General features: G+C 43.6%; 4 protein-coding genes across 17 annotated transcripts; all 4 read left to right on the top strand.

Moving 5' to 3' along the window:
* The first annotated feature begins 24800 nt into the window (after positions 1-24800).
* Positions 24801-26703, top strand: HILPDA (hypoxia inducible lipid droplet associated). Its single transcript, XM_032869816.1, is given in 3 exon segments — positions 24801-24909; positions 25791-26005; positions 26008-26703. Coding segments are annotated over 2 exon segments (189 nt in total). The 5' UTR covers positions 24801-24909; positions 25791-25854; the 3' UTR covers positions 26046-26703.
* Positions 26704-39115: 12412 nt separating this feature from the next.
* Positions 39116-48993, top strand: FAM71F2 (family with sequence similarity 71 member F2). The gene is made up of 5 exons (XM_032865367.1): positions 39116-39419; positions 42692-42876; positions 43054-43303; positions 45712-45830; positions 48631-48993. The coding sequence occupies exons 1-5, from the start codon at positions 39267-39269 to the stop codon at positions 48824-48826; spliced, it is 903 nt and encodes a 300-aa protein (XP_032721258.1). The 5' UTR covers positions 39116-39266; the 3' UTR covers positions 48827-48993.
* Positions 48994-58869: 9876 nt separating this feature from the next.
* Positions 58870-76036, top strand: FAM71F1 (family with sequence similarity 71 member F1). Of its 13 annotated transcripts, none has more exons than XM_032869735.1 (8): positions 58870-59009; positions 63381-63470; positions 63997-64389; positions 65987-66171; positions 67285-67537; positions 69010-69131; positions 71590-71645; positions 72623-72816. In XM_032869735.1, the coding sequence occupies exons 3-8, from the start codon at positions 64141-64143 to the stop codon at positions 72799-72801; spliced, it is 1044 nt and encodes a 347-aa protein (XP_032725626.1). In that variant the 5' UTR covers positions 58870-59009; positions 63381-63470; positions 63997-64140; the 3' UTR covers positions 72802-72816. The 13 variants fall into 13 exon arrangements, with proteins under 13 accessions (XP_032725626.1, XP_032725617.1, XP_032725677.1 ...); XM_032869786.1 differs by lacking the exons at positions 58870-59009; positions 72623-72816 and adding exons at positions 74378-74547; positions 75378-76036 and having other exon boundaries at positions 63294-63470; positions 71608-71645; XM_032869779.1 differs by lacking the exons at positions 58870-59009; positions 72623-72816 and adding exons at positions 74378-74547; positions 75378-76036 and having other exon boundaries at positions 63294-63470; positions 71602-71645.
* A 6560-nt stretch (positions 76037-82596) lies between these two features.
* On the top strand, positions 82597-110757 carry CALU (calumenin). 2 transcript variants are annotated; one of them, XM_032869716.1, is made up of 7 exons: positions 82597-82704; positions 92739-92970; positions 98156-98349; positions 102123-102289; positions 103354-103414; positions 108951-109150; positions 110390-110757. In XM_032869716.1, the coding sequence occupies exons 2-7, from the start codon at positions 92750-92752 to the stop codon at positions 110492-110494; spliced, it is 948 nt and encodes a 315-aa protein (XP_032725607.1). In that variant the 5' UTR covers positions 82597-82704; positions 92739-92749; the 3' UTR covers positions 110495-110757. The 2 variants fall into 2 exon arrangements, with proteins under 2 accessions (XP_032725607.1, XP_032725597.1); XM_032869706.1 differs by lacking the exon at positions 98156-98349 and adding an exon at positions 97889-98082 and having other exon boundaries at positions 82598-82704.
* Positions 110758-111075: the final 318 nt, after the last annotated feature.

The raw sequence follows: 111075 nt of genomic DNA, 5'->3' as shown, positions 1-111075 counted from the left end.
TTGTTGCTTATTTAGAAGGTGTAGGATAACACTAAGTGAAAGGAGTTCTTATAAAACATAGCATTATTCTAAAGAGTAGTCCCTTCCAGGATTTTCCACACCCTCTTCACGGTTGCCACAGAAAGCCTTGGCTGGGGGCAGGGCCCCCAGGACTACAGAGATGGGCCCCCTAGCTGCCCTTCTTTCCGGATTCAGTCGTTTCCATTAAGGTCCAACAATGGACTGAAAATTCAACCCTTCTGCCCCTTACTTCATTCTTCAGATTCATATTGTTCTGCTAGCCATGTCCTAATTTCCTTTGATTCGTGACTGTGGGCAAGGCCCTTTCTCCTGGGGTGGGGTGTGTGTGTGTGTGTGTGTGTGTGTGTGTGTGTTGGTGGGGGGTGCCAGGCCCCATCTGAGCCTCAGGGTCCTAAAGCTACAGGGCGGCACATACTGGATAGACCAGGAAGATGTAGGGAAAGACACTTCCTTTACACAGTCCTGCCAGAGACCTTGGACTCGATGTAGGAGAGTCTTCAAGCCAAAGCCACGTGGACTAGAACAGCTGGGTAGTGTAGTGAATTGCCATGAGCTTGGCTGACAGAAGGCCTCCCCCTATTTCCCCCATATCAGCTGTGGGACTGTGGGCAGAAACTCTCTGAGTTGTTTCTTCATCTGGAAAATGAGGGTGATCATAACTTCTGTTCTGCTATGAGGAGTAGCGGTTTGCAAAGGAAGCACCTGGCACATAGTAGTTGCTCAATAGATAGTAGCTATTATTATGACACTTGGAGCTAAATGAAAGTCCTGTGCATTTTCATACAAATCTGCAGAGAGTGAGTTCTGGGGTTTGATTTTCCCTTGACCTTCGGCTTCGGAATGAAAGGATGAAGGTATTATTATTCATTGGTTAAAACTAGTCCTTTGTCTTTTATAGAAATAATTCTTTTATTGTTATCGTTTTCATCATATGGGAACACCTCTTCTGCATAGCTGAAATATAAGCCTAGTTCCAAAAGGATGTAATTATCAAAAGTCCAAATGGTGATTGAAAACAAATCTACAGAAACCTTTTGTTAAGATCTACTGCCAAAAAGCCTTAAGCAAGATTCATTTCTTTTAGTTTTTACATTTTGTTCTTGTTTTAATTCTTGAGTTTGTAATTACTTGATGTGTTATTGTACTATGGACAATACAAATAAATAACATCTAGAAGTTTAAACTTTTATTCACTTAAACTTTTTCAAAACAAATTGGTTTGAATGGTTAGGCTCAAACCTGTGTCTGGGGTTGGGACAAGGGTGCCCCCTTCTGGTAATTTCCAGTACTGCAGTGCCTCTAAAAACAGGTTAGGCTGTTGGCTTTCCGTAGCTGAGAAGGGGGCCCTGGTGGACTCCACCATCTATTTGCATCTTCTTAGCTGTGGGTCTGTGGGTCCACACATTGGCAGAGGGCAGTGGCCCTCAAGTGTTCTGGGGTTTTGTTACTCTTTGGGATCTCATTTTCTAGTGCCCAGCAGTGCCTTCCTTCTGCAGAGTGCCACATAGTTTAAGTAACAGTTTCACACACATGTTACCTTGCAATAACCCTGTAATTTAAGACTGAACACACTTATTATCCTCCATTTTACATGGAATAATAGAGGTCAAGAGACCGCAAGTGATTGGCCCAAGACCACACAGCCCCTAAACGGAAAAAAAGTTCTAGAACCCAGGCCTTCAAACATCTAGGGTTTGTGTTCTCTCTGCCTGACCATAATAACAATATTACTTTTATTTTTTAAATAGCCTATTCACTATGTGTTAGGTCAGTGAATCTCAGTTCAGGCCACACATTAAAATTTCATGGGTTACTTTAAAAAAGTCACTCTTATGCCTGTGCTCCCCCATCCCCACTCAGTTACATTGGAATCTGTGGGTAAGGCTCCAGGCATCCCTAATTTTTATTAACTTGCCCATGTGATTCAAATGTAGAGCGTAAGGACTTTACACACACCTCATGCAAACCTCATCACAAACCCATCAGCTAGGTGTTATTCCCCAGGTTGCAGGTGAAGAAAACAAGGCACAGAAAAGTAAGTTGCCCAGTTGATCCCGGATACTGTCTAATACCACCATTCACAGACTGTGTGCCAATGTTCTCCAAATTGCCACAGGGAGGTTCTGCAGAATATCTGAAAATTTTCAGGAACGGGGAGAGGGAAGCACCTGGATGGCTCAGTGGGTTGGGTGACTGCCTTTGGCTCAGGTTGTGATCCCTGCTCAGCAAGGCTCCCTGCTCAGAGAGATGTCTGCTTCTCCAACTCCCTCTGCCCCTCCCACCCCCTCGTGCTCTCTCTCTCTCTCAAAAAAAAAAAAATAAAGGAAAGGAAAAAAAAAAAATTCAGGACCAGTTAATCCTTGACATCTGGCAACATTCATGTGAGCTACTAGGTCAAGGCAGTTCACTCTTTCTACAGTAGGTGGCACTACATTCCTTTCAGTGACTTATTTTGGCAAAGTCAAACATTTCTACCTGAAGACCGTGTGAAACATAAATTGAATGTAGTCGTGTTCAATCTGATTCCAAAGTTAGAGAAGCAAAGCAACACCCAAAAGTCACAGTTTCCATTAGTAATTGTGGCAATCTAAGAATTAATTAAAATATTTTTTTCTTGGGGGACGCCTAGGTGGCTGGGTTAGGTAAGTGTCTGCCTTCAGCTGAGGTCATGATCTCAGGGTCCTGTGATCGAGTCCTGCATCTGGTTTCTTGCTCAGCGGCAAGCCTGCTTCTCCCTCTGCCTACCACTTCCCCTGCTTGTGCTCTCTCTTTCTCTGACAAATAAATAAATAAAATCTTTAAAAAGGAAATATTTTTCTTTTAATTTATGTTATTATTTTTTCAAATGTCTGTATTGTTAGGATATAAATATTTACAAGTTGTTTGGACCTGACTACTTAATAAAGGGAAATTTCTGGCATTTTAAAAAAGGCACCGATACACTGAGGTCTCCACGCAAATGCCAAGGTCATACAGTAGATGTGCAGAGGTAGGATTTGAATTTAGTCAGTCTGACCCCAGAGTCTTAAAGGTTTAACCTTTCTTCTTAACTGGGCTCCATCAGGGCTTTACTTCTGTGTCCTGTCCTAGAGGCCAAACATTGACTTAGGAGTCAACCTGGAAATGATAGAGCAGACCTAAACTAAACATTACTATCAAGACCACAAATTGTTTCTGTGCTCTTTGGCACAACACAAAATGTCCATGAGCCTCAGTTTCCTCATCTGCAAAAATGGGGAGAACAAACTCAGGTGCACCTCAATATTGTGCAGAGGGTTGGGACATGGTTATGACCACTTTGGAGTCTTTTTGAGTCTAAAACTTGCCCCAAATTTTTCATTTAACAACTATTTACTGAGCTCCTGCCATGTGGAAGGATTCTTTGCTGATGTGGGGTCTGTGTGGCTGAGGGGACCCTCACTACACTACAGTGTGAGCGCCACATTCTTCTTTACTCTCTTGCCACATCCAGACACTCACTCCTTAAGAGTCTTGTGATCCCAGGCTAGTGTCCTACCGAGATGGCAGTCCTGACTGGAGGTTTGGTTCTCCTGTGTCTTAGCTATGGTCATGCCCTGGATCCTAGCAGCCCTAATGAGAAAGTTCCAGAGTTAAGCAGGGCTAATGTTAACCCTTCAGCCTCCAGAGGCCATGCGACAGAAGTGAGGTGACACAGCAAGGTGGTACTGCACCCATCCTGAGTCTGAGGGGCCTGGAGATATCTTATTGCTCCATCAGAAACGTCAGCATTGGGCATGGTGGAAAAGATAATATTTACTTTTTAGCTGAGGACTGAACACCAGGACTTTGACCAGAGCTGAGAAGATGATTTCACTTATTCTATTTAAACCATTGGGGCTTCCAGGTTGGGCAAGACAGGAGGTTGGGCTGGGTGGTGCTAGGTCAGCCAGTCTCAACATATTTGCTATCTGATGTCCACAGAGTGCCTTTTGGGCATGACATCCCGGGCCAGTCCTGATGCCCACCCCACCCTCACCCTGGGACTCTGAGTTACCTCATACCTAAAACGCCAACCTCACCATATTTAAAAAAAAAATTAATAGAAGCAAAAGCAGTCAGGATAGAAATTGCCCCTGAGGAAACACTGCTGCTCAGAAGGCACTGGCTTCCTGCTGAAGGCTCAGCCCTTGACCTGCTTGTGACTAGGGCAAGACCTATGCCCTTCCCAGCTTTTGGGAAAGACTCATTCACTCTGACCCTCCCTGCCTAACCCAGGTTTGCTGACCTCATGGGTTCAGGTGGAGGCTTAGCTGAACAGGGACCTTTCACCTCCTTCCTGCCCACTCACTTCCCTGTCGAGGCTAGGTCCCCACAAAGTGCCAGCGGACACCTGTCACACAGACACTGACTCCTCTGGTTGGAGGAGGGGGCTAGACCCTGACACCCTGCGGGGCATTGGGGAAGGGGAGGTACAATTGTGGCCCAGGTCCTAAGGGCTCGCTAGGGCTTCTCCTCAGGTTGCTGTGCGACTATGCTCAGGGAGGTGGAGCAGCCGCCTCACTGAGTTCTGGAACCATCTAGGACAATCTAGGACAAGCGCTGGCGGACCCCCCCCCACCCCCCTACCCCCGCTAAGAAGCAGTGGCATCCGTGGTGAATGGGAGTCCTTGGTACCCCGAAGCACCTCCAAATCCGCCTGCCGGCCTCGCTGGAGGGGAGCAGAGGCTCTGGGCCCTGGGGTCCACCGCCTCTCCCTGCCACGTCTGTGCGTCTGTCTGTTCCAGGGGAAAGGCGAGCACAAGCGCCTTCCGGCTGAGTCAGCCTCTCGGGGGAGCCCCGCTTGGGGTCAGCTCGGGGCTGGGAGCCGCCCGCAGGGACTTGCCCGCTCCTCCGCGCTGGGCACTCCCCTCGGCGGTGCTGTGGGGGCAGACCGACCGAAGGACAGATGGGCGGGGAGAGCGAGTTCCAGCTTGGAGGGGAGCTGGGCTGCGGGCGGTGGGGAGGGGGCAGTGGTCCTGGGCCCCTCGGGTCATCGCCCCCCCACCCTGCGGTCCAGCCAGAGAAGGCACTCCTTGACTGCAGCAAGTCGGAGTGCCTCGCTGAGATTTCCCTTCCCTCCTGGGACAAATTTAGTATCATCCAGGCCCTTGCATCAAAAAGAGTGGCACGTTCCCCATTCAGCACTTCCCCAGTAAAGGAACCCCGCATCCAGGAGGAAAGAATTGATTCCCCGTGGCCTCTTCCACTCAGGAAACCCGGGGAAGTGGTATATACACAGGAGGCATCAATGAGAGGCCATGCGAAGGAGAGTTAACGTGGATTCCTAACTTGGGTTTGAGTCCCCATCTGGCGATCTGGGTTACCCTAGGTGAGGGTTGTTTCTCAGAAGCCAGCTTCCTCATACGTAAGATGTATAATAATTATTATTGTACCTGTTTCTTAGGATTGCTGTGAAGATTGCTTAGTTCCCTGCTGGCTCATAGTCCCAACTCAATAGCTGGTTGTAAAATGTGCCTTTCAGGGCACAATACTATACCCCAAAGGGTAGGGATTTCATCCAAAAAGGAAAATACATTTGGGCAGAGGGGTTTGGTATCACCACCCAAATCATATAGAACAGAGGACAGGAAGCTTCCTACCAACAATTTCAGTTTCCTTTCTGGATAAAGCAGCCCTAATGAAAGGCAAGCTGGATACAAAGAGCGTCTCCTAAAACTCTTAAAACATGACCTAACAGGGGATGTCTGGGTGGCTCAGTTGGTTAAGACACTGCCTTTGGCTCAGGTCATGATCCTGGAATCCTGGGATGGAGTTTCATATCTGGCTTCCCCTGCTTTGTGGGGAGCCTGCTTCTCCCTCTCCCTCTGCCTCTCCCCCTGCTTGTGCTCTCTGTGTCAAATAAATAAATAAAATCTTAAAAAAAGAAAAATGACTTAATGGCTTCTCCCATCTTTATCTGCCCCCACCCACACACACACAAGGTTTCAGCCCAGCCCCCCAGAGCCACAGGCCAGGAGGCAACATGGACTTCTCCCTCTTGGCTTCATATAATTGAAATCTATTGGTTTTTGTTTTCTCAGTCATGGAATATAGATCCCTCCCTTTCCCTTTGTCCTTGTTGCCCTTGTTCAAAGTAGAGTCAATTCCTAGAGGCACCAAAAATCTCAGCTGAGTCTGAAAAGATGAATAAAGATTCCCCAGATAAAGAAAGAATAGGTTATTTCTTTCTTTTTTATTTTCCTTTTATTTTTTCAATTTAAATTCAATTAATTAACATACAGTGTATTATTCGTTTCAGAGGTAGAGTTCAGTGATTCATCAGTCTTTCATAACACCCAGGGCTGATTACATCATGTGCCTTCCTTAATGTCCATCACCCCGTCACCCCTCTCCCCTGCAGCAACCCTCAGTTTGTTTCCTATGATTAAGAGTCTGTTATGGTGTGTCTCCCTCTCTGATTTTGTCTTGTTTTATTTTTCCTTCCCTTCCCCTATGCTCCCCTGTTTTGTTTCTTAAATTCCACATGTGAGTGAAATCATATAATGGTCTTTCTCTGATTGACTTATTTCCCTTAGCATAATACCCTCTAGTTTTACCCACGTTGTTGCAAATGGCAAGATTTCTCCTTTTTGCTAGCTGAGTAATATTCCATGGCATATATCCATATCTTCTTTATCCATTCATCTGTCAATGAACATCTGGGCTCTTTCCATAGTTTGGCTATTGTGGACATTGCTGCTATAAACATTGGGGAGCACGTGCCCCTTCAGATCATTACATTTGTATCTTTGGGGTAAATAAGAACATGTCATCTCAAGCATTGAGAAGAGTACAGGCAAGGCCCAGAGGCTTCACAGGACGTGCTCTATGGAGTAGTATATACAGCTCTGTCTAAAGCAACTCCCAGCTGAGGCACTAAAGTAGTATACACAGCTCTGTCTTAAGCAACTCCCAGCTGAGGCACTATGGCCTTATGGGTTAGCACATGAACTGCCTGGGTTGCAATTCCAGCTCCATCTTTCACTAGCAAGTTACTTAATTTCTCTGTGCCTCAGCTCCTCACCTATAAAATAGGATTGTATCAACACTCAGCACCCGAGGTGGTTAGAAGGATTAAACAAATTGATACATGGGGAGAACTCTGAATAATAATGGTATATAACGGGTGTTTCATATATATTCAGTAATACTTCACAATTCATACGCCCATCTTTTTTTTTTTTTCCGGTCATTCAACCCAAAGGACAGTCTGTATTTTGATTAATCAGAAATGGCTATCTCTTATAAACCACCCCAATGTGCTTTATTTCTCTGTGTAAGTGTTTTAATAAACTCATTCTCCAACACTGGCCTGGAACTGGTCCAATTAATAGAGAAATTTACTGCAGAAAATCAAGGAGTTGTCTTGTGATCCAATGACTCAGTTATACATTCAACATTAGCCAGCAAGTATTTATTAGGCACTTACTGTATGTCGGGTACTATGCTTCCCATGCCTTCCTCCAGAGCTCCACATAGGAGAGTGAGGTGGAAGGGAATTGATTTCAAGGTCTCAGAAAGACCAGCCTTTGTCTCTAACGGCACCCCTCCTGACTACTCAAAAGATTTAGCACTGATTTTCACTTAAAAAAAAAAAATTATTTATTTGACAGAGAGCGCAAGCAGAGGGAGTGGCAGAAGGAGAGGGAGAAGCAGGCTCCCTGCTGAGCAGGGAGCCCGATGTGAGTGAGGTTCAATGTGGGGCTGGATCTCAGGGCCCCGAGATCTTGACCTGAGCTGAAGGCAGACACTTAACTGACAGAGCCACTCTGACTTCACTTTTTCAAAACCCTCTTAAGGGTGCTGCTTTCTGGTTGGGTGAATATTCTACATTAGATGGTGAAGTCATACATCTAACATCTACCAGCAATAGGAATTCCATTGTCTGATTAACTCATCTTTTGGAGCGCATGAATAAAGTCTTCTGTGGGGCTGCAAACACTAGAAATCGTGTGTTTATTTGTGCATTTTTACCTCCCTGGGAGTTCTAATTCAGGCAATATAAGAACCAGGTAATAGGACAATCTTCCAAATACAAAACACCGAAAATATAAACATTCTTTTAAATGCATAGCAGAGCTTGAAGAAAAAAAGAAAAGGAAATCTAAAGAGGCAGAAGACAAATATACAAAAAAAAGAACAGAGAAATCTGAAAACTAAAAAGATTCTAAGTGACCTTGAAGCCGGGCTGTCCTGTGGGTGTTGGCTAATCTCAAAAACCAAACCTGGCAAAGAGTTGGGGCCCTCAGGGCTGTGCTCTCAAGAAAGATGGGCCAGGAGAAATCAGGCCATTACAAAGGGAGGTATCAGAGATATGTATCTAACTCTGTGTACGTTCCAGACTTGAAAAAAAGTTTTCCCGTGGGAATTTGGATCACATGCTTCAGATGAATATAAGAATAAAATGTATACTATGTCTGGTCTGGGAAAACACAAAAGGAAACATTAACAAAAATTTGGAAAGATTGGGGCACCTGGGTGGCTCAGTGGGTTAAAGCCTCTGCCTTTGGCTCAGGTCATGATCTCAGGGTCCTGGGATTGAGCCCCACATTGGGCTCTCTGCTCAGCAGGGAGCCTGCTTCCCTCCCCTCTCTCTGCCTGCCTCTCTGCCTACTTGTGATCTCTGTCTGTCAAATAAATAAATAAAATATTTTTTAAAAATTTGGAAAGATTGGTGGTTCTTTTTTTTTTCAAAGCTTTTAGTTGTTTTGTTGAGAGAGAGCACATGCTTGAGCGTGCCCTAGTCGGGGGAGGGGCAAAGGGAGAGAATCTTTAAGCAGACTCCCAAATAGGTGAGGGGCCCTTTATGGGGCTCGATCCCATGACTCATGAGGTCATGACCTGAGCTGAAACCAAAAGTTGCACACTTAACTGATTGAGCCACTTGGGTGCCCCATGATTGGTGGTTTGGTTTGTTGTTGTTGTTTTTTAAGATTTTATTTATTTATTTGTCAGAGAGAGAGAAAACAAGCAGAGGGAGAGGCAGGCAGAGAGAGAGAGGCGCCCTACTGAGCAAGGAGCTGGATGATGCCGGACTTGATCCCAGGACCCTGGAATCATAATCTAAGATGAAGGCAGATGCTTACCTGACCCAGTCACCCATGCATCCCCATGATTGGTGTTTCTTTAAAGAAGCTTTGCACAAAGTTTCTCTCCAGGAGCTGCCCCTTCTCCCAGGTTCCACAGGATTCCCTCAAAGAAGTTTGGGCAAATAAAGCTCAAATACAAAACAAAGCAAAACAGAGAAAAAGGCCTCTGTGAGCAAATATCAGCATACCCAATGAACAGCTATGTAAGACCTTTTCCATCCTCTGATAATGGAATTATTAGGTATAATGTAAAAAAAAAAAAAAGAATGTTTTAAATGTCTGGAGGAAAACAAGAAGAAACTGAAAACCTGAAAAAAGAACCGTAAGCTATCAAAAAAGATAAAGGAGGTTTGAAAAACAAGTAAAATTGAGGGGTGTCAAGAGATGAAAGCCTTAATAATTAACATTCAAAACTACAAGCAAGTTAAACTGCAGATTACACAGAATGGAAGACAAAATAACTGAAAAAAAATCTAAAAAATTACACAGAAGGCAGCTTTTTGTCCAGGGATGGACAAAGAGATGGAAAGCATGATGGAAAAGTTAAGAGAGATGGTGACCAGAACAACTAATGCTAGGAATAACTGGTGTTCTGAAAGGAGACAATAGAATAAAGAGAGGAAATGCTCTTAGAGATAGTGGCTGAAAATTGTCCAGAATCAGAGAATGACAGGAGTCCTCTGTCATTAATGTAAACTGGATGACAAAGGAATAGTACTTTAAATGTCTAAGAACAAATAACCAGCAAACTAAAATTTATGCTTTGCCAGACTAGCATTTAAAAGTCAGACATCCCCCCCAAATAAATTTTTAAAAATAAAAATAAAAGTGAGAGTTACCCATGGAATGAGAGAAAATATTTACAAACCATGTATCTGATAAGGAACTTGTACCTTAAATATGTAAGAATTCTTACAACTTAATGACAAAAAGACAACTCAATTTATTTTTTTTTAAAGATTTTATTTATTTATTTGACAGACAGAGATCACAAGTAGAGAGGCAGGCAGAGAGAGAGAGGAAGGGAGGCAGGTTCCCTGCGGAGCAGAGAGCCCGATGCAGGGCTCGATCGCAGGACCCTGAGACCATGACCTGAGCCAAAGGCAGAGGCTTAACCCACTGAGCCACCCAGGCACCCCAAGACAACCCAATTTAAAGATGATTAAAGGAGCGGAAAGACGTTTCTCTGAAGAAAATGTACAAATAGTTTATATACATATGAAAAGACGTTTGACATCATTTGTCATTAGCGCTTGAGACTTTTATTTTATTGTGGAAGTACAATTTGCACATAGTAAAATTTACCCATTTAGAGTGTACAGTTGCTAGGTTATATAGTCACTCCATACACAACTTCTTGAGGAACCAGCATACTTTTTTCCAAGACAGCAACATCATTGACATCCCCAGGCTCAGTTTCTGAGGATTCCAATTTCTCCACATCCTTGTCAACACTTGTATCCCTCTGGGGTTTTTCTGTTTGCTCTATTTTGTTATTGCCTCTGTGTCTGAAGGTCTATGGGGAGTGGCATTAAATCTTGCTTTTATGTTATTTGTATTGTAGGGTCTGTGATCTCTCTGTGGGGTTTACAGAGTTGGAAAACAAAAGACTGCTTTCTGTTCACCCTTCAGAATTAGGAAATCAGCCTATGGACACTAAAAAGCTCCCAGGACTATTTTCGATATTGAAAAAATTCTGATATAACCCATACCCTCCCTCTCTTTAGGGTTCCTAGGTGAACTAAAATGTCAAGTGACTTAATTTTGACTAAAATTATTTGAGCTCCTGAAGCATAGAGAACGCACACCCTTCAGGTTCTCTCGCCACCTTAGAGCACAAACCTGGCATACAGTAAATGTTGAAGTGAGCAAATACATTATTATTAGTTCTCACTTGTTAATCAGCACCTCTAATGGACAAATTGTTGGGAGATCAACAAAATTGAAACATGGATTTATGGATGAGGCTAGTTAAAGAGTCCTCAGTGTCAGAAGAGTGGGAACACCTGCCTTTGGGAACCCACCTATATGCCCTGTCCCCAGAGTTACTCCTTGGGTAAGACTGATGGGAAAACCCCTCTTCTGAGGAGTTTTGCCTTCCCCTGGACCTCTGCTCTCAGTGTGCCCCTGATCTGGCCCCAGATATGCTCAACTCCTAGACGCCTAGTGTTCCATAACACTATCCATCTCCCCACACCATCCCCCACACCGCCACCACAACTTAATTCCCCTCTCCTCCCCATGATCTAACATAGCTTCCTGGTGTCCTAAAATGAGTTAATTTGACATTCCTGCAAATGTGTAAATGATGTCCATTGTGTCAGAATCCTTTTCATCCCCTATCTACTCCCCATTCCACCCCATCTGTGTAATTTTCCTAGGGCCAGCGTAACAAAGTACCATTAAAAAAACAGAGATTTATTCTCTCACAGTTCTGGAGGCCAGAAATCCAAAGGTGGCAGCAGGGCCATGCTCTCTCTGAAAGCTCCAGGGTAGAATCCTTCCTTGCCTCTTCTGGCTTCTGGTAACCCAAGCACTCCTGTGATTCATGGCAGTTCCAATTCCAGTCTCTCCCTGTCTTTGTATGGCCATCTTCCCTCTGTCCGTTCATGTCCAGATTTTCTGCTTCACAGAAGGACACCAGTCATTTTCCAAACATGTACTGTGCTCTTCAGTGGAACAAGAAATAAGTGAATTGCTCGCCATCAAGGAACTTATAGTCTGAGATTTCCTTGATTTAATGTGACTTTCTCAACAAGGCAGTGCAAGAAGGGATAGGAGGCCGTATCTATGACTTTGTGAGTTTGATGCTGCAAAACTCAGCCTTGTTTGATCGAGTACAGGAGTGAGGCGCTGAATCAGGGTATCAGATCCTCGGACGCAGAATGAGGCGAGGACCTTGTCTGTCTTGTTCATTGTTACATCCACAGCACCCGATACAACCAGCCTCTGGCATATAACATAAGGAGAATCATAATAGTGGTGATAATAAGAATAAAATCTGATCAACGTCATTGAGCGTTTCAATGCCAAACACTGCCCAAAATGTTGCCTACGTAATTTCATTTACTCTTCCAGAACAGTCTTCGGGGGTGGGGGAAGGGGCATCATCACACTCACTGAGAGACAACTAATGAGAAAATTGGACCCCAGGGAGTTTAAGTAGCTTATCCAGGGTCACCCTGTCTATAAGTAGTGGAGTTGAGCTTCAACTCCGGTTCCATTTGACCTGGAAGCTGATGCTCTTAACCCGGAAATACCCAACACAAGAAATGCAGTCCCTATTTCCTCCTGTAGGGACAGTGAGAACAGTGAGCCTGTGGACTTGGTGATGCTTGCCTTTGAGATCCTCCAGCCAGCTCTGCTTCTACTGCCCCAAGCTACTTTCCGCTGTGTTTTGGGCCCCCAAGTGGACATTTATGCAGAAGAAAGAAAGTACTCATTGACCATTTAGCACAAGACCTGGGGGTTTATTTCTCATTGTGATCTAATAAATGGAAGTTTGGTGGGTTGTTTTTTTTTTTTTAGATTTTATTTATTTGTCAGAGAGAGAGAGTGTGTGAGTGAGTGAGAGAGAGCACAAACAGGGGGACCTGCAGAGGCAGAGTGAGAAGCAGGCTTCCCACTGAGCAAGGAGCCCAATGTGGGACTCGATCCTAGGACCCTGGGGTCACAGCCTAAGCCGAAGGCAGACATTTAGCCGACTGAGACACCCAGGCGTTCCTAATAAATGGAAGTTATTTAATAAGTTGTCTATAGGTCAATTTCACGTGAGTTTTATTCACAGTGAGTTATTATATTAACCATATATTATACATTTTAAATTAATTTTTACCTTTGTATTACTTATGTGAATTTACGGAAAGTATGACTATACTATCAAGCTTCTAGACCTGTAAGTTGAATAATTGGAGGATAGGTGGGAGGAAGGGCCCCAAAGGTGAGTAGTTCAGGCTCCAAGATGCCTTGCCCGTTGCTTATTCTTGGTGATGTTTAAAAAGAATTCTTGAATAAATGAGTGTAAAAGAGGAAAATAGTCATCAACAAAATTAAAAGCAAATAGATTGGGAAACATTTCTCTACACAAAATATAATAGGAAAGGACTCAACCTCTTAATATAGCAATAACTTGGAAAATTGATAAGAAAAACAAGGTATCTTTTTTTTAAAGTTTTATTTATTTAAGTAATCCCTACACCCAACATGGGGCGTAAACTCACAACCTGGAAATCAAGAGTTGCATGCTCTTCCAACTGAGCCAGCCAGGCACCCCAACAAGAAATCTTTAATAGAAAAATGATGATGCCAAATCCATGTCACTTCTGGAACTTAGCATATGAATTTTGTAAGAGAGCCTGGGGGCGCATGAGGATAAGTGGACCGCAGGTGTGTGAGAAACGAGGCTTAATCAGAAAATGCAATGAGCCTAGCAGCAGAGCTGGGTTTGACCTTTTTCAGACAAGCAAGAAGGCAGGATAGGGATTGCTGTATGTTCTGACAGGATAGTCAGATATCCCAGGTTGGGAAAAGCAGCCAGAAGAATCCAAGGTATATATTTGATGAGCTTCCTGCTTTGGGAGCAGGAATATGACTTTCCTGAGAAGGGGTTAGAAGGTGAGCCCACCTTTTGGGGAGGAAATTCAGCTCCAGCAGTGGACAGCAGCCTTGGGGAAGAAGACAGTATCCCCTGCCAGAGCTAGGACCAGCTCTGTCTTGCCCTGACAGGTCAGGGAGCCCAGCCTCCGGAGTAGGTTTTGTTGAAATCTGGGCTCTAATGAGAGCAGCAACTTCTCATTCTTGTGTGGCACAAGAAAATGTCCTTTCCTTGGTCAATCAGGCAATGCAACTTGGGAGCTTAGCAATGCAAGTTTGGTTATTGAGCTTGGTTCCAGGCCATTGTCTTGACTCCAGATTTTGGAATGATTTCAACTTTGTGCCCTTCCCACAGGGGCCTCATAAATGATGTCTGCAGTGATGTCTCCTCCTCAGGGGATGATTTCACAATGCATTCTCTCTGAAGGGGATGTTCAGGCATGCTGGCCTCTGGGAGCATGGGGGTGAGGGGAGGGGCTTCCCTCCTTTCTTGGCTTGGAAAAAGTAAGGGAACTGCGGGCAACCCATGTCCACTAGGTACTGGGTGATTCACTCTTCCAACCAAAGAACTTGAACTTCCTGTAGTGACGAGCCCTGCACATAGTTTCAGATACACAAAACAATAGTCACATGCCTCCTGACTAAGTGACCTGTACCAGGAGGCCTTGAAAGCCACACACCCAGGCATTCTAGAACCACGAGAGTCCCATCGACAATGAGAACATCAGCAGGCTGAGAGCCACTGACAATACAGTTTCCCAAGTGTGCACACACTTGTCCTAATGTACACACTCAGAGCCCAGGGGTTCTGCATGTCCCATTACACACCAGGCTCAATCTTCTGGGTGCCCCCCATCTTTCGTGAGTCCCTAAGCTGACATTATCTTTTCTGTGAAAAGAGATTCTCCACATCCCTTTCTTTTTCATTTTTCTTGACTTCTCCCTGTTTGGAGGACAGAAGAGGCAGGAGACAACTATGAATTTACTCCAGAAGTCAGAGGACAAGAGGCTGCTGGGACACCATAAGAGGACTGAGTTATAGAACCTAATCTGCCAAAAGGAAATTTCGAGCATTATGGAGCTCTGCCTGCCTGTTTTAATGGAGAGAACCCTGAGGCTGGAGAGAGGAAGAAATTTGCCCATTGCTCTGGGCTGGGCAGTGGCCAACGCCTGAGTTTGATGATGTGGGTGGGACAGGCAGAGAGGGTAAGAGTTTAGTATCCCTAAAGTATTTAGTGAGCTCAGGAGGCTCACTGATCTTTATTGCCTGTGTGTGATAAGAGGCTGATTGATCAACAGATAACCACTGAGCATCTGGTTTGTACAAGGCATAGGTTAAAAAGATAATATATTTTTGGGGGGTATTTGGGTGGCTCAGTTGATTAAGTGTCTAACTCTTAATACTGGCTCAGGTCTTGATCTCAGGATCATGAGTTCAAGCCCCACATTGGACTCCACTCTGAGCATAAAGATTACTTAAAAAAAAAAAAAAAAAAAGAGGGGCGCCTGGGTGGCTCAGTCAGTTAATTGTCTGCCTTCAGCTCAGGTCATGATCTCAGGGTCCTGGGATCGAGCCCTGCATTGGGCTCCCTGCTCAGCGGGCAGCCTGCTTCTCCCTCTCCCTCTGTGAACTCTCTCGTTCTCTCAAAAAAAGAAATAAAAATCTTTAAAAAAAGATAATATATTTTTAAATCTTAAAAGAACCCTTCCTCTCAAAGTGATTACAATGTAACAGTGGAAATCAATGAATAAGTAAAATGTTTGTAATACATTTTTCATTTGTAATAACTTTTAAGAACAGTACAGGAGGTTCTCTAGACAGAACATGCTTATTAGCTGAGAGGCAAAACATTGAATGCTATGACATCAGGAAGGGATACTTCAATATACAAAAGAACCAAAGTTGGGGGGCTGGGGAGGTTTCCAGGGCCAAGTGAAAGAGCTGGGAACCTGACAGACTGAGTGGATTTAGCTGCCTTTCAGGACCCATCAGGCTTGCGGGGAGGCTTGGGAGGTTGGAGTTGGATGGGGGGAAGGTCTCAGGACAGCCTGGGCCACCACTGTTGAGGGGAAGGGAGAGGAGAATTCTGACCAGACTGTCTTTCCTAGCAGCAGGTTCTGCCCTTCTTGGCTGGAATAAGAGGCTGCAGGGCAGTCCCCTTGCCCTCCACTAGCCGACGCAGAAGAGAGCCATGCAGTTAGACAGCTGGCGGCAGAAATGTCTGGGCATCTGTGTCTGGGGGAAAGGTGCCAGCTTGACAGAAGAGAGAGAATGTGTCCATAGGTACACATATATGTAAACATAGAGCATATGTGTGTGTAGCCACACATGGAAGGGGGGAAAGTAGGTGTTGCAATTATGAATGAAAATAGCACAGAAATCAGGAGAACCCCATTGCCTTCCAAGCCCTCCACCTCAACCTCCATCTCCCTGATGTGACAGCAAGATAACTCTCAGAGCTCCTGTAGCCACTTGCTAAGCAGCAGGAAGCTCGCTCCGCTCTGTGTCCGACCGGGTCACAGCTGACCTGGGCTCCCCATTCTCCGTCTACTGCGATCGCCAAGACGACAGGACAGGAAGATGAAAGACTTCCTCCAGGTCTTAATAGTTAATACTTTTATGATTCCATGAAGGAAAGAGGGATCACAATGTCCACACACAGTTTTATTCTCATTGTTGGATGGACATGACTTAATGGACAGCATCAAAAGAGAAAACTTTTTGAAATCTGTGTTTTGAATTAGTTTCCCTTTTGGTTATTTTTACCTACAGAAATCGGAGGACTAGGTAGTCCACAGCCTTTGTTAAAATGAGGAAACAGGATCTCTTCACCCTGAATTTTCCTGGCTTTTAAAAAAAAATGGTTTTATTTATTTATTTGTTAGAGAGAGATGGAAAGTACACAAGCAGGGGGAGGGGTAGAGGGAGAAGCAGACTGCCACTAAGCAAGGAGCCTCACTTGGGACTCATCCAAGCAGCCTGGGATCATGACCTGAGCCTAAGGCAGACACTTGCTTGACTGACTGAGCCACCCAGGTGTCCCTCCTCAGCTTTTCCATTCACATGCTTTTTCAAAATTCATTGAATTTTTCTTCTTCTTACCATATATGCTTATAGGAGGAGATTGCAAACTATAGGAAACTATAAACTAATTCATAATCTACCATTCACCCACTTTAAGAACTTCCATAGGCCCTAGACATTCCTTACATGTGCTGGAGGCAAAAACACTCCCATGACCCCCATTTAAAGTTATCGAGTTGAGTTGAAATTGTCTAGTTGACATAATGTCATATTTCGGGGACCTTCGATTAAGTGCTTATTCATTTTAATTTTTTGCCTTTAAAAAAATCTTAAAGCCACCTGGGTGGCTCAGTGAGTTAACCCTCTGCCTTCGGCTCAGGTCATGATCCCAGGGTCCTGGGATCCAGCCCTGCATTGGACTCTCTGCTCAGCGGGGAGTCTGCTCCCCTCTCTCTCTCTGCCTGCCTCTCTGCCTACTTGTGATCTCTGTCTGTCAATTAAACAAATAAAATCTTTAAAAAAAAATCTTGAAGCAATGTGTTTTCTTTTCTGTATCTCACACATTTTTGAGAGTCCATAAAAGTCTATAGGGCACTGGCACTGAGCCTTTTGTGACTAATGAATGTCACTAATGAATTAGTGAAAACTAACGTCAGTGTTAATATTTCAGAATCTATCCTGTCAGTCTCTCTATCTGTATTTATCATGGTTAGTGTATATGGGCCATACAGTTTTGAATACTATGTTTTCTAACTGCATTGTTCATCCAGGATTTCCCAAATGGGGCTTGGGGACAGAGGTCCATTGTGCCTTTGGGACTCACTCCCACCCATGCTTCAGCTTCTTAGTAAAGGTTCTGGAACCACACACCTCTGAGGTAGAAACACTTAGAGACAGCTCGTTTCCCTCAGCCCTGTATTTTACAGAAAGAAAACTGAGGCCTGGGAAAGCAACTTGTCCCAAGTCAGCAGGTAGTTAGCACCAGAATCACACTCAGCATTGAGGCTCCTGGCCCAGGTAGGGGATAAAGAAGACTCTGATTGCTTCGGGTGCCCTTTGCCCATCTTTTGGAACTGGTTCTACCTTCCATGGGCACCTTCCTCTGGTGCTCTGCACTGCCTTAGCCTTCCCACTCACCCCCACCCCCACAACTGCCACTGCTCTTGACCCAATTTCCCCATCCCAACTCTGTTGGCTGTCTTTCCCTCGTTGCATGTCTGCTGTTGTCACAATGTTGCACAAGCAATTAATTTTCAAAATGTTAGTTTACATTTTTAAAGTTTTTTTTTTCTCTAATTATAGAAGTAACACATGCACCTTGCAAGAAAATTTGGGGGAAGAAAATCTCAACCATATCAGGGAAAAATAATCATTGTTCAGATGTTGCGCAACAATTACAGGTAAATAAAACCAATCATGGAGGAGCTGGTTTTTTTTTTTCTAAAAAAATTATTTATTCATTCGATAAGTATTTACTGTACACCAATACTACATGCCAGGCAGTGCTCTGGGTTTAGGTACGTAGTAATTGGCAAAATAGTCCAAATTCTTGTCCTCAAGGAGCTACCATCTAGTGAGGGAAGACGGATGATTAACAAATAAATATAAAAGAGGTTTGGTGGTATTGAGTACTATGAAGAAAAAAACGAAGCAGAGTAAAGGAGATGGACAGGATGGGGGTCTGTTTTATATAGGATGATTAGGAAGGTCTCCCTGAGAAATGACGTTTGATCAGAGTCCGGAAGGAAGTGAGAGAGTGAGCCATTCATTCATCCATCCATTTATTCCACGAATATTTACTGAACACATTTCAGACACTGAGGATACAGTAGAGAATAAGAGAGATTTCCACTCTGGGCCACTGGTCCTCTCCATCACTGTGGCATACCTGCTCTGTTCCACCCAATGGCCTGAAGACCGAATTGTTCAAAAGGGAACAGGAAGTGCTGCCCCGAACTTTTTTAATAAAGATTTAAAATGTCTAAAACTAATCAATATCTCCCTTCCTCCCCCAATAAGACTTGTTCAATTTTCTCTGATCACTGTTTCCAACTTAAGATCTTGGATCTTTACATTGTGATGCTCAAGCCGGGACGTTTGCACTGATATAGCTCTCTTCACGAACCCACCACCATCTCCTCCTTCAGATGCCATCCGTGCTTCTGGTGCCATCTCCTCCCGCAGAGGACCCCTCCGATCACCCACGCTGCCCTCTGTTGAAGCGCGTCCTACTCTCCTCCAGCTTGGAAACATAGTTTTGTTTTGTTTTGTTTTGTTTTTTGTTTTGTTTTTGTTTTTTATTTATTTGTCAGAGAGAGAGAGAGAGCGTGAGAGAGCACAGGCAGAGTGACAGGCAGAGGGAGAAGCAGGCTCCCTGGCAAGCAAGGAGCGTGATGCGGGACTTGACCCCAGGACGCTGGGATCATGACCTGAGCTGAAGGCAGCTGCTTAACCAACTGAGCCACCCAGGTGTCCCTGGAAACATAGTTTTCAGGACTCATACTTTTTCTCAATGTTTTCTCACCATTTCTTCTTGAATCTCACTATTTGCTTCTGGGTTCAGGTTTCTTTTTACGTGCTTGAAAAGTTTCCTTAGGAAGGGTCTATAGAGGTTAACTCTGTTTTTGTTTGTCAGCTAAAGATGTCTTTAATATGCCTTCGTTTTTAAAGAATAACAGCTTCATTAAGATCTCGTTCATATGTTTTTTTAAATGTACAGTTCTTGGGATGCCTGGGTGGCTCAGTTGGTTGAGTGTCTGCCTTCTGCTCAGGTCATGATCCCAGGGTTCTGGGTTCAAGTCCCCCATCAGGCTCCTTGCTCAGTGGGGAGCCTTCTTCTCCCTCTGCCTGCCGCTCCCCCTTGGGTGCTTGCTCTCTCTCTCTCTGACAGATAAATAAATAAAAATCTTTTTAAAATTTTTAAAAATAAAGCGTACAGTTCAGTGGTGTAGAGTATATTTACAGAGTTGTGCAACCAGTACCATTGTCTAATTTTAGAACATTTTCATCATCCCAGGAAGAAACTCTGTACCCATTTGGTGTCACCCCTCATTCCCCCCTCCCTCCAGCCCCTGGCAACCAATAACAGACTTTCTGTCTCTATAGACTCGCCTATTCTGAACAATCTCATATAAATGGAATCATACAATATGCGTCTTTTTGTGTCTGACTTTTTTCGCTTAACATAATCTGTTCAAGGTTCACCCAGGTTAGAGCATGTATTAGTACTCAAATTTTATGCTTGAATAATATTCCATTGTACCACATTTTGTTTACCTATTCATTAGTAATGCACATTTGGGCCATTTGGGGGCCTTTTTTGGGCCATTATATACAGTGCTGCCATGAATATTTGTATATAAGTTTTTGTGTGAACGTAGGTCTTCAGTTCTCTTGGGTATACACTTCAGAGTGAAATTATCGGATAATATGACAACTCTATGTTTAACTTTTTGAGGAACTGTCCAACTGTTTTCCCCAACAGGTGACCATTTTACATTCCCAACACCTCCCAACAGGAGGTGCATAGGAGGTGGTATCTCATTTTTTAAAAGATTTTATTTATTTATTTGAGAGAGAGAGAGGGAAGGAGAGGGAGAATCTCAAGCAGACCTCCTGCTGAATGTGGAGCCCGATACGGGGCTCAGTCTCAAGACCTTGAGATCATGACCTGAGCCAATCAAGAAAAGGACACTTAACTAACAGAGTCCCCCAGGAGCCCCATTTGTATCTCATTTCCCACATCCTATCTTGGGAGTCAATTTTAACAGAAACTGTAGCATGTAATACACACACTATACACTCGGCTTTCCCACTTAATATATTATGGAGATCATGTCAGTATGTACAAAACTGCTTATTCTTTAGGCTGGCTTTATGGTAACCCACTGTATGAATGTGAAATCCTGGTACTGGTCGGTCATTTACTTCACCACTTCCTGCTGCTAAGCGGCTCTGTTTCTTCCTGGTCTTTTGTATTTCATCAGTGCTGTAGCAACCGCCTCGGATAATCCATTCTCCACGTGCAGTAATTCTTCTGTAATGATCATTTCTTGAAGTGATATTCTAGGTTAAAGGGCATATATGTTCTTTTGTTTTTGTTTAAATATTTTATTTATTTATTTGATAGAGAAAGAGAGAGGGAGGGAGAGCACAGAGGGAGAGTGAGAAGAAGTGGACTCCCCACTAAGCAGGGAGCCCAAAGAAGCTCCTGGATCCCAGGACTCTGGGATTATGACCTGAGCCAAAAGCAGATGCTTAATGACTGAGCCACCCAGGCATCCCAGGACATGTCCTTTAAATGGGCCCAGGATCTTAAGATCAAATTCGTGAGGCTATTGTCTTCTTAGTATGGTACTCCTGTGTGGGCTGACTATGGAAACAATTTTTTGAGGGGCTTGGGCTAAGGATATGGTTCATAAGGAGCCTTCCTTGATTAGCAGTTCCCAAAGAGGAGGTAGACCCTGAAGAGGGTTTGTCTTGAGGTCCTATCTTCCCTCCTTTGGTGGAACAATGGGGACTCAATGAAGATGCTGAGTAAAATATTCATTTGTTCATGTATTTCTCCAGTCAACAAATATTTATTGAAAGCCTACTTGACCCTGACATGTGGTGCTAAGTGCTAGGATGAAATGAAGACAATATCAGACTAGACTCTCTTTTCACTGATGTTTTCAGGCTTTTGAGGGGGAGGCAGACATTAATATAATCCAGGGTAAAGTAACATAGTGAGAGAAACGTGTGTCATGTATATCATGCCGCTATAGCCTGTAGCAAGGGTCTGAGGGTCAGCAAAGAGTTCCCAGAGGAAACATGTTTTTGTTTTGTATTGTATTGTTATTGTTGTTTTTTAATATTCTGTTTATTTCAGAGAGAGAGAGAGAGAGTATGTAAGTGAGAGAGAGAGAGAGAGAGAACACACCTGAGCCACCCAGGCCGCCCGAAGAAACATGTTTGAATTGAGATATGAAAAATTAAGATAAAATAAATAAGGGGCGCCTGGGTGGCTCAGTGGGTTAAAGCTTCTGCTTTCGGCTCAGGTCATGATCCCAGGGTCCTGGGATCAAGCCCCACATCGGGTTCTCTGCTCAGTGGGGAGCCTGCTTCCTCCTCTCTCTCTCTCTGCCTGCCTCTCTGACTACTTGTGATCTCTGTCTGTCAAATAAATACATTTTAAAAAATCTTTAAAAATAAATAAAAAATGAATTGAGATATGAAAGATGAGTAAAAGACTAGCTGAAGGGAAAAATCACAGTTAACAAAGTAGGGAGGCACTAATTCCTGCTACACAGGGTTGCTAAGGGAATTCGGTTAAACAATATTATGAAACGTATCTAGCAAAATGCTTGGTGCATGTCAGTTATCTGGTGAATGTTTACTTTGCCCCCAGTCTTCCCTTCACTCACAGTGAATGCTAAAATCCCAGATCCCCATGCGGACCATTGCCACTCTAGCTATGCTCGTCCTTCGTATTTCTCTCCCAACCACTTCTCTCTCTTCCTCTACTTCCGCCCCCGAAGCCCTGGAGTCCATGCAGAGAGGTCTACCTTAGGAGCTAATTAGATTTAGTAACCATCATTTATTCTGCCCTTAGTCTATGCTAAGCACTTTGCATCCATTATTTAATCTTCATGACAGTCTTAGTAGGTTAGACTATTATTACTCCCATCTTATAAAGGAAGAACTGAGGAAAGCAGAACCCAAGGACAATAGCAAGCAAATCACAGAGCAGGACTTCAAATCTAATTTCTAACCACTAACCCTTAGGTGCCTTGGGTTGGTAGCTGTCTTTTGTAGGTCTTACTTATCCAACTAGATGACAACCTGATTTAGGATAAGGACTTGTGGAGGGGAGTGGTGGCGGGGAGAGGGGGGCTGGCCAGTTCAGTCGGCAGAGCATGTGAATCTTTCCAGTCCCACACTGGGCAGGGATTACTTTAAAAAAAAAAAAAAATCTGCCTCTAAGGGGTTTAGTAAGACAATAGCCACGCCTTACCGAGCAGCTCCTATTTATTTACTTGTATTCACTTGTATATTACTTTCCCCACTTTACAGATTAGGAAACTAAGGTTCAAATAGATTAAGTAATTTGGCCAAGGTGGTGGAGATGGGACACGACTCTTGATTTAGATATGCCCATTACCTACCCAAAGATGACAGCCAATAATCTTTGTACTTAATAGACGGGAAGCACAGGACTATATTCACCCAGACCCTGGTTAACTTCAGCTGGCATGACACTTAGGCAATGACAGTGACTATGGGAGAGAGGGAATTGTTGGAGAGCCCATCTCTTCCTTCCAGCTGTGTGAATATAATTTAGAGCTCACACTAAGCAGAGCCCAAAGGGTTGTTGTGGAATTCCTGGGTTCACACGCCAATCATAGGCTACTATGAACGAAGCCCCTTTTTGGGAGTTTTGTAGTTAATGATAAAGATAATGTTAGCACTTATGGAATGTTTTCTATGTGCCAGGCTCCATTCTTTGTGCTTTACAAGGATGAATTCATTTAATTTCCTGTTAAGGACTCTTACTATTCCATATAACATCTAAGGAATCCGAGGTACAGGAAGGCTAAAGGATCTGCCCAAAGCCCCCAACTAGCAAGTAGTGGTCCTTGGGACATCTGTCAGTGTGACTTCAGAGCCCTAGTGTCTCCTGACAACAGTGCAAGCGTCACTGAGTCCAGCACAAAAACAGACAAAACTTTAATGTAAGGAAAGACCAAAAATTCCTGCGGGCTAAGTAGAAAAGTTAGTTTTTAAGTGCCTGCCTGCCTGCCCGCACGTCTCCATCCCCAATTTCTCCTTTCCTCACCCACTCCTCCTGGAAAAACAAGACCTCAAGCCGAGAAAGTAGGGGAAAGGTCGCGGTTGTGATTTGGCTCCTCCCACCCTGCTTCTTCCGTCCTTTTTTTTTTTTGTTCAAAATCCCGGAGCCCTTGCAAGCTCCCGGGTTCTTGCCTATCTAGACCCGGCACTTGACCCTGACATATAAAACCGCCGCGGACCTGCCCAGAGTCACCTGCCCTAGCGCTTTGGTCTAGTGCCCTCCTCCTCCCCAGGAGGAAAACTATGAAACCGCTGACAGCCTTAGAGGTTCCTTCCCAGAGTCTCCCAAGGACTCAATTTCCTGAGATCCGGCATTGGGTGCTCTCACAGCAGAACCTCTACATTTCTCTAGATTCGCGGGGGGTAGGTGGAGGGCCGTGGAGAGCTGCTAAGTCTTCCCAGCCCCCAGGTCAAGGTATGAAGCTCGATCGTCACGTCCTAGCTCTTTGGTTCTGCCTGAAATTAACTCTTAAAAACTACATCTAGTGGCCACGTTTTGGGTGAGAAAACAGGCCCAGTGAGTACAAAGTGACTTGCCTCGTGCAGTCAGGCACAGACGCCAGTGCCCGCTGAGTAGTTCACCTTATACAGGACAAACTTTCGTAGAAAGCAGAACATAATAGGATGTGAAACGGCCTCGCCCTTCCAGTGATATCAATGGCAAATTAAACTTCATTGGGAATGGGAGGGCGGGGTGCGTGCTCGGAATCTTGGTACTTCCAGAAAGAGAAAGCTCTACAGTCGCGGGAATTTAAATACTGCGGGTGGGGGAATGGGTGGGGATCTGATGCCTTCTGGCAATCTGTGCTTTGTTGGACCGTCTGGTGAGGGAGCCCTTCTCTGCGTTCCCGCCTTCTTCCCACCGGAGAACCTCTGGATTTGGACACTTCAGATGTGTCTCCAACCCACTTGGAATGGGAGTATACGTGCTGATTCCCTCCCGTTTCCTGCGGCACAGCGGTCTGCGTTAACACACACGCTAGTCCTATTGCACACAGCAGTGACTCAGAGATCCAAAGCGGCTATTCTCCGAAACTGGTCATACTGGCATTGGTGCACTAGGGTCCAGACGTCGGACCGCCCCCGCGTGGGGGCGGGGCCGCGGACGTGCGTCAGGCGGAGCGTGCGGCCCGAGTGCGCGTGCGCGGCTCCGGGACGGGGCGGGGTCGGGGATATAAGAGGGCAGCGTGGGCCGCGTAATTCTGTCCCTCTTTGCCTCCGGCTGCGGCTTTACGTTCGGAGAATCGTTTGGGCTGTGATTTAGCGCTCCTCGGGAGCTGCCTTTTCTCCGGTCTTCTGCACGACGCGCTGTTACAGCGAGCGGGCCGCTGCTGGCCATTCCTCCTGGAGGTGAGCGGCCGTGTGGGCTTCCCCGGCTTTCCGCCCCCTTTCCCCAGGCTGCGTTGCCCCGCGGGCCGCCTGGGGGTTCCCGGGCTGGGGCCGCGTCTCCTGGGCTCCTGCCCTTACGCTCGGTCTCCGTCTGGGTCCGGAGTCAGCCTCTCCTGCCCTGTTTCCAGGGATGGCCCTATGTTTCCTGTGGCTCTCCCCATGCTCTCTAGTGCGGGGTTAGGCGTCCCAGTCCTGCCATCCCAAAGCACCCTTTGTATCACAGCACTTGGCGTGCTGTGTGTCTGACTGCCTAATTTCTTGCCCAGATTGTAAGCCCCGTGAGGGCAAGGTTGATGTCTACGGGACCCCGGCCCTCGTACCTTCCTGGGTGCCTTAACACGTTGTAGGTATCCAGGGTGTGTTTGTTAAATAAGTGAACTTGATAGATTTTAATGTCTTAGAATTATTTTGGCTTTATCAAAAAGTTGATGATGGACTGGAACCTGACTGAGATGTGAGGAGAAGCCCTAAGCAGGTTGTTTTCTCAGGGGCGTGTCCTTACCTCCCCCCTCAAAAAGACTCCGTTCAGGAAGGTTTTTGGTCCCTGGACTGTGGCATGGGGATTGTGCGATGCACCTGGCAAAAGTAAAAGGTTTTATTTTAGAAGAGGTCAAAATTTTACAGAGTGCCCTTGGATTAGTCCAAGAAGCAAGACTAGCTCTGCAGCCATGGAGTTTACAGTGTAAATATGCTTGGAGGTTCTGTTGCAGAAGAACATCTACTGGTCCCTGTCTCCCTGACTGGCTGAGCCTCACCCTTAGTTCCATGGGAAGATAGAAGTCAGGACTAGGAGCATGCATATCCCAAAAGGCTGTAGATTAATCTCACCTCTTTTTCCTCAGTATCCAGAGACCTTCGAGAAGTGAAGACTCCACTGCTCTACAGAGGAGAGGGGTCCTGTCAGCCATGAAGCCTGTGCTGAACCTCTATCTCTTAGGTGTGGTGCTGACCCTGCTCTCCATCTTCGTTAGACTGATGGAGTCCCTGGGGGGCTTACTGCAGAGCCCATTGCCTGGGAGCTCCTGGGCCACCAGAGGTCAACCAGCCAGCACAGAGCCCCCGAGGGTGTTCCAGACCATCCATCCAGAGGGGTGTGATAAGCCCTCTCTCCACCAGCTGTAACCTTGGAACACTGGCGTAAACACATCCAGGCAGGTGTCCAGTTCCTGGGCAGGAAAGCTCAGAACCTCAGTGTTACCAGAACTGTTACCAGGCCCATGAAGGGCCTCCACCTGGATGCTTCTTGCCCTGGAAGAAGAGCCTGTCTAATATACAGGTGTTAGTGGGTTGCCTGTGACTGCGATGGAACGCTTTCACTGTCCTCCCCAGGGTCTGCTGTACGCGCTGGTGTCCTTGGCAGCATGGCTCTGATGCCTCTTAGGGACTTGTGCTTCATATTCAGCTGTTGGGAGATGGTGTTGTCCTCATCTCTGCTTCATCAACATCGGACAAGAGTTCCTTCGGGCTTGGGTGTCTTATGGTCAGTTTATGTGGTAGTCAGCTTCTCTTCATGAGAGCTTGTCTGTGTCTGGACGACAGTTGAAGTGGTATATGGGTTGGCTGTAGGGAGGGGGATGATGAAACAGTCAGTGTCCACCTCTCATTGTTTCACATGGTAGAGTCCTTTCTCCAGCAGAGCATGTGTGCGTGCATATTGGTCTGAAGGGGGCAGTGGGATGACAAAGCCTGCGTTATGGCCACCATGTGGCTTAAATGAATTTTTCTAATGAAATAAAAATTGAATATATACTTCTAGTATGTGTCATTGGCCTCTGCCCTTGAAATTAGTGGTAGGGAAGGATCTTAGTTCCTAGATTTGGGGTTTGACATCTTAAAAACTCAGGAGCAGAAAAGTACTTAAAAACATTTTGTTTAAAACATAATGTACGGGCACCAGGGTGGCTCAGTTGTTTAAGCATCTGAATCTTTTTTTTTTTTTTTTAGATTTTATTTATTTATTTGAGAGAGAGAGGTCACAAGTAGGTAGAGAGGCAGGCAGAGAGAAAGGGGGAAGCAGGCTCCCCACTGAGCAGAGAACCCAATGCGGGCCTTGATCCCAGGACCCTGAGATCATGACGTGAGCCGAAGGCAGAGGCTTAACCCACTGAGCCACCTGGGCGCCACCCTAAGCATCTGAATCTTGATCTCAAGGTCGTGAGTTCAAGGCTCTGATTGGGCTCCACACCATAGAATTTACTTAAAAAAAAGAATATAATATAAGTAAACCTGAATTTGGAGGCAAGGGCAGTTGGGTCTGCCCTGAATCCATCAGTTTAATGAGCCTGGGCCAAAAATATCCTAGTCTTCTCTTGACTCTCCATTTCTAAAGAAAAAAAAAAAAAGATTTTCTTCTACTATCGCCCCGCCACCTCAGTCTCTGGGGGAAAGAGGACTATCAGCCCAGTATGCTTTTTTTCTTCTATCCTATTAGCCACCAGAATGAGTGCTCAATTTTGATTGTTCTCCAGGTAGGCCGGTAAAATGTCCACACTTCACAGACGGTTATTTCTGCTCACTCCCAGAACTTCACAGCTTGGCTTTTACACAGAAATGGAGGGTTTGGGGTTTTTTGTTTTTTCCCTTGTCTGTATCCACTCTTCTCCATGCCCTACTCCATGTTAAGTGCATTCACTCCTCTGACCATGGTAATACATCCATTCACACTCTCTTGATGTGTGTCATTTTACGTATGGTGAATTTGATTTACCTCAAAAGGTAGAAATGGAGTATGGCGCCTCTACTAAGCCACTTTTGCTTCCTGAGTTGTTCTTGAGCCTAAGTGCCATTACTTTAGAAGCTGCTGGTTTGGGTAGCTCTTCTATTTATTGCACTATGGTGGTCACTAGTGCTGTTCAGCAAGTGTTTCCAGCTTCCCACTTTCTGGGCACATGGTGCGATCTGGCCCCCGATCCTCTGGATGTCTGGGGTTCTGTGGCTCATCTCAGTAGCATAGTACAGTAAAAGATTAGGTTGGCTTTTCATCTCTGATTTCAGGCACTTTAACGTGCCAGTAGCTATCCTAGAACATACTACTTAAATTTGATACATTTTTCTCATTCTCACACCTCCAACTCCTTCAGGGTGTCTAAGTGGGAGAGCTGCACCTTAAGGCTCTTTCCCAAGCAGCTTAATTGAAATGATTCACAGAGTGCCAGAACTTTTGTGAAATCTTCGCTGTAAGATAGTTGAACCTACTTGGAGATTTTAACAGACGTGATGGCCATACCATTGTTCTCATCTTTCCTATGAAAAGGGTGACCTGCTGTCCCCATTTGCCTGGCAAAGGGATTTTCTGGGATGCAGTATTTTCAGGTCTGGGTTACCCCAAGACAGTCTGTCAGTCATCCTACCTACAAAGCTGAATTCAAAATGGCATTTGTCCTTGTAAACATTTCTCAGCTTTATCTGTTAACCAGTTAGGGATGTGAAGCAGTAGCTTCTGTGAGCCCTGCAAGCCCACTGATTTTTCTTTGCAGCTCTTGTGCCTGCTTGCAAGCTGGCCATTTCAGTTCTTACCTGAGCTAATCCTGTGCTTTGTCACTAGTGACCAACAGTATCCAATTCAGGCTGCTAAAATTCCGTTCTCTGACTTTTCTTCTTAGATAGATTAGATCAAGTATGTCTTCTAAGTTACTGCAGGCGACAGCTTTACCAAATACTTTGCTGCTGTATAACATGAGTTGCCCTCTTCTTATCTTTAAAAAGATCATCGCTTTGCTGCTTGCCCTCCAAGTAAGTTAATGTCGGGCATTGTAAAGTTTTTTGTTTTTTTAAATTATGCAACATCCACCTCTATAGTCCTCTCTCCTTATCAGTCAAGGACACATTAGGTTAGGTTATGCTGCAGCAGCAACAATTCTGAATTCTCAGTAGCTTAAAAGCAGAAGAGTTGCCTAAGACTGTGCTCCCAGGAAGCAAAATTAGGGTCTAATCAAGGAATATTCCCTTCCGCCAGGGTAAGGGACCTTCACATCTGCTCTGTGGCTTATCATGATTACTAGGTTGCTGTGTTTCCTGTTCCTCCCCTTCTCCCTTAGTGCATTCATCTTGTCCCTATTCTACCAATATTTATTAGATGTGTGGGGCTTGTCTTTTGAGTGTGTAGTTCTCCATCTGAAGCTACCTCGGAAAGTGATGTAGAGACTATAGTGCATCATTCAGAGATTCTTGAATTTGAACTTGATGTAGCTGGGAATTTTACTGGGTTGTCTTCTTTGGGGAGGTATGGTGAAAGCAGAAGGGACAGTGAGCTGCAGGAGGGATAGTGAGCTAAATGGTTATTGACTAGAAGGGTCATTAATGGTCTCCAAATATTTCTGCCCTTGTCTTTCAAGCACATGATAGAAGTGTACTTCCTGACACCTTTGTGGTTGGACAAGGCCATGAATTAGTTCTGACCAAAGAGTTGTGAGTGAAAGTAACTTGTGTCAATTCTAGATTGGAACACCTGAGTGTTATGCCCCAATAATTGATCCATGATTAAAGGAGTGAGACTGATACAAAGCAAAGGTCAAGCAAAGCTTTATTTCGTGCCAAGCATCAAGAATCTAACCGAACATTCGGGGACGCACCTCTTACAAGAGAGGGGGACCCTTCTCTGTTTCACAGTCTAGCTTTTAAGGGCAAAGGCCATGCGGTCGGGCCTGGCCACGCACAGGTGACCAATGAGATTGTAACACACACAGGAAACGCCACAGAGATGCTAGGTGACCAATTGAGTTACAATTTACCCTAGTAGACATTTGACCCAGCCTATCATCTTGGTTGGGATTGGCGCACAAAAGGCTCCCAAAAGGCGGGGCCCATACTCCTTGTAACCAGGGAGACAATATGCATCTCCCCACTGATCGGATGTCTCCACCTGGCCTGACCCACCCTTGTATCTGGGCTTTGTTACCTGGAGCTGGTTTCCAGGACTTGTTTTTAAGTGAATCCCCTGGGGGAAGAGGAGCAGGGACAGTTTAACTTTAATGAAAGCCTCTTGCTAAGTAGGTCTTTACACTGAGTACTGGTTCAAAAACCTCCAAAACCTTTAACCTTTTTCCATCCACTATACTGACTAGCAGTGCTCCCAATGTAGGTCCATTAATGTAGGTCCTAGGGTGAGGATGCCACGGAGGGGAGCCCTTGACTGATCCCTGATGCACATGGAGGGTAAATAGAAAGAAACCGCTGTTGTGTTAAGCACCTGCAACATAAGTTGGCTTATCCTGACGGATACATTTGCCTTTAGCATCTACCAGCTACTGCACATTTCTTTACTCCCTCCCTGAGATAACATATTTAAGACAGTGGTGGTGGTGGTGGGGCAGACATGTAAACAAACCAATAACGTTCCATGGTTCCATGATAGAAATATGTATAGGATGTGGGTACATAAAGTTATCTGCTGACTGGAGGCACACGTTAAACGGAAAGCTTCTTAGAGGATCTGAATTTTCAGAAATGAACAGGTAGCCACGTCCGGAAAGGGTTTACCTGCTAGAGGGAATTGTGAGCCAGGATGGTGAAAGGAGCCTAAGTATTGCATTTTTAGAAAGCCGGAAGTACAAACCTTAAATTCTTATTAGCTGGAGGCCTTTGCTCTAGTGCCATCTAGTGGATTATTAAGGAAGAAGGAGACACTACACGCTGTGTAATGCTTTACAGATTTGAAGGCTCTGCCTCTAAAGCTTATGATAGATATCACAATATTAAGGGTCGGAAGATATGATCTAGTCTAATACTATCCAATAAAACTATAATGCAAGCCATATGTGTTATTTAAATTTTTTCTAGTGGTCACATTAAAAAGAAATAGCAAAATATTTTAAACACCTTTAACCCAATATACTAAAAATATTATTTCTACATGTAATCAACCTAAGAAGTTATTTATGAGATAGATACCTTACATTTTTTGGTACTAAGTATGTATTTGTATTGGCATTTTACACTTAGAACATACTTCATTTGGATTAGCCACATTTCAGGTGCTCAGTAGTCCACATGTAGCTAGTGGCTACTGTATTGGACAGCATAGATCTTTTCATTTTACTACAGAGGAAACAGAAGGAAGCTAAGTAACTTAGACAATATCATTGAATTAATGAGTTCTTCGTTGCTGGTTTGCAGCTCTTTCTACAATGTGATTTTTCTTTTTTTGAGGAACTCTTCAAAATACAGGATAGTAAAATATATTCAATAATGTGCTTTTTCACCCCTACATAATTCTTGTATGGACACATGTGAGTTGTTTTTTTTTTTTCCTGAGAAAACCTATTGTAGCAAATCAAAATTGTGAAATGACTGTAACTTAAACAATGTTTACATACTGGATTGCCCCTAGACCATCAATAGTGCCTCAGATTGAATTTGCTTTATGTGGCAAATACATATATTTAACTCATAATTCATCACTTGAACACTAACTTTATTTTAAAAAGAGCTAATATCATATGAAAGCTCTTTATTTTTTTTAAAGATTTTATTTATTTATTTGACAGATCACAAATAGACAGAGGCAGGTAGAAGGGTGGGGGGGTGCAGGTCCCCTGCTGAGTAGAGAGCCTGATGTGGGGCTCGATTCCAGGACCCTGAGATCATGACCTGAGCCAAAGGCAGAGGCTTAACCCACAGAGCCACCCAGGTGCCCCAAACATTAACTTTTTCTTATGTCTCCTTCTAGACTTTGTTTATACACATTGGGCATTTCTATATTGTAATAGTATGAGTGTAATTTGGACCCTTTTTTCCCTATTGCTTAACATTATGAAATGGAGAATTAACTAATTGATAAAAGCAGGTAGTTTTATGTAATCTGAGGAAATCTGAATTGAAGAATATTTTATTCATAAGACTTATTAGAATAGTGTACTAATACTTATGTAAGAAGAGACAGGAAAAGTTAAATGGTAAATGCTGGTATAAGTATGCTTAAACATTCTCTAAAAGGATAGAAAGAAATAACAATAGTGGCTTCATTTGGAGGGAAGTGTGGTGGGAACTGAGCCAATGATGGGGATGGGAAGGAGCTCTTCACTGTCCCTTTTGAAACTTTATATTGTTTGTACCTTGTGAATGTGTTACTTGTTTGAAATTTTATTTTTTAAATGCCTATAATCTTTTTCAGTTCTATTTATAATATCCTTCTGAAATTTTAATTGGGATTTTATTGAGCCTACAGATCAATTTGTGGTGGAACTGACATCTTAATATTGAATCTTCCAGTCCATGAACATAGTATATCTTTCCTTTTGTTATTGTTGATTAAGAATTCTTTTTTTAAGATTTTATTTGTCGGGGAGGGAGGGGAAAAAAAGATTTTATTTGTCAGAGAGAGCACAAGCAGGGGGAGCGGCAGGTAGAGGGAGAAGCAGGCTTCACACTGAGCAAGGAGCCAGACATGGGACTCCATTCCAGGACCCTGGGATCATGGCCTGAGCCAAAAACAGATGCTTAACTGACTGAGCCACCCAGGTGTCCCAATTAAGAATTTTTTATCTATGTTCATGTGTAATGCTGGTCTGTGGTCTGTTGCTTTCTTTACTTGTATTGTCTTTATCTGATTTGGTAATGCTGGATTCATAAAATGAGTTGGGAAATTGGGAACTGTTTCCTATTTATTTCCTGAGTTTATATAAGATTATTCCTTAAAAGTTTGATAAACTCCTCTAGTGAAGCCATATGAGCTTAGAGTTTTATTTGTGGCAAGATAGTTACAAATTCAGTTTCTTCTATGAATATATATTTGATTTTTCCTAAATCAGTTTTTGTCACTTTTTTCTAAATCAGTTTCAGTAATATCTATGTGGTGACATTTATATAGAACACCTAAGTTGCCAAATTCATTGACATTGAGTTAAAACTATTTCCTTATTATACTTAAAAAAAAAAAGATTTTATTTATTTATTTGACAGACAGCACAAGTAGGCAGAGTGGCAGCAGAGGGAGAGGGAGAAGCAGGATCCTCACTGAGCAGGGAGCCTGATGCGGGACTTGATCCTGGGACCAGGGATCATGACCTGAGCTGAAGGCAGACACTTAACCGACTGAGCTACCCAGGTGCCCCTCCTTTTTTAAAAAAAATATTTTTTTATTTTATTATTTATTTGACACAGAGAGAGATCACAAGTAGGCAGAGAGGAAGGGGAGGGGGAGGCATACTCCCCCAACTAAGCAGGGAGCCTGATGCGGGACTCAATCCCAGGACCCTGAGATCATGACCTGAGCTGAAGGCAGAGGCTTAAACCACTGAGCCACCCAGGTGCCCCCCAGGTGCCCTTCCTTATTATACTTTTAAAATCCACAAGATCCATAGTGATGGTTCCTCTTTTTTTTTTCTTGGCAATTTGTGTATTTTCTCCTTTTTTCTAGATCTCACTAACTATACGTTTCTCAATTTCTATAAATTTAACTGCTCTTTTATTAACTTTGAAGTAGGTTGTTTAATTTCCAAATTCCTGAACATTTTCCAAACATTTTTCTTTCATTGATTTCATTGTTTCTAATTTCATTGATTATGGTCAGGGAACATACCCTTTATTATTTTAACTAGTGGAAATTTATTGAGACGTTTTATAGCTCAGCACATTGATATATCTTAATGAATGTTCAGTGTGCACTTGAAGAGAATGTGGATTCTTTGGGTTCTGAGTGTTCTGTTTTATAGAAAAGTGTACAGAATATTTTTTATAGAAAGTATACAAAATACAAAAATTTTTTTTACAAAAATTACATAAAGTGGGGCACATGGGTGGCTCAGTTGCTTGAGTATCTGTTCTTGATTTTGGTTCAGGTCATGATCTCAGGATTGTGAGATTATGCCCTGCATTGGGCTCTGTGCTGAGCAAGGAGCCTGCTTAAGTTTCTCTCCCTCTGCTTCTCTCACCCCAGCTCATATGCATGCTCTCTCTCTTTCTTAAAAAACAAAAAAACATAAACATAAACTTAGTTGATAGTTATTCAAGTCTTCTGTATCCTTATTGATTACCTGTTTACTTGTTCTGTGAATTTCTGAGAAAGGATGTGATATCCAACTCTAATTATCTGTTTGTTTATTTTTCCTTTTCATTGCATCAGTTTTTGTTTTATGTTTTTTGAAACTCTGTTATTGGATACATATACAATTAGGATTGTTATGTCTTCTTAAATTGACCTCCTTTTCTTTTAAAAATGCTCCTCTTTGGGGGAGACAAACCATAAGAGATTGTTGATCATAGGAAACAAACTGAGGGTTACTGGAGGGGATGAGGGTGGCACAATGGAGTAACTGGGTGATGGGCATTAAAGAGGGCATGTGATGTAATGAGCACTGGTGTTATATATAGCTAATGAATCACTGAACTCTACCTCTGAATAATACACTATATGTTAATTAATTGAATTTAAATTAAAAAGTGTCCCTCTTTGGGGTGTTCGGGTGGCTCAGTTAAGTGTCTGACTCTTGATTTCAGTTCTCGTTGTGATTTCAGGTCTTGGGATTGGGCCCCACATAGGTTCCTGAGCTCAGTATGGAGTCTGCTTGAGATTCTGTCTCTCCCTCTCCCCCTCCCCCAGCTTGCAGGCATGCTGTCTCTTTCTTTCTCAAAATAAATAGCCTTTAGAAAAAATTGTACTTCTTCATTACTTGTATTATTCCTTGTCATGAAGTCTTCCTTGTATGGTATTAATATAGCCACTCTAACTGACTTATGATTAGTGGCTGCAAAGTTTATCTTACTCTGTCTCTTTAACTTATGTGTCTTTATATATTGTGGATTTCTTGTAGACAGCACACAGTTGTGCCTTGCTTTTTATACAGACCAGTGGTATCTCATTTTTTAATTGGAATGTTTAGGCCATTTATATTTAGTGTAACTATCAGTAAGATTAGGTTTAAATCTTCTATCTTGTTATTTTCTGTTTCCCATCTGTTCTTTGTTCCATTCTCCCTTTTTTCTTTCCTTCTTTTGGGTTAATTATCAATTTTTTAGTGTTCCATTTTATCCTCCCTATTGATTTATTAGCTATATGTCTCTAATTTTTTAATGGTTCCTGTATTCAAGGATTTACAATAGACATCTTTTTTTTTTTTTAAGATTTATTTATTTATTTATTTGACAGAGAGAGAGAGAGAACAAGTAGGCAGAGAGGCAGGCAGAGAGAGAGGATGATGCAGGCTCCCCACTGAGCAGAGAGCCCGATGCGGGCCTCGATCCCAGGACCCTGGGATCATGACCTGAGCCGAAGGCAGAGGCTTTAACCCACTGAGCCACCCAGGCGCCCCTACAATAGACATCTTTTAACTTATTACAGTGTAACTTCAAATAGTATTTTACTACCTCGTGTATAATGTCAGAGCTATGCAATACTACACCTTTATCTTCTGCTCTCATCCTCTGTGCCATTCTTGTCATATATTTTACTTACATATATGTTCTAAACCTGATGTTAAATATTACATTGTTACAATTTTTAAATAGTCAATTGTTAGTTAAAGAACCTTAAAAATTATATGTAAAAAAAAATTATATGTATACATATTTAACATTACTACACGTGGGGAATCCCTCGGTGGCTCGGATGGTCGGGCATCTGCCTTCGTCTGCCTTCCAGGGTCCTGGGATCGAGCCCCACATCAGGCTCCCTGCTCAGTGCAGAGCCTGCTTCTCCCTCTCCCTCTGCCATTCCCTCTGCTTGTGCTCTATGGTTCTGTCTCTCTCTCTCTGTCAAATAAATAAATAAAATAAAATAAAGAATGTTTAACATTTTTTAAAGGTTTTATTTATTTATTTGACAGAGAGAGATCACAAGTAGGCAGAGAGGCAGGCAGAGAGAGAGAGGGAAGCAGGCTCCCCGCTGAGCAGAGAGCCCGATGCAGGACTCGATCCCAGGACCCTGAGATCATGACCCGAGCTGAAGGCAGAGGCTTAACCCACTGAGCCACCCAGGCGCCCAAGAATGTTTAACATTTTTTACTCATGTAGTCATATATTTACAATTTCTAGTAATTACTTACTGTTTGTATAGCAGTAGGTTTATAGTTTTTACTATATTTAGAAATCTTCCAGCCCTTATTTCTTCAAATATATGTCTTTAACTCAGGAGGTAAACAGTATGTCCAATACAGCCCCGACCACATATCCACAACTCTGGGCAGACCACTTTTAGAGCTAATAATGATTCTTCCAATATGTAGTATACCTTGTATATAGTTATTTTTCAGCAAATATTTGTAGAGTCATATGTAGGAAATTTCTTTTAGCACTTTTTATTTTGAAATTTATTTAAAAGAAAAACATGTTCATGGTACAAACAGTACAAAAGGTATTTTGTGAAAAAGAAGTCTTTTTTTCCACCACCATTACCAATGCCCTACCCCTTCTAAGGCAGTCAACATTTTTTTTCCTCCCAGAAATTTTCTGGGCATGTTCAACCATATATAAGTATATATTCTTTTTTTTTTAATACCTCTTACCCAAGTGATAGCATTTTATATATACTGTTCTTCATCTTTTTCTGGCTTTATAGGTCTCAGTAATCATTCCTTATCAGTATATATAAAGTTGCCTTATTCCTTTAATGGCTGCAAAACATTACATCATATAGAAGTTTCATAGTTTAACTGGTGCCCTATTGATGGACATTAACCTTTTACAAGGTAAGGAAAAGGATATCAAGAACAGAGTACTGGGACACCTGCGTGGCTTGGTCGATTAAGCATCTGCCTTTGGCTCAGGTCATGATCCTGGGGTACTAGAATAGAGTCCCACATCGGGCCTCTTTCATGGTAGAGAGCTTGCCTCTCCCTCTGCTTGCCCCGCCCACCCCACTTATGTGCTCACTGTCTCTCTGACAAACAACTAAAATCTTAAAAAAAAAAAAAAAAAGAGCACTGTGATAAAGGAAAAATAATGACCTTGAAGATTGTTTGAATATATGAATTTCCAGTATTATAGACTTTGCATCAATAAAAAAATAAATGTTTTTTCTTCCAATGAGCAAGTCTTAAGAAGAAATAAGCCACTAAGATGTAAACTTCTGCCTCTGATGTAGGCATCAGCTTTGGAAAAACACCAGTAAGAAGCAGACCTCCCACCTAATCTTAAGAGAATCACCAGGAAATTTAACCCCAAGCATGGGAGGATTGCGCCAGTGTGTGTCTTGGGAGTTGAAAAGACACACGGGAGAACTGACTTACCTCCTTGGCTTGCTCCTTGTATAAACACCAAAGTGAAAAAGCCTGGTAACTGTCCAGTCATAGTCAGAGAGATAACTATTTTCTGCCCCCTCCTCAACTTCATGCAACCTGAAGAAATCTTTGAGTGAATTTTTCTTGTCCTGGTGCCAAAAATAGATTGCGAGGGGAGGAGAGGAGTTGGTGCCACTACAATGCTATACTAGTAAATGTTTGACACCAGCTCTCCGAGGGGGAATATATATAATATATAATACAATAGTCATATATAATACACATGCTATATATCATCATTACCTATATAGCATAATATAGCATATAATATAAACTATGTAGTATATATCCTATAATTCAATATTATGTACTATAAGTAGTAATTATATTAATTATATATTATAACAAGTATGTATAATATATATGCATGTATATATACCTATATGTACAAATATGTATTACATATAATTATACATGTTTTCTCTAAAATTTTACCGACATTGAGGCCCCTGAGTGGCTCAGTCGGTTGGGCATCTGAGTCTTGATTTTGGCTCAGGTTGTGATCTCAGGACTGTGGGATCGAGCCCCACATCAGGCTCTGAGCTCAGCACAGAGTCTGCTTGTCCCTCTCCCTCTGCTCCTCACCCCACTTGCTCACTTTATCTCTGAAATAAACAAAATCTTTAAAAAACAATGTACTGACATAAAGTATGTATAGCACACAATTTATAACTGACAATAAAACATATGGTACTCTTGTACATTTCATGTAGGCAATTGATTCGCACAGAAATACTTCACTGCTTTTTGTCAAACTCTTGCATTCCGAGCCAGCCTATGCAATTGACAAACAAGTGTTGTTTTGACATGAGTGTTGGCTGACTTCTCCACTTACATCAATGACTAAGATGAAAGAGAACTAAGCAAGTCATATGTTGGAACTTCACGTGTTCATCTGTTGACTTAAGCAACTTCTTTGCTAAATCAAGACAGTAGCTTTCAATATCCTGGGAAACTCCTCAGATCTGTTTGTGTCTACAGACAAATCTGTAACAGCTACAGACACTTTTAAGTTTACTGCTTCATTAGCATTTCTCTATAACTTCAGACAGCCAACAAAACAATACATCAAGGTGTAATTTATAACATTTACTGGTTCCCTGGTGTGAATAAGTCCCAGCACAGCTGGTTTAAAGGAAGTGACCGACAGGAAGTTCCGGAACACACACGGAGAAGAGATGGGCAGTCGTAGTGCACCATTATATAGTATTTCTACCTTGAAGGTACAAGAGATGTAAAGAACCTCTAGAGAGTAGTAAAATAATTCAGAAGATGAGTGTGGGCCATGACCTTTGCTTTTGTGTAATTTATTTAAGTGCAAGTTTATATAATTTAATTTTTAATAATGGCTGTGTTTAACAACAGTCTGCAAAGTTCCTGAAAATTTAACAGTTTTCACGATCTCTTTTGCTCTAGCTCTGGCAGACCACTAGGCATCACTTCCTCATTTGCCCGCTGTTTCCAAAAATAAATAAGCCTCTTTGCTTTGTTAACAGCCTGGTTAAAAAAAAAAAAAATTCTCATTTTATCCCATGAAATGGGGTAGGAAAGATTGGGATGAATTGCTTGCCTCCGTCCTGAGCTCCTCTGGCCAGGTGAGGGCCTAACTTCAGGAAATCAATTTGCTCAGAGAAAGTTTTTGTGAGGGGCTTCCCCATGGTGGGAGGGGATTGAAGGCCGTGGGTTCCCTGAGAGCCTGCCTTGCTGTTCTGGTCAGCTCACTGCCCTCTTGGCAAAAGCATGGGGCAGTCCTTTTCCTCATGGATACAGAGAGATTGAAAAAGGGACTGAGACTACATTACTGATAGTGTGTAGTGTGTAGGAAAGGGGAGGGAAAAAAACCCGCTCCCCCCCACCCCCCCCACCCAGTTCTTCCTTGCCTCTTCTATTTTTGCTTTCCTGTTGTTACCCATCACATTCCTTGATGTCATGCCTGCCATTGTGAGCCGACAGGCCCTTCCTGGCCTGGTGGACAGCCTGTAAGTCAGGAGGGGAGGTGGAGCTGTGGAGGTTGGGGGGAGTAGTGGTCACACCAACATCTCGGAATTGGGCTGGGTCTGCGTGGAGCCCCAGAGATGGTCCCCAGCTCATTCTTCCCAAGAACCAATGAGTAAAATTAGGGGCCTTCCACCTGAGGTCAGGGAACCAGGCCCTGGAGTGGAACTTGGGGTGGAAGATGGCCTTCTTTGTCAACTGATTCATTCTCCAGAATTCAACTTGTTCTCCGACTCGGTGGTGTTTGAAAGCAACTTTATCCAGGTACCCGTGTGCAGCTCAGAGCCCGCTCCCTTTCCCTTTTCAAAACCTCCTCCCAAGGGTTGATCCAAAATTGCCATAGCCTCTGAAAGCCCTGGGGAGGAGAAGGAAGCCGCTATGTCTGGAGACAACCAGAGGGTCTGGATCCCAAGTTCAGCCCAGTTTGTGTCTATGACATCATAGGGCTCCCCACAGGTCCTGCGCTTCCAGGAAACAGAATTATATGCTGCAAAAGGGCACATCAGAGCCCACTCTCCAAAGGGGGTCCATAGGAACCCTCCCAGGCCACTAGGGAGGGGATGGTTGGTTAGAGGGAATGAAGGTTGCTATCAGAATCCCTGCCCTGAAATCCAACCTCTTCTCTCTGGGATGGTTTAGAAGTAGCTTTGTTTGAGAACCAGGCCCCTAGAATCCACCTTGCCCAGATTCCATATTCCCTAAAGGGTGGTGATATGGCCAATGGAAGTGAGCATTTTTGGACTGGGAAGCATGGGGCCATTGAGAGTATGGGGTGGTCATTTTGGGTTTTTTCATTTTTAATTTTTTAAGATTTTATTTATTTATCTATTTGTCACAGAGAGAGAGCAAGAGAGCACAAGCAGGGGAAGCAGTGGGCAAAGGGAGAAGCACGCTCCTGCTGAGCAGGGTGCCCAATGTGGGACTCAATCCCAGTACCCTGGGATCATGACCTGAATTGAAGGCAGCCATGCAACCAACTGAGCCTCCCAGACGTGCCTGGGGCAGTCATTTTAATATAGCTTGGGGTGTGTGGCTGGCTCAGTCAGTGGAACAAGCTACTCTTGGTCTTAGGGTGGTGAGTTCAAGTCCCACACTGGGGCAGATTTTACCTAAAAAAAAAAAAGTATGACATCTCATTGAGGGGCTGACCGACTCCCTCTAGAGGTCTAGTGGGGACCTGAGGGGTCTCTGCAGGTATGCCACGACCAGCTCCTCTGTCGACAAGCTACGAGCTGCATGCGGGGCAAGAGACACAAAGAGAGATCAGATAGTTAGTGTCCCTGGCCAAGGAACTTAAGAATTTGTCAATTTAAGGGGCATGTTATAAAATGGTCTGCTACGAAAGCTCTTGTCAGGTGGTTTGGACCAGCTGATCCCTAAGGCATGAGCAGGGAGAGGGGGCGCCAGTGTCTAGAGAGTTCAGAACACTCTTGGGACTTTGGCAGTTGAAGAAGGCTCCCCAGAAGAGGTGGGTTAAGCCATTCTTCGAGGTATCACTGAGACTTTGGTAAGTGGAAGGGCAGGCGGAGGACATTCCAGGCCAAGGGATTTCAAGTCCCAGGACGAAGGCAGGAGGTTGAAATGCACAGGAGGGTCTGAAGCCAGGAATCCGTGTGACTCCGTCACAAAGCAGCGAGGACTTACAGGAGAGAGTAGAGACGATCTGAGCTTAATTTGAAGACACTTTAACGCAACAGTGAGCTACTCCCTGACGGGTTCCCTCAGATTTCAGACAACCATTCAGGGCTCTGGGTGCTCCCCGATTCCTGTGCTGCTCTAGAGGCCACCAGCCGGCTGCCTGGGGGGCGTGCTCCTTCCTCACGCAGTTTCGGTGGAGAAGGAATGGTGACATGGGAGATCCAGTCTCGGGATACCAAATTCCAGTCATTTCTATTGGGGTGTGATGTTTTGGCAGAGACTTATTCTCTTAACATGTTCTCTTTGACCTGATATTAAAACTGTTTAGATTCTCTGGGTAGATACATAGTGACTCAGGCAGCAGGAAACTCAAGACTGTACCAGTGAGGGGGAAAGCCTGCCTGCCGAAGCTGCCCCATGGGGGGGGGGCTAAACGTTTACTTGAGGGGCGCCTGGGTGGCACAGTTGGTTGAGTCCCACTCTTAGTTTTTGCTCTGGTGGTAGTCTCGGGGTCGTGGGATCGAGCCCAGCATGGGGCTCCACGCTCAGCACAGTCTGCTTGAGATTCTCTCCCCCGCTTGCTCTGCCCTTCCCACTCATGCTCACTCTCTGTCAAATAGATAAATCTTTAAAAAAAAAAAAAAAGTTGGGGCATCTGGGTGGCTCAGTCGGTTAAGCATCTGCCTTTGGCTCAGGTCATGATCACAGGGTCCTGGGATGGAGTCCCACATCAGGCTCCTTGCTCAGTGGGGAGCCTGCTTCTCCCTCTCTGCCTGCCACTTGCTCCCCCTGCTTGTGCTTGCTCTCTCTCTGATGAATAAATGAAATCTTAAAAAAAATAAAATAAAATTCTTCCTTCAAAATAAAAGTTCACTTTTCTTGGAGCACCTTCTAGTCAGGTTTGTGGGAACTTAAATTTCAGTCCTTCCTGGGGCTTTCCTCTGGTCCCCAGTTCCACCATGGCTGTGAAATGGTTCTGATGGTCCTACAAAGTCTATAACATTGGGGGAAGGCCCTCTGGTCTTGGGAACATAGGGGTCCCCCCTCAATTGTTCCTTACCCTGGTCCCTGCAGTTCCTCGGAGGCTTCTCTGCCTGCCCTGGACAGTGAGGTGGGGGTGTCTTAGCTGAGACACTGGGCCCAGTGTCAAGCATCCAGGCTCCTGTCCTGTCCCAGCCTCAGATGCTACAAGAGAACAGGTTCTTATTTCACTCAAGATCCAGCAACAAGCTAGGCCCCCCTCACCTTGCAGAAAGCTCCCCAAACCTCCCTCATGTTGGGCCGCTTGGGTCTTCCCCATTCAACAGCTCTTTCCTCACTCTCCTCCCCTTCTGGAACTCTCTTTACACACTCTCCCTTCCAGATCATTAGAAGCCTTGTTGGTTTCTTCTATCCAAGGATGGAGGAATAAAATTTCAAAGCCTCTCAGCTTTTTCTTACTAACACTCCTTTAAAAGTTACGTAATGCAAAGGCCCTGGGGTTGACTCAGTGGGTTAAGCATCCGACTCTTGATTTTGGCTCAAGTCATGATCTCAGGGTCATGAGATGGAGCCCCACATTGGGCTCCCCGCCCATCGCAGGAGTCTACTTGTCCCTCTCCCTCCCCCTCTGCCCCCGCCACCATCTCTAAATAAATAAATAAAATATTAAAACTAGATCATGCAGAGGATACAAAGAGGAGCAACCCAATTTCCTGTTACCAGTGAGCTGGTCTCTTTGGGGAGACCCCCAAATAAGATGGAAGCTAGTCATGGCCCAGGACAGTGTGCCACACACCGGCAAGCAGCACAGAAGCTCCCAGCATGTCATCAAGCCGACATGCTGCTTTCTAGCACTCCTTTCTTCCACCCTTGTCTTCTGCTTCTCTCTAACCCATGTACCTGGGGCTGATTTCTAGGTCACTAAGCCTGGCAGCTGGATGGATGTATATGAAGGGTCTACCACTGTGATCCTTGGGGTGACCTCCTCGGTGCCCTCCTTGCCACTCCCCAACGTCCTCCTGATGGCCAATGTCACCTGGCCCCAGGGTCAGTTTTCCTCCTGGAGCACTCCTGACTGTGCTCCCGTGGTCACCCTCAGCAGGTAAAGAAAGGCTGGAGGGAGAGGCCGGAAAGGGTGGGAAAGCTGGAGGGTCCTCCCTGGGGCGGCCCCCAGGCAGAGGAGGGAGCCTAGTGAGGTTGGGCCAAGTGCTAGGTAGGCACAGCATGCTTGACTGAATGGGTGAGCTCCTCACTATGGGAACTTCCTGATCATGTCTAGGATTCTCCCCCTGAAGTTCGTGGAGCTACAAATCTGTGACCGGCTCCAACGCATCCTGCGGGTTAGGACAGTGACTGAAAAGATCTACTACCTGAGGCTCCACGAAAAACACCCAGAGGCTGTGTTTCAATTCTGGATCCGCTTGGTGAAAATTTTGCAGAAAGGTCTGTCCATCACCACCAAAGACCCAAGAATCCAGTTCACTCACTGCCTGGTGCCCAAAATGTCCAGCAGCTCCACTAGAATAACAGTAAGTGGGACCTCCTGTCAAGACCTGCGGTGTGTGGGGGAGGGAGATGGGGAGCACAGCGCCTCTGAGGTCTGGTGGGTATTAAAGCCTACCCTTGTGGAGGCAGACTTCATTTTCAAGGGTCAATGACAGCACACACCAAACTCAGGTCTACAGACATAAAGAGCCAATTCATTTACTTTTCCTAAAAAAGAGCTATAAAGTACTTCATTCACTTAAAAAATTTTTTTAAAAGAGTTTATTTATTTATTTGACAGAGAGAGAGACACATAGCAAGAGAGGGAGCACAAGCAGGGGGACTGGGAGAGGGAGAAGCAGGCTTCCCACTGATCAGGGCCTGAGTCAAAGGCAGACATTTAATGAGTGAGCCACTCAGGCACCCCTACTCACTTAAAAATTTTGTTTTGTTTTGTTTTTTTTATCTCCAGTATTAAAATAGAAAAAAGCTCACTAAAGAAAATTAGAAAATCACAGAAAAACTGCTCCCACTCCTCTCTAACCCCAAGCAATCACTTGGAACATTCTGGCATATTTCCTTCCAGTCTTCCATTTTATTTATTATTTTTCTTTTTTTATTTGATCTTTATTAGGTTTTGGCATTAAGTTATGCTGCCTTCTTCATATCAACTGAAGAATTATGCATGTGCTTTCATGTTGTTGAGTATTTGAAAACTTTGAAAACATTTATTCTTTAAAGGTTAGAGGCTAAAATGAATTTGCTAGGACTCCATTTAATCAAGGTTTTTAAAATTTATTTATTCATTTATTTTTCTTTCTCTAAGTTTCTATTTAAATTCCAGTTAGCAAACAGTGTAATATTAGTTTCAGGTGTAGAATTTAGTGATTCATCACTTACAACACCCAGTGCTCATCACAAGTGTTCTCCTTCATCCCCATCATCTTTTTTTTTTTTTTGTCCCCATCATCTTTTAACCCATCCCTCCCTCCCACCTCACCTCCAGCAACCCTCTGTTTGTTCTCTATAGTTAAGAGTCCGTTTCCTGGTTTACCTTTCTTTCTCCCACCCCTATGTTCATTCATTTTCTTAACAGTCTTCCATTTAAAAATTGATTTTTAATTTATATATTTGAGGATATTAAATATATAATGTGCTTCTGAATGTTGCTTTTTTTTCCAAATTAGATTATATCAGAAGCATTTTCCCATTTCTTTTTAAAGTTCTTTATGCACATCGTTTTGATAATTTCATGCTGTTCAGTCGTTGTTTGAATGCATTAAAACTCACTTTCCTAGGGGCGCCTGTGTGGCTGAGTGGGTCAAAGCCTCTGCCTGTGGTTCAGGTCAGGTCCAGCATGGGGCTCTCGGCTCAGCAGGAAGCCTGCTTCCCTTCCTGCCTCTCTGCCTACTTGTGATCTTTGTCATCTCTGTTAAATAAATAAATAAAATCTTAAAAAAAAAAAACCAACCCTCATTTTCCCATTCTCCTGTTACCAGCCATTTAGAGTTGATTCTAACTTTTTATTATTGTAAGTGATACTAAAACAAGCATATGTGTATGGTCCACATTTCTGATTGTTTTCTCACGATAGTTTATTAGAATTCAAAGGGTAGGAACATTTTTAAGGCTCTTGATATATTTGGCCACATTATTTCCAGGAAGCTCATGTCAAAGTATAGTCTCTGCAATGAGTGTCTGTGTCTGTGTCCTTATCACAATTGAGAAGTATACATTTTAATAAATTTTCTAACACAGTAGTTAAAAAAAAGTAGCAGCTCTTTGATTTTCAGTGAGTTTGAACATTGTTTTATATATGTATTTATATATATATTTCTTTTTGCATTGTCTATTGTGTTCTTTGGCTATTTTTCTATTGGCAGCTTTGTGTTTTTCTAAACTGATTTGTAAAATAAAGCTTTTTACACATCAAGAATTTTAAACCTTTAATCACAAGTTTCTGCAAATCTTTCCCCCCAAGGGTTTGCTTTTCCCTTTCAGTTTGAGGTTCCCCCCACCATACCCCCACACCTTTCGACACACGGAAGACTTTTCCTGGACCTGCTTAGGGTAGAGGCACAGAAGGAAAGAGTTTGATAGGCTGGATTGCCTAATACCTTCAGGTTTCAGAATCTAGACACTTTCCTCCTCTTGTTTTAGTTGAAAGCTTTAGGTAGGCTATTCCTGATTTTCAAAGTCAGCTGCCCTGGTTTCTTAATGTCCTGGAGCAGTAGCCATGGCAGCTCATCAGAGAGAGGAGGAGGTGATCCTGCCAGGGGCGGGTGCAGGGGGCAATTGTGGTCTGATGATCCTGGAGCTTCATGTTTAAGGAACAGGTGTCCAGGTGGAGGCTGGAAGATTCCTGTGAGTTCCTTCCAGATTCTGGCCCGAGGCGGCCACGGCTCTCAGAGTACAGACCCGGTCCTCTTGACTTGTCAATTTCTCCACCCAGCCTGAAAGCAGCCTCCCATCATCCACTCAGCCCAGCGAAAACTTCAGGCTGTTGGCGGCCGAGCAGACCAGTGACAGTTTCTCGAATATCTCAGGAAAACCCCAGCTCACAGCAGACTGGTGGGTACCCTCCACATAGGCAGCTCCAACATCCCTTCCCGTGGCACTGAGCTGTGGGTGGGGTCGGGGACACCCTCCACCAAATTAGCCCAGTTCCTTCTTTTATTCTAGACAGTTATGTGTCCGACTTCTCCCCTCAGTTTTATGATAAGCCCGTCCTTGCAAACAGGGTCTATGGCTGACGGGTCTGAATATTTCCTAGGCAGACTGCAGGGCTTTCATAGGCAGCGCTCGATAAAAGGAATGAGGGATGAGTAAATTAATTTAAAGAAGGGTAAGCTAATAAAGCAGACGTAGGGAGTTAGATATTGACGGTCTCCAGACCCAGTTCATGAGGGTTCCCTGGGTGAGACAATTCTGAATTCTCTTTGCCTCACTTATCTGTTCTGTAAAATTGACAGAATAGACAATAACCCGAAGCAGAGATGGCTCCAACACCATTTGTTAAGCCACTGTATGGTACTCTGTGCAATAAGTGATGGAAAACAAAAGCAGGATCATGCAACCAATATGCTGAACAAGTATAACTTGATGGGTATCATCAAAATGTTAATTTATTTTTGTCTTCCCTTTATAATTTTTTCAGTGGGAGAAGCTTTCTTCTTGCCCCAAGATAAAAGCTGGTTCTCTGACAGCCTCCATAAGCATATGGGCTCCCCCTCAGAATATAAAAGGCCATTTGGTCCCTCTAAATTGCAAAAGCAGTGTCAATTCTGAAATTAAAATGTCTGGTGCCTGATAATTATCAAAACTCTGAACTGTTCACAGCCTCCCTCAGCCTGGCCTCATGTTCAGAGAGTCCTCCGTTGTGGGGACTGGGTTGTCACTCTTGTTCTGTTTCCTAATTTTAAAGCTCTCTTTTTCTCTTACGAGCTTTCTTGGGTTCTTTAGAGGCCTGTACCTGATGCCCCCCTCACCCCCCACTGCAACTCTGGTGATGCTCTGACGGCTTCCTTTCATCTGGCCACCGCCTCCCTCAGGCCCTGTCTCTGCGGGCATCCATGCCATCCAGGCACTAGCTGTCACAGCCCCCTTGCCCTTTAAGGGAGTCCTCTTGGGCAGGGCTTATTTTAAAGCTAAAGACAGGAGAGAAGAACGCAGCCCCCCCCCCCGCCCCCCCCCCTCCCCGCCTAGGAGTAATAGAAAATGTAAGGCCATAAACACTTCACAAAAGCGACACAAGAGGGAGCTCTGGAGCCCGAACCAGAAAGCTACCTTGACCAACCCTCAATCCGAAACTTGAGGAAAACCATTTCAGGTTAAAAATAACCGTCACGGATTGAATGGAGCACTGGGTGTGGTCCAAAAACAATGAATACTGTTACGCTGAAAAGAAATAAAAAGTTAAAAAATAAAAATAAAAATAAATTACAAAAAAAAACCCGTCAGAAAAGGATAGTAATCAAACCCCACGCACAATTATATAAGTAAAAAAGGAGTATATGAAGCATAATAAATGCTTACAGACAACGCAAGCACACGAAAAAGACGTGCCTGTTAAACAAATGAAAACTACAACCCAGCATGTCAAAATGAGATGAAAGAAATTAAGAAAGTGATAGAATATATGAAAAAGCAACACAACCTAGAATTTAAAAGACATAAATGTGGTGATGAAACTGAGGAAAGAATCAGACTTTTTTTTTTAAAGATTTTATTTATTTTTATGATAGAGAGATAGACACAGCACAGCGAGAGAAGGAACACAAGCAGGGTGAGTAGGAGAGGGAGAGCCTGATGCAGGGCTAGATCCCAGGACCCTGGGATCATGACCTGAGCCAAAGGCAGACACCTAATGACTGAGCCACCCAGGTGCCCCAGAATCATACACTTTTAAAGAAACAATTATTTCCAAAACGAAGCCTAATACACCAGAGAGAATAACAAAGCAGATCATGCCTTAAGAGAAATGAAAGTATGAAAGGAGAGCTTACAAAATTTTTAAAAATTAAGCTACACTCTGTTTTTCTAGACACAGTAAGTGGCTGTGACTTTTTGTTATTACTGTTCTGCAGAGCTTTTATTTTTCTTTTTAAGATTTTATTTATGGGGCACCTGGGTGGCTCAGTGGGTTAAAGCCTCTGTCTTCAGCTCAGGTCACGATCCCAACGTCCTGGGATTGAGCCCCGCATCGGGCTCTCTGCTCAGAAGGGAACCCTGCTTCCCCCTCTCTCTCTGCTGCCTTTCTGCCTACTTGTGATCTCTGTTTGTCAAATAAATAAATAAAACATTTTTTTTAAAGATTTTATTTATTTATTTAAGAGAGAGAGAGAGAGAGAGAGAAGGAGAGGGGAGGGGTTAGAGGGAGAAGCAGACTCTGTGCTGAGCAGGGAACCCAGTGCAGGACTCAATCCTGGAACTCCAGGATCATGACCTGAGCAGAAGGCAGTTGCTTAACCAACTGAGCCACCCAGGTGCCCCTTGGAGAACTGTCTTAAGGTTTTCTTCAGCTTTATCCTGCTGCCTGGAAGTTAGAATGGGCCTCAGGTAGATCCCAGTGGGCTCAGATCTTGCCTTCGAGTTTTACCTAACGCATGAGGTTCTCAACGCATAAAAGTGACACTTAAGGTTTGGAGGGGTGTCTGTTCCAGTCCAGCAGAGCAGGCCTGAGCTGGAGCCTCCCTCCTGCTCGGCTTTCTCTGCTCAAGTCACTCTTGACGCATCGCACCACATATACATGCTGTCGCTATGCTCAAGGCACTTGTCCTGTAAAAGACAGCGTTTAAAAATGGTTCTTAAATTCTTAACAATGCTTTTTTTTATTGCTTTCAATGACCCCCCAATTCCTGGGCTCCAACAGTAACACCAACGTTGCCATCAAAATAGACAATCTGGACAGCTATAAGATACCCTCCCGAGTGGCATCTCCGGTCAACTTGAATATACCCATGAGAGCTGCCTTGAGCCACAGTCTCTGGGAACAAGAAAATCCAGATGAGCACTTCCTGCAAGCTCCTGTTGCCAGTTCCCTAGGAGAGAACCTTCTGGGACCCTGACACCAAGCCAAAACAGGGTGATCTTCCCTAACTTCATTCAGTGAACTTGATACAACTTCCTGTAATGCTGTTTTCCCACTGTGGGCCCAAGACTGTGGGAGAGATATGATGGTGTTTATAGCAAAGTGCTTCTGTTCTTCCACCAATAAACCTCCAAGTGAATTCCTCATTGTTATAGATTGTGCTCTGTGGGTCTTGGGCTAGGGATGGACTAATTAGGAGCAGGTGCTCACTCCTTAGGGAAGTAAGTGGGAAAAAATGTTCTGTCTGCTCCATTGAAACCCCAAAGCAGCTAAGCCAAGCCAAGAAATCCAGTCCAGAGGAAATAGCTGGTAGTGACACAAGAAAGCCATTAAGGTTGACACACTGTTTGAACCACAGGTCTGCAAATCAGGGCTGGAGGACTTTCTCTCCTAGAGTTCACACTGTAGGAATTAGAGCGATGGAGAGAGAAAGCACATGGCCATCCCCTCCTTGTGTGCGCTCGGGTGGACTAAGTACTAAATCCTGACCAGACCCGGTCAGAAAAGACAGGAGCTGAGAGGATGCCCAATGTTTGTGGGTTTCTTCTTGTCTTCAGTAAGTTAAAACAAAACACATTTCTTTGCAGCCTGTTACAGTCCAGCTGAACATTGCTGGTGCTAATGAGGGAACATCTAGCAGCAGAACTTAGAGGCTGATGTGAAGGGTGACCTCACTTCCCAATTTATGCCTGTGGTCCTCGTACCATTATCAATACGTACCCACGGCACTCTCATGTCCCTACATGAATGGCCAACCACTCGACTGCTACGGGGTGTTTACAAACATTTAAGGGCTCTCCACCCTCACTTCCATTGCCTCGGTTTATGACTCCATCTGCTCTCACCTAGATTACTGTAATAACCCCAGCTGGCCTCCCAAGCTCTCATCATTATAACAATAACAGCGGACTTCATTAGCAACTTACCATGTGCCAAATCCTATGCTAAGACTTTACAAAGATTACTTAATCCTTACAATTCATTGGGAGGAGAGCCTCTTGCTAGCATTTATGTGAACATGAGCCACAGAGAGGTTCAAGAACTTGCTCAAGGTCACATAGGGAGCAAGTCCGATGACTCTGATTTCTTCCAATTTGTTTCCCTTCTGCACTGCTAAAGAGCAATCTTCCTGAAACATAAATCTGACCACAGCTTCACTCTTGATTAAAAACCAAGCTCTTTGATAGGAAATGACCAGGCCTATCCCTCCAGCCTCTCCACTCCCCAGAGGCTGCTTGCCTTGCACCTCGTGCTCCCACCACATGAAACTTATTCTGTTTCCTAAACGCACCATGAGCTTCCCTTCTGCAAGGATGTGGCACGTGCTTCGCCCGGCGCCAGACACGCGTCACTTCCCTTGCGTGTCTATCTGTCGCTCTCGCGATACTTGCCCTTCCTGCGGGATCTCCATGCTATGTCCCTGCGTGTGCCTGTTCATGACCTTTCTCACACCCTTACAGTTGTTTATGGGTCTGTTTCCTTGGTGGGACGAGGAACTCTTTAAGAACGGATACCACTTCCTATTAGAGTCCTTTGCCCCAGAGCAGGAGCCGACTCTCATTAAAAAAAAAACGGGAATTTATTGGAAGGATAGGAGTTAGCTCACAGAAGAGCCAGAGCCAGAGCTGAATGCTCCGACATCAGAAGAGCTCAGCGGATTCAGGTAAGGGTGGATAATCGAACATCTCACCCATGCTGCAGCAGGCTGGGGAGTTTCTCAGGGGAAATGGAGGGGTGCCACAAAAGAACAGCTGGGAGAACAGATGTCCGGTGGCTGATAATAACAAATGTCCACCTCAGTGTGACTCTTCGCTCTCGGTTCAGAGAGGCGCTCTGCCGTGGGCCTCCAGTGTCTCCACACATCCTTGCTAAGTAAGCCAGATTTCAAGGCCCAAGTGGGTTGTTCTGCTCCCTTGCATGTTTCAGGAGAGGGAAGACGAGTTTAGACAGATGGTGTTACACTTTGTGTGTTCCTTTTGAAACAGTTTTTCAAAGGATCCCATTCTGACGGGCTGACGACACAGTAGCATTTGGGGTACCCCGTTGGTGTTAACTCAGAGTCAGCAGCCTGTGGTCCCTGAAAGTTTCTGAGTTTCCCTTTTATGAGGGCACAGTGTCACTGTAAATGGTGTAAGGTCTCTTCAGGGACGTCTAGGAGGAACACTCATAGGAGGTGGTTTATGGTGCTTGTAATAGGGTCCCTGGTTAGGGATCCCAGCCTTCCCTTCATTCAGGGAGCTGGGGTGTGAGCACCGGCTGGGGACCGAGGAGTGTGAGCAGCCCGGCTCTTCTAACTGTATCCACTAGAGACAGCTTTCCGTTGATGATACAAATGACCTGAGTCATCGTCTTTCCATTTTATTACTAGGGACCCTAACTCAGGCCTGATCTTCTAGCTGTCAACAGCCAACTCTCACTACTAATTCAAGCATAAAAGGAACAGCTCAAAGGATATCCAGTAGCTGACAGACTCTCTGGAAAGGCAAGAGAGAAATGGCTTGAAGGCTTATCAGCCCGTTACAGAGCAACCGTCCAGCGAAGCTGCAGGACCTCTCCAACAAACACCCCGGACCGCACCTTGCACACACACTTCAGCTTCAACCAGTGGCCCTGGCCTGGAGTCTGCCGTCCCTGCCTTCCAAAATCAGATGCTTCTACTGCCACTTGTCCTCCTCCCTCCCCCACCACCCCGGGAGGAAATGTCTCTACGTAGTGCTAGCTCACTTCCTTATGCTGCTTACACCCAAGTCAAGGTCTCAGCTTACAGGATACTCCTTAGCTGAAAGGGAGGCTGAGAACATGAGCTCTGGCTTCCCCTTGAGGAGGCGAAACTCACGATGTATCAATGCCCAAAAAGAAGTACAGGCAGCCTGAAGGCACGAACAATGTCCCCAGACACCCTGGATTAATTAACCACAGGCACAGAATCTCAAAAAGTCAACCCATCCTCAGCTCTGATGACCATGCATAACTATGCTTCTGGCCCTTGAGTGCCTCCAGATTTCTCCTTTTACCACTGAGATTACACAGCCCATTCACTAGCTTAAAAAGAGGCTCTTAAACATTCTAGTGCTTTCTTGAAACCTTGGAGAGCCCTGCAAGTACTCAGGACCTTCTAAAGGGACTGTGTCAGGCAAGGGCAACAGGAGGTACATGACAGATCCAAGTCAAAGTCAACTTTCTTGTCTCCCGAAGGCTTTGAATTCCTTTTTCTACATCGCTTCAAGGAATTCCTGGTGGCTCATTGTTCTCTAATGTGAACCAGGCTGAATTCAGCTTTGCTTTGGCCAACACAGCAAACTGTAAGAAATACACAGTGCTGTGAGACATAGCACAGTTATGATGTCATCTCTGGTAAGAACATCCACATCAGTAAAATCAGCCCTCTCTAAAATTATGCTCTCCCTCCTCGGTGGAGCGCCTTCAAAGTTATTGTCATCAGTATTTGCCGACTGTACAGACAGAAATTACCCAGTTCCTTCAATACATTCTCCTGGGTGAATACTTTCCCTTCCCTGTGCTGACTCCCATACTTATCTACCCACACCCACTGGGGCACCATGGCGATGAATTCTGGTTACCAGTCCAGTAATGTGGAGGGGAGGGTTCAGTGCCCTCCTGCAAGGAGGAAAAGTCTTCCTCTCCCTTGGGATGGGTAGTAGGGGGGTGCTCAGAAGGACCCGAGGGTTTGGGTCTTTTGCGTCTTCTCTGCTATCCCTGTGGCAGTTGATGGAGTCTTGCTTGCTGTCACCTTGTGCCTCTCTTATACAAGTGACTGGATGGAAGCTGGGACCTGACAGCCTTCGAAATTCAATAACTGAGAGACCCAAATCTCAGTGTTTTAACTTTTGTTCTTTTTAAGTTATTCAGTGTCATCGGAGGCACCCATTGTTTGTTTTTTTAGGATTTATTTATTTTTGAGAGAGAGAGAGCCTGAGGGGTGGCGGGGGCGGGCAGAGGGAGAAGCAGACTCCTTGCTGAGCAGGGAGCCCAACATGGGGGCTTGATCCCAGGATCCCGGGATCATGACCTGAGCCGAAGGCAGATGCTCAACTGACTGAGCCCCCCCCCCCCCCGGCACCCTGAAGCCCCATTGAATTCCAGTGTCCTGGAATCCATTCCCTTTATATTGTCCTAAGGCAGCAGGTACCTACCTGCAGCAGACACACTCTGTCATCAAATGGTCCTAGTTACCCTCAACCAGTCACTTAATGAGCTGTGGACCATTGACAGTCAAGTTCTCACTCCAGAATATGACGGAATCTTGACACATTCTACACCATCTGTTTGGGTTAATAAGCTCCCTGGGGTTCTGTAACCTGCAGCCCCCTCTCTGGTACCAAACTGTACGTCAGAGTTCTTCACATGTAAACGACAGGGATGACTCTGAGGCAGCAAGAGCTTGGGTTGTATGTACTTCTGTCCACGTGAGAATGGCTGGCAGAATCAGAGAGACCATTGAAGAAACTGGGAAGACCAGAAGGGGCAGACCCAGGGCGGCGCCCAGGACTTGGATTTAATCTACACTCTGTTTGGGACACTTGTTGGCATGAATAACTCCCCACCAAGTTCTCCATCCTTGTGTTTTCCATTTAGCATTCAATGTCCCGAGAATCCTAGCTTGGGCCTTGTACCTCCGTGTGCCAGTTATCTTCCTTTCTCCCTCGAAATCTAGTCCTCCTTTCTCCCCGTTCTCTGTGCCCCAGAATTCCTCTGGTTTCTGCCCGTTCTCCAAGCTGATCTGTCTAGGCTACATCAAAGGGCCCATTGCCTCTGGAGTCCAGGTGGATTTGGCCAGTGGAAGTCCAGGTAGGAGATCAGAGGGAGAGAGGAGAATGGGGTGAAAACAATGACTCCCTCCCTTGTAGGCACGGAAGGAGTGATGTAGGAAAGATGTTAGGGGTCAGAGCTGACAGCCAAGAAAGAATTCTTGACATGTGTTTGGTGCAGAAAGGTGGTTTTATGAAAGCATGGGGACAGGACTGGTGGACAGAAAGAACTGCACTGGGGTCCGGTGGAGTAATCCATTATATACTTTCAGGTTGGGAGGGGGTTGGGGATAGCATAAGTCTCTAAGGAATTTGGGAAGCAAGGTTTCCAGGATCTTGAGGGGGATAGAGATTATTAGGAAAAAGTCACTTATTACTGTCTAGTAAAAACTCAGTCATGAGGGATGCCTGGGTGGCTCAGTTGGTTGGACGACTGCTTTCAGCTCAGGTCATGATCCCGGACTCCCGGAATCGAGTCCCGCATCGGGCTCCCAGCTCCACGGGGAGTCTGCTTCTCCCTCTGACCTTCTCCTCGCTCATGCTCTCTCCCACTGCCTCTCTTTCAAATAAATAAATAAAATCTTTAAAAAAAAAAAAAACTCAGTCATGAGAGCCTTCAGATGTGTATGGGTGGGCCATATGCTTGGGGGATGATTGAGAACATGTATCTTGGGGGGTAGAGATACAGGAAGTTTCCAAAGGAATTTTTATATGTTAAAATAGACTCAGGATCCTGGTGGTGGGGCTAAGACTGACTTTTGCCCTGAGCAAAGTAGTAACATCGAGGAAGCTAAGTCCCTAGAGAAATGTCACTCTGCCTGTTTCAAGGGCTTGTCAGTGGGCTGTAGGTAGTAAGGAAATTTAATTTTTCTTTTGCCTTTGTTTCCCACATCAAGGTGGGCCGTGTCCCTAACAGAAAGAGATCGCTCATTTCATGGTGGCATCTTCTACTCTACACTCTCCTAGTTCCAGAACCACTCCCTCTGCTAACTCTTCAGGTCGGTTGTAAGGACTTAGCTGAATTTTATATCTTGAGCAGGAATATCATCTCCCTTACTCCTGAAGTTTCCTCTCGGTAAGTTTCCATCCATAGGCCCTCAGCCTGTGCCAGAGCCATGACCAGGCTGGCCTGGCTGCGTGACCCTTGCTGGGCTTCCATCCAGTCTATTGCTTCTCTTTTGGCTCCTGCCTGTCCCCCAAGCCCGGTTCCCTTCACTTCCATCTGTGGTAAAGACGTGCCAGTAGTTTTCCGATGAATTCCCTTTGGCTTAGGTTGACCTGTCAGTTTCTGTGCTTACAGCCATGAAGTCTAACTATGTGGGGCTGTTCCCAGAAAAGTGGATGCTGTGTAGACTGATATATCCGCCCTTGGTATCTTACTCATTTGTGTGTCCTCCAGTGCCTGGTTCCTGCTAGACACCCAATCAAAGGGTGTTAAATAACTCATTTCTGCCATAGCCAGCACTGGTGCCCACAATGTCTTGCCCACCCCCACCCCCGCTACCCCCCACTGACTCCCAACACAGGAAGAAACTATGGCCTTTGCTGAATGGATTTATGATTAAAATTGATTTCTCAGGGGCTGCCTGGGTGGCTCAGTGGGTTAAAGCCTCTGCCTTCAGCTCAGGTCATGAACTCAGGGTCCTGGGATCAAGCCCCACATTGGAGTCTCTGCTCAGCCTGCCCCCCACCTTCCTGCCTCTCTGCCTACTTGTGATCTCTGTCAAATAAATAAATAAAATCTTTATTAAAAAATTGATTTCTCAGGGCACCTGGGTGGTTCAGTCAGTTAAGTGCCTACCTTCGACTCAAATCATGATCTCAGGGTCCTGGGATCGAGCCCCACATCGGGATCCCTGCTCAGCAGAGAGCCTGCTTCTCCCTCTCCCACTCCCCCTGCTTGTGCTCCCTCTCTCGCTGTCAAATAAATAAATAAAATCTTTTAAAAAAAATTAAAATAAAAACTAAATAAAATTGATTTATCAGCAACTATTTCTTAGATGAAAATAACACCACAGAAGCGATCAGTAAAGCTTTGAAGAGCCAATAAACATGCAATTTAAAAGAAAAAAGAAACAAAACATTGTGACCCAGGGTCAATCCAAGCCCACCAGGCTATGACATCTGCAAAAACCATCACCAGAACAATGTAGGAACACATCTTCAAGTTTCCGAAATGGAATTCTGAGCAAAGAGAAAACGTCCTCCAGGAATAACACCAAGACAGACCCACTTGAAATATGTGATGGAATGAGATGCCATCACAAATGGAATGAGATGCATCACAAATGCCCTCGTAAATCATAAGAAAAATAACAAATGGCTGGTCAGTTAAGACTCTAGTTATTTGGGCCCCTGGGTGGCTCAGTTGGTTGAGCATCTGCCTTCGGCTCAGGTCATGATCTTAGGGTCCTGGGATTGAGTCCTGGGATTGAGTCCTGCGTCGGGCAATCTGTTACCACCTCTCTGCCTACTTGTGATCTCTTTCTGTCAAATAAATAAATAAAATCTTTTTTTAAAAAATCCCCATTACTCCTGACACTTCCTCAGTAATTTTTCTCCCAGAGACCCCCGGCCTCCCCCTCGGCTATACATTCCCACTTGCCCCCAGCTTCATTGGGAATGGAGCCCAAGGCCTCTCCCCACTGCAAAATTCCATCACAATTGTCCCTATACCGACTGTGACCGCCTCCCGCCTCTGCCACAATAAAGTCTTCCTTACCCTGCTGAAAAAACAAACCAAAACAGAAAACAAAAAAACCCTAAAGCCCACGAGGGTTCGATCTTGAGAAATACACAAGACTATGATTTCAAAACAGGGAAACAACTGAGAGTGGTAAAGCTTCATAAAACAAGCATTTAAAAATGAACATTTAGAATTCTTAAAGCTAAGGTCACTTACAGATGCTATGACTTGAAACAGCCCGAAATACCACAATCTAGAGATGTTTGAAGAGGAGGCTGTTCCAGTTTTTGCTCTGTTTCTGCCTCCGGCCTGACTTAGGATAAATTAATTTCCCCACTGGGGGTGGATAATGTTTCTTTAATTAAAATATCACTAAAAATTCTAATTTTGCCCAAACACAACACTGGTTTTGAATATTAATAGTCGCAATAGGAAACAGACCATGTGTCCTTGACATACAAAGAAATAGTCACAGATGGTTTGTTCTAAAATGGTTTTTCAGCCCCCTAAAGTCTCCAGTCAGGCATTTTGCCTTGCACAAAGAAGGAAAGGAATTTCTGTCACAACCATTCTCTTCAGTGCCATTCGAGGGGCATATCTAGATGCAAGAAGAATGTGACAACTAGTGGCCTGAGATTGTCACACACGCGCACCCAGGACGTTCCCTTTGTAAATGCTTTGCATTTTTAAAAGTGTCTCCTCACCAACAATCTAATGTGATTCTCATAATTGCATGAGATAGCTGTTAGAATGAACTATACTTCACAGAGGAGAAAAGTAAAACCCAGTTTGGCCGGGGCAGCGGGCAGCGCATGATTCTCAAAGTCCAGAGGGCAGGAGGACAATGGCCTCTGGGCCTCTTCTCACAGGCGTCAGTCCCCGTCGTGCCCATTCTTGTCAGCGTCATCACAGAGACCTTTGGATGCAGACTTGGAGCGCACTAGTTGCTAAGCCAAGGTGCCAAGCCGGCCCGAGAATCGGCATTCTTTCTTACATCTAGGTAGCAGAGCGGATAACTGCCACCAGGTGGCGACCCACTGCGGCTGGGACCCCGTGGCTGAGCAGACTAATCTCAAGCATTTCCTTAACTTCACAGAACACCATTCCATCCCTATTGACTATTTGGAACCCCACTTATCAATTTATAGTAGAGTTTTACTGTTTTCAAGTAGCCAGTTCAATACACCTTTACAGGTTTCTTGTTGTTGTTGTTGTTGTTGTTTTGGTAACTACTGCATTCTGGGTATAAGTTTCTGATTTTCTAACTATATTTCATTTTGACCTCTAATAGAGTCATGCACCAGCATTTATATATTGGAACACATATTATTTTATTATAGTTTTTTTTCTTTTATATTACAGCCAGGCTAGCAAATCAACTTTTTAAAATAAATATAATAAAATAAAAAATAAAATAAATTTTAAAAAATAAGTAAAATATAGGTAGGTTTTAATCACGAATTTTATTTCAGAAGGTAAGGGGGGAGTTACAATGTATTAGTCATGAAAAAGGGGATTTGGGTGTGACAAGGTTGAGAAGCACTATATTGGAGCGTTGACATTTTCCTCAACCCTGCGCTCCTGACTTTGACGGTACTTTGATGGTACTCTGACAGCAACGTTTAGCCTACTTTGCTCTCTCCACTCCCACCAATCCCTGCAGCAGCTCCTCAAAGCTGCTTTGCTCTGCTAGTCCCACACCTTCTGAGCTCTCAGGGAAGCAAGTCCCGGACAGCGCCCCAGTACTGTCCCTGCCATCACGCCCGCCTGAGGCTCCCTCCAACCCCTCCCCAGCCCCACAGCCACATCCTGCCTCTTCGACCTTCACCCCGATTCACTTCTCATCTCCAATCTCTTCTGGACCATCTGTCTAGTGAGGAGGACCTGGCTGTGCTCTCTCCTGGCAGGGTTTTAAAATGTCCTCTTCTCTAGTTGGGGGTTTATCCTGCTCTCATAGGGTAATGTGTCAACTCAGCCCAAAGATCTAAAGAACAGAGAGCTCAGCTGAGCTTTCTGCCTCAACGGGACTGCTCCTCTTGCAAATTTTTCTCTTGTTTCCCTTGAGCTGATTGCTCATTCCCTCAGGCTGCCTCTCTCCAATTTGGCAGGACTGATAGGAGTAGGTGTAGGTAATTTGTGAGAACATACACAATTATATTAACTAGCTTTCTTTCTCTGGTATTAGGCCATACCCAGATTTTCTGTTCTATTTTTTGGCCACCACTTAACCTCTTGTTAGGTTGCTACTAGTTAAATTAAAACAAAACAAAACAAAACAAAACAAAAAAAAGATTAATGTATTTACTGTGAATGTCAGAGGGAGCATTTCTGTGACATGGCTTCTTTGCAGAGGCTGCCGATTGTATACTGATATTCCCATCCTTAAATAATAAATAGCAGAACCCCCCAGTTCTGAGTGGGTTCACAGCCATCCAGCTAAAAGCTACATTTCCCAGCTTCCCTTGCACCTGGGTGTGGCCATGTGACTGAATTCCGACCAATGGGATGTGAGCAAAAGTGATTATGCCCTTTCTAGGTCATGCCCTTAAAAGGAATGAGTGTGCCCTCCCCTTCTCACTGGTCAGCATGCAAACGTGATGGCAGGAGCTGGAGCAGCCACCTTGAAACCCAGAGACAAATAGTGACATATTGACAATGGCAGAGATACTCCACCAGTCCAGGACTGCCCGTCTTTGGACTACTGTGTAAGAGCAAATTGAAATTCTATTTTAAGTCACTACATTTTGAGGTCTTTTGACTACCTAGACTATAAGTAATTCATGTAAGCCTCATGTCATTACTTTTACCTAGGATCCTGAAGTTATTTGTACTTATTTGTGTTTTCTTATTTCAAATCATATGTTCTGCGTCTTCCTTTTATAAAAAATTAAACTGTCACTAATAGTCTAATTTTTTCCCCGAGAACCAGCTTATGGATTTATTTATTCTAGTGTGCTTAGTATTTTAAGATTATGTTGGCTTCCTTTATACTTGAATGGATGTCATTCCTGTATGTAAATGTAAATCCTGTTTGTGGAATTATTGGTTCACATCATTTCATTTTCTCATCCCATGTAAAGTTGCTGAAGTCTAGAACCAGTCTCATTTTATTCCCCTTGGTAGGAGTGCCTGGGTGGCTCAGTGGGTTAAAGCCTCTGCCTTCGGCTCAGGTCATGATCCCAGGGTCCTGGGATCAAGCCCTGCATTAGGCTCTCTGTTTCCCCCTCTCTCTCTGACTGCCTCTGTGCCCACTTGTGATCTCTGTCAAAGAAATAAATAAAATCTTAAAAAAAATGTATTCCCCTTGGTAGATTGTCTGTTTCTTCTATCCAGATGTTTGTAGTAAGATGCTTTTGTTGTGCTTAAGATTTAGCAACTTCCCAAGAGCTATACTGGTCTCAGTGGTTTCTTTACTCAGTTTACCTGGAATAGAGCAAATCCATTTGTGTGCCAAATTGGGTCTTTTGTTTCAGAAATGGCTTTTTCTTTTACGTGTTTGACTACTTTTTCAATTCCATTTGTTCTCTCTTCATCAGGGACTCTAGCTGTACGTTTGGTCAACATAAATGTCTCCCACATCCATCATTTTCTTTCCATTCTTTTCATCTCTTGCCCTTCTTTATTATACTTAGTGTGATAGACTCTGACCTGCTGACCATATCACTGACTCGGTTTGCTGTCATGTCACCTCCATTTCTTGTGGAAATGTGACTGTCAGATACTGAGCAGTCAGATACTTGAGTGTGACTGTCAGATACTGAGTGGGTTTTTCTTTTTTTTTCTCCTTACCTCATCAGGTCCCCTTTTTATCTTATTTTGGTATCTCTAATTTTGTTTGTCTACTTGCTTGTTTCATGGGAACTGTAAGGTCCTTTGATGGTACAGAGAGGATTCTTGTCAAGGACTTTATTCTATTTCCTCGTATCATTTTTCTTCTGAGTTATATTCTTTTAATGTATTTTCCTATGGACATTCTTTGGGAGAAAAGGGTAATATCTTACATAGATCCTATGGTATATTTATTTATTTATTTTATTTGTCAGAGAGAGAGAGTGCACAAGCAGGGAGAGCAGCAAGCAGAGGGAGAAGCAGGCTCCTCACCAAGCAAGGAGCCTGTCGTGAGACTTGATCCCAGGACCCCAGGATCATGACCTAAGCCGAAGGCAGACACTTAATGACTGAGCCACCCAGGTGTCGCTCCATCAACCCTTTAGATACAAATTCTATTTCACAGGAAAAACAGTAGCTAGACAAGCAAACTAGACACCACAAGGAAGTAACCAGACAGATCCAGAAGGTGAGAGATTCTGTAGGACCACTATCTCAATTGCTTCCACTAGTAAGTGTCCTAAAAAAGGGACTGTACTAGATTAAAATAAACTTAAGGGGGATGTGTGCTCCTGGATTGAATACTGATTTGGATAAATCAGTTGTAAGAATAACTGGAGTTAATTGGAGAAATTTTAATATGGCCTAGAAATTAGATGAGAGGAGATAAAAGTATACCAAAATACAATGGTAAAAAGTGTTGGCTAAATAATACAGATTCTAAAAAAATTAAAAACAATTTTTAGAGCATAACACACACACACACATGCACATCCATGGTTGTCGCAGTGATGTTCTCTGGGAGGTAAGAATATGCTGTTTGTTTTTTAAACTTGTCTCTATTTTCTGATGTTCTACAAGCACATGTACTGCTTATGTAATAGTTTTTTTTTTTTAAATAGTGACACAGATTTAAATGGGACAGATTTGTCATGAAGATAATAAAGCTTATACTTCAGAGCCCTTTGTTCACACGGAAACTTCCCAGGCCCCTAAGAGGGCTTCTGGCAATGTTTTATCATATTTTTGTGGTAATACCATATTTATTTTCCTTTTTATGTTTTAGAAATGTTTTACTGTAGTAAAATAGACATGAAATGTACCATTTCAAGCATCCAGTTCAGTGGCATGACATCCATTCACACTGTTGGGGGCCCATTACCACCCGCATCTCTGGAACTTTGTCATCTTCCTGAACTAAAACTCTGTACCCATTAAACAATAACTCCTTACTGCCCCAACCGTCCAATATTTTTATTTTTTTAAGATTTTATTATTTATTTGACAGACAGAGATCACAAGTAGGCAGAGAGGCAGGCAGAGAGAGAGGAGGAAGCAGGCTCCCCACTGAGTAGAGAACCCAATGTGGGGCTCAATCCCAGGACCCCGAGATCATGACCAGAGCCAAGGCAGAGGCTTTAACCCACTGAGCCACCCAGGCACCCCCAGTATTTTTATTTTTAGGTGTCTCCAAAACCGTATAAGCTCTAAGCTCCACAGCACCCTGGTCTAGCCCCAACTGAATATGCAATCAGGTATTCTGGTCACTCCTGAGCAAGTTTGAAGTGATACTCAACACTACTAAGTGATTTTAGCCTCAAACCAAAGTACTATCAATATTGTCAAAGAGACAAGACCACTGTGGTGGTGAGAGGGGGGGGCAAAGGGGCAAGAGAAGCAGACTCCCCACTGACCAAGGAGACTGATGTGGGACACGATCCCAGGACCCCAGGATCGTGACCTGAGCCGAAGGCAGATGCTTAACCGACTGAGCCACCTAGGTGCCCTGTATCAGCAATTTTTAAGCCTGACTTGGTATAACAGAAAACCCAAATTTATTTCTCTCATATATAAAGGAAGTCTGGAGGCACGCAGTCCAGGAAGGACTAGTATGGCCATTTTATGATCATCAAGGAACTGGAGCCCTTTTATCTTTCTATGCTACCATCAGCAGAATGCCACATCATGGCCCAATGGGGCTGCTCAAGCTCCAGCTGTCAAATCTCTATTCTAGCCAGAAGGAAAAAAATTAGAAGGAGTGAGAAAGTATGCCCCTTCCTCCTATGTCTCTTCACCACAGATGCAGGTTGCGCTTACATCTCTGTTGCCACAACATAGTCACGTGGCCTTACCCCTAGCTGTAAGGGAGGCCAGGAAATGTAATCTTTATTCCAGAAAACTGTGCGTGACTAAAGATCAGACATTCCACCATTAATAAGGAAATGGAGAGAATGGATACTGAGAAAGGCAACTAAGCATCTATCAGATGGTTTTTGTGCTAGCTTTTGAGGCTTGATGGGGGCAAGTAGGAAGGGTAGACATCTTAAAGACATTTGAGTATTGCTTTAGATTCTGTTTAGAGCCGAAAGCTCACTTCCTCGTAATTAGCTTTCTAGACTGGGCGCTAAACCCTCTTCCACATACCACAGAAATGGGCTAAACAGACTTGCAGAGAAAACAGAAAAAGCCATCTTCCCCACTGAAGGGGACTTCTGGCTGTCTCAATGGCCAAATACATACAAACTACGTATTTAGACCAATCAGCTAGACTCTGGCAGGCAAGTTCAACTCATCTCAGCGTGTTAACTGCCATCACTTTTGGACTGTGTGTTGCTTCCAGAGAAATGTCAACCTCAGAACGGGGTCTCTTGATCCCATCCCTAGAAACCATTCCATGGAGGACATTTGTCCCACGTGATAAACAGAAGAAAACAAGGAACATGAACTCGGCAGTTGCTTTACCAACCAGGGAGTGGTTTCAGGTGCTGGAATGGGCAAACTAGAAGCCTCTAGACAAGGGGCAGATGGAACCAGGTCAGCAGAGCCTCTAGACCTTTCAGCCGCCGCTCTGACTTGATAACGAAATGCAAAAGTAATTCTTCACGCTTGTACATCACATGCACTGGTTGTCCGATTACTTTTCTGAGTTGATCATATTTGATTTTGATTTGATAATACATAGCTTAGTAAATTCCAGAATTTCGTCCACATTAGAATATGATTCCTCCCCGAAGCGGACTTGAATAGCGGTCAGCCTGCTTCCTTCTTTGCCCTTGACCTAGCTACTGCAGGGTTTGGGGCTCTTGCTTCCTCCGACTCCAGGCTGAGGAATGCTGTCACTCTCTGAGAGGGGGAATGTCTCGTTGATCTAGCGGAACTGCCCCAAGGCGGTTCCCCTCTTCTCCGCTGGGCACCCTCACAGAGCCAGCCTCTGGGGAAGAAACTAATTGCGTGGACTCCTCCTTCAGTGTGACCTCCTGAGGGAAACAGACCTGCAGACGTAACTACCCAGGCAGAGCAGAGCGCGGAGCAGAGCCCTGCCATTCCTTCCAAGACGAGTAAGTGTCCTCCGGATAAACGCAGCCTCATCACAGCTGGGAAAGGTGGGATTTGAAATAGACAACAGCCCTTGAAACTGTTTGGGGTAGGTTGCATTAAGAGTAAGGGAGAGTTAAGGATTCCCTGCGGCTCAGTCAGTTAAGCATCCGCCTTCCGTTCAGGTCATGATCCCAGAGTTCTGGGATCAAGTCTCTTATCGGCTTCCCTGCTCTGCAGGAAGCCTGCTTCTCCCTCTCCCCCTGCCCCTGCTTGTGTTCCCTCTCTCCCTGTCTCTCTCTCTCTGTCAAATAAATAAATAAAATCTTAAAAAAAAAAAAAAAAAAGATTAAGGGAGGGTTGAAAGGCAGGGAAGAAAATACCCTCCCAGCAGCTTTCCTTCCTTGCTTCCTACCTGGCTCACCCCTTTCCCAGCAACCTCTGGGGGCACTATGTCCCCGGGTTCCAGACAGGGGCTGGGGACTATTAGGGCAGAAACAAGCCCTCTGGAGGAAAAGAGAGGCCCCTCTGCATTTTCCTTTCCCACAGGCCTGCCCTGGTTTTTTCATGATGTCATCCATTCATCATTGTGAGCTGATTGGCGGTCCCAGGCCTTGGCCAGCCGCCCAGGGCCAGGAGGGAAGAGAGAGATACCAGGCCAAACTTGCAGCAGGCCCCTGAGCATGTGCGGAAATGTTGTCATCAGTTCCACAGAGAAAGACTCGGTGGAAATCAAAGAAGACAGTAAAAGTCACAAGATCTTTTCCAACATTCCCTTCCCTGAATGCCTGGGAAGAAGTCAGGGGCCTCTTGTCCGTGGATGGGGAGCCGAACCCTGGAGTGGGCTTGGGTGTGGAGGAGGGACTTCTCTGCCAGATGCTTCGTTCTCCAGAATTCAACCTGTTTCCTGACTCAGTGGTGTTTGAAAGCAACTTTGTCCAGGTACCCTTGGGTCGCTCACAATGGCACTCCTTGATTCTTCTCAACTTGTTCCCAAGATGTGGCTGGGAGAGTCTGTCCCAGGGCCTGGAGTAGAGTGAGCACTGAGGCAAGGAGAAGTCAGTGGGCCTGGAATGCAGATGACCCTGACTTTGCTGAGCCCCACACAGAGCTTTTTCCGCAGACACTTGTCATCGTGGGGACAGAGGTCAGGTGTTCTCTGCTCTGAGTAGAGGACTTGGTATCCGAACCCCTCAATGTGCTTCCTTCTCCAGGCTGTCAGCCCCAAGAGGTGAACAAAGAGGAGGCAGTGAAGGGGGCTGCCCTGGGAGGCTTCATAGCAGAAATGCTGGTTGGTGAAAGAGCAGGAGCAGGGCCCTGAGAGGGACCAGGGCTCAGGGTCTCTGCCTTCTTGTCAGGGGGTGTCATTGTGCAAGTGATCTGCATGCCCTGAATCCTAGTTTCCTCTATTTATAAAAGGGATTGGCCCAAGCTGGTTGTTGCATGTGAACCCAGGAAGCAAAGGTGCAAGTACAAAGGGCACTTGGGGCATTTTTTTTTAAAGACTCATTTATTGGGGCACCTGGGTGGCTCAGTTGTTAAGCATCTGCCTTCGGCTCAGGTCATGATCCCAGGGTCCTGGCATCGAGCCCCTCATCAGGCACCCTTCTCAGCAGGAAGCCTGCTTCTCCCTCTCCCACTCCCCCTGCTTGTGTTCCCTCTCTTGCTGTCTCTTTCTGTCAAATAAATACAATCTTTAAAAAAGAAAGAAAAAGAGAGAGAGAGAAAAGAATAAAGATTTGTTTATTTATTTGAGACGGAGAGAGAGCATGTGCGAGTGCACTGCACAGAGGGAGGGGCAGGAGGGGGAGAGAAACTCAAGCAGACTCCTCACTGAGCACAGAGTCCACAAACTGGGTGTGGGATGGGCTCCATCCCAGGACCTCAAGATAGTGACCTCAGCCAAAATGAAGAGTCAGCCTCTTAACCAACCGCACCACCCCGGGGTCTCTCTGTTCATTTTTATTTCCTTGCCTGTTCTTCCTTTCCTCTGGCCGAGTGGAACCCAGAATAAACAGACCTTGGGAGCTGCAAGGGAAAGTGCAGGAGGTAATGGGGCCCTCAAAGAATGGAGTAAGGACACATTTTTCAAAGAAAATCCAGGAAACAGTGTGGGAAGGAGTCACAGAAATGTGACACAGGACCGGGAACTCTTGGGTTATAGTTCTTGTGGGCAATTGTTAGTAGGTGGTGGGGTAAATACTCCTCCAGTTGTTGAAGCCATATAGGTTTAAACAGTGGTTCTCAACAAGTGTTGATTTCGCCGGTCACCACCAGGGGGCATTTGGCAACCTCTGGAGATACTATTGATGGTCCCAACTTGGGAGGCCGGGCGTGGGGAAGGGTTGCTACTAGCCTTTAGTGCATAGAGACGGAGACTGCGTAACCATCGTGCCTTGGTCGGGAAAGCCCCCTCCCCCAAACAAAGAATTAGCCAGCTCCAAATGTGGATAGGACTGAGGTTGAGAGACCACCTCTGCTAGAGTACACTGCTGCTTCTGCCCAATGCTCAGGCTGTGCCCCTCGGGCTGCTTTGCAGGTCAGAAAGGGCAGGAACTGGATAGACATCTACAAACCCTCCAAGACCATGGCCCTTGGGGTAACCTCCTCCGTGCCCTGCCTGCCCCTTCCCAATATCCTCCTCATGGCTAGTGTCAAATGGCACCAGGGACAGAGCCAGACATGGAACAGACCATCTACGGCCCCAAACATCAAGCTGAAGAGGTAAGCAATAGAGATGCGAACAGAGGATGAATGGGGTGAGGGGTGGACCCAAAGCAGAGGCTGCTTTGTGACTCAACTCAAAGTAGGGAGAAACAGAGAAGTCACTGGCAGTGACATTACTTTTTTAGACAACAGTAGCCCAAGAGAGAGCGTGCACTGGAAGCATTAAGGCCAAGGTTGCGGGGGAGATGGGGTGGAAAAGAGAAGTGTTATGTGGTCAGCAATGAGAAGCCAGTCAGCACGCCCACTTTCCTTCTTGCTGCTCTCACCCACTGAATCCATAGGAAGTCTCCCTGCCTTGGGCCAACGGGCAAGGAAGCAGCGAGGTCTGGCAGATAGAGCACTAGTTATGAGACACGGGTTCTAGCCTTCGGTAGCCAACGACCTGAATCATTTTTGAGTCTCAAGGCTATCTCCCTCATCCCAGTTTTCCTACTTGGTAAAACGAGTGGAACTAAGTCTCCCTTAAAACTGTAACGTACAGTGACCTCAGACTCCTCTGGGAAGAAACAGTCCTTTTTGATATAAGTAATCTGTAGGATATCTCAAGAATCTCTAGAGATTCCCAGAAATCCAGACAAACCCTTCATTTCTCCATGTTGGCTCCGTGATAAACCTCGCCTCTATGTTCTGCGCGTACCTATAGAAAGCCCAGCCCAGTTCCTTGAACTTTAGCTCCTTTGGGAAGAGCAGTGAAAGCACTAGGGTCAATGAACAGACAGGCTAGACAGCGCCACTCTGTGGCAGAGAAGGGCAGTTCCTTTATGCTATCAAGAAAAACCGGAAACTCCTGCTACCCAGCCACCTTACCCCAGGGCTATCTCTCTCAAGCAGGATCCCAGGGAACACCAGCCTGAGAATCATGGCAGATTTCAGGGCGACACCCCAGACCCACCGAATCTGAGTTGCAGGGGATTTCTTCAGGTGTCTGCGTTTTAAACAAGCTCCCCAGGTGAATCTGGTCTCTGCAAATTTGAGCACCACGGTGCTGAGCATTCTCTCTCCTACCCCCGAAAGCCTCAGTCCTGTAGGAGACACTCCTCATATTAATGAAGACGGGGTTGGATCAGAAGCCACAGGGCTGCCACGGTGTGTCTTCTCTTGTGGCTTCAGGATCCTCCCACTGAAGTTCGTGGAGTTCCAGGTCTGTGACCGGCTTCAACGCATCTTGCGATTGAGGACAGTCACTGAGAAGATCTACTACCTGAGGCTCCACCAGGACCATCCTGAGACTGTCTTCCACTTCTGGATCCGGCTGGTGCAAATTCTGCATACGGGGCTGTCCATCACCACCAAGGACCCAAGGATCCTTTTCACTCACTGTCTGGTACCCAGGATCAGCTGCAGCCCCTCGGGAGACACTCACGTAAGTGGGCACCATTGCCCCCTCCAGCAAAGGCCAGAGCCGAACTGTGGAGTTTAGGTGAGCTGGTAGGTGAGCTCGTAGGTGAGCACCCCGTGAAGGCGATCCCTGCCTTAGACCTTTGCTAATCAGCTTTATTGGGGGCATAATTTATGGCCATAAAACCCAACCGTTTCAAGCGTACCACACAGTGTTCTCAAGTAACAGTACAGAGTTGGGCAACCATCACCCTACAAATTCCCTTGTGCCCATGCGCAGTCCTTCAAATATCCCTATTTCCTGCCCTACGCAGCCACTGCCCAAGGCAGTCTCTATAATTTCTTATTTCTTAGAAATTTCGTATAAATGAAATCCTACGATACTAGTCTTTTGTGCCTGGTTTCCTTCCCTTAGCATGGTGTTTTTCAGGCTCATCTAGATTGTAGCATGAGGCCACTTCTGCACCATCACAGACTATCTGTTTTCCTCTTCATTGCAGATTATTAGCATTCCGGTGTATGGATATATCACGTGTTGTTTATTCATTCACCAGTTGGCCATTTGGATTGTTTCCAGTTTTTGACTATTATGAATAATGCTGATGGGAACATTTGTGTACAAGTTTTTGCATAGATGTATGTTTCATTTGTCTTGGGTAGATTCTAAGGAATGTAATGGCTGGGTCATTTTTAAAAAATGTTTAAAGGTTTTATTTATTTATTGGACACAGAGAGAAACAGCACAAGCAGGGGGAGCAGCAGAGGGACAGGAAGAAGCAGGCTCCCCACTGAGCAGGGGACCCGATGCAGGGCTCCATCCCAGGACCCCAAGATCATGACCTGAGCCAAAGGCAGTTGCTTAGCAACTGAGCCACCCAGGTGCCCTGAGAAATTAATTTTTAAAACATCTATTAAATTCCTACAACAGATATTTGATCCCCCTACATTTAAATACAAAACTAAGTAGCAGAAGCTTTACTAAAATTTATAAGAATAGGCTGTTCAGGAACGTATGAAGGTATGTTTATAAGAATAGATGATCTAGGGGCACCTGGGTGGCTCAGTGGGTTAAAGCCTCTGCCTTCAGCTCAGATCATGATCTCAGGGTCCTGGGATCAAGCCCCACATCAGGCCCTCTGCTCAACAGGGAGCCTGCCTCCCCGTCTCTCTCTGCCTGCCTCTCTGCCTACTTGTGACTTCTGTCTGTCAAATAAATTTAAAAATAAATAAATAAATAAAAAAAAGAATAGATGATCTACTAAATTACTTCTAAAGTTTTCAATGACAGTATTATCCTTAAGGCACCAAAGTCTATTTATAACAATTCAGGGGACAGAAACAAACAGAAATGGCCTCAGAATTGCCCCTCTGAGCAGCTGACCCAGCAGCCCAGAGGAAGAGCCCCAGTTCCAGCACCTTCATGTCTGGACCGTGATTAGGAAGATGCAGAGACCCCAAGGCCTTAACCACCTGGCTTTGTTTTTTTCCTCCACCTAGTCAGTACAGAAGAAACCCCAAGTCTCTCAGCCCAGCGAGAGCCTCATGCAGCTGATGGCCAAGGGGGAGAGTGAGGCGCTCTCTCAGATTTTTGCTGACTTGCACCAGCACAATGAGTTCAGGTATGTGCCTTAAATCAGGCCAGTCTCCTGTCCCTGCCACAGCCCAGATGGCCTGGGCCCTAAGATCCAGAAACCAAGCAAAGGGAGGAGCGTGAAATGCTGCCACTCAGGATCCAGGTTTTATCCTTGACTCAGAATAACCTTTACCCCGTTCTCTTTGCCTTAGTCTCCTCCACACAGCCAGAATGGTGGGCCTGACTCCAGAGGAATGTTGTACAAAATAAAAAGTAACTCTTCGATAAGAAGAGTAAGTTAGTAGCATAGGTGGGAAAGGAAAACCTAATTTCTAACCCAGTTCCTAGTCCTTAGGGAGAAAAAGTAAAAACACTGTCTACTCATTGAGTTCCTTTACCTCTTCCCCAGGCCTCTGCTTAGCCTTCAGGAAGCTTCTGTGGTTGCTTTCTAAATGGATAATCTGTTCTGGAAAGCTCCATTGTACCGGCCCATGTCCTCTGTGCCTGAGGAAATGTCCCTGTATGTGCAGGTGCCTTAGGGCTGACAGGCACTGAGAGCACTTAGACCACAGGGCACTGCGACCAGACGGCAAAGATGATGTGGGAATCGGGGTCCTGGCAATTTTGATTTGTGGTTTAAAAGAAAAGGGAGGACAGAAATAAGTTAGGAAATGTCACCAGAAGAGAAAAACCAGGAAGGAAGGAGAGAGAGAGAGAGAAAAGAAAGAAAGAAAGAAAGAAAGAAAGAAAGAAAGAAAGAAAGAAAGGGAGGGAGGGAGGGAGGGAGGGAGGGAGGGAGGGTAGAGGAGAGGAGAGGAAAGAAAAGAAAAGGAAAGAAAGGCTTTTTTCTTAGTGCCAGGAGTGAACCAGTAGAGTTGGAGGGGACAATCTCTTATAGCGGTTCAGAGCTCACCCAGCCCTGGGCCCCAGGCACTGCTCTGACTGTGAGCCCTTGGGCCCATTGCTTCACTTTTCTGGCCCCAAGGGTTCAGATCTGCAGAATGGAAATAAATGATGGTAGTGCCAACCTCACCCAGATAGCATAAGGTGACATGAGCTCATACACATCAGTCCTTGGCATGCTCCTCAGCAAATTCAGAGGTGGACAGACGAAATCCTCAATAAATATTAACTTGTATTATTAACTCAAACGTGGGCTGGAAGTAGAAAAGTATTCACGCAAGAGAAAGATGTGTCAGTTGCCCACTGCCTAAGAATTTATACCGGAAGTTGTCACTCTATGTATGTATCAGAGGCTTAACTACAGAGATCTGTAGTTAAGAAATTTCTGGGTGAGATGTCACATTGCTGAGCTGGAGACCCCTGGACTCTAGTAGAGCAAGATATATTGAAGCAACTTACTGACCCTCTCAAAATATGAAATCATGGATTTTTCTTTTGCCATTACCATTTGCTTCTATTTATACTCCTGGCCACCATTCAGTCACCTGGCCACACCCAGCTACAAGGGAGCTGGGAAATGCACTCACCAGCGTGTATAGCCACGTGCCCAACACAAAGTCAGAGGCTCTGCCACCCACAGAAGGAAGGAAGAAGGGGGTCTATGGGCCTGTTGTCAATCTCTGGCACAGGCAACTTTTAATATTTCTGGAAGGTCAGAGGGGACTTAAGGCCAGAAGGAGAAATAGGCTCTACCCAGAGGAAGGGTGGAGAAAGCTGCAGAGGTTGAGGGAACAAATGAGGCTTCATCCTGAGGAAGAGATTGGTGAGTTTAGAAAAAGGGAGGGTGGGCCAGTGCAGAAATGGCGGTGATGGGAGGACGGAAGGAGAAGTGGGCAGAGCCGAGCCAGGGCCTGGGAAGCCCTGTGAATGAATTAAGGCTTTAGTGGAGTGGGAGTCTCAGCCTCATTTTAAACTGGGAAGTGATGTGATCCAAGGTGACGCTGGCTATCCAGATGACAGTTGATTTGAAGGGAGGGAGCCTAGGTGTGAAGAGGCCGGCCAGTAAACTGAGGCAACCTCATCTGGGCTGTCATGTCCCGAATGGATCAGAGGGCTGTGAGAAACAGGGAGAAATGAATTTTTGCTTCACTGTTCTCTCAGGAATTGCTTTGGACGGACATTTGGTCTCTTCTCTTTAATTTCCCAGAACGAAGCCTCCAGTGATGGTTTCTCTCTCCTCATCCAGGCAGGTTCTAGTCTGGTCACAATTCTATCAGTTTTTGCACATTGGCCACAACAAGCAACTTACAGCAAATAAAATGAAAGGCTGAGACAAAGGACCAAACAGATGGAGTCGCACCCACTCTTCCTCAGCAAAAGCAGCAGCAAGGGCTCTGCTCCCACCTCACCCCCCTCTCCCCTCCCCCTTCCCTAGTTTTTCTTCTGGTACTTTGTTACCAGGGTAGCCGCAGCTGGCCTTTTTCATATTTATATCTTCCTCTAAAGCTTTTGCATCAAGAAAAATATGACTAGAAACAAGATTTGAAATGAGAATTTCATGCTCTGTTCTTTTCCTTTTGACCTTCGTTTCCTTGATCCTGAAATGGCTGGAGTTCCAGGAGCAGCAAAAAGACACAGACCAAAAGGGACAGCTCAGGTAATGGAGGGAACGTCTCGGAGAACTTTCTGCCCCATAGATGTAGGAAGAAGGTCCCCTCCAGCTCCCCATCCCAGCTTCCTCTGATCTCTGTTGTCCTTCCATACCTGAATCTGTCCTTCCATACCTGAGTCTGACTTCCTCTAGGCTTTTGGCCACCACGCTCAATTTGGCAGCAAGTCTTAGCGATTTCTCTCTTTGAAATGTTTCTGATATGCTTTCCTTCAGTTCTACTCCCACAGATTCTACCCTAATCCGCCTTATTACCACATGCCTGGCCCATCCAATGATCATCTGCTAGTTTATTCATTCATTTACTCATTCCAAAACATGCAGGGAGCCCTTGGTAAGTGACCAACACTGTGAAGTCCCAATGAAGGAGGACACAGTATCCCCTCAAAAAGGTTTATAATTTGGTGGTCAGATGGGTAGATCCTGAAATCACAAAACCTCTCCTTCTAGGAAACATTCAGAACTCATGCCTGGGGTACCTCGGGAGCACAAAGACAGGGGTCCCTCACTCCCCCCAGGAGGCTGTTGGGGAGGGCCTATGAGCTGAGTCATAGAGGAGGGGTACAGGCAGGGCCAGCAGAAGAAAAGGAGGCAGAGCCTTCTGAGAGACAGAGTCTGTGTGAAAGTGCATGACACATTCTGGAAACAGCAGCCAGTTCCCTAGATATTGCCAGGTTCTAGTTTACCCCAGATCCACTCTTTTTGACATGCATTACCCTGTGCGAACTTCCCCCCCTTCCCCATCTCACCCGATCCCTTTCTCCCCCTCAAATAGAAGCCCTGTGCCCCATCTTTTTCTCCAGCCCAAATCTGCTCTAGGTAAGCCTTAGCTATCCTTCCCCATGTGTTATTCATCCCGTCTGCTCCCTTCCCCCTGATGCTCCACCCGCAATCCTACCTATCTTTCCAGACGAATCCTTCCTTGGTCATAACCTCTCTCCCATTATTCCCTACTTGTTTCATAGGCTTAAGTCTCATTTCTTCAACCAATATTCATTCTTCTCATGCCTCTGAGTTATCTGCAGTGGCAAGCCCAGGATTAGGAACGCAAAGGGAGCTCGAGAAATATCCACGCGCCACACCACTAATAAATTATTCCTCCAAACTGGTTCAGGAGGTGGCCAGGATATCGTGTTATACTTAGGAATTTAGAGGAATGCGTAGATCTCAGAGAAGCTCTGCCGACTTTCGTCCAGTCCGGGATTGCAACTCAAATGTCTGCAGGTGCTATGAATGGGTAGGGAGTCTAGGTGTCCTGTAAGAAATGGCTGACTTTTCTCTCCACTCCATTGTGAGTTACACCCCAGCTGGACTGACCCTTGGTTTCAGCACTGAGGAGGGAGTAGGAGGTGATGGGGAGGGTAGCATCAAGAAAGTGAAGGTTTCCATGAAGCCTTCAGTATTCACCATGGTGGAACACAAGCCTGGTATCGCCAGATACTCTGATTTCTCAACAAAAGCCAAAAATCTGGATTCTTACGTAACACAGCCCCTCCCCCATAAAAACTAAAACACAGTCCAGGCTGATACTTAGTGGGCAAACACAACATATCTGGAGAGCGAATTCAGCCTGGAGGCTGCCGGGTCATCCAGTCCCTGCTCTAAATGGTAGGTAGAGTTGACCTGGGTCCATATTCTCCCAAGCCTGAGAATGCATTCTCATGTCATGTGAGCGATGATACAATGATGATGCATTAGTGTTTTCACACAAACATTCCATCACACACATACACTCAAAACATACTCCATGAGATTATGGTTGAAGAAGACAGAATAAGTCACACTTATTTCTAGGACTCGAGAGAACAGCTGGAATTTCAGAATCATGAGGTATGTGTTGTCACGGAAACTATGACGCCCATGCTGTCCTAAGGCTGATTTCAATGAATCATCCTAGGATGTCCCCAGGACCCTTTACTTTCCTTGGAACTGAAGGAACCCTTTTTCAACTCTTTGGTCCAGATAGTATACCCTTTGAGTTTGGAAGGACAATTATACCCCAGCCTCTGGGAACTTCTGGATGAAAAGAAAGAGAGAGCTACCTTTGGAAAAACCAGTGTCCCAAAGCTTACCTGTGTGGCTGAACCTTTCAACTCCCCCATCAGTGGGTAGTGCGGCCCTACTGCAGTGCTTCCCAAACTATAGTGTGCAAGCAGCCCCCTGGAGATCTCGTTAAAATGCAGATTTTAAGTCAGTATTGTGCATTTCTAACACGCTTCCAGGTTATGCCAAAGCTGTTGGGCGGCAAGCCACCTTTACGGTAGCTGAAGCCAAGTGGACTGAGAATAGGCTCAGGCTGGAGGGCATCTGGGTTCAAGGCCATTGCCATTTCAGCTAGCTGAATCTCCTCGGGAAATTCATTCAGTGATCCTCTCCAAGCCGTATTGGTTCCCTCCTTTTACTGGCACTGCCTGGTTCAAATGATAGAATAGTTAAAACATGGGCTCTAACTGCCTAGCTTTGAATTCTGGCTCTGACTCCTCATTATATGACCCTGGGTAAGTGACTTAACCGCGCTGGGCCTCAGAGTCCTAGTAAGATGGGGACCACAGCAGCGCTGATCTCTCCAGCTCCTTGTGAGAATTAAAAGAGCTTTAAGGCGCATGATGGTTGGGGACCATGCCTGGCTCCTAAGAAGCACCCCACCAGTGTTGGGCCATGACTGCAAGACTGCTCTGTGAATTAAAGGTACAAACAAATGCATTCCCTTTATGACCTAGAGAGAGAGACTCACAGAGAGGATGGCATCCCTTGCATCCGTGACCTCAGCTGGAGAAATTCGCTCACTTATGGAGAATGGGAAAGAGAGAACCCCTCTGGGCCGCAGCCTCTTTCGCTCCTCAGCACCCTGGCAGCCTCCACGGGGCTACAGCTGGCCCCACTCATATAGGTACTATGTTGGAAAGAATCTGACCGTCTTCATGGGACAGCTCTGGAGTCCCATTTCAGGCCTGGGTTCAGGTCCTAGGGGCCTGGGGGTGATTCCAGGAGGTGGTGGGTGGGAGCGGGGCGTGCCAGCCAAAGCCACCTTGGTTCTGTTTGTCCCTTCCCGGTTCTTCTCTACCTCCAACTGGGTTGAGTGAAATCCTAAATGTGGCAGCTCCAGAGCCCCCCCTAGAGACCCCTGGGAGTTCTTACCAGTGGCCCTGAAGGGACAGAAACCAGGACAACACTGTTGTGGCTAGACCTGCTTTCTCCCGGCTGTGTGGGAGGGGCTGTGTCCTCCTGTCCTTCTCCACAGCACAGTCCCTCCCTCTGGCTTTGAGGGAGTGAGAAGCTGGCTCTTCCTTTTCCTTTCCAGAGCTCTTGGGGAGCCCCAACCTTCTGTCACAGAACAAACGAGAAGGAACTAGGCCAGAAAGCGTGGGCTAGGGGGTGATACTTCTCTGGAGCCCAGCCTTTATCTTTCCATGTGCCAAAGGTTCATCCTCATCTATATATTCGTTTGGCCAACATTCATTAAGTACTTCCTATGTGCCTCTGTCTGACCAGAGAGACATCTCTAAAGAAGGGAGGAGTGGCTTGTGTTTTCTCCAGCCAAATAATATCAATATAGCACTAACCCTTATGAGATGCCTGTTATTAAGAGTTGACAATTAAAAAACTACCTTAAGTATCTTTGTGTCCACAGACGAGTTTTTTAGGCAAGCTGTATCTCATTGGACATTTTTCTCCCCTACGCTAACAGGAAATTCTATCTGAACCCCTTTTGCACACTGGGGAGAATCTATGCAGCCCTCGCCAACACCACTCACATTCGGCTTTCTGAGGGACTCTGTCTGATGTAGGGAAGGAGAAAGCTACAACTAAGGAAAAATAAGAGTCTCCTCATGTTGACAGCATAGCCTTTCCTTGGAGAACCGTTTGGGAGCATGGCTCCGGGTAAGGGCATCATTCCAGCATCATTCCTCTACGCAACTCTGGTCCACACCACCACCGTCCTACCTCACCTCCGTTATCACCACCAGGGCGGGCACAGGAAGCTGTGATGGAGATGAAGAGAAGAAAGGAAAGGGAAGCAGGACTGATGGAGAGGGGAAGAGAACAAAATGGCGGTGAAGAGGAGGTAGAGGGAGGAAGTCAGAGGAGAGAGGAGATCTCACAGAAAGGTGGTAACAGAAATAAATAGAAGGGACCCGAATGAGAAGCCGAAGAGGAAAAGAGAAGAAATACACCACTGAGAGATGCCTCATGAAGCTTCTATTTATCTAATTTAAAACTTGAAAGTAAGGCCATATACCCAAACAAATGTGTTTTCTTCTCTGTGCCAATTATTCTGGATAACTATGAGGGACTAAAAACAATTCCAGCCAAGGGCCTCTCCTGAAGTTTCCTTTTTTCCCTATTTTATTTTATTTTATTTTAGTTGTTGTTAGTCCCTCTTTTGATTCAAGCTTTGCATCTTCTTCCTAAGCACATTCCCTAACTTGGATTTGCTAGTCTGGCTCTGGTGTTTCAAATGAAGGGTTGGGTTTGAGGCTGCAGAAAGGTTCCTCAGGAGGCAGTATTAAGGTGTATGAGGTAGGGGGACTTTCTCTTTCGTAGTCCAACATTCTAAGCTGGCTATGGTCTCAGTCCTATAGACACTAGCTCAATTTCTTTTGCATCTGACACCCCCTTTAAATGTTGACATACCTTGTTAGTGCTTATGAAACCAGTGATTCCACAGAGAGGCGGTCCTACCTCAAAACATAAGTAAGTCAGAGGCTCCAGGCTTAGAGTAAAGGTAAAATCAGAGGTTCACAAATTATAGATCAAGGGAGTCACCAAGGAGTGTCTGTCTCATGGCTCACAGACTGGCCACTTTATTTAAAATACACAATATTTCAGGGGTACCTGGGTGGCTCAGTGGGTTAAAGCCTCTGCCTTCAGCTCAGGTCACAGTCCCAGGGTCCTAGGATAGAGCCCTGCATTAGGGCTCTCTGCTCAGTGGGGAGCCTGCTTCCTCCTCTCTCTCTCTTTGCCTGCTTCTGATCTCTGTCAAATAAATAAATAAAATCTTTTTAAAAATTAAATTTAATTTAAAAAATAAAATACACAATATTTCACATTTAGTAAAAAATAGACTATGAGTATTTCAACCAACTTTCCAATTAGAAAGCTTTTTCAGATGTCTTGCTCTGATTTAAGATAGCCTATGAGGGTCTTTTCCAACACTGGAGTAATTAAAAGGGTTGGAGGGCTAAAAGGTAAGGTCCTGGATCACCATCACTCTTTCCAGGGATGGGTTTTGTCCTAATTGTTGGTGATTTCAGTATCCACCTAGATGAACCCCCCCCCCATGCCCTGGTCGAGGTTCCTTGAGCAGCATGCTGTACCCCAGTAATCCTGCCCACTACCCTCATCAGCCACTGACTCTTGTGATTTTATCCTAGAGTTTGTCGTTAATAACTGCACCCCACTCCATGAATCCCTCTCTCCAGCTCCACTACCTCCTGTCTTTCCCTGAGTCCAGTAATCCTTCCACCCACTAATCCCACAATCTATTGCTGCTCCTGGGTTTTCACTGTCCCTCACACTCCTCACGTCCTCATTTCCTTCCCCTTCAGCCTAGATTCCATGATCAGTCATTATTCTCACCATTCCCTTCCATGCACCCTCAACACCTTTGTGTCTCTTCCACGTGTCACTATTTACTTGGCCAAGTCCCAACTCTCCACCAACTCCATGCCTGCATCATGCCGCTAAACTTGGCTGGAGAAAACCATGTGATATACTAACCAGTATTACCTCAAAGTCATCTCAGTTTTCGGGAGGGTCCTCAATGTTGCTTGGAGATTGCACTATGCTCCCTCATCTGTTCTCTCTGCTGAATGGCTACCTCACACTTTCTCTTCCCTCAGACCCCCAGTGCCTCCTGATGACCCAGCTTCCTTTTTCACTGAGAACATCACAGCAATGGAAAGGGAACTCCAAGCTCTCTCCACCATGACCACCACTTACCTGGAACCAGACCCGTAGATCTAGTTTCTCTCCTTATTACTGTGGAAGAACCATCTCAGTTCTAAGCAAGGTCTAACTCTTTCCATTTTGTACTAGATCCTATCCCATCTCTTCTACTCAAGGACATTGCTCCAGCAATTCTGCCTTTTTCCTACATCAATTTTATCCTCACTCTTAGATCCTTTCCATCTGCAACAAGCTGGTATTTCTGCTAAACATATTTCTTCCATTTTAAAATAGAAGAAAATAAAACAAAACCTTCCTTGGCCCCACTACCCCTCTGCTCCAATTTTCTCCACCCTTTTAAAGTAAATTCCTTAAATCGGTTTCTAATTTCTTGCTTCCTATTCTCTCCTGAACCCCTCTGGTAGGTTTTGGCACCCACTACCCCACCAAACCTGATCCCCACTTTGCTAAAGCCAATGGCTAATCAGTCCTCCTCTCACTGTTACCGGCATGTGACATATGTGACTACTCCTTTCTCCTTGAAATGCTTTCTTTGCTTGACTTTTAGAACACTACACTCTCCTGGCTTTCCTCCTTCACTGACTTTTCTCAGTTTCCTTTGCTGATTCATTCTCATCAACACCTTCTACTATCTCCAAATCAAAACTCTTGGCTGCATATCACACATAAACCAATTATTCCCAAATTCATATCTCTAGTCCAGAACACTGTGAACTCCACAGACACACATCCAATTGCCTACTTGACATTTCTATTTGAATGTTTAATAGGCATCTTAACATGTCCAAAACTAACCTTTCAATATTATCCCTCAAGACTTGCTCCTTCCAAGGTCTTCTCTATCCTAGTCAATGGCAGCTCCATTTTTCTGCTTTCTCAAAACTCTGGGATCATCTTTGACTCTCTCTTTCTCTCCACCCCATTTCCAACCCATTAGGAAATCCTCTTAAGCTACTTTCAGAATATCTGCAGGATCACGTCTCACTGCTAACCACCTGGGACCAAGCCATCATCATTGTCATCACCTGGATTGTTGCAAAAGCCTCCTAAATGGGTGGCTTATTTCTAATCTCACCCCCTTCGGTCATATGTAACCCCTTTAAAATGTTAGATCATGTCACTTTTCCACTCAAAACCTTCCAATGTCTTCCCATCTGTATTAGTTAAGGTAATGTTAGCTCTGAAAGAGATAAATCCCAATATATCAGAGGTAGAAAATAACCCATAGAATTCATTTTTCACTCAGAAAAAGTCCAAAAAAGTTGTTCCTGTTCAGTGAGTGGTTTTTCCACAAAAACCGGGCTCCTTCCATCTTGTGATGGGCCATCTGTACTACATGATTTCTAGGGTTGCCACAGAAAGAGAGCTTGGAGAATGGCTCATAGCAGGTCTGTAAGACAAGTACTGGAAGTGGTAGACATCATTTCTGCTACTTTTCCTTTGGCCAGAGCTCAGTTACCCATCCATACTGTAGTCCAGCCGTGTCCATAGTAGGAAACAGTCTGGTCAACAGCCAGTCTCTTCCATGTCATAGTCAGAGTCCTTCTCATAGTAGAGTGAAAGCCCTTACAAGAGCCAAAAGGTCCTACACGGTGTCCTCCTGCTCCTTGTCCGCATCTCTGCTCCCTCCTCTCTGACCTCATTTTCTTTACTCAATTACCACAGTCCCGCCACACTGGCTCCCCGCTGCTGCTTGAACACTGCCAAGCATGCTTCAGGTCAGGACCTTTGTTCTTGCTGTTCCCGTTTCCTGGAATGTTCTTCACCACTTTTGGATATTACATGTCTTCCTCTTTATAAGCCTTCCCTGGCCACTCTTTAAAGATTGCAACGCCATCCTGGATAGTCCCAGCCCTCACTTCTCTCCTTCCCTGCCTTATTTTATTCCTTGGCACCTATCATTACCTCCCATTCTCTATGTTTTGCTTTTTTATCTGGACTATTGGCTACATACCAGAATATAAGCATCATGAGAGAGTTCGGTCCATTTGTTCAGTGCTGTATCCCCAATGCCTAGAACAGTGCCTGGTACATGGGGAAACAATCTATTTATTTGTGGAGTAAATGTTCAGGAGCAGTGAAGAACATCATGCTTGAAGAACATCAGCCTTTTGCCATAAACAGTACCTCAGTACTTCTCTGAGAGACAGCAACTGGGACTCATGGGCTTTGGGGGCAGCTAAGGTGACATTTCTTATGCGTGTCACCCTTCAAGTCCTCTTCCTCCTCCACCTACTTTCTAAATCCTGGGCTCCCTGGAGGGTTAATGCACTTTTCTTTCCTCAGCTCACTCATTCTCATGGCTCGCTTGGCTGCCTCCTGGTCAATGATCCTTCTGAGTATCTCCTCCAGCCTATTAACTCTTTTTATTTTAAATTTTTTGAAGACTTTATTTACTGGAGAGAGACAGAGAGAGAACGAACAAGCAGGGTGGAGGGACAGAGGGAGAGGGAGAAGCAGACTTTCTGCTGAGCAGGAAGCCCCATGCTGGGCTTGATCCCAGGATCCTGAGATCATAACCTGAGCTGAAGGCAGACACTTAACCAGCTGAGTCACCCAGAGGCCCCTATTGACTCTTCTAAGATATTCTGCCATTGTCTTAGACTCTCCATGTCTTAAACTCATTTCTCTTTTCTTACACCCATTTAGTTCATTCTTTCACTTTCCTATTATTAATAATTTAAATTTTTGAGTGTTCCTTCATTTCTTTCATCTAAGAAGTCACTAAGCTCAGGACTTATTTCCACTTTAAAAATTCCTCTTGTATATAAGAGTTTTGTCCACTTTCTTGCTCTGCCTTAGACCAAGCCCTTACCCACAGGGAATCACAGGGGTGGATGGTCCCATCACTGGCAGAGTCCCACTGCCTTATCCAGCTTCCTCTAGGACACTTCCGAGATGGGTGGCTCTCCCACCGGACTGCAATTCTTTGAGGGCTCGGACCATGTCCAATTCATTGTGGGTTTACCAGCACGGTGCTTGACTTCAAGGAGGCATTTCTTAAAGTATTAAAAACACTTCCTGATGCAGTCTCTTCTATAGTTAATCCCTATTAGAAAGAACCCCTCCTAGAAAGAACCACTTAGAATTTTCAATCTCATTCTACCTCCCACATAGGCACAAATTTAGAAACGTTCAAAAGACCCATAATTCCCTCTGCCTTCAGCTCAGGGTCCTCAGATTAAGACTTTATATTACTTAGAGAAATTTACATCTATGCTTTCTCTTCATGCCCCAGCCCCACCTTTTTTTTTTTTTTTTTACCTCCTCCCTCCCCTACCTGGCCTAAGAATTTACCCCCCATCTGTCCCCCACCTTCTCTTGTTCCTCGTTACTGCTGTTGCTAAATAGTTGCATTCAGGAATTCCTTAGTCCAGTCTGAGTCATAGCTTCTTCGGAAGACCTCTCGGATTACCAGCAAGGGTCACCGTCACTCTTTTGTCTGAATTCCCAAAGCATTCGTTGTCAGTCTGTCTCCTTGGCACTTAAAAGTGGGTTAACTTGCTTTGGATTTAAAGCTTTCATCAGCATGCTACTTGTTTCAATTGGATGTTAAAGCATGAGGCTTTATGTGCTAAGAACAGAGTAAGTTTATGTTCCATTTGTAGTCCTCATTCAGTGTTTGAATTTCATGACATGAAATTGAATGAGTAAGTGAAAAATTTCCTGTATTCCTCTTAAATCAGGGACATGCAGTGGGCCCCGCCCATTCAGTTCATAAAATTATTGAGCTTTTCTTTTTTAAGATTTTATTTATTTATTTGACAGGCAGAGAACACAAGTAGGCAGAGAGAGAGAGAGAGAGAGAGAGAGAGGAAGCAGCCCCACCCCCCCCCCCCCGGTCGCCCGCTGAGCAGAGAGCCCGATGCGGGGCTCGATCCTAGAACCCTGGGATCCTGACCCGAGCCTAAGGCAGAGGCTTTAACCCACTGAGCCACCCAGGCACCCCAAATCATTGAGCTTTTGCTCTGAACTGGGCAGCAAGGTCAGAGCTGTAGATTAAAAAAAAAAAAAATGAATAAAGCAAGGGCGCCTGGGTGGCCCAGTCAAGGGTCGGCCTTGGCTTAGGTCATGATCCCACGATCCGGCCCCCCTCCAGCTCCCTACGCATCAATGAGTCTGTTTTTCCCTCTCCCTCTGCCCCTCTGCCTGCTTGGGCTCTCTCTCTCTCACACAAATAAATAAATAAAATCTTATTAAAAAAAAAAAGATGAATAAGGCAGATCTTTACCCTGGAGCTTAGCCTAGAGGAGGACATATCGATAAAAAGCTTTTCATAGCAAAATTTGGCAAAGTGTATTGAAGATACAAAGTGTTAGGAAGGCAAATAAAAGAGGAATTATGTCTAGCGGGGTCAGGAATGACTTCAAAAGCTAACCGGGACTACTACTGGCATTCATTAGGCAGGAAATCAGAAAAACGTACTTAGTCCTGGCAGAGGAGATCACTTGATAAAGACAGAGCAAATCAAATACAGGTCAAAGAGATGTGAAAGGGCGGGTTGTTAGGAAACACCGAGAGGGTGGTGACCAGAGCACAAGCCAAGCGGGAGGGACGGGTAGGAGATAAAGCTGAAAGTTACACTTAAGCCAACGAGTGAAGAGCCTCTTGTAGGTTACATCAGGGCGGTAGCGCTGACGGGAAATAAGTTGGGATTGTTAATACAGTTGGCGACTGATAGTCTCGAATTAATTCGTCCCTGCGTGCTTGTGGGCTTGAAGAGAACTACAAGGGTAATCCAAAAAGCCGCGTGGAGGCCGAGTCACACGCTGTGAACCGGGGCGTGGCCGCCAGACAGCAGCGCACACACGCCACCCTGAGTAAGGGGCTGGGACCCGCCATCCCCACAGGGCCGGGAACCCGGGTTGGGCGGGAATCCGGTACACGCACTCGGCGCGCTCGCGGGGACGTGGCGCTTTCCAGCCAATCCCGGTTACGCGACTGTAGAGCCAATGGATGTCCGGGAATGCTGCACGTCTGCGGCGGGTTCGTTGATGATTGGTCAGAAGGCTGCCGGCGAGGCGGATGGGAGCGGGGCGCGGAGCTGCTTCCGGTTGGGCGGTGCTTGCGCGCGTGAGCTGAGCCGGTGGGTGAGCTGCGGCAGCGGGATCGTGGGCTTTGGACGCTACGAGGAAAGGTAGGTACGGCGGCCCTCGGTTCTTCCGCAGCCTCGTCCTTTTCCGCTTTGTTTTTGTCCTCGGCCCTTGCTTGCGACGCGGCATGGGTCCCCTTCGTTCGGGGCCCGTGTTTCTGCTAGCGCGGGGTACGGGCCCCGAGCCTGCTTGCGACCCCGGGGCCCTCGGCGCGCCGGGATGTGAGTTGGAGGCCGCCGCTCGCTCTCCCGCGAGCGCTGGGAAGGGGCCTGGGTCTCGGCGAACTCCGGCTCCCGGTTTTGCGTTCTGGGGGGTACTGTTTTGTGCCTGGCTCGCCACGTCCTCTCCTGGGCCCCGTCTCTCACCGAGTCCCTCCTGTTTGCCTACTGAAGGTCGGAGAGCGGTGGGGTAGTGTTATTGTAACAGTTCTCTGCCACCTCCCACCAGCCGGCCTACCTCTGTCCTCCAGCGCAGCCCCAAGGCCACATCCCGAGAAGAGGGTGCGTCTGCCTAGAAAGTCGTGTTCGCTGACTTTGGGGGTGTAGAAACGGGGCGGGGGGAGGGGGTCGGGGAGAAAGCCGGGAGACACTATGTGATTAAAACAAACACAAAAAACTTTGATACAATTTTAAAGAAAAGCCGACTGCTTCGAGCTTCCATGTTTGGCTGCATACTTCTGTCAGCGACGGGAAGTAGTTTTTAAAGCTTTAGTAGGGAATTGTATTTTACCTTTTTTGTTGCTTTTAGCTGTAGATCTTAGTTCTCATTTTTGGCATGCTGTGTTGAGAAGTAAAGTTAATTTACAACAGCTGGCCTGATTAAGAGCATAGTTAGGTGGTCGGTAGTTTTGAAAGCGGCTTTTGCACCACGGCAAAAGTTTCCTGCTAAAGTTGTAGGATCTCAATTCCTGATTGTACAAATTCCCAGAATAATGTCTCTGAGAATTGAATTGCGATCATTTCCTGGTGGCATGTACCATAAAGTCAACGTTAATGAATTGGGGATAAGGTTGCTTCTAATACGGCTTAGTAGTTGCGAAGTAGAGGACGTGTAATCTCTGATAAATTTATTTTTTTGCCCGAGAGTGGAATACACAAGACAAATACATGTCTGACCTCATTCCTTGAATTTAGTTAACCAGGTAACAATGGCCATCGCTGAAGAATTTAAGTATTATAGTACAAATCTGTAAATTGTATTTACGGGTAGAGGATGAGTTGCTTAGGCCTAATCTGAGTTTTACAGTGATTCAGGGGTCTCCAGTAGGATTTGGGGGGGCGGGATTGCAACTAGGAGGACCATGAACTGATAAAGGTGAATTGGGCATGCCTAAGTGGATGGTACTTGGTTGCAGCTTTGACATCAACTCCTATTGAGAACTCTCAATATAATTGTTGGCTTCGTTCATCTAATGATGTGTCACAAGATATGTATTTGTGGCATTTTCTATATGTTACATTAGTACAGGAGATCGGTAACTGATATTAACACAAATTTACTGTAACATGGGTGTGCCGGGGTGTTCGAAGGACAGAGGTGTAGCCAGGGATAGCCACTGGACATGGTAGGCTGTAACATCCTAGATCCGTTGTGAACCCTTAAATATGGGTGTTGGTTGATGTTGTAATTTATGTATTAGAGTTAAAACAGCTGAAGTAACACTTTGCCTGTTGCTGCCTGATCGCCAGTTCCGGTAAGGGGAATTGGGGGTTGGAGAGCAGGGGGGACCTACGTTGCTGCCAAGTACTGTCCAACTAATCCAGTGAAACGTATTGGTATATAAAAAATGCAAGACATTGTATTAGGAACTGTAGAAAGACACTAATTTGTAATAGCTGAGAGTCCTGCCTTTTAAAAATGTAGTGTCTATAGGGGAACTAAGGAGACAACTTCAAGTAGCCTATGATCATTATTGTGGACTGGTACAAACAAGTTTTATAAAAGTTGAGAGGAATGGGTACGGATTACTTCCAGATGGAGTAATTGTCGTAGTTATGTCTTTTCATCTAGGACTTTAAAATTATTTATAGACATTTGGCACCGAAGGGAGGTTGAGCTAAAATAACTACCAAATTCTCAAGGACTTCATGTGTGTTAAGCATGCACTGCAACATTGCAACCAGAAGACAAAACTCCTGTCTCTGCATTTTGCAAGGCATTCCTATGGCCATTAATTATGTGTTAAAGTTTCATCAGCCCTAAAGGAAACTTTTTTCTCCCAGAGGTTTTAGAACTTTTTTCTTAATGTTTTCACTCTGTAACCAGAACACTTTAAAGTTTGTACTGAGCTGCTTTGGTTATAAAACTAAGGAAACCTGAGTAATGGTTTGTCATTCTCAAAGCTCTTCTTTAGGCAAATTTTGCAGTTTTTGTATTCTCAGCTGTCATAAATGTGTGCTCTCAGTACCACAAATAATTTAATTAGAATGTGTTAATGATCTGATGTAAATTTGCTTTGTCACTAGAGAAATATTAAACAAATGGTTTCTCATTATAACTTCTATCAGGTCACGAAGGATGACATTATTCCTTGGATGTGATAACCCATTGTGGTGCTTGCACTAAAATTGTAAGTGAGGAATGTCAGATAAACAGATAGCTTTAATTTCTATATTTCGTAACATTCATAACAGCCTTAGTACATTTACACTGCTGTCAGGCTGTTCCCCCAACCCAAGATGATGTATACACTTAGGGAGTAAGATCCTGTTTTTGCTGCATTATAGAGGATTGCCCTTTTTTTTTGCTGACTATCCAGCTCAGAGAACTGGAATTTTACTACCACACCCATTTCTCCCACTTGTTAACTTTGAGCAATGGGTCTCTGGTCAACCAGAATACCTGTGGGATCACTCAGTGCTCATGTTCTTGAGAAGTCGTATTTCATCCAGACATCTGAATTTTCCTGGAACAATTTCAGTGTTCTGTGACCAATGACTGGGAATAAAGGGAGGGATATGGCAAGAATTTAGAGCTTTCAAGGAAATTTTCGAATGGATAAAATAAACTCATTCTTAAGGCTAGTCTTTGTTATTGAAAGAAATTTAGGCTTGTGCTGTTAATCTTTTCTCCTTATAAATTAACTGGAGCAGTCCATGAAAATAACTGTGGAAGACCATTATTGGTGAGATATTTCAAAAGGATGATAGTTACTTGATATCTTTCCTGTTCTGTTTAATTTATGTCTCTAATAGGGCATTATCTAGTAGAAATATAGTACATGTCACATGAATATAGTTTCACCTGAAATTGTTAAACAGATTAAATTGATTTTAATAATTTAATCCAGTACATACAAAATGCTGTTTTTCTATGTAAAGTGTAACATTTGATCACAACTTAATTTACACCAGCCAGTTCAAGTGCTTAGCAGCTGCATGTGATTCATAGCTATTATCCTGAACACTATAGGTCTAGAGTTTTTTTTCAAAGATTCTATTTATTTTATTTTAGAGAGAGAGAGCACACGCAGGATCCAGGGGAGGGACAGAGGGAGAGGGAGAAACAGACTTTCCAGTGAGCAGGGAGCCCGACATGGGGCTCAGTTCCAGGACCCTGGGATCATGACCTGAGCAGAAGGCAGACACTTAACCGACTGAACCACCCAAGCGCCCCTAGATTTTTTTTTTTTTTTTTAAGAGAAAAAAAATTAGATGTTTCCCTTGGCGAAGGAGGGACAGAATTTTGGAAAGAAAAACTTAGAGGTCATTTGAGAAATAGGAGAGGGGGAGATGCTTTTTCCACAGCCATTGATTTACCTTCTAGATCACATGATAAAAGTTCATGCAACTAAGTATTTATGTTTTCCTGATAACCTATTTTCCATTGATGTGTAGCTGTGACGAAGAGGAAAGGAGAAAGAGAAGGGCCATTTAGTTTTCCATCATTTGCTTTCAGTTTGAAAAGATAGAGATGCTTCAGCAATAACTGCACTAACGTGGTTCTTCAAATACCTCGTGTGAAAAGTTTTTTTATACTGTTCTCACATCTTCCCATATAAAATAACCTTTGTCTTAGGGGATATCCTTTGTTTCTACTTGAACATTTTTATGTACCGTATGGATTTAGATAAATCTAGTACAGTCTTTTTTTTAGTGTCTATATTCATAGAACAAGAGGCCTTTGTGAAAGTTTCTGATAGTCGGGAGTCGGTATATTATATGGGGTACAAAGAGTGTATATTTTTTAGAAGTTACTTATTTATTTATTTTTAGAAGTTATTTAAAATGCAGGGTTTTTCATTGTCCACTGCAGAGAGATGAAAGTAGGACCATTGGCTTTGTCCATCACGCGGTCCTTGTGACCTTTTTAAGTAGTTTCATAAGTGGTAGATGGAAAGCTAGATTTCCGGGGATGCCTGAGTGGCTCAGTCGGTTAAGCGGTTGACTTGCTCCTAGGATCAAGTCCCTCATCGGGCTCCTTGCTTGGTGGGAGTCTGCTTCTCCCTCTGCCTGCTCTGCCTGTAGCTAGCTCTCCCTGCTTCTGCTCTCTCTCTCTCTCTAACAGATAAATAAATAAAAACTTTAAAAAAAAAAAAGATTTCAGGGTGGCAGTAGATAGTGAGGATCGGAGATAGCACCATAGACACTCCTATGGGAGAAGCAAAGGGAAGGGCAACCTTGAATGAATAGTGAGGTCTGGGAAAGACTGATTTTGGATTGTGGAGACGTGAGAAGTGTTGATTGACAGAATAGGGGAATGAGGGGTGTCTGGGTGGCTCAGTGGGTTGAAGCCTCTGCCTTCAGCTCGGGTCATGATCCCGGAGTCCTGGGATCGAGCCCCGCATCGGGCTTTTTGCTCGGCGGGGAGCTTGCTTCCTCCTCTCTCTCTGCCTGCCTCTCTGCCTACTTGTGATCTCTGTCTGTTAAATAAATAAAATCTTAAAAAAAAAAAAAGAATAGGGGAAGGAGCCTTTAGAGACGTGGGATTGGAAGGTTAATGGAAAGAGAAAGGGAACGGGATGGATAGATGATAAAGCAGAAGCTCTTGACTTTTACTCTGGAATTCTCTTATCCCTGTTATCAAGATGTTAAGCTTCAAACTTAAATGCAGTTTTGCTTCTAAATCAGTGAGTTACTGTTAATTTCTGTATGTTACATGTATCAAAACTTTGTACAGTATCTTTTCCAGCCTTGGTAATGGGCTTCGGCATTTATTCCTATTGTAACATTTGGGGTTTGCAGGGGTTGTCCAAGAACTATGCAAGAATTTTTAGGGCATTTTATTCTGAGGATGTAAATAATTATATATAAAATTTTCTTAAATGTGAAGTTCCCTTATTAATAGGCATAAAGAAAATCTTCTGTTGCAGTGACTTGATTTTACTTGATTTTTTAAACCTCTAACATATAGATACTGTTTGGATATATCACAAAATAGATATTTATTGTGGAAAATAACAAAGTTGTTTCTTGTCCCTAAAGAGTTTTATTGGTCTAGAGAATTGTTTGTAGTTTGAGATGGAAGTTTTATTTTGCCCTAAAATAAAAACATACTCATTTTGGCATTTAAGAGAGCCATTAAGTCTTTGAATTTTCTTCTGTTCACTGATTTGATTGATCAGTTGAATTATTGAAGGGCAAGCTGAAGAGTTATTCTAGAGCAGCATGTTTTACTTTAAAAAGTTTATGTCGTAAGGGGCGCCTGGGGGGCTCAGTGGGTTAAGCCTCTGCCTTCGGCTCAGGTCATGATCCTGAAGTCCCGGGATCAAGTCCCACATTGGGCTTCCTGCTAGGCAGGGAGTCTGCTTCTCCCGCTGACCTTTCTCCACTCATGCTCTCTCTCTCTCTCATTCTCTGTCTCAAATAAATAAAATATATTTTTTTAAGATTTTATTTATTTGACAGACAGAGATCACAAGTAGGCAGAGAAGCAGGCAGAGAGAGAGGAGGAAGCAGGCTCCCCACTGAGCAGAGAGCCCGATGCGGGGCTCGATCCCAGGACCCTGAGATCATGACCTGAGCCGAAGGCAGAGGCTTTAACCCACTGAGCCACCCAGGCGCCCCTCAAATAAATAAAATCTTGGGGGAGGAAGGTATGTGATTTTTCTTCTGTCTCGTTTTTTAGTCTGGAGAAATAGCTTGAAAATGTTTTCTTTGCAACTAGTATTGAAAAGAGTCTTTATAATATTTAAAAAGTAATATACACAGGTGGTACACAGTGTGTATTCATTTACCAAATATAGACAACAGAGTACAATATTAAAGTCCACTCCACACCAGCCTCACCACCCCCCCATCTCTTCTGCCTTGAATCTGGGGGTAACCACTGTTTTCATATAGGCGTTTATTCTTCCACGCCATTTTTGCGCATATGTCTTCTATTTTATACAAATAAAAACAACCTCAGAGGTTGTTTGGTTTAGCTTTTTACATAAATCTTAACATCGTTTTGCAACTTGCTCTTTTGTTGTTCGCTTAACATGTCTTAGCGAATTCTCCATTTCAGCGCAAATAGATCCACTTTCTACCTTCGTGTAGTCTCCCGTAATATAGATTTAATATGTATTTACTAGTTCTCTGGTTTAGTTTGTTTTCCATTTTTTTATTATTATAAATGTTCATTATGGAATATATTTGTGCAAATGTCTTGTATACAAATTTGGACATTTTGATGGGATAGCATGAAACAAAATACAGATAAAGTTTCAGAAGCATAGCTGTGTTCTGACATTGATGGGAACAGCTTAAGAAAAGTCCCACCTTTTTCCCATTTCCCTAGCAGTCTCATGGTCTTGATTTCACATTGTTTCTTAATCGGTTTTCGTCAGTCTTACCAACCATCCAGTAAGAGTACTGTTTATTTATTTATTGATGTATGTATGTATGTATGTATTTATTTTGGAGAATGGGCATTTCAGGAGTGACTGCCTCCAGTCATCTCCTTAGAGGTGTTTGTGTTTGACTTACTGAATCTGTCCTATTTACTGTAAAATGTTTTCTACAGTCTGTTGATGACTCCTCTGCCATTTGAGGACCTTCTCCCCCTTCCCCACTACACTGCTTTCCCAGGTATGGAATACAGTGTCCTTGTGTGCTTTACAGCCTGAAAGTTATTCATGGCAGCTTCAGGTTGTGCTTTTGTATAATCATCTTTCTAGGTTGTGTTGGGATTAAACCTATTTCTCTATTTGCTTTCCTCCTACTTTACAGAATCTTTTTTTTTTAAGATTTATTTTATTTATTTATTTGACAGAGATCACAAGTCAGCGAGAGGCAGGCAGAGAGAGAGGAGGAAGCAGGCTCCCCGCAGAGCAGAGAGCCCGATGTGGGGGTCGATCCCAGGACCCTGGGATCATAACCTGAGCTGAAGGCAGTGGCTTAATCCACTGAGCCACTCAGGCGCCCCTACTTTACAGAATCTTTATGTAACATGCTCACCATTAGCTGTTGTAAGCATTTCTTTAGTTTACTGAATCCAAAGGACTCTATAAATCCAAGGTAATGCAGTGTAACTTCCTTTACTGTTTGTGGGTTACAAGAAAAACATACATTGAAATATGTCTAATCTATTGGTGTACTTAATTTCTTTATCCCCTGGAACAATTCATTCTAGCTCCCAATACTTTCAGGCAGGATCAGATATATGGAGTTTCTTCATATTAAGTATATTTTCAGGTCAGTTCCCCCCCCCCAAGCTTTTTCTTACTTATTTGTCGAGAGAGGGAGAGCACAAGCAGAAATGGAGCCTGACCTGAGCCAAAGGCAGGCACTTAACCAACTGAGCTACCCAGGCACCCCTAAGAGAAATAATTCTTAATCAGGAAGAAACAAGATAGGGTGTTTGTTTGATTGCAGGGTTGTTGTTTTTTTTTTTTTAAGATTTTATTTATTTGAGAGAGAAAGAGAACACGAGCAGGGGGAGAGGGACAAACAGATTCCATGTTGAGCGGGGAGCCCAATGCAGGACTCAGTCCCAGAACCCTGAGATGCTTAACTGACTGAGCCACCCTGGCATCCCTCAGGTCAAATTTCTTAAGATACTACTTTGGCTATTTGAGAGGTTACTTAAAATAGTGGTTCACAACCTGGCTGCCTTTTAAAAATATTAATAGGGGTGGGACTTAGTGATCATATTTTCTTGAAAGTCTTTGGGTGATTCTAGGGTAAAATCTAGATTCAGAACCACTAAGTTAGAAGTCCTGCTGAAAGAATTTTCACGTTTTTAAAAATATTCACATATAAATTGTGAGTCCTTGGACTAGATGATTCCACTAGTGACATCCTGGGGAAGTTGAAGTCTGGCTAGCATAATCTTCAAATTAGGGTAAAGTAATGCATTTACCTTTCATGTGCAGCAGTGGTCCTCTGTACTGAGCCTTTTATTAGTTTCCTAGGACTGCTATAACAAATTAGCACAAACTGGGTGGCTTAAAAGGTCAGATGCTTATTCTCTCATAGTTCTAGAGGCTAGAAGTTAGAAATCAAGGTGTTGGCTGAGCCATGCTCTGTCTGAAGGCCCTAGGGGAGTATCCTTCCTTCCCTCTTCCTAGCCTCTCAGGTTGCCAGGAATCCTTGACATTCCTTGACTTGCGGATGCATCATTCCAATCCGGCCTCTTCATAAATTGGCATTCTCTTCTCTGTGTGACTATCTAAATTTCCCTCCTTTTATAAGGACATCAGTCATTGGATTAGAGCCCACCCTCTAATCCAAAATGACCTCATTTTAACTTAATTACATCTGCAAAGATCCTGTTTCCAAATAAGGTCATATTTTTTTTTAAGATTTTATTTATTTGACAGAGCACACGCAGGGGGAGCAAGAGAGGGAGAAGCAGGCTCCCGCTGAGCAAGGAGCCCAATGTGGGGCTCGATTCCAGAACCCTGGGATCATGACCTGAGCCAAAGGCAGATGCTTAACAACTGAGCCCCCAGATGCCCCTAAGGTCACATTCATGAGTACTGGCCCGTTAGGACTTCAGGATATATATATATCTTTTGGGGGGACACAAACCCACAAACAAGCCTCATGCCTAATAGCTACCTGCCTATCCAGTAAGGGAGCTATTGGTTACAAGTGGAAATGAGTAAGAGATTTTCTGAATTTACAAAAACTGACTCCCGGCGGGGGAAAAGGCATTCAGAATCCATGTTCTACTGGTGAAAGATTAGTTAAAATATGAAAGTTGGGAAAATCTTTGCTCTTGATTTTTAATTTGATGTTTTTTTCTCTAAGACCGTAGTGTTTCTAGACATTACTGTGGGGCATCTGTAGAGTGTGCTAAACAAGTTACCATCCTGTGCCCTCTCTGCGATTTTTTTGGTCAGTATTTTTTTGTAGTGTCCAAGCCTTATGCTTGTTCATTAGAGTCAGTTGTGACTGCCAAGATTCTGAAGATGTGGAGTAGTACCTGGGGGTCTATCTGTACTTTGAACAGTACTCCAAAGCATCCTCATGCCGGGGAAAGTCGGGGAAACATAGTATAAGGAATGCCGAAGCGGTTGTTCTCCGTCACTGTACCATCTGAATGGTTCGATCTCTGAAGGTGGTTTGGTTGACCATGGATATGGGAGACAACTTGTTGCTATATATAGGACAAGGAATCTGCTCAAATAGTTCGTGGTTCCTGATATAATAATGATCACTATTATCACCTGAGAAGCATTTACAACTTCAGGTGCATGCATTCAACTTCAGAAATTCTAATTGAATGGGGGAATTTTTTTAAAGCTTCTTAGGTGATCCTAATAACCAGCCAGTTTTAAAGACCAGATCCCTGATGTAGTACAAAAAGTAAAGTTATTTGTAGTCAATAGGTCTGAATTTAAATAAAGTTGGTCTTGTCGCTTTTAGTCTTAAGAACTTGGGCAAGAAGGTTAATGTGTTTTTAAAAGGGAGCCTACTTACAGGGTGGATATTTTAACTGATTCTTTGTCAGCTTCCAATCACGTGAAGGAAACTGGTGAAAATTCCTCACCATAATATTGGAAAGTGATATTCTACCATTCTTATTTTTTGGATTAAGTAAGAATATTTGGGATAATATCAGATTAATAACTGGATATGAGCTTTTAATTTCTTATTTGATTACAGAGCACACTGTTTCCTGAATTAACTAACCTTTGTTTTTCTTTAAGATCTAATTATCATGGACCTGCGACAGTTTCTTATGTGCCTGTCCCTGTGCACAGCCTTTGCCTTGAGCAAGCCCACAGAAAAGAAGGACCGTGTACACCATGAGCCTCAGCTCAGTGACAAAGTTCACAATGATGCTCAGAGTTTTGATTATGACCATGATGCCTTCCTGGGCGCCGAAGAAGCGAAGACCTTTGATCAGCTGACACCAGAAGAGAGCAAGGAAAGGCTTGGGTAAGGCACCATCTCTCAGGGGGCTAAAGTAATTACATTTCATTACAAATAGGCTCATTCTTTTTTTTCTACTGGCTTGGCCACCCAGTTTTGAATGTTTTGAACTACATTTTCTGAAAGCTAACCACAGAATTGCTACCACTAAAATTTAATTAATTGCTTGCTTTCATAAATTTCTCCACTAACAGTTTTACCTCATTCTACAAAGCAAAGTCATTTTTGCTTAAAAGTACCAAATGCTACCGCACCCAAATTGAAATGCATCTTATTTTCAAAGGAACATTACATGGGGGGCCTCTTATCCCTGTTGTTTTTAATTTTTAAAAGTGATGTGTGACCTGTTCATTGTTTCCCAAGCCAAGCCTTTGAGTGGAAAATAAACTGCAAATGAGACCCCTGGGCTAATTTCTTGTAGTTTGTGATTTCTGAGAATATCCTTCACCCTCTTTGTTTTCATTTTCAGATATTTGCTTAATTAAAAACGAAAGCCTTTTAGAAGATTGTAATAAGTAACAGTCTTAATGTTGAGTGTGAGTTGCTTTTTTTTTTTAAGATTTTATTTATTTGAAAGAGAGAGAGAGCATGAGCAGGGGGAAGGGGAGAAGCAGACTCCCCTGCTGAGCAGGGACCCTGACTTGGGGCTCGATCCCAGAACTCTAGGATCATGACCCAAGCCGAAGGCAGTCACTCAAGCAGCTGAACCACCTAGGTGCCCCTGTGTTGCTGTTTTAATAACAGGTGGGCCATAGTTGGGTTCTGTGGCTCTCAGCAGGCATCTTTTAACCTAGTGAGTTGATTTGGTGGAATCCCAATTGATTATTTCTGAGGATCTAAGAATATCTTTTTTTTTTCCTTTTGGCTCATCCAAACCCTTGCTTTTTGAGGAAATGCATTATTAGTGAACATTTTCTCCTTTATGAGCACCATTGGTGTAACTTTCTGAACTATATTTAAGAGATTTGTTTGGAAAGTTGTATTATGTAAGAATTTCCAAAAGTATTTTGCCGTCCTGGATAGGACTATGAGTAGAAGATGTTATAGAGGGACGCCTGGATGACCCAGTTGGTTAAGTGTCTGCCTTCGGCTCAGGTCGTGATCCCAGGGTCCTGGGATTGAGTCCCACATCGGGCTCCCTACTCAGCATGGAGCCTGTTTCTCCCTCTGCCTGCCGCTCACCCTGCTTGTGCTTTCTCTCTCGCACTCTTTTTCCAACAAATAAATGTTTAAAAAAAAAAAAAGACATAACAGAGTTTGTTTTGGGTGATACTTCAGAATAAATTTATTTTATCCTTTTATTGGATTATCTGCAAACTAAAGGATACAATATTTTATTCTTAAACACTGACAGAAATACTCCAAAGATTTTTGCTTTGTAGAATGAGAAACTACAAACATTTGAAAATAGGAAAAACAAATACATTAAAGAGTCGGTCTTCTATTAGGTTGCTTTTCTAACTAAGAGACCATGCTCACTTTTAATTTTAATTTTATAACTGCTAACATTTGGGCTAAAAATAGGGATGCATGAGGGTGTCCTCAGTCTTCATGTCTTACCTATTAATAACCTGCATATCTCACCCACATTTGGGTCTGCACATGGCTCTTCAAAGAATTACTCTTAAATAATGAAAGGCATTTAGCCTTGGTGTCAGTCAGTATGTTCTGGCTGTATGCAGGTAGTGGGGCTCTACTAGCAGTTTTCAGTGGAGAGAATGTTCCTTTTTGTCATTAGTAAATAGCAAAATGTCAGCACATAAGCAGACTCTTATTTGATTAGAATAAGATGGTTAAGATAATGCTTTTCATAAAATGTATGAGCAAATAGTATTTGCTTCTAAATTTTGGAGATAATGAGAAATAATGTTTATTGGAAGTAAGGATTCCAGATAAACTTTTTTTTTTTTTTTTTTTTTTTAACTCGTTCATTGTGGCATTTCTAAACATTGTTTTGTTAGGTAACTACACACCAGAGGTTGGGGACAACAGATTCCCCACCCCCCAGCTGCCTGCTTCCACCTATATAGAAGGCGGGTGATGAGGAGAGATGATCATTGTTAACATCTATAGTTGCAGAAATTCACCATTATTTTTAAATCTTCAGTAATATTTAAAAACATTTTATTTAATAGAGTTTTCCCTTTTTCTTAAGAATGTTGACAGAATATTTTTTCTTATGTGTATATTCTCCTTCTGCCATCCAAAGGAGTCTTAAGTGTACTTAATTTTCATTTATATGTCCTTCAAATGAGGTTTATTTGTTTTGAGGTGGTGGCCCTTAATACTCAAAAGTTTTCATCCTTGGCATATTTGCTTCAGAAATGAACTAGAGCAGTTCCTCATCCTTCCTTAGATCACAGGCCAACCCCTTTAAGAGTCTAAGGAAAGCAAAGGACTACCTCAGAAAAGTACACGTATGAATATATATAAAATTTTGCATGCTAAAAATTTCAGGAATATTATGCATCTTCCTGGAGCTTACTTGCTTGGGTTCATTAAAACAAAACAAAAAACCCAAAGGATTTGCTTTTTGATTCTTGAAATGTAGAGGCATGTGTTACTTCTTAGAAATAACATGAGGTCCACTAAGTACATTGTGTCGATCCTGAAATAAATGCTTATTTGGTGGCATCATAACTACATCTTTAGCGTCCTTCAGTGTCACAGGAGAAAAACACCATTAGCTTTATAAATTTGCACAGGTTTTAAAAGATCAGAGTTTAAAGCTGAGTGCCTAAAATAGGATATACCCACTTACACTGTACTTTTACAGCTGCCTACAGGCTGGATGGCAAGATAAGAATGGTGTGTGTGTGTGTGTGTGTGTGTGTGTGTGTGTGTGTGTATATACACACACACATATATATTTATATATATTTATATATTTAAGATTTTACTTATTTATTTGAGAGAGAAAGAGAGAGCATGATAGGGGAGAAGGTCAGAGGGAGAAGCAGACTCCCCGTGGAGCTGGAAGCCCAATGCAGGACTCAATCCCAAGACTCCAGGATCATGACCTGAGCCAAAGGCAGTGGCCCAACCAACTAAGCCACCCAAGCGCCTGGCTTTTATATTTTTAATGGTTATTAAAATATAGAGATATGTGATGAACCATATGTGGCTGACAAAATAAGAAACATTTACTATCTAACCCTTTCCAGAAAAAGTTTGCCAACCTCTGGGTTAAAGCATTTGAGATACGTCTGTGGGAATAAATAGAGTGGAGTTCAGCCAACTTCATTAACAGACATCCATCTTGAGCAGTCATATGCCTCTTTATCTGAATGATCCTTCTCTTTAGGCCATTTATAATAGTTTAAAATTTTCATTTGAGAATGGGAGGCATTCTGATACCTTACCCTTTTCTTAATGGTACAGTGGCATTATTGGTAGTCAGTAATACCATTTGGATATAAACTGGATTTCTGTAGATAATGCAGAAGTGTATAGTGAGTGTACTGGTATAACTTAATGTGTTAATATTTTTTTTAACTCTCCAGGGTTGAAGTTGAAAAAAAAAAATTTTTTTTTTGTCTTACGCCCATGTAGATAGAGGAGGGTATTTAAGAGATAGCTTCTTACTGCTTTACCTTTTCTATTAACATTTTAGAGCAAAAGCTAGATTACACATTCCCTGAAGAAAAATTAGAGAGTTTAAGGACTAGATGGTTAAGGCTAACAACATACCAATATCAAGATGAATCTCTTTTCATAGTGTCAGTAGTACTCTGTGATTTTAATCATTTTCCAATATTCATGAAATGAATGCAGAGTGGGAAAAGACATTATTTGCTACCAAGTGGCAGTCTTTTTCAGTCCTGCAAATAGTAGGGCATAGGAATATGCCAAGATTTCAGATCTCTTGGATGTTTTGAAGTTCCCATTCCAAACTGGGCCACTTAATTGGGTGACACTACATAGGTTGTCTGCGCCTCTATAAATGAGTGGTTGCATCCATAGAGGCTTATATGTCATGCACACATTTCAAAATTCTTAATTAAACTTGAGATGGCAAGCCTGGAAGAAAAGCTCATGAAGGGTGAAGTATATTGATTCTTCAGCTTTGTAGTTTTGCTTTATCATCTGTATCCTCACCCTCTCAGCTTATTAACATTCTCCTAAGCTCATGTATGTTGGGGCAGACTTTCTTATCACATCGTTTCCTCAGAGTTCTCTGTCTTTGTGGTTATATGTGAAAGTTCAACATAATGTATAATGAGCTGCTAGTTGTTTTTTAAAATAAACATGCATCTGTCCTTCTGTCTTTTTGTAACTTTGTGGACTTTATTCCCCTCTGTTTTGGGATGTGTATGTGTGTGTGTGTGTGTGTGTGTGTGTGTGTGTGTTTGTTGGGTTTTGGGCTTCTGTTTTTAAATCTTAACTTGAAGTAAAGTGATCCCAGAACTATCTTTGTATCTTTATATTTTTAACAGAAGTGTTAACCTTTTTTTAAAAAGCAACTGGATTTTTTAAAGTCTGGTTTAAATTTTTGAATTTTTAGAAAACCATATTAGTGATTGTGATTATTTATCAAGAAATTGAGATTCTTCTAAAAGTAGTAAAGAAAAACATAAAGATTTGTGTGTTTTTTGATACGAAGAATGGAGAATGCAGATAGGAATGGATAGTCACTCCTGAGTTCTGACTGTTGGCTGTAACCTACCCCTAAAGGGATGAGACTGGGTTTGCTTTTGGATGGAAGTGCACCAGCCATGGACTAAAGCTCATTTCAGACCAGTGACTGGTCACTTATGAGAAATACTTTCAGTTGCCTGTCTGGAAGGTTTTTTTGGAGACTTTTTTTTATGTCCATGCTTTAGCCCTGGGCAACACCTCTGGTTACAGCACACACCTGGCTTAAGTCTAGAGGGAGCCTTGTGTCCTTTTAACCTCTTGCTGGATTTCTCTGCATTTTCTACAGAAAGATTGTAAGTAAAATAGATGGCGACAAGGACGGGTTTGTCACTGTGGATGAACTCAAAGACTGGATTAAATTTGCACAAAAGCGCTGGATTTACGAGGATGTAGAGCGACAGTGGAAGGGGCATGACCTCAATGAGGACGGCCTCGTTTCCTGGGAGGAGTATAAAAATGCCACCTACGGCTACGTTTTAGGTAGGTCCCTGCTATCTGGGGGAAAAAGCCTTATGGAGCTGGCACCTTGAAACGTAACTGTTTTGTCTTGTAGAATGATTGTAGATAAAATAGACGTGGATAAAGATGGGTTTGTGACGGAGGGGGAGCTGAAATCCTGGATTAAGCACGCCCAGAAGAAATACATATATGACAATGTTGAAAACCAATGGCACGAGTTTGATATGAATCAAGACGGCTTAATCTCCTGGGATGAGTACAGAAACGTGACTTATGGCACTTACCTGGGTAAGGGGCAAGATGTCAGCCTGATAGAGACCATGGTCTTGAGTCAAAGAAACAAATGGGTCACAAAGTGAAGGAAAGTGCTTAAATAGTCCAATGCTGAACTGATTTCCCTTTATTTTATTAACTTTCAATGTGTATATTAAGTATTTAATTTTGGTTTTCTAAGGTCTGGCATCTTCTATATCTTTAGCATTCCAGATAATATTATTTTATCAAATTTTCTTTCTGTGATTCCCTTAGAGACCATTTTTGGAGTAGAGCTCGTCTAAAAGACTGCATTGTTTCAATAATGCAAAAGCAAGAGACTTTGAGATGTCTCTTGACATAGTCACATTAAAGTATTGGACCTAATGGGTGTTATATGCAACTGATGAGTCACTAATTTCTACCCCTGAAAGTAATAATACACTATATATTAATAAATTGAATTTAAATAATATATAAATATATAATTATAATATATATGATATATATAACATATATAAAATATAAATATAAATACTTTTTTTTAAAGTATTAGACCTGAAATTCAAATTAGATTCCTTTGTAACTCGTGGGAATAGAAAAATTACTGTCTTTCCTTAATAAAATAAATATCAAATATAACAGCTTTCCCTTGATAAAATTTAACTCCTTTATTTTAGTATGTCTGCCAACCAAAGTTTAGAAATGAAAATTTCCCATTTGTTTTCTCTGGCACATGAGTTTATCAGCCTGCTATGCAAATGCTGACTTTGATTGCTTTCTGTTGATTTGGTAGCTTATGTGCTTGGGCCACCTGTTAGTAATTTTCTTTTTCTTATTATTTGCCTGTTGCTGAATGCTAGGTGGCAATCTTACTGAGTTGATGACTTAGGATGTTTTTGTTAGTGAGATTCCTGTACTTGGTTACAATTTGAGATAAGAATGTATAAATGTTACTTCTTGCATTTTTATCCTGGAAGTTAGGCAAATTTCTGGGTTAAAGCAGGCATTCTCCACCACTGATTAACAAGCAGTGAGTGTATAATAAGTCTGTTTCCCCCACTGGATAGCCAGCTGTCTGTGTTAGTTACAGGACTGCATGCATTTCTAGTGAAGAAACTTATTCTGTGTTGGGCTTGTTCTCATTCCTAAGACTAAAGTGGCAATCTCTCTTCATGCTTGACACTTAGCCAAGAACCAAACATATCCTTCACCCAATTAAGAACATGTGTATTAAAAGTCAGTGCAGATGGAGAGGCACCCTGTGCTTCTTGCTTTCTGGCTGAAAGCCAACACCCTCCTGAGTTATTTGGACTTGTAAAAATAGAGTGAAGGGTAGGCTGTTGGTGATGTAAACAAAATGGAGTGTTGATAAATCTCCATTCAGACCTACGTAGGGACTCACTTGCTATCCAGAATGCATCTTAAACTCTTTGTATGATTATGTGCGTAGAAATCTGCTGAGAGCTCTGTTGCTCGATAGGTCAAATGATTCAGTGTAATGGGTGTCTCTGCTGAAACTGCGGATGGACGGGAGAGAAGCTGTATCTTTGTAAGGCATCTTTCCCTCAAGGCATGTGGGTGGTTAGTGCCGGGGTAATGAGGAGACTTGCAGAAGTGCTGAGGGGCTTTTTGTGAGTATATTCTTGATTCAGGTTTTGAGTTCAGGCATAAATCATCGTAGCTTTTAATTAAAATCTGTCTTAATGAATCTGCTTTCCACAAAAGGAAGGTTAACTCTGTCTCTGCCACAAGTAAAAATTAAAAAATACCAAGATCCATTCTGGCTGTGCCAAAACTAGATCAAGAGCCTGCCCCAAATGATACTGGCTGGATAGCACAGAAAACGTACTTAGGATAGATCTGGCACTCCAGGCAATCACAGCAAACACAGGAGTTTAGTTATTAAAAGTCAAGTTTTTAACTTCCTTCTTCATCCTTCTGTATATCCATGATTGCAGTCACCATGTTTTACCCTAAGCAGAGAAGAGGGCTCTTTGTTAAGAATCTAGTCTTAATGTATAAGTTGTCTTCTATTACCTTTTTTTTTTAAGGTTTTGTTTATTTGACAGAGACCGCAAGGGAGGGAACACAAGCAGGGGGAGTGGGAGAGAAGCAGGCTTCTCGCTGAGCAGGGAGCCCGATGTAGGGCTCCATCCCAGGACCCTGGGGTCAAACCACCCAGGCACCTCTTCTATTCTTATTTTTGTTACGTAGTTAGGACTGAAACTTTATTTGTTTAGAAGAGATGACTTAGTATCTTTAAAGAGTTGTATATTTTCCTTTAATTCTCCATCTTCAACCTGTTAACGGTTGTGACTATCACAGATACTCATGATTCAATAAGCCATCTTACTGAATTTTGACACTTGACAAAGAATGAAGCTTCGAACTGCCCAACTCTCAAAGTATAGCAGTAGTTTGTTTTTGTTTTCTAAACTGTGCTTAATGTATGGAAGGATTGAATGACAGTATCAGCAATCAGCAGTGTGATGTTAATTGTTAAAGGGGTCCTGTGGGTCTTTTTATAAAACTAGTGTCGTATCTTTTTTTATTTGATCAGTATGTTGTAGGAAAGATTGTTTCTTAGGTTTAATGTGATGTCTTTTACATTTCATAATATCTTCACATGTTTCCTTTTGGTCCACACAGCAGATTGAAAGGGGTTTTTTGCTTGTTTGTTTTGTTTTTCCTACAGATAATTCCTTAACACTTTTTTCAGCTTAAACTGAATTTCATTCTTCTAGATTCTTATATAGATTCTAAATAACTACTGCTTCTGTAGTTCAGCAAACAGATGTTTAGGTCCAGCTTCAATTTGGTTGTAATCTAATGTTTATTTTTTGTTATGGCTTTATTGAGGTATAATTGACAAATAATACACTGCACATAATTAAAATGCACAGTTGATGAGTTTTGCCATAGGTATATACCAACGGACCCATCACTACAATCAAGATAAATGAATATAGCATCACCCAAAAAGTTTCCTCGTGTCCCTTTATAGTCCTCCCTATCCCTGGGTAACCCCTGACCTGTTTTCTATAACTCTGGATTAGTTTTGCATTCTATAATCTTACAGAAATGGGGGGGGGTGTTGGCAAGCAGTACTTATAACTCATGGTAGATCTCTGAGTTGGCTGAAAAAACTAAAGTGTGACCTTTCAGAGGATAATATTCTGTTGACTTGAATCAAAGTGGCCTTAATACAAGGTAGGAGGTCTTTGATATCTAGCTTCTCAGTGGGAGCCTAGTGTTCAATAAAAATAGCAATAGCTAACACTTACTGAGAGCCAACTATAAGTTAGGCACTATTCTGAGCACTTAGATTTATTCGCTCATGCACACCTCCTAATAGTCCTGAGCAGCAGGCACTGCTATCATCATTTTACAGATGAGTAGATTGAAGTACAATTTAGTTACTTGCCCACAGTCACACAGCTCGGAGGTGGTAGAGTTTAGGATTGAAACCGAAATAGTATGACTTTAGAACTACCACTGTCTCTCAGATATAACCAGAAAGCTTGAACCTTCTAGTAGCCATAACACCAAAAGTAGCAAAGTGTCACATAATAGGTTACATAGCCAAGGAGCCAGGGTTCCATTGGAATGGCAAACATTTACATTCAATTTGCATCTGACTTTGACTACCAAAACTGAATGCTTTCACACTGTTACAATTTTACCTGTGTAGTCGGGTTATTTCTTCATTGCTTGATTTATCTTTCTTGTAAATTGATTTCCTCAGTCCACACATTTTCATGTTTTGTGGCAGTGTTATGATTTGACCTAAATGTCTTGTTTTCTAGATGATCCAGACCCTGATGATGGATTTAACTATAAACAGATGATGGTTAGAGATGAGCGGAGATTTAAAATGGCAGATAAGGATGGAGACCTCATTGCCACAAAGGAGGAATTCACAGCTTTCCTGCACCCTGAGGAGTATGACTACATGAAAGATATAGTAGTACAGGTTGGTGGAGAGCAGTGATTCTCAACGGAAACCCAGTTCCTCTTTTTGTTGCTTATACTGTTTTTCCTCTTTATTCTTTACTCTGTATCTGGAAGAATGACTTGCTTTTATTTTTAAGCAAGCTCTAAGCCCCAGTGTCAGGCTTGAAATCACGAACCTGAGATCAAGAATCACATGCAATACTGACTGAGTCAGCCAGGCGCTCCCAAGAAAATCCTGGGGTTTTTTTTGGTTTTGTTTTATTTATTTTTTTTTATTAACACATAATGTATTATTAGCCCCAGGAGTACAGGTCTGTGAATTGCCAGGTTTACACACTTCATAGCATATACCTTCCCGAATGTCCATAACCCCACCACCCTCTCCCTACCCCCTTCCCCCCGGCAACCAAAAATCCTGTTTTTAAAAATGTCCTATAACCAGTGATCAGACACTAATAACAGTAATATTGAAGAATTCTCACAGAAGGCAGTTACCAATAAAACAAACTACAGACTTTATAGTTTTGTAAACATAAAATATAGACTATAGTTATAGACATACTGGTCACATCTCCTGTTAGAATGACTTCAGCATGACTCGGTCTGTTCCACATCATCATGGGCTTGGTGGGATAGGTCATTTTTTAAACGGTTCCAGTGTTTTCCAAGAAGATTCATAGTTATTTTGGATTGAAGCATAAAAAATAAGTGATGTTTTACCATTTTTTAGCTGGGAAAAAGGCAGTTTCCTGTGTGTGTGTTTTTTGTTTTTTTTAAGATTTTATTTATTTATTTAACAGAGAGAGATCACAAGTAGGCAGAGAGGCAGGCAGAGAGGGAGAGAGGAGGAAGCAGGCTCCCTACTGAGCAGAGAGCCCGATGCGGGGCTTGATCCCAGGACCCTGGGATCATGACCCGAGCCAAAGGCAGAGGCTTTAACCCACTGAGCCACCCAGGCGCCCCTCCTGTGGTTTAACCATACCCACACATAAACATATATGTGTGCGTGTGTGTGTTTTAATGAATGATAAGGTATTGCCTAAATCTCATCCAGAAACTTACTTTGTCTCCTCTTCTGTCTAGGAAACAATGGAGGATATAGATAAGAATGCTGATGGTTTCATAGATCTTGAAGAGTATATTGGTAAGTCTGTTTCTACTGTTTTTCCTAGGAGAAGCTGAGAAGCTCTCTGGAAGTGTGTTAGCGCATAGAAATAATTTATCCCATGGGTCAACTCTTAGCGTGTCATTAAGGCCAGACGAGCATGAGGAATAGTGGGTTGTGATAAAGTATCTGAAGCAGCACTGTCCAGTCAAAATGTAAATGTGAGCCACATATGTATTTCTACTTTTCTAATAGCTACATCAAAAAAAAGTTTCTTTAAAACATGATTATTTTCAATAATTTATTTAACCTAATATTCTAAAATTCTATACTTTCTATGTGTTATCAATATAAAGTTAGGATTTTTTTTTTATTCTGTGTTCAAAAGCATATTTTACACTTGCAGTACATTTCAGTTCAGACCAGCCACATTTCAAGTTCATGATAGCCCCGTGTGGCCAGCGGCTACCATATTGGATAGCAGTGATACAGTGCATCCCATATGCGTGTGGAATTGACAGTAAAGAGTTGCAGGGAGCCTAGGCTGGCATTAGGAAACCCAAGAGAGGAAGATAGGGAATAGAATAAAAGAGATTGGTGGGACACCTGGGTGGCTCAGTGGGTTGGGCCTTTGCGTTCAGCTCAGGTCATGATCTCGGGGTCCTGGGATCGAGTCCTGCATCGGGCTCTCTGCTCAGCAGGGAGCCTGCTTCCTCCTCTCTCTCTCTGCCTACTTGTGATCTTTGTCAAATAAATAAATAAAATCTTTAAAAAAAAAAAAAAAAGATCGGTGGGTAAATAAATGACCACGAGTTGCTGATTTCTCTTAGATCCTTTCTTTGTTCCTTTTCATGATTTTCTGTTGTGTTTTCTGTCTAGGTCTTCTGTCTCCTTTTTTTTTTCAAACCTGTCCCTTGAATTAAACAAGTTATTTCTTTTCTCAGATTTTTATCTAATTATACTTGCTATTTATATATAGGGTTATTTACTTAAATTACTCCCTGAATATTTACCCTTCTTTTCTTCAAAGACTCACTGATGTGTTTTGAGTTTTTTAGAAAAAGAGAGATGAGCAGTAGAAGATAGTTCTTTTTTTTTTTTTTACCAAAATGATTATTTTTAATAGAGTTCATTAGCACAGTGGAAATAAATGTCTGGGTGCACTTACTGAGCCTGTTTCAAAGTTGACTATTTCTGCCTTTAAATATTTAATTATTTTCTCTTTCGTTCTTGTCTTTTGCCATTTTATCACCATTGCTAAAACTGAGGAACTCATTTGACCCTCCAGAGGAGAGGAATTAAGCTTTATAACTGTTAAGTACCATCATTTATCAAGCGCTGAGGTCAAATAAGGAGATACTTCTTTCTACATCTCTATCATATAGGTCCAAGGGCAGAGGAATTGTATTTTGAAACTATTAAAACTATAAACTGTGTGTATGTATGTTACTTTCTTTTGTAAATGATCAACTAATGTAAACAGTTCTACACTAAGGAAGCAGGGAGACCTGAAAGTCTCCCAAGCAGTGTCTCCCAGTTTCTGGGGATTGTGCTAGTTTCTACCCTGTTGAGGAAAGAGATCATAAACCACATGGTCATTGTCTCTCATATTTAGCATTAATAAGAAGTCCCTGGAGTTAATACTGTTGAGTATTTTTAGTCTTTAAATTTGTTTTAGAGGCACCTGGGTGGCTCAGTTGGTTACGCGTCTACCTTGGGCTTAGGTTGTGATCCCCGAGTCCTGGGTTTGAACTCCATGTCAGATTCTTTGCTCAGCAGGAAGCTGCTTCCCCCTCTCTGCTCCACCTGCTTGTTCACTCTGTCAAATAAGTAAATACAATATTTTTTTTTTAATGAAAAATAAATTTGTTACAGAACATTGCAAACACATAAAATTAGAATAGTATAATGAACCCCTGTGTACCTGTGCCCAGCCCTAACAGCCATCAGCCCATGGCCAGTCCTTTTAAATCTTCCAACTATTCCCCCCCCCCCGACCTTTTTTAAATTATTTTGAAGTAAATACCAGTCATCATCTCATCTCATCTGTAAGCATTGGGTTATGTATCTCTAAAACTTTTTTTGACATAATCTCAAAAAAGTTTTTGAGATTATATTAAAAAAGGATTAAATCTTTTTTAAATAGAAAATTCAATATTATTGTCATCTTATTTAGGTTTAAAATGTACTTAAATTATGGTTGTTGTTTTTTTAAGATTATTTATTTATTTATTTGACAGAGAGAGATCACAAGTAGTCATAGCAGCAGGCAGAGAGAGAGGAAGGGAAGCAGGCTCCCTGCTGAGCAGAGAGCCCAACTCAGGGCTCGATCCCAGTACCCTGGGATCATGACCTGAGCCAAAGGCAGAGGCTTTAACCCACTGAGCCACCCAGGCGCCCCTGTATTTTTTTTTATAGTATTTAATATACTATTAATAGTATGTCTTTCAAAGAGTGCCTGGGGGCTCAAGCATCAAGACTCTTGATTTTGGCTCAGGTGATGATCTCAGGTCAGGGTCATGAAATTAGCGCCTCATTAGGCTGTGCGCTCAGCATGGAATCTGCTTGTCCCTCTCCCCCTGTTCCTTGCTTGCTTGCTCTCTCAAATAAATAAAATCTCTGAAAAAAATAAAAATATGTAAAAGTATGTTTTTTTTTTATTCATTTGTTTATTCAACAGTATGTCTTTTAAGTACACATTTATTCCCTCTCTAATTCAGAATTTCCTCATAGGTGTACTGTGAAAGTTCTTCTTGGCCCGCAGGAGAGCCAAGGCAGGGCACTGGCCCAGCAGCTCATACAAATACATTTTCTGAATGTGCTGTAACATAGATAAAGAACTAGGAAGTCCTGCTTTGAGTTATTCCTTCTTTGTTTTTTTTAAAAAAAAAAAAAAGGTCTACTCTTAGTCCTCAAATTCAGAAAGACAACAATACCAAATGACAATAATATAGTTTAGTAACGAGTTCATCCTTTATTCAAGGGAAAACAGTCCACGGATTGGGGAGTGCAGTGCCTAACAAGCAGTGGAGCACTTTTCCCAAGGGATTTTGGGCAAAAGTGAGTTTTATAAAGCATTAGAAGTAGTAACAGAAACAGGATATGATTGGCTAGAAGGCTAGGGATTTCCTTATAGGGCTGGCAGGTCCTGTTTTCTAGGGTCAGGTAAGCTGCAAGTGGAGTTGGAGAATTGTGATTGGCATATGTTAAATTTCCTTGCAGGGTGGTGTTTCCCCTAAGCGCAGGCTAACTTGGGTTCAGATCGGTGGTGTGGGCCGTGCTACTTGAGCAACCTCCATTTTGTGGGTTTCAATGTATGAATTAGCTTTATCACAACTAAATAGCTACCTTTCCTTAGAACTGCTAGACATATATAAGGTGTGTTCCCATACCTTGTATGCAGTGCACATATACTTACTTCGATGTAGTAAACTCAGTAGTCTTCAGACTTCTTCACTCAAATAATTCTGAAAGAATTTTGCCAAACAGTATTCCCTTATACATTTTAAAGTTGGCATCTACAGTATTTAAGTAGAAGTTCGTATTTTTTTTTAAAGGTTTTATTTATTTATTTGAGGGAGCAAGCAGGGGTGGGGGTACGGAGAGGCAGAGGGAGAAGCTGACTCCCTGCTGAGCAGGTAGACCGACTTTGGGCTCAGTCCCAGGACCCTGAGATCATGACCTGAGCCAAAGGCAGATGCTTAACCAATTGAGCCACCCAGGCGCCCCTAAGTAGACATACAAACAATTGTGAAGAATCTCTCTCGGCTGTAATACTGAATTTTAAAGTACTTTAACTCTTACATAAATCTAGTAAAATTCAAGTACCATAGCAACTTCTTGCCTATAGTGTTCATATAGGTAATTTGAACAAACCAACTTTATTTGTTTATTTATTTATTTTAGTTTGGGGATGGGGCTGGTGGGAGAAGGAGAGGGAGATAGAGAATCCTAAGCAGGCTTCATGCCCCACACAGAACCTGACTCTGGTCTTAATCCCACACCCCTGAGATCATGACCTGAGCCGAAATCAAGAGTCAGATGGTTCACCAACTGAGCTTTGCAGGTGCCCCTGAACAAACCAACTTCAGAAGATAATTAGGAAAGTCACATTTGGACTGAGTATTCAATAGTCCCAAAAGTTGATTTTTTGAAATGTGATAATGGACATTATGGCGTATATATAGCCATCATTTTTAGAGATACATTTTTATTTTTATTTTTATTTTTTTAAAGATTTTATTTATTTATTTGACAGAGATCACAAGCAGGCAGAGAGGCAGGCAGAGAGAGGAGGAAGCAGGCTCCCCGCCGAGCAGAGAGCCTGATGCGGGGCTCGATCGCAGGACCCTGAGATCATGACCCGAGCCGAAGGCAGCGGCTTAACCCACTGAGCCACCCAGGCGTCCCTAGAGATACATTTTTAAAAGTACTTAGTAATTGGTTATACACAGTTTGGTTTCTAGCATACACTTCTCAAGTTTTCTTGAGAATTTAACATAGCACCTTTCTAAAAGCAATACGTTTAGCTAGCTACCTTGGGTGGGAATGGAATGTAGGGAAGAGCGATCTTTTAAAAGTTTATCTTTCCAGATGCTAGTCATTGCCCTTTATTTCTGCATTTCTTGAGGGCTAAGGATTCTCTTTGCACTCATATTACAGTCAACAACTAGAAACATTCTTCTTCTTATTTTTTTTTTTTTTTTAATTCAGTTTAGTTAACATATAGTGTATTATTAGTTTCAGGGGCAGAATTTAGTGATCATCAGTTGCATATAACACCCAGTACTCTTTGTGTCGAGTGCCATCTTAATACCCATCTCCCCATTATCCCATCCCCCACCCTCAGTTCCCTATAGTTAAGAGTCTCTTACGGGGGGTGCCTGGGTGGCTCAGTGGGTTAAAAGCCTCTGCCTTCGGCTCAGGTCATGATCCCAGGGTCCTGGGATCGAGCCCCGCATAGGGCTCTCTGCTCAGCGGGGAGCTTACTTCCCTTCCTCTCTCTCTGCCTGCCTCTGCCTACTTGTGATCTCTGTCAAATAAATAAATAAAATCTTAAAAAAAAAAAAAAAAGAGTCTCTTACGGTTTGCCTCCCTCTCTGTTTTTATCTTATTTTTCCTTCCCCTGCCCTATGTTCATCTGTTTTATATCTTAAATTCCACATATGAGTGAAATCATACGGTATTTGTCTTTCTCTGAGTTATTTTGCTTAGCGTAATACTCTCTAGTTCCATCCATGTTGTTGCAAATGGCAAGATTTCATTCTTTTTGCTGGCTGAGTAATATTCCAGTATATGACTTTACCACATCTTACCTATTTATCTGTTGGTGGACATCTGGGCTCTTTCCATATTTTGGCTATTAAGTACATTAAGCAGTTGGAAATATTCTTGTTATAAGGTCATTGAGTAAGCCTCAGGAAAATGCCTTGCTTTCTCTGACCTAAAATACCTTTGTAATTGCTACTAGGTTCCAGACAGATGGATGAGGAAGAAGAGTTAAGCCAGATTACCATGTGGCAGTCTTGAGAAAAAGACAAAACTTACCTTTTGCATTATGTACATGTGCGTGCAGGTGACATGTACAGCCATGATGGAAATGCTGATGAGCCAGAGTGGGTAAAGACAGAAAGAGAACAGTTTGTTGAGTTTCGAGATAAGAACCGTGATGGGAAGATGGACAAGGAAGAGACCAAAGACTGGATCCTCCCCTCAGACTATGATCATGCAGAGGCAGAAGCCAGGCACCTAGTCTATGAATCCGACCAGAACAAGGTAAGTCTGGCTAGGCCCAAACAACCTGGTAGCGATTGAATAGGGAATTGCCTAAAACATTCCTATGGAGGTACATAGAGCATGTAAGGTCTTAATTGGTCTAAGTCTGCTACAAATATTAAGTCGACAATTGAAAATTTACAGGGCAGTGCTAGCTAGGTGATCTCATTTTAGAAATCCCTTTGCTCAGTAGTGTTCACACCATTGGAGGCATTTGGCTTCAGGATGGAGCCTCCGTATATAGCCTGTATCCAGTGTGTGTCATCTGTTATCTTCAGATCCCCAGGAAATTTTCTCTGCTTTTTTCCCTTTGTTATTTCCTTTGTGCTTTTACCTATTACAGGCTCATTTGCCTGCTCAGAGTTGGTCATTTCCTTCTTAAATACACTTTTTAAAATTAAGTTCTTTGTAGTAGGTTATAAATCAGCATTTATCTGGAGCTTGTTAAAAGTTTTCTTGATCATTTATCTGAGGCCTTTGTTTCATAAAAAGAGCGGTAGTCTCACTAAGTCGTCACCTTTTCAGCAATTGAATGCTCTGCCTAGAGTAGGCTGAAAATCAATCTAAAGATAGAGGGTTTTGTATTCTGAACATTCTCCTGTTTAGGCCAGTCTTTGCTTTCAAATGCAGTGTCTTATCATCTGAGCTGTTTTAAGGGACGGTCTGTTTTGAGTTCTTGGAGTCACTTCAGTAGCTAGGTGCTGTGTCTTGAGATATGTGAGAAAAGAAGACTCCCAAGGTCATCCCTTGTGAATCCGGCCTAGATAATTTTTGAGCTGAGTGTCTGAGCCTTCGTTGGGGGTTGTGTCTGGAATCTGTTGCTGGCGAAGGCATAGCGGGGGTGAAGACTTCGTGCGGACGTTAGCAGATTTTATTGTTCCTGTTAGGCAATGACTGGATTCACTTTAAAGTATTTTCCCCAGTTCTTCCTGTCTCTTACCTATACATAGGAGATGGCCCACATTTTGCTTGATGCATTAAGTTACTGAGCTGTGTTATTTCCACCCTTCCACTTTTAACTTTCTTGATAAGAAAAATGTGTGAATTGCTATTTTCTTCCCTCTTTGTATGTTGTGGAGGGTTGGGGGTGAAGGTTGAGTTCACATTAATTTAGTGGGAATTAGAATCTTAAATCCTGACTAACCCCGTTTTGTTTTATAGTGGTGTTTTATAGCGATGTTGCTAAATTGGGAATGGGAAATCGTTTTTTCCTCAATTTACTCTTCTCTCTAATTTCAGGACGGCAAGCTTACCAAGGAGGAGATTGTTGACAAGTATGATTTGTTTGTGGGCAGCCAGGCCACAGATTTTGGTGAGGCCTTAGTACGACATGATGAGTTCTGAGCTGCAGACAGAGGAATCCACATTTCTTCCAAAGTAATTTATTTTTACAGCCTCTGGTTTCACATGAAATTGTTTGCGCTACTGAGACTGTTATTACAAACTTTAAGACCTGAAAAGGTAATGAAAACCATCCCGTCCCCATTCCTCCTCCTCTTCGAGGTACTGGAGGGAACTGTGCTTCTGAGGAACAACTCTAATTAGTACACTTGTGTTTGTAGATTTACACTTTGTATTATGTATAACATGGTGTGTTTATTTTTGTATCTGTTCTCTGGTTGGGAGTATGATATGAAGGATCAACATCCTCAACTCACGCTGTAGGCAAACGTTAGCCCTTCACGCTTTCTCAACCCTTGCCATATAATTTTTGTAATTCTGACTTAACTAATTTTTTAAGCCTGAGATCAATAAGAAATGTTTAGGAGAAAGAAAAGGGAAAAAGTACACCCCACTCTTTTATTTAGAGAGACGACACTTCATCTTGCCTGTTGAAAAGTGTTTCCGTGAGTAGTAGGGCCGCATATTCCATTCAATTGCTCTCAGTCCAGCAGTTGATTGTGGCATTATCTGGGCGAGGACCG

The sequence above is a fragment of the Lontra canadensis genome, unplaced genomic scaffold (genome assembly GCF_010015895.1).
Source record: "Lontra canadensis isolate GAN:19392208 unplaced genomic scaffold, GSC_riverotter_1.0 scaffold2, whole genome shotgun sequence".
NCBI lineage: Eukaryota > Metazoa > Chordata > Mammalia > Carnivora > Mustelidae > Lontra > Lontra canadensis.
Note: the sequence above shows the minus strand (reverse complement) of the source record. Positions and strands in the feature narration are given on the sequence as shown.

Excerpts from the sequence above, each read along its gene's own strand:
- CALU (XM_032869716.1), top strand. The coding sequence starts at position 92,750 with ATGGACCTGCGACAGTTTCTTATGTGCCTGTCCCTGTGCACAGCCTTT. Across the intron at positions 98,350-102,122 it reads GACTTATGGCACTTACCTGG|ATGATCCAGACCCTGATGAT; the intron begins GTAAGGGGCAAG and ends CTTGTTTTCTAG. Across the intron at positions 102,290-103,353 it reads TGAAAGATATAGTAGTACAG|GAAACAATGGAGGATATAGA; the intron begins GTTGGTGGAGAG and ends TCTTCTGTCTAG.
- FAM71F1 (XM_032869726.1), top strand. The coding sequence starts at position 64,141 with ATGTTGTCATCAGTTCCACAGAGAAAGACTCGGTGGAAATCAAAGAAG. Across the intron at positions 67,538-69,009 it reads GCCCCTCGGGAGACACTCAC|TCAGTACAGAAGAAACCCCA; the intron begins GTAAGTGGGCAC and ends TCCTCCACCTAG. Across the intron at positions 71,646-72,622 it reads GACCAAAAGGGACAGCTCAG|GCTTAAGTCTCATTTCTTCA; the intron begins GTAATGGAGGGA and ends CTTGTTTCATAG.
- FAM71F2 (XM_032865367.1), top strand. The coding sequence starts at position 39,267 with ATGAGTAAAATTAGGGGCCTTCCACCTGAGGTCAGGGAACCAGGCCCT. Across the intron at positions 42,877-43,053 it reads CCCGTGGTCACCCTCAGCAG|GATTCTCCCCCTGAAGTTCG; the intron begins GTAAAGAAAGGC and ends GATCATGTCTAG. Across the intron at positions 43,304-45,711 it reads GCAGCTCCACTAGAATAACA|CCTGAAAGCAGCCTCCCATC; the intron begins GTAAGTGGGACC and ends TTCTCCACCCAG.